The sequence below is a fragment of the Balaenoptera musculus genome, chromosome 4 (assembly GCF_009873245.2).
Source record: "Balaenoptera musculus isolate JJ_BM4_2016_0621 chromosome 4, mBalMus1.pri.v3, whole genome shotgun sequence".
Lineage (NCBI taxonomy): Eukaryota > Metazoa > Chordata > Mammalia > Artiodactyla > Balaenopteridae > Balaenoptera > Balaenoptera musculus.
Window position 1 is genome coordinate 143,631,593 of NC_045788.1, and position 141,402 is coordinate 143,772,994.

The 141,402-nt window shown below is 51.2% G+C and overlaps 2 protein-coding genes across 8 annotated transcripts in view; one reads left to right on the forward strand and one right to left on the reverse strand.

Annotated features, from left to right (window-relative positions):
• Positions 1-3,812: 3,812 nt before the first annotated feature.
• On the forward strand, positions 3,813-120,425 carry ADARB1 (adenosine deaminase RNA specific B1). Of its 7 annotated transcripts, none has more exons than XM_036850790.1 (11): positions 3,813-3,939; positions 53,611-53,746; positions 79,050-79,124; positions 82,667-83,601; positions 87,035-87,149; positions 89,139-89,307; positions 89,919-90,067; positions 91,132-91,300; positions 98,656-98,837; positions 115,495-115,673; positions 116,479-116,800. In XM_036850790.1, the coding sequence occupies exons 3-11, from the start codon at positions 79,097-79,099 to the stop codon at positions 116,656-116,658; spliced, it is 2,106 nt and encodes a 701-aa protein (XP_036706685.1). In that variant the 5' UTR covers positions 3,813-3,939; positions 53,611-53,746; positions 79,050-79,096; the 3' UTR covers positions 116,659-116,800. The 7 variants fall into 7 exon arrangements, with proteins under 7 accessions (XP_036706685.1, XP_036706686.1, XP_036706687.1 ...); XM_036850791.1 differs by having other exon boundaries at positions 89,922-90,067; XM_036850792.1 differs by having other exon boundaries at positions 115,495-115,629; positions 116,479-116,660.
• A 20,576-nt stretch (positions 120,426-141,001) lies between these two features.
• Positions 141,002-141,402, reverse strand: part of POFUT2 (protein O-fucosyltransferase 2) — a 12,099-nt gene continuing 11,698 nt past the window's right edge. Inside the window, exon 9 of the mRNA XM_036851580.1 lies at positions 141,002-141,402. This exon is cut by the window's right edge and continues 780 nt beyond it. The gene's annotated coding sequence lies outside the window, so the exon portion shown is untranslated.

The following is a 141,402-nucleotide window of genomic DNA, read 5'->3' on the forward strand; positions in this document are numbered from 1 at the left end:
CTATGAACAACTCCAAAGCAAGTTCATCGTCTTAAGCGTGTGCTCGCCCATGCACAGGCCACACCGCCTGAGGCATTAAAAAGCCATCAGAAGGTTCTCAGTGTCCTGGCTCTGCCTGACGCGCCACAGCTCTCACTTCAGGCTGGCTTCCCGGTAAGTACACAAGGCTGGCGATGAAGACCATCCTGACCGCCTCTGGGTTTACACATTTCAGGTCCAAGGCGCACAGAGGGGCTTCAGGCCCAGTCAGTGCCAGCCCCGGGTTCCCAGCGAAATCCCCCTGAGTCAGAACTCCCCCTCAGTCCTGGAGCTGGGAGTGGAGGTGGGTGCGTGTCCCCGGGCACAAATGGGGCTGCTCCGGGCCCATCTCCTGACTGGGGGCTTCACTGTGGGGTCTGGGAGACCCGGAGGAGGAGACTTGTCCCGAGCTGAGCAGAGTCCAAGCCAGGAGTCCGCTCCCAGGAGCAAATGACTGAAGGTTTAGTCGCATCTGGTTTCTATCACTCCGGTTTCATGTTTTTTAAAAACATAGGGCAAAAAATATGTCTCAGATAAATGTATCACAGTATACTGGTTACCACTCACCAGCAGGTGTAGCTTCCTGACTGTTTTTGAAACCAAGAAGTCAATAACCGACTTTTAGATGATAATCTAAAAGTTCCAGTCCCCTCTCAAACAGACTGGGCAGAATGAAGGAAAACAGAGCACTACACATTCTTTTTTCAGACACATTTTTGGTTGCACGCAGGGACTACAGTGAAAGGGGCTCCAGAAGAACAAGAAAAAGGTAGTCCCTCCTCAGGATTAAATGACTGAAATCCACACTCCGCGGGGTACCATCATAGGCCTGAGTTAACCATGACTGTGGCCTGGGAGCAGTCTCAGCAGGACTGGCCAGGACCGTGCGTGGCAGGCAGGGGAAGGGGTGGGACCACTTGGGCCGGGTCACCCCGTGTGAGCAGAAGCGGCAGCTCCCCAGGCCTGGAACGGAGGGCCAGAGAGCCAGGCCGGGACGCCTGCCCCTGCTCAGGGCTGCACGGCTGCCACACTCCGCTGGGCTGTTGGACAAAAGAGTGGATCTACACCTGCAAGCCTTGGGCACGTCCGTCCATGTAAGGCCTTCCTGAGAGCCAGGGTGTGAACGCGCACAGAGCGGCTCCTCGGCCGTCGGGCTGGGCACCTCACCCCTCTGTCCAGCCATTCCCGAACGGCCGGAGCTACAGGCTGAAAGCAGTTCACACCCCCGCTCCTGAGTGCGCGAGGTCTTTGTCCTCAGACCATTACACGTCCTCCGGCACCATTCTGTCCTGGACGCAGTGCCTGTCGTAAGTCCTCCTTCTGCCCGTGGGCTACAGCTACGTGGTCATGCCATCTGGTTCAGCCGCAGGAAAAAGGGGAGAGGTGGATCAGTGCTGTGTGGCCAGGGCTCCCAGCAGGTGAAGTTCCACACACTCATGTAGATTCTATCTCCCCATCCCTGGGGCAGAGAGGGGACCAGCTAGATCCCTACAGGTGAGCTTTAGGGCATCATCTTTTCCTGGACACCGAAGCGCTCTTTCATTTTCACAGTTTGCACGAGTGAGGTAAACAACAGAACGGGGTCTGGGGGTCGGGGCGGGGGCTCAGGCCTGGTTGCTGCTCCTTGCACTGAAGACCGTGTGCTCCCAGCTGCCAGCACCTCTGTGGAGCCCCGGGGCCCCTTCTGGCGTCCACGGGTCTGACACTGATGGTGAACAGGGGGAAGGATGGGCTTTCCTCAGTAGGCTGCAGGGTCCCGCATCAAGGACCTTGAGCTCTCAGGTACCTCCATGACCCTCCCTGTCTGGTACATCCCACGTCTCGGCCCCGGGTGCCTGGAAATCGCTCGCGCATCAGTATGAAGAGGCACGCTCTGTGAGCCATTCCTGTGGCGCACAGAGGAGTGGTCAGGGAGAACTCCACGATAAACCTGTCCCTGGAGATGATGGCATCTGAGGAGGTGGAGTACAAGAGCCAGGGGCAATCCCAGGCTCCTGGACATCTCCAAAGCTGCCAAGAGGCCAGCCAGCCAGCCACCTGGAGCAGTGTGAAGGCCATGGTCATGGCGGCACTGCTCTCTCCACTGCTGCTGAGATTCACACAGCCCACTCCAACTGGAGGGCAGGCATGTGTTTCCCTGCAGGTCACCGGGCTGGGCCAAGGCCTTTCCACCGACTCAGGGCTGGGCCCTCTGCCTTGCTTTAGCCCACAGGACATTAGTAAACAAACACGGTTCAGAGGCTGGAAAATCCCCGTGCGCCGAGCTTTGCCTTCCCTCTTGCTGCTGACTGAGCCACGCCAGCACAAGCAGCAGCCCTGGCCACAGCCCGTGGGAGTGGCCCCTGCCAGTCCCAGCTAATATGGGCCACACCCCGTTAGCAGAGTTGAGCCGTCCCAGCTGCTGGCCTTCTGGATCATGAGCAAATAAACGATTACTTCAAGCCACTTAGTTTTGGGGTGGTTTGCTACACAGAAATAAAGTTCTCATGCACTTTTTGTTTATTAACAAAAATAGGATGAATCCCTAGAAGGCATCCCAGGAGTCTTTGATTTTTCCGTGTTGTCAACAAGCCCCCCCTTTGGACCCTGTACTGGCATTTAGCCCTCAGGGAGGGCACTGGGCTTGCCTGGTAGCTGGCAGGCCCCAAAGGCAGGTTTTTCCTTTCCATCAGATAGCAACCTGAAGCAGGTAACTGGCCGGCTGCAGCACTTTCCCCTGTGGTTTATTTATGCTCCAGGCCACTGAACTCTCAGGGATGCTCAATTCTGTCCGATGACTCTGGGAATAACAGCAGTAGCTAACAATTAAGGAGTGCTGGGCTGGGGTCTTCCCCTGTATTTGACTTCTCTTCCCCATTTTAAACTGGAGCAAACAGGCAACGGTCCAGAGAGACGGCCTCAGGCCCCACAGCTGAGAAGGGCGGCAGCCACACTTGACCTTGGAGAGCAGTCTCCGGGCACCGGCCCTGAGCAAGTGGAGCCCCCGGGCCTGCCCGTCACCCCTATCTGCGCCCTTGAGTCCGCCTGGTGGACCACCAGCGCCCCAACTGCATTCAAGAACTAGTTTTCCCTATCCAACCATTTTCTGTCCTGAGTAGAACTGCAGCCTCGAGTTGCTTTTTCTGGTCTTCGATGTTGCATTTCCACAGACGCTTATCATCCTGTGTGTAGATGTTCTCGGTGCAACCGCTGAAGAGCCAGTGAATACAGACAGAGGAGTCCGCTTACTGCACGGCTGCAAGAGGCTTTGAATGCTTGCACCACCAAACCCACCGACCCGCCACCACCGTAACCGGTCATCTGGACTCGCTTCTGCTCTCACCCAGGGCGCCCCTCGGGGCCTGGGGGGCGTGACCCCACCCTCTCCTCCCAACACGCCCCGAGCTGGCCCCGTACAGGCCGGACGCACCTTCGCGTCCCGCTCCCGGCGCGCCCTCCAGCGCGGGGACTGTGCGGGCCCCACGCAGCAGGCGGCGGGCGGGGGTCTCGTGGGCGGTCCCCGCCGGGTACCCCCCCTGCCCTATCGCTCTCTGCGCCCCGACTCCCCGTCCCCACACCCCGTCCCCGTCCCCGCTCCCCGTCCCCGCTCCCCGTCCCCCGCGGGCCGTAGAAGGAGCCCGGCGCAGCGTGCGCGCGCGCGCCCGTGCTGCGTCGCGGCGTCGCTCCCCGGCGTGCGCGCGGCCGGCGGCGGGGGGTGCGGGGAGGGCGGAGCCGACACCGAGGGCGGAGGGTGGAGGCTGAGGCGTTGGCTGAGGCGGCGGCCGGTCGGGCCGCGCTCGGGGCCGCGCTCGGGGGCGCGCTCGGGGCCGCGCCAGGCCACGGCCAGCGCGCCGCAGCCCCGGGCGGCCGAGCGAAGCTCCGCAGACTCGCGGTCCGAGTCTCGGTGCGGCGCGGCGCGGCGCGGAGCGGCCCGCGGCTGAGGTGAGGCGGCGCGGCGGGGGCGGCGGGGGTGGCGAGGCTCTGACACCGCGGCCCGACCACGCCGCCCAGCAGCGCGGGGCAGCGCTGCGCAGCGCCGTGGCCGCGTTTATGTAAGCGCCGCCGGGCAGGTGGTGAGGCCGCGCCGGGCGCGCGGCTCGAGCGGGACCAGTGCTGCCCGGAGCGCTGTCCGGAGGGGCTGTCCGGAGGGGCTGCGGGCCGCCTGGAGAGGGGCGGTTGCGCCCGGGACGGCCCCGCGTCTGCTCCCCGGGCGCCGCATCTGCGCGGGATGCTCTGCGCCGCGGGAGAGCGAGGCTGCGCCCCGGGATGAAGCTGCGCCCCGGGGCGCATACGGGGAGTCCGGGGATGAAGGGGAGGCTGCGCCCCGGGAGGGGACACTGCCCCTCGGGATGAGGCTGCGCCCCCGGCAGGGGAGCCTGCGCTGGGGACAGCCCTGTCCCCTCCCCGGGAGTGCCGCTTCTGCTCCGGATGCGCTGCGCCCTAGGGAGGGAAGGCTGCGCCCCGGCACGAGGCTGCCCCCGGGACGGCCCCCCCGCCCCCGTCCCCTTCGGGAGGGCACCGTGTCCGCGCGGGGTGCCCTCCTCTGCGGAGAGTGCACCCCCGGGGGGAGGCTGCGCCCACGGTGAGGCTGCGCCAGGCACGGCCCCGCGTCCCTTCCCGAGGGCGCAGTGTCCGCGTGGGATGCTCTTCGCCGCGGGCGTCCCGGGGCGGGGAAGTTCCCGCGGGTGCCGGCCGTCTGGAGCGATCCGGAACAGTCTGGGGCGACTGGGGGCTCGAGGTGAATTCTGACGTGTTCAGATCTGCGGTAGGAAAATTACCGGGTAGTGAATGGGTGTGGAGGAAGGTGTCAGAGTGGGCTGTGGACGCTAAAACGGGTTGGAGTCCCAGTTGACAAGCTAGGGAACCTAAAATATGTTCGAATTCCTATTTATATGTCGGAGACCCGCAGCGCCGTGTTTGGTTCGCGCTTCGTATTTTTGGCCAGCTGGTTTGGGTTGTTACTTCTGATAAGGTTACTTTCTGATAGTGGTTAGCTTTCAGCCCTCGAAGTATAAGGAAAAGTGGCTTGGTGTCAGACTTGCTTCTCTACTCTTAGTGCCCTAATCAATTGATGATCAGTAAGTTTTGAGATTAGAAATATTTAATTAATCCTCTTTGTTCTCTCTTAAATTTGCCGTATGTTTTATTCCTCTGAAAGGTGCCATCTAGAGCTGCATTTTCCGAAAACACTGGGCTGTGGTAAGAGCAGTCCTGGGCAGTGTCTTTTGATTGCCAGCTTTTCTTTGAGGCTGAGATTCTTTTACCTTTTTTGCTGAGGGTTTCCCTGAGGGGAAAGGGAGAAGGAAAATGCAGAGGTTGGCTGGTACCCTTCCTCCTGGGTGTGAGAGTTAGCTGCCCTCCTTGCAGGGTCCCTCCAGGGACAGGGTCCCCTCTGCAGGGTCACCCCCAGCAGGGCTCCTAAGTATCGCTGAGACTCACTGAGCTGTCTGGCGATCCTGCCCTGCCCAGGTGAAGGCAGGGACTCACTCGGGCTCTGCAAGGAAAGCATTGTCTGTGAGCAGTGCCCCGTTTGATGTCTGAAGGTTCCTGGGACTGAATATATCCAGCTACACCTTCAACAAAATTTGAAGCTGTAGTTGGAAAAAAAAAAAAAAGGCCTTTCTGCAGGGGGCAGTGGTGAAAAGAAAATTGGTCCAGCTCTGAGAAATTGATGACACATGTATCTCGAGATGCTGCGTGCTCATGAGGTCAGTCCTGGGAGGTGAAGAAAGGATAATTAGCGAATAACAGCTTCCACAAAAAACTTCTTGGCTTGTAGGCTACTTTAGTCCTCTGTGAATTTACATGTCTTAAAAGCATTTCAACTGCTTTTAGATTGGAATAAGAAAATTTTTAAAATTTATATTTGTCTGGTGAATGAACAAAGCAAACTAATTCATTTGGCAAGTACTGAATCCATGTCGTGCTGTGCTGGGCCCTCCCTGTTTTTGGCTCCTGGGATACAGTGCTGAACAAATTAGGCAGAGTTCAAAAAAGTTCAAAAGCTGGCAGTTTGTTTTATTAAACACTGTTATAGCATTACATTTTAAAAATAAAATTTATACTTTCAGTTATAAAATTTAAAAATGTATACCACTGAAATTTTTATTTATAGATTTGAAAGTATAAGCGTGCACACTGTACACTCAAAAGGTACAAACACATAAGAAAACCTCGTTTCACTCCATCCCTAGCTGATCAGTTCCCTGTAACTGCTGTGACCAGTTGACTATGTATTGTCCCAGCAGTAGTCAAAATATATACACTGTTATATATATGTTTTAATATAGTTTTTAATATTTGCTGTAAGAAACAGTGCGGCAGTGAATATTTTTTTATACATGGGTGCAAGCAAAACCCACTAATCATTTTTTATTAATCATCAAAATTCATTAGCTGTAAGCTTTATTTCAGTGCTGGGTTTTATTCTCTTGAATGCTCTGCTGAGCTATGTAAGTACTTAGTACCAAGGAATTTATTTAAATAGGTTGGAGATAGTTAGAAAGTGCATTTTGGAGATTAATAGGTGAAGTTATACATTTACCAGCCTATAAAAAACTTGTTTAAGAAAAATTGTCAGGGGAATTCCCTGGTGGTCCAGTGGTTGGGACTTGGTGCTTTCACTACCGGGGCCCTGGGTTCAATCCCTGGTTCGGGAACTAAGATCCTATAAGCTGCGTGGTGCGCCAAAAAAAAAAAAAAAAAAAGAGTCAATCTTAGTATGAAACTGAAGAGCTTAAAGAGGTCCCGTTTTATTGGAAAACTTGATTTTTTTGTGTCAAATTTCTAAACCACAGATTTCCAAACCTACAATTTGGTGTGATAGAAATGCTGCTGTTTAAAAACAAAACAAAACAAAACAAAAAAACTTTTAGAAAGTATGTTCATAATACGTGAGGTAGGAAAGGCAAACAGTGAGACTTTCGTTTAAAAATTGTACGTTAAAGTCATTACGATGTCCTTGTTCCTCGAGTGCCTTTCTTTGGAGTTATGCTTTGTTTGGAGTGTGGACCGAGGTATTCCCCTGGCCTTGCTGCCTTGCTTGACAACAGTTGGTCCCAGGCCATTAGTACCAAATTATCACATTTTTTTGGTGGTCTCATTAGTACTGCCGGCTGCTCTCCTCCTGTATGTGTGTACAGTGTTCTAGGAGTGTGCCAAAAAACGACTTTGGTTTTCAGTTTGTCTTTGTGGTGGATTTAAAATGTGAAGACGGGGCAGAGAGTTGGGGGGGAGGTAGCTCGGAGGGGCCTGGTATTTTTATGGGAAGTGCAGTGACACTGCTTGCATCTAGGGCAGACTTGTTTCGCTCATGTGGTCGCCCCACAGGTATTGGTATTTACCATGTGCCAGGTACTGTTCTAGGTGCTGGAGACGGGAGTGAACACAGCAAGGGTAGTTCCTACCCTCTGGGGGTTCACATTATGGGGGAGATGAGGATCATAAACCCCAGCTAAAGTCCTAAGTGCTGGCCAGAAAAAACCATAATTTGAAAAGATAGATGTACCCCAATGTCCATCGACAGATGAATGGATAAAGTAGATGTGGTACATATACACAATGGAATACTACTCAGCCATAAAAAGAATGAAATAATGCCATTTGCAGCAACATGGATGGACCTAGAGATTATCACACTAAGTGAAGTAAGTCAAAGAAAGACAAATATCATATGATATTGCTTGTATGTGGAATCTAAAAAAAAAAAAAAAAAAAATACAAATGAGCTTATTTCCAAAACAGAAATAGACCCATAGACATAGAAAACAAACTTCTGGATACCAAAAGGGAAAGGCGGTGGGGAGGGATAAATTAGGATTTTGGGATTAATGTATACACACTACTATGTATAAAATATATAACCAACAAGGACCTACTGTATAGCACAGGGAACTCTACTCAATATTCTGCAAAAACCTGTATGGGAAAAGAATCTAAAAAAGAATAGATATATGTATATGTATGAATGAATCACTTTGCTGTACTCATCTATACTCCAATATAAAATAAAAATTAAAAAAAGTCCTAAGTCCCAAGAGGGGCAAATCGATCTAGCAGGTCGTGAGGTCTGAGGGAGCTGGGCGCCACCTGGCTGGGTGCTGGCACAGGGAACTCTGGAGTCACAGCCTCAGGCCCAGGGTCCAAGCTTCCTGTCCTGGGCTGATAAAAGGCCGGAGCCCAGTGTGGCCTAGGGGTGGGAGGGAGGGTGGCAGGGAGTGAGCCCAGAGGCTGGAGGGCTGCAGCTTGTGGGAGCACCCTGCTGGGGTATGGAATTTAGATGGTGATCTCAGCCTTACTAGGGCTGCCTACCTGCCTGCCTGCCTTCCTAGGTGACTTTAGAGTTTTGGACAACAGAATGACATGATCTGATTCCTCTTTGAGAAGAATCACTCCAGCTGTTACGCAGCTACTGTTTATCGGGAGCTTGTGGTGTGCCAGGCCATTTAAGCGCTTCACATATATTAATTAAAATCTCATGACTGTCTATAAGGCAGGCATGACTCTTAGTCTCCTGCCTTACATGTGGGTAAAGCAAGGTGCAGAGGGGCCACAGATAAGTGGCGGAGGGAGTACTGCCCTGAGTGTCCGCACCGCAGGGACTCTCCCCCTCCCCTGCCCTACGCAGGAGGGGAGCATCGGGGGCCCACGGTGATCCGCTGGGGCCTGGCACCAGGGCAGGGGTGGGGAGATCAAATCCGGCTTCGTTTGTAAGTTGCGGCATTATGTTTTGTACTGTTAACAGGAAAACGTTGCCAGTTTGCCTGTGACACAATGCTTTCCTCTCACTTAGGTGTCATTTATTGAAAGAGCTCTTAGACTTTAAGCATAGACTTTTAAAATCATGCCAGTCTTGTGCTTTCATGAAAAAGGAAGATGTGAGTGAAATAAAGTAATTATAAAATGTCTTCCCCTTTAGAATTTGGTTCCTCCAAATCAGCCCCATGGCATGGTCCGCTGTACTGTCACCGTCTCTTGCCGAGGTGGCATTTCTCACGACTGCACCACTGCTGTCTCTGGGACGCGTCCAAGCTGCGGATATACGATCCGCGAGTTTGGACGCTTTCTTGATCCTACCGGCAGGTGTTAAGGAGAGGTTTCCGGTCCTTAAAGGATTTGTGGACTGACCTGTTGATGGGTCACATTGCCCTGTCAGTCATGCGTCCTAGAGGGACGGCTGAGTTTGAGTGATTACTCAGAGTTCCTGCCCGATTTCAGAGTCGTGAAGATGTGGGAAAACGCGGGTCTTAGAACTGAGGCACTGTGGTGTGTTTTGCAGGCGGCCCATCGGGATTGCCAGTAGTCTCTGCAAGATGGAACAGCCCAGAGCGACCCCCAGGTCGTTGGCTGAGGAGCAGGCTGGCGAGGCTGTGAGGTGGGGAGGTGGGCCCACGGGTGGGTCTCTGTCCCACGCGCACCAGGTGTGTGAGCTTGCGCGCTTTGATCCTCCTGCGCTTCAGTTTTCTCTCCCGTAAATTAGGAGGAAGAGCAGCACGTGGTCTTCTGGGGTTGGTGGGTCGATAGCTGAGCTAATGTAAAGGGCCTAAAATAGTACTTCACTAACGGTGCTTAAGAGGGCTTACTTTGGTTCAAGAAGAGGTTGGGGCCAGATATGTAAATTTGGGGGTCATCTGTGTACTGCTGATGTTTGAAACCGTAGGCCGGGCTGTGGGTGTCCACACAGAAGAGCAGGAGGGTGCAGACTGAGCCTGGGGGCTTTGGGCAAGGGGTCCACAAGAGGGGGAGGGTCCTGGATTTGATAAGAGGCGGATGGCCTTGCAGTGGGGAGGGCTGTGTGGAGGGAGGGGTGGAGAGCATCGAGTGTGGAGGATCCTCTGGAGGAGGACAGGGTAACGGGACAGAAGCCGGAGGGTTGTGGACTCAAGGGAGTTTTTATTTTTGATTTTTAAGTGAGAGTGATTGTCATGTGTTTTGGGCTGACAGGGATGATCCAGTGGAGAAGGACAGAGTTCTAGTGTGTTGGGCAGGGACAGTTGCAGGGGCACAGTCCTTGGGCCGGTGAGAGGGGGTGGCCGGAGGGAGGAGCAGGGGCAGTTCAGCCCCCGGAGCGAGGCAGGACTTCTGTGCATGGGAGCCTTGACGCACTTCGAAAATATTTCTAAGAGACATGCTGCCCCTTTGAAAGGAGGGCATAAAATAAAATATAATTTTGTGCTCAGTCCAGGAAACTTGGGAATTGTGCTGTAGGACTTAGGATCTAGTTTCTTATTAGCTTCTGGTGCTAAACACACCGTGGGGCATCCTTGCAGAAGGATGCATGTGGAAATAGCGTTTTTCTTTATTAAAAAAAACTCACTCGTCTCTAGAAGTATCATCAGCTTCACTAGAAGTTGGCACCTTTATTCACCAAATTTAGTACTACTCAGAGGACTCAGCAGACTTGGCTCCTGATTCGTGCTGCATTTGTCTTAAAGCTCTGGAGGGAAATGCCAGTTTTGCATCCAGGACGGCTGCCCCCACCTCCTGGGAGGTGGGTGGTGTTGCTTTGGGCCCCCGTAGGCTTAAGCCCCACTGGGGCAGCAGCACTGGCTTCTAGTTGCCTGGTAAAATGGTAAAACATCTTCCCTGCATGTCAGTTTGTACTGCTTGTGGTTATTTGTTTTTTTTTTTTCGGGTTTGGAGTTTCAAACCATCAACCTTCTCTGTAGTTGAATCAGCAGGGTGAAACGCACAAGGCCCCGGACCCCTTGCGCTCCAGCCGTGGGGTGACCTGGGGGGAGCTGGTTCCCACGGCTCTGCCTGATCACGTCCCACTGCCCTGCGTGGATGTGGACAGGTTTGGCTGAGGGCCTTCCCCGGCCGGATGCGGGAGACGGGAGAGGTCTCTGCCCCTGGGAGCCAGCCTTCCCTCAGGGCGACCCGGCCAGGTGGGGTGCCCACGTACTGAGCCAGCGTGGAGACTGCTTATTGGAGTGGCCTCTGTCAGGGCATCCGTGGGGATGCCAGCTGTGCGGGCTCTCCTGAGCCCAGGAAGGGCTGGCAGCGAGGGGAAGAGGAGCCCCGGAGTGAGATGGGAGGCCCTGGCGGAGGACAGAGGCCTGGTCGGAGCTGTGCAGGGCGGCTGGGAGGAGCGAGCAGAGGTGTCGGCTGACGGGTGGGGTCCAGGAGGGGGGGCCTGGAGGGTTAAGAAGGGCTCTTCGAGCTGTGGATGCTGAGACCAGAGGGATCTGAGGTGGGGATTCTTATCCCCTGGCGTGTGGTGTGCAGAGTATTTATTTTGATACATACTTATGTGTGATCTGTCAGATATATCATGTATTGTTTGTGAAACACAGGCACACGTGGGTAGGACTTCGCTTCTATCCGTCATTCCTCACAGTCCTCACCATAGACGTTTCATTGCGCCTATTTTTCAGATCAGGAACTGACGGAAGAGGTTCAGTAACTTCCTGGGAAAGTGGGATGATATTTAGCTGACATTTATTAAGCTCTTACTATGTGTCAGCCATGGTGGAATCAGTTTAATCTAGTTTACTCCTGATGATAATCTTAGGATTATCCATCTTGTGGAACCATCCTCATCCCCTCTTACCTGGCTTACCTGACTAGCTGCCTCACAGCCCCTCCCTGCTCCTGTCTGTTCAGATCCAAGCCTTAACTGGAGGATAGATCAGAGCCCTGTACCTGCCCTCATCTCAGAGGTGTCCTCTCCCGCTGCCCCTCTGGCCACCCCCTCCAGCCAGGCCCTTGGGGCCTTGCCTCCGGCTTTCTGGTGGGCTTCGCTCCTCCATACCCTCACCTCCTCCCCACTGAGTGCCCTGTTGTCCGTTCTGTCCATCTGCCCTCTGTACCCACCACTCCCTCCCTTTCGTCAGCCTGCCTGGCAGAGTGGAAGCCTCAGGAAGGCAGGGGTCTTGTTCTGTCTTTATCCTCAGGGCCCAGAACAATGACGGGCAGATAGGAGGCGCTTACCACTGTTTGTTGAATGAATGAATAACTTTTTCTTACTTTTAATGTAGGCAGTAGAATCTGAACTGAGGCTGCTTGCCTCTGAAAGTGTGTTTTTTCTGCCTGAGCATACTGTACCCCTCTCCCCGCTCCTATTGTACTTGGTGAATCAGTCATATATTTATGCCCCATATGTCTGTGTTATCTCCAGATTTCTGTGCTTTTCTTTGTAGAACAGAAACATTTATAAAACATTCAAAATTGTTCTAAAACTATAAAGTGCAATATAGCAAATTAATCTGTTAAAAACAGAGAGTCCTCAAGTTGAAAAAAGAAATAGCTCTTGTTCTGTTAACTGCTTTTAGGTGACATGTAATTGAAATGCATTGTCTTAAGAAATAACAGTACCTGTTGTAGAGAAGTAATATTCATAACTACATCTTGGTGAAAGTGAGAATACTTTGAATAATTCCAGAAGGTTTCAGAAAAGCAGCCAAATAAAATAAAAAATACTTAATTCACCATGGAGGCTCAGAGGATTTAAAAATTGGAAGAAATGTAGCTTCACAGCTGTTTGGTAGGGGAGCCAACAGAAGAGTTGACTGGAAATTGGGACACTGGGCCCTTTGTCCCAGCTCAGCTCTGACCTGGTGGGCTGTCCGCCGCAGGTTCCTTGAGTGTGAAGGGGGTGGTCTAGTTGGTGATGTCCAAGGTCACTCCATTTCTAGAGGATGGTTGTACGTAGGAGTCGAAAAACAAACTCTAAGTTCTTCGAGGGTCATTCAGTCGGATGTCAACAAATATTTAACCTCTGAGCAGCCCTGTGTGAAAAGCACGCAGTGCCGGTCACTGTGGCGGCTTTGGGTGCACAAGAGGCTGGCCTCGGCACAAGGTGTCCTGTCACCTCCTTCTGGACCAGCAGCTTTCCCGGAAGAGGGGAGCAAGGTGGGCCAGCAGGCGGGGCCAGGGGGTAGAGTAATGGGCTCTGGCTTAGTGAGAAAACACCAGACCCCGGGGAGCCCGACTGATCCCTTTCTCTGGTTTCTCACTCTTAGGGGACGAGACTGTGTTAAATGTTGAATTAAATTGGGCGAGGATTGGTTTTTCAGGTTTGCAGGTCTCGAGCTTGTCAGAAATGAGTAAAGGTAACGCAGTAGTAGGTAGTATTTCATCAGTCCTCTTGTATCCGGGAAGCATTAGAAACTGAGGGCATTAACACATGCACTGGGCAGGTTGGAGAGTACGGTTCAAAGTTGCTTTGTGTTTGCGCCTCTTCTCACGGGCCGTGCTCACAAGTCCAGTTTCTTTTCTCGTTTTGGTTGCCAACAGCCCAAGTTCCCTGCTGCTCCAAGTGTTCCCTCGCTTAGGGTGAGTGATCTCCTTGAAGAAGGAGTTTGCTCAAGGACGTAAGGCAGCTTCTCATCGCCCGCGTGAGGCCGAGAGATGGCACGGTTCGCGGTTCCCGGTGGGCCGCCATCGCCTCCTGATGCCCAGCTCCCCTTCTCTCAGCGCCGTCCTGGCACCTGCTCAGGCTGCTTCGCTTGGGGGTGAGGTTTTGTAGGTGTCAGGTGGGCACAGCCTGCCTTGTCCGCGTGCTGTGGCAGCGCGAGGACAGGGGACTGGATTTCTGGCTTCTGCCTTAGGAAGGGGAACTCACCCAGGGAGATATGCCCAAGAAGGGGCGGGTGGCTGCTGGGCCCCCACAAACGCACCCCCTGAGCGCTACGTGAAGGAGGCTGGAAAGCATAGTTCACGCAGACACTCACCTGCTGTAGCCTGAGCACGAACAGCTTGAAGTCCGTCTATGGAGGTGTAGTTCCAGAGGCTTAGGTGCTCGGGCCACAGTTTAAATAGCAATGGTGTGGCCTGTCATGTCTGCTCTCTTCTAGGTATGAATGAAATTAATTACATCAAATGCACATTTATTCACCTTGATCATTTTGAATTTGATTCCTTTTCAGAATAGGAATCTACCCAAAATAGTAGTCAAAAGGAATTACTGTTCTGAGTTGGTCATCTGTGTTAGGTTTTACCATATGCCTGTTATGATATAGTGTTCTTTTGGCGGGATACTTTGGAGGATTATCCTTTCTTTCTTAATATATTAAAACTTCATTTTCATTAAAAAGCTATCTAAACGTTTTAAGTTCCTCATGTAGTGATTTTTTAAATTAACGGTTCCAGGGAAGTAGCAGCACAAGCAGTAAGTAGTGAAGACTCACTTGCTGCAGGTAGAAACTGGTACGGGGGTTGAGGCTGAAACCCTAATCCAGGAAGATGTGGAGTTTGTAGGAATGAATTGTAGGATGTCAGAGCTGCGAGAATTTAGGGCCACAGAGTTCAGCTTAGATTTGACCATCAGTGAAATGCTATGGAGAAAAACCTTTTCCATCAAGTGTCAGCTGGTTTTTAGAAGTGATGAGATGACCACCTCTGTGTCAGGACTGCTGGCTTGTGGTCCTTCTGAACAAGTGGTCCAGTGTCAGCCACATGCAGACCAGGCTTAAATCTACATCTTCTGACGCCTACTCTGGGTTTTTTTCTTCTTTGTATTTTTTTGGTGTCACGTAGGAGATGGTTTTCACCCACGTGCACATGAATGAGAGACGTATTTGATCATTGCACAGTGACGCTTTCTATTCTTTAATTTTATCCTCTAATGAAACCGAGGGTATTGATGATATTTCCAAAGGAAGAGCAGGAATTGTGTAAACCAGCCCAGCGCCCCTTACATTCTCCCTGAGCGATCTGCCCTGGGCGTGCGCGGCACGGCTAGGAAGGAGCCGAACTTGATGAATTTCAGCGTTTCTCACCGGAAGCCTTGCTGTAGGAACCGGAGGCCTTTCCCTTTAGTTAGCCAAGACTTTGAGCCACGCCGTAGCCCGGGAAAGGGGTGCTGGATTTGGATTCGTGGGGCAGAGCTCTGCTGTGAGGGAGCCGTGCTACGTGCCTGCGGCCCTGTCCACGGCAGGCGTGTGCTTTTCACAGGGAGACCCAGCTGCCTGCCCAGCCTCACTGGTGGTGGAGAGAGACTATACAGATGGTGCGGACGGTCAGCCTGCGGTCCGAGCATCCATCGTTGAGTGATCGGGAAGATGTGGGTAGGAAGTACAGCTGGGGCAGGCACTGGGGGAAGCTTTGTTTTCTCTTGCTTGAGAAGCTACCATGAGATTCACCCTCAGTAAGTAGAGAAGTCAGCGATTTTCATGAATTTCTAAGCTGTGCAACTGTTACCACAGTCCAGGTTTAAATGTTTCCATCACCCCAAAATGCTCCTTGTGTGTGTTTGTGGTAAATTCCCATTCCCACCTCCAGCCACTGGCAACCACCGATCTGCTTTCTGTTTCTCTGAAGTTGCCTTTTCTAGGCATTTCATGTAAATGGAATCATGCAATATGCAGTCTTGGGCTTCCCTGGTGGCGCAGTGGTTGAGAATCTGCCTGCCAATGCAGGGGACACGGGTTCGAGCCCTGGTCTGGGAAGATCCCACAGGCCGCGGAGCGGCTGGGCACGTGAGCCACAACTACTGAGCCTGCGCGTCTGGAGCCCGTGCTCCGCAACAAGAGAGGCCACGATAGTGAGAGGCCTGCGCACCGCGATGAAGAGTGGCCCCCGCTTGCCACAACTAGAGAAAGCCCTCGCACAGAAACGAAGACCCAACACAGCCATAAATAAATAAATAAAAATTAAAAAAATAAAAATGATATCTTATTAAAAAAAATATGCAGGCTTTTGAGTCAGGCTTCTTTCAGCTCACATAATGTTTTTGGGGTTCGCCCATGCTGTACAATGGATCAGTAGTTATGGAACCGCTAGGTGGTGTTTTGGGGGGAGGCTCCGAGGAGCTTCAGTTCTTCATGTCTCAGCGCAGAAAGAATTCAGCGAGAGGCAAAGTGATAGATAAGAAGTGGTTTATTAGAAAAGGACACTTGTGAGTCTTACAGGCGGTTGGGCGAGAGGGTGCCGTGACCCGAGAACTTAGTGGGCTACAGTTTTATAATCAAAGGAAAAGTGGGAGGGGGAAGAGACCACCATCTTCCTCATTCTTGAGTAGATGTCATGCTTCCATCATCAGCTCCTCCTCCAGGTTGCACTGGGGAGTTTTCTTGTCTCTACATGGTCAAGCCAGGACTGTCACGGTGCAATGGAAAAATTATTTCAGGTCTCAGTACAGTGAGGGTCTGAAATGTCACCTTTCCATAAATTACTGTTTTTTACGTGTGCAGAGAGCATGTCTTAGGGGTCATTAACTTACTGAGCTCATTGGGCAGCATGTGGGTCTCATGCCAACATTGTTTTATTGTTTTGAGGCACGGCTCATGCTTCTGTTACATGGTTTTGTGGTTAAGCAAACCTGCTTTCTTGAGTGATCATTAACTTACTGTTGTCTCCCAAAGCCCCCTAAAGTTCCCTGTCTGTCTGCAATCCCCTAATGGCATTTCTGAGCGATTTGATTATCCTCTTCTATCCCTATCAGTTTGTTCCTTTCAGCGGCTGACTAGGGCTCTGTTGTGTGGGGGTCACACACCTTTTTTAGCTCTTCACCAGGGATGGGCGTTTGGATCGTTTCTGCTTTCTGCCTCTGTGCATAGTGCTGCTCTGCGCGTGAGCGAGCACATCTCTGTGTGCACAGGAGCTTGGAGTGGGGCTTAGAATGACGGCACGTGTGACGCTGACAGCACAGCTGCCCGTGGGACCCCTGGACGCGCTCTCAGGTCTGTCTCCACGACGTGCCCTGCATGTCTTGAATAGTGTGGACCTGTTACTTCCGGGATGAAATACCGTGGACCTGAGGTCCAGCACAGGCGACCAGGGTTTCTTGTGGTGACGCCCTCTGTGCTCAGTGTGGGACAGAGGAACTCTTCCCCAGTATTTGGTTTTTCCTTTCACTCATCAGAGGAAGTCAAAGAAGAACTATTAGGCGTGTTAAAAACCACACTCAGCCTGCAAACTCCATGTGCTCAATGCTTTGCCCCTGCAGTCCCCTTCTAGGGATTCAGCCTGAGGACACGCCTCCAACAAGATGAAAACACAGATGGAAGTGACCTAAATGTCCAGTCAGGGGCGGGTGGATCGACTCTGGGTGACCACGTCACAACGAGCCGTGTGGAGGGGTGGGTCTCTGGCGATTTCCAGAACATGCAGGAAGGGAGCAGGGCTGAGTGCCAGAGGGTATCGAGTGAGCTCCCTTCTCATGAGAAAACATGCGTATCTGCGCCTCCGCGCAAAAGGAAAACAGGAAGGAAAATCAAGGACGAAAGGGATTGGGCCCTGCAGGGGCCGGGGGTGGGGGCTGGAAAGGAGAGGGGGGCATAGGTGGCTGGAGGGGTGGGCGTGGGGCTTCTCTGAGTGGACGTCTCAGTACAGCCCGACTCTGGGAACCGTGGACCCCAGAACAAAATACGTGAACCTCAACCAGGACTGGGGGGACCCAGAATGGGATACAGACAGAACCAAAGCTCAGTGTAGGACAAAACAATAACAGAGCTACAGCAGGGGTGGGGTGGGGAAGAAAAGAATCAGCTGGATTTTGGAAAACAGTACTTTTCTAGATTCTGTAAAGCCACAGACAGAAAGGGCTGTACACAGTAACTGCCCAGAAACTGTCTGTTTCTCCGGGGGGTAAGGTTGTGGTGCGGACGTGTTCATAAGGATGGAGGAGTGAGTGTGTGGTGGGAAGAAGTTGCGGACGAGGGGAGGGGACAGAGGACAGAGGACAGAGGGCACTGGGCTGGAGCCAGGTGTCAGTGTGCACCGCAGTTTTGAGTATTTGTCCATATGCCAGATGGTGCAGAGACACAGATGTTGGTGCTCAGGCCGCACAGCTCCTTACCCAGTCCCCCGAGGACACCCAGGTGCTTTCTCCGAGCAAAGAAGAAGGGATCCTCCAAGAAGATGCGACTGGACCCCCTCATGGTACAGGGAAGAGCTCAGAAAGGACGAGGCCATGTGGGCGGGGAGAGGGTCAGAGCTGGTGGCTCTGAGCAAGGGCATGGGTGACGATGGCGTTGGCTTATAACCCGTAGAATAAAGGAAGCGTCCATCACTCTGCTGATACACATGAATAACAGTCAGTAAGCAGGGAGAAGGGGAGCCGAAGGATTCCAGTTAATCAGCGGGGAAGGAAGGAGGAAATGGACGATCACCCTGAGGCGGACCCCAGGGCAATGGTTACTTTAGACTGGACCCAGGACTGGCGCTAAATTAGTGAATGAAAGTTTGAGGAGAAACAGGATATTTTTCTGGTCTCAAAGTTCTCTCTTCCCCACGTTACTTATTTATTGAAACGGGAAAAGTGGTAACTTTAGAATGGAGAAAGCCAGCAGACACCACCTCACCCAGGAGATCGATGTGAAAAGACAGGCCGCAGTCATAGCCTCTCCCCCACGGGCACGGGCACAGCCTAGGCACGAGGAAGCGGCAGGCAGGCCCCGGGAGAGGGTGTCCCGAAAACACCTGGCCAGGGCTCTGCACCGTCCACGTCCCGAGAGACGGGCTTGCAGGGGCCTAAGGAGACGCCAGCGAAATGCAGTATGGGCTTTCGAGGGGGTCCTGGGGCAGAGAGGATGTTAGTGGGAAAACTGGTGAGACTGCGGTAGTGGAGCTCACGGTGCTGTGCTGACTTTGATCATTGTTCAGTGATGCCATAGGATGTGACCCTTAGGAGAAGCTGGGTGGGGGCGACGTGGGAACTCTGCGCCGCTGTCCACTGTCCCCACCCCCGCCGCCGCCGTCTGAGCTCTCCTCGACTCTGCCTCGGGAGGGAGGGTTCAGCGCCGTCCCAGGGAGAAACACTCTCTTGCCTTCTTACCGGGAATTCTGGCCACCTCGAGCCCTGATGCGGAGCATTCTGGAGACATGCGTCCCGTACCCGTGGTGCGGAGGGGCACGCTTCTTCCAAAGGGGGCACCGGAATCTCCTGGACCCGGTGGGAAGAGGCACTGTGACCAGAGGTGCAGGTTGGGGACCTCGCACATGGCTACAGGGGCTTTCCTTGGTGTCCTTGGTCTTTTGATGTTATTATTTTTTTCCAAAGAGAAATTTAAAATTTTTATATATTCAGATTTATCAGTCTTTTCCTTTACAACTTGGGTTTTGAGTCCTAAGAACACTTTCCTATGTCGGGAGTCATTCCTCCTTAATTTCTTTCAGCAGTTTTATATTCTGTTTTCCACATTTAGCCTATTAATCTGTGTGAAGTCTGTTTCTATTCAGTTTGAGGCCAGGATCTAATATTTTTTCCTGTTGGCTAGACAGTTGCCTCGGTCATTGCATGGTCTGCCCTTTGCTCAGCGACCAGAAATGCCACTTGTATCCTAGCCTAAATTCCTGCTTCAGAAGGTGTCGTTTCCTCTTGCTTGTCATTGTCGGGTACCAGCTGTGGAGTTTTGCATGTGGATTGTGTCCCCAACTCATCCTGGGGAGAGGATCACGTTGTGCAAGCAATGCCTCTTCCTTTCTAATTTTTGCACCTTCCCCTTATTCACTGGCTGGAACTCGTGGTGCCAGGCCGAGTGGGGTACTGGGACAGTGGTGGCGACCAGCAGTCGCTTCTCTGGTTCCAGCTTCACTGTGGGCGCCTCCCATGCTTCCTCACTGAGGGTGACGTTTACTGTAGTCGTTTTGTACATGCCCTTCACGTAGTTAAGCAAGTCGCCGTCCCACTTTGCTGAGAGTTTTATTAAAAATAAACTTTATCATTTACAGCAATAGAATTTTATTGGTTGCTTTTTCTGCATCTGTTGAGATGGTTGTATGGTTTCCCCTCTTATCTGTTAATATAGTAAATTTCATTCATAGATTTCCTGATGTTAAATATTCTTTCATTTGCAGGAAAAACCTTACTTTACTCTTAACACTGACAATTAAATTTGCTATTTATTTTAATGTTTTTTCTTTTTTAGAATGAGTCCCTCCTCTCCCCCTCATCCCACGTGCTTTTTTTGAGACATAGTTTATGTACTATAAGTTACTGCAGTGGTGTGCTGATAAATGCTTAACAAATGGCTTTTTTTTGGGGGGGGGGACTGTAAAAAGCCCTGATTTGTAGCATTTGCCAGTTTCCGTGGCATAAGTGTTCTCACCATTACCTGTGTCAAGCTGCTGATGAGCTAGCTGTTGGCTGGTGGCCCACAGAATCCCTGAGATGGAACCGTCCTCTCTTGGGTGCTAGGAGCTGGCCCAGCTGCTGAGAGCCCGGTGGGCAGCCCGGGGATGGCGGTGCCTGTGTGGCTCACGTGACCATCCTGGATGTCCTCCGTGGCCCCCCCTGCCCACCCGCATCAACACCGCACCTCCCTGGGGTCTGCCCTTGGTCAGCCTGGGTCCTCACCTCGGTCACGCTGCGCCCTCGCCCTGTCTTTAGACCTAGAGTTCTGTTCTGTGCGTTCCTAGCACCTCATCCCCCCCGAGAACCGCCTCCGCCACCTTGTTTAAAGATAGTAACGTATCGAGCTCACAGTGAGTTTTATTGGAAAACAGAGCATCTTACTCGTGATTACTATTGTGGCGCTAACTTTATTAGAAAACAGTGTGGGTTCTGTGATAGTAACTTTCCTTAAATCTGAGGGGCTGCTAGCATCATTATAATCATGTAACTTTTCATCTTCCTTAGTATAAATTAAGGCTTTTTTCATTCGTTTATTTGTGCAGTCATTCAGCAGGCATTTTTTGAGCGTCTACTATGTGTCAGGCATTTGGATTCCAAAGGTGTAGCAGTGGGTAAAGAACCCAGTCTCTTTCCTCATGGAGCACAGGTTCTGATACACCTTGACGTTGTGCATCTTTCTAATCTTACCATCCTTGCCCGTTTTCTCCTTGCTCAGACATCTACTTGTCTTTGCCCCTGGTGTTACCTTAAATCAACCCTGAATTCATCTGATTTCTTCCACTGCTTCAGTTTTGAAACTCCCTGCTTCGATGCTAGTTGACGTTTAGCTTAACTACTTATATAATTATTTCTGCTTTTACCAAATTTTCACAATGAAAAGGCAAAGGTGATTTTGACATTAGGAGAGGTCAGTGTTTTAAAAGGGTTGCGACAGTAGACTAACTGGAGAAGTTTAGTGAAGTGACACGCTTTATGGTGTGTGGCCTGTCGTCCGAGGAGGAGCCAGGGACGAGCTGACATCTTCTGCTGCAGTTCTGGGGGGTCCGAGGGCTGCTCCCCACCAGCATGGTCTCTTCTAGCTCCCGATGGCGTTAGGGTGTGTGGGGCTGTGCTTCTGGCAGCTGGGCGCTCCGAGGGGTGGGAGCCTGGTCACCGAGTGCTCTTCCGTGTTTGCCGCATGCCTTGGAACCATGTGGGGTGGAGGCGGGGGGGACCCTGTGCCCCTGTGGGCTGCAGTCCAGGGAGAGTGGCAGGCTTCCCTGGGGAGGAAGAGCTTGAGGGCCTCGACCCGGGGTGACTGGCGTGGAGGGCAGGCTGGGGAATCGGGGTGCAGGCCAGTGGGCCTGAGAAGTTCACCTGCCCGTAGTTCTGCCAAACTGATGGGGAGTTCTGCCTTTTTAATCCTTTGCAAAATTAGTTTGTTTTTAATTTAAAAGTCAGTATTTTATTTTGATAAGAAAAAATAGTCTAGTTTATTTATTCAAGCAACTTCGAACACCTCAGAGATCAACTTCCCTCCTTCCTCTGGAGAGGCTGAGGAGCAGTCGAGCGTGTGAAAGCGCAGCACGGGTGGCTGTTGTGCCTGGCCCTCGCGCAGCCACCTGCGGAGAAGAACCTTCCGAGGAAGGACGGGTCACTGCGCTGCTGGGGCCGCTGGTGCAGAAGGTGTGGCCTGGCCCTCGGTCGAGATCCAAAGCCAGCACCCGTTCTCGTTCCTCGCCCCTTCCCGCTTGACACCTTCGCCCTCTGGGGTCTCCGTTGAGGATGGACAGAAACTCTGGGGTGACTTGTGACCTCTCGGGGATGCTGACCGGGCTGGCCCTCCTTTCTCTTTTGACCGTTTTGCAACTGGCTTATGAGGGGGATTTAAAAATGGATGTCAAAGAAAACATTTTTCATGGGAATAAATACCTATTTGGGGGGGTATAGTTATACCTTGGAATTTAGTCTTTGAAAATAACAATTATGGGGATCAAGTCTTAATGTGAAGGTTGAATCCTCATAGGTTACCTTTAAATCTTAGAATCAGAATTCAGGAACCCTCGTCAAAAGTAATTTTCCATTGTTGTGCTCCTACTGGATTTTTAAAAATGGATACATCTTATTTATTTGTACTTAAATGTATGTCAGACTGATACTAATCGTATCACAGAATAGGAAAAACAAAACATCTTTCTATAAATATTAAAGTAATGAGCAAATTAGGGATTGTACAAAAACACAGTAGATGATGCGGAGGAAATCAGTGAGGCTCTTAATGGCTTAAATCTAACTCTTGAGTAATTATTTAAAAACTTTTAGTAAGTAAAGCCTCTCAATCCTATAAAATAGGAGTAATTCATCATCACACGTTTGTATTTTTAGTTCTTTGTCTTGAAGATAGATCCTGGGTCCTAAAGATACCAAAACTAGTATCACATCTGGTTTTCTAAAGCCAAGGAAATCTTTAACCTGTTTTCTGGAGCCAGCAAGGTAATCTGTTACTAGGCCATTGAACCCCTTTTGGGGAGTCTCAGGTCATCCCCTCCCCCCCACATTTACTCAGTCAGCACAGTGAAAACCAGGAAACCCAGGCTCTGAGATAAGCAGAGTCTTGGGAGGACGGAAGCAGCTTGGCTACTGACACACTGTGGGGTCACACCCGCCTGCACGTGACCCCGGCCAGGAGGCACTGGGCCCCGAGGTGCAGAGTAGCCGCTGGATGCTGGCTTCCTTCGCACTTCCCGGCCGGCTCCGGAACTGGATCCAGGCCGCGGGGTCCCTCTCATGCCCTGGGCACCGCTGTCCCAGCTCAGCTTACACTCCCGTTGGCCGCTTTCCAGAAGCGCCCGCCGGCATCCGTGGCGATCATCGATGATCATCGGAAGAGAGAAGCGGGGATTCTGTGGGCGCCGCCCTCGGAGCCTCCCTGCCGCTGTCCTCTGACTCCGCGGCCCTGGAACCACCTCGTCCTCCTCGGTGAGGCTGTGGTGTGCACGACTGAGGCTGCGGTCTGTCACTGTGGGTGCACGGCTGTGTCTGAGAGGAGCCTCTCCTGGGAGGAGGCCTGGGGGCACAGGGCCTGGGGAGGCACAGGCCGCGCTGGGGGGCTGGAGGGCTGGGGGTGCGGGCGCTGCCGGCGGGCCTCCTGGATTTCTCAGAGTCCAGAACCCCCTTCCTCCGCGTCCCCCTCCCGTCCCCCCCGCCCCCCGCTAAGCACCTTAGGGCTGGGCTTCGTGTCCCCGCAAATGGGAAGCTCAGAAGAGGTTCAGTAAAATCTAATCGAATAACTTGCTTCAGGCGTTTCATATTCAGGGTGATTTGTTTAGTTGCCTTCTCAACTTGTGAGTCATCTGATTATTTGTATGGCCCTAGGTGATTGTAACCTTTTTATTCAAAGCGTTTTAAGAGGTGGTTTCTTGTTTTTCATGTTATGTATAATGTCCTCTTTGATAAGATGGGTTTCTAGTGATTTTGTGTATGAAAAGTGAGGCTCTTTTCAGATATAGAATAAATCAAATTATTTGTTCAGAAACGTCCAGAAGTAGATTTCACAGCTCTGTGAACAGCTGGGTTTAAAGCACAGTCTTTAATGTGTATTTCGAGTCTCATTAAAGACCCAGAAGATCAGCTAACGTCAGGCTGCTTGCCTGTCTTTTTATTGAGGGCAGGGCTTCCCAAGTGCTGTGAGCCCACTTTGGACCTAATGCTATTGATAGTTTGTTGTCCGAAATTACCTTTGCATTGGGAAATCTTTAAGTAAAATCTGCAAAGTTTTGGATTCATTCCCTAGGGTGCTTTTTTTTAAAGCTATATATATATAAATTTATTTATTTATTTATTTATTTTTGGCTGTGTTGGGTCTTTGTTTCTGTGCAAGGGCTTTCTCTAGTTGCGGCAAGCGGGGGCCACTCTTCATCGCGGTGCGCGGGCCTCTCACTGTCGCGGCCTCTCTTGTTGCGGAGCACAAGCTCCAGATGCGCAGGCTCAGTAGTTGTGGCTCACGGGCCTTGTTGCTCCGCGGCATGTGGGATCTTCCCAGACCAGGGCTTGAACCCATGTCCCCTGCATTGGCAGGCGGATTCTCAACCACTGCGCCACCAGGGAAGCCCCCCTAGGGTGCTTTTGAGGTGGATCTGGTGGAAGATGTCCTTTGGATGTGTTGGCACCACCACCACCAGGTGCCCTCACTGCTGTCTAGGCTGGTGTGGTCGCCAGTCGGGACACCCCCTCTGCCCGGAGAAGCAGCCCCCGGGCACCCGTGTCTGCCTCGGTGGGCCCTGTTCCCGCCTGGGGCACAGGCGAGCTCACGGTCCTCGGGCGCCAGCCTGGCGGGTTCTCTGTGCGCTCGGCGCCTCCCGCCTCCTGGCCCCACTGTCACCATCTCCTCGTCTGTTGTGGTCATGTGGGCTCGCCATCCCTCCACGTGGCTCTTCCAGCCCCCAGTGACCTGTCTTTGTCAAGGGCAGCGGCCAGTATCCTGTTCCTGTCTTGCTCAGGCCGTGCCAGCCTGGCTTCCCTCCTGCCCCTCCCGCCCTCAGCCCGAGGCTACACTCCCTCCTGCTCTGGGTGCCGGTGCCTCCCCCGCCCCACCCCTGTTCCCCGCAGGCCTGCTGCCCTCAGCCAGGCCTGCCAGCCTCTCCTCCCAACGCTGTTTCCATCTTCCTGCTAGAGACCTGCTTGGAGCCACGGGTGCTCCTCCTCGACTTCGCCGGGTCAGGGTTTGCTCTCACGCAGCCCACCCTTCATCTGGTCCCTGTAGGCATCTTTCTGGGGGCACATCCCGTCAGGAACCCCCGCTGGGCCCCTTCCTGTGACTTCCCATCACACCGGGGGAAGGGCGCTCCCTTAGGAAGGAGTTCACAGTCTGCTCCCCGGCCTGTTCCCCTCCATTTTCCCTGTTCGCTGCTCCAGGTGAACCCAGCCCCACCCCAGGGCCCGGGTGTCTGCTGTTCCTCCTGCGGGCGACAGTTCCTCCCCAGGTGCTCCCCGTTCAGCCGTCCCCTAGTCGCTCCCTGGCCTCCCCCTGTGCCGTTCTTGTCTGTGCCCCGTGGGTGAGCACTCGACAGGCCCTGTTTGTTTGCACGTGTGCTGTCTGTCTCCTGCCCTGGAATGTGAGCTTCTGGAAGCCAGAGGCAGTCCTGGCCACTGGTGTAGCAGGCCACTGGTCCCGGGCCCGGGTTTGGCTCATGGTTGGTTTGGCTGCAGGTAGCAGACCACCTGGCTGCTGTGGCTTCCGACTTCTGGGCCTCCCGTCAGGGCTGGGACCCTCCGGCTCGCCACTCTGCTGTTCCATCGTCACGTGTGGCTCCTTGGCCTTGAGGCGGCTGTTCTGAGGGGAAGCAGGGGGACGGGGTCTCTTTCAGGGGAGCATTTCAGGAGCCCTGCCGCCACCTCGCCGGCAGGGAGGGTATCACGCGGGGCACAGACCGTACTCCCCAGAATCAGGCTCTGCGAGGAGGGGTGAGATGGTGCGGGGGAGGCCAGGGCCTGCCTGGCAGGGGCTTTAGAGTGTGAGCTCCTGTCGTCCGCACCCATCACTTCCCGGCGCAGGTTCCGGCCAGGAGAGAGCCCCACACCCCATAGATGGGCCGACTTTATGGGAAATAGAGGATGGGGCACTCATCTTTCATCTCAGATTAGACAGACAGACCCACCTGGTGGCGAGCATGGTGGGGGCAAGTGCAGGTGCCCTCGGCAGGGGCGAGCCCCTTCTGCGCAGCGACCCGAGGACACAGTCCCTGGGGTGGGCCGCCCTCCCTCCAGACCCTTGTTGCCCACGCCTCCCTCCTCGGGGACGAGCTGGCGTCTCCCCACAGGGTGACGGGAGCAGGAATGCGGCCCCCTTGTCCCCCGTGGGCTTTGCCGTCTCCCGTGGGGGAAGCCTGGATGTGGGGCGACCTTGGGGACGGCGGCCCCGGCCCTGTCCTTGCGCAGCCCCCGAGGCAGCCCCCCTTGTACCTCTGCGAGCCCCCCTGGGGGACCTGCTGACCCTCGCCCCCTTCTTGCTGCCTCTCTCTCGGCTTCTGAGGAGAAACCCACCCAGGGTCGATTCCAGGACAGTCATGAGAGCCGAGGGGAGCCTCTGGGGACACTCGTCTGGGATTTGGGAGGAGTCCCCCCCACTGTGTTTCCTGCAGGGAAGGGGCTGGAGGACTGGGTTTCCTCCGCAGCCCCGAGGTGGGCGAGAGCCGGGGGACAGGCCCCTTCAGTTCTTCGGAGAGAGTGTTGTTCACCGCCAGGTGGTCCCAGTACCTTCTCTTTGTTAGTTGATAGCGAAAGAGCATAGCTTTGCTGGAAAAGTGGAGGTGGGCGTGGGAGCTTTGCTGGAAGTCTGGGGTGCAGAAGAGGAGGCCGGCGGAGGGTGTGTGGGCCACCACGGGTAGTGGTGTCTGTTCTGAGAAGTGGGTGAGCCACTGTGGCGGGGGTCTGCACCCAGAGTTGCGGTGTGGAAGTTTCGATGGTGCAGGCTGGAGAACCAGTGTGGGTGGGGCGAGGAGGTGGCCTGCCCGGAGGGAGGTGATGGATTAGGGCAGGTGGAGAGCTTGGGCACGTTTGGGGCTGCGCAGGGTGAAAGGGGGGTGCCTTTGCCTGGACAGAGCTTGCAGGAAGCCAGCTTTGGCGGCGGGAGGGCCGGAGCAGCAGGTCTGTTCTGGACACGCAGCTTGGATGCTCAGGCGGTTTTGCTTTTCCACCTCCAGCTCCCCACCGGTGCTCTGGGCCCCTGGCCTGCCAGGCAGCATTTTGCACCTCCCTCTCCAGGCTGACGTTTCACAGGCGGCCCAAACTGAACATTTGGAACCAATCATTTTATTTTCCTAAATTTTCTACCCTTTTTCCTCCCAGTGAATATCACAACACCCTCAGTTGCTAGAAACACTTAATTTACCTTTTTCCCCAAACCTTATGTTCAGGGTTTTAAAATATATGTTAAAAAACTCACCTTTAAATTGTAAAAATTATTCAACATACAGAAATAAAGCAGCAGCATTTGAAGGTTCTATGAGACCATGTATGTCTGATCTCTGGGTCATTCGTGGGGTGTGTAGGAAAGCAGAGTGCACAAGTGGGCTTACTCACTGGGCCTGGATTTGGGGATGATCTGCCGTCACTGTGTTGGCCCCTGTCACTTACTGTCCCCAAGTCAAATGTAGCCACCAGCTCTTAAGAGAACTTGCAAGTTACAAGAGATCTGTTGGTGGGAGACCTGGCCACTACCCATCACCCACAGTACAGAGAAAGGCTTTGCACACCACCCAGTTGTTTTTTGACTTTATAATTTAATGAACCAAAGTAAAGGTAAAATATCTTTTGATTCCCAGGTGCCCAGATTTCCTGAGCCACATCCTCAGTTTGCTGGGATTGTCCCATCTCCTTTCAGTCTGTTCATGGAGTGGTGGGAGGTGTGACCTTGGCGTCCATGTGCTGCACACTGGTGTCCGTGGGGTTCTGCTTTCTGGGTCCGTTTCTGTCCATGAGGTCGAGGCGTGGAAGCCGGCGAGGCGCAGGCGCTGTGTCCACGCTGGGCAGGCCCTGACGTGGCGCCCCTACCCGAGGGCCAGCCGCAGAGCGAGTGGGCCCAGCGGGGCCAGCAGGGCGAGCGGGCGAGGCACAGGGCTCGGGCCGCGGGCTTTGAGCTTGATGCCGGGCAGGGCCCGGCTCTCCGAGGTGTTGCCCTCCGGGGTCGGGGTCGGGGTGGTTGCACTGTCCGTGGGCTCCGTGCAGGTCTGCGCGGGTAGGAGCAGGGCCACCAGCAGTAGCAGCACCGGCGTGGGCGGCGCTGCCATGGCCGTGCTCTTTGGCGCGTCCCCGGTCTGGTCCGGTGGGGCGGTCGCGGCCGGCGCTGGGTGAGTCTGCTCGGCTGAGACCTTTTGGGGGTCCTGTCGGGCGAGGTCTGGGCCGCTTCACCTGGCGAACTCGCGCTGGCTGCTGTTAACGGCCTGCCCCGCGCCGGCTGCGCGCCCTCGCCCTTGCGTTCCGGAGCCGCCGTGCGCGCACCGCACTGTGCCCCGCGCACCTGGCCCTGGGTCAGGGGCTTATCAAGCCGCCCGCGCCAGGCCCCTCCCACCCGCGCCGCCCCCGCCCGTTTCCTCAGAAACCCCGCTTCAGATATTTTAGGGGATACCGGAAAACCTTACCTCCTAAAGTATACACACAGAGTTTTGGTTTTAAAAACCTTGAAATTATACTTTTTCTTAAGTATGCCTGTGATATAACTAAAACATTTTTTGGCTAATGCTTTGGTTTTGCTAATGTATAACATTTACTTCCTGCCCTGGAGTTTAAGGGGTAACTCATTTCTCAAGTAAATCAGGGATCCTTTCGCTTTGGGGAGTTACGGTGAGCCCCACCATCTTTCCAGCTGTAAAACTTCTCTCCCCAAGCAAAGCGTGTTGTGAAACTTTCCAAATACTGTGTACTCCACAAAAACATTTGAATATTTTGGGTGCTCGTCATGTTAGTAGACCAGAGTCTCTGCTGATTGTTAAATGGGAAAAAGAGCAACTTAAAATTGTGTAAGAGAAAAAGAGTAGACGCAGTGGAATGTCCTTTGCCAGACTCGGTCCACTCTAAAGCGAGCATGCTTTGTGTTTATTTTTAGTTTAAATCAGAATTGTTAGTATTCTTTTTCTTACTTAGATTTGGTCTCTACTTGTTGACAACACAAGGGTTTAAATTTTTTTACATTTTAAAAAATTATGGAAATAATACACACCCTTGGAAATAATTATGCAGGCAGTTTAAAATGAAAAGCTTAGGCTTCCTCCCGCATCTCGCTCCCTGCAGGCAACCCTTTCCACAGGACCACCCAGTCAGTGTCCAGTGGGGGGAAGCCAGTCCCCCAGAACAGAGTTGGGGTGCTGTTACCACAAGGAGGAAGATGGATTCAAGGTAGGCTCAGCTAGCTGTCTGCCAAGTGTATTTTTTAATGTGTAACTGCATGCTCCATAAACGAGCATATGAAAAATAGTGAGGGTTCCTTTCTAAGACTGTGCAGGAAACACCCAACATGATCCTGGAGCCCCTGCTAGTGCCAGGAAGTATGGAAGTGCAAAAGAATACCAGCCCCCATGGTGGGTGTAGCAGGGGGACAGTGGAGCCAACCGAGGGAGCTGCCAAGGGCCAGAGCTGGAGCCGGTTCAGCAACGGAACACAGTCGTATTGGATCGTGGCCCGAAGTATAAAGCAAACACCCACGGGTCCAAACGGACATAACTAAGTGATTGATAAGGAAACGGGGGAAGAGGGAATCTGCTCTGCGGGAGAATCCACGTGGTTCTGCAGACACTCCGTCCTCGGGGAGGGGAGGGGAGCGTCCCCCCTCCTTGGGTGCAGGGTGTGCACGGCGACCTCCTTCCAGAGGACAGTGGGGAAGGGGGGAGCAGCTGCACAGCGGAGAGACCTGACAGACTCACCTGCGCCAGGTGACCAAGGTCAGCGTCCACGGTGCAGGTCACGTGACAGCACGCACCCCGGACGGGACGTGATGAGAAAGGCCCTTCCCCTCTGTGGGCTTCAATGAGGGATGCCCTGAAAAATGTCTGACTTGCCCTCAAAACTGTCAAGGTCATTAAAGGCAAGAGGTCTGAGAGACTGTCAGAGCCCAGAGGAGCTCTGAGGGGACACATGACTACATGTCACGTGGGGACCTGGATGGGGTCCTGGGACAGCAGAAGGACACTAAGGAAAACTGAGGAAGTCTGAATAAACTACGACTTATTAGTTTCCTCGATAATAGTTTATTAATATTGGTTCATTAATTGTAACAAACACAGCATACTAATGTAAAATGTTAACAATAGGGGAAAACGCGGTGGGTATGTGGGAAATCGCTGTGCTGTCATCTTAGCTTTTCTTTAAAATTGTTCTCAAAAATAGTCTTTAAAAAGTGTTTTTTAAAAAAGCTAATAATTCTGTAGAAACTCCTTTTGTGTCCTCACCCTCTGCCCTAAGTATCAGCCCAACTTTTTTTTTTTTTCTTTTTGGCTGCGTTGGGTCTTTGTTGCGGCATGGGGGCTTCTCTCTAGTTGAGGCGTGCGAGCTTAGTTGCCCCGCGGCATGTGGGATCTTAGTTCCCCGACCAGGGCTCAAACCCGCATCCCCTGCGTTGGAAGGCGGATTCTTTACCACTGGACCACCAGGGAAGTCCCTCAGCCCGACTTCCGTGGCAACTGTCCGCTTGGTTTGCTCGTAGATTCATCACCTTTGTTTGTTGCCCTGGACAGTGTATCTTGTGGTTTTGCCATTGCAAACTGCGCTCAGCAGGGAAGGGTCAGATCGCCAGCGAGGACTCCTGGGCGAGGCCAGGGTCTTAGTGACTGTGGGTTTCCAGGGACTTCACTTGCAGGCGTCCCTCCGGCAGTGTCTTCACTAAGTCACACAGGTTTATACATTTTTCAAAAGTGAGACTTTTAGTCAGTTAGGACTGCGGCCAGCCCCTTCCACTGGCTCCCCCCTCCCCCCCAACCCCTCCTGTGCTGGGAGGCCTTGGATGGCCTTGCACATCTGTTGCAAATCCGCCCAGAGGAAGCCGCACTGGGGGTGTGTGTAGTTGGATTTAATGGGACACAGGTGTGTGGGGCTGGTGGCTTCTGTGAGGAGTTAAGGGCATCCAGGTGCCGTCAGCTTGGATGTTGGAGTCGCTCTGTGCAGCTCGGGGTGTGAAGGACCAGGGCCAGTGGAAGGGGCAGGTGCCTGCTGCACCCAGTGACCTCAGGACCCCAGAAAGGAGAGGGCAGATGGGGGCAGTGGAGGCCCAGGTGGGGTCTGGACAGGGACCGCTTGACTGCGGCTTGGAGAGGGCGGGAGCGTGGAGGCTGGGGCAGGAGGGGGAGGTGCTGGAGGACAGGGTCCCCGGAGCTGGGAGCCGAAACCCTGTCCTGCTTGCCGGCGGTGGCCCCCAGCAAAGGCGCGGTGTCCGTTTTGCCACGTGGGACGCTGTGAGGGGCTGGAAGCACAGGAGTGTCGGAGGGACAAGGGGGCTCTGCCTCGCCGGGCGGGCAGCCCGCGGGGCGCAGATGCCACACGCGGCCCTGGCGAGCGTCCTGACAGCGGCCCAGGAGCTCTGCTCGGAGCTTCGCCTCCACACACGCTCCCCCGAGAGGCTTTCTGGGGTGACTGCCGGCCGCGAGGGGTCTCGGGTTTGATGACCTTAACACACAGGCTGCATTTCCCCCAGGGGGACATCCTCCCAAATGAAGGGCACGAATTCCGAGTGTAGGGTCGGCGGGCAGGGTGGAGTGGAAGAAACTCGCCTCCCAGCTCAGGGTGAAGGTGCCGGGGCGGGCGATGTCTGTGAGCTTGCTGGGTCACCTCCTGTGTGGTTCTTCTGCTGCCTCAGGTGCATCATTGAGCCTGCGATTTTCAACTTCTGACTGTGTCGTTTGTGTCATTTGTGTTTTTCGAGGAACGTTCGGTTTCATTTTGGCCCTTTGGGTGTGATAACCTAAGGTGGAAGGCCAGGTCTCTCATGCTGGTCACCTCGAGGCTCTCAGAGGACAATTAACTGAACACATTCTAAACGAGAGAACCCCTGAGAGTTAGCCCTAAGGAAACAGGGAAGTATTTTGAACGTTGTGCAGAATAAAGCACCCGAACGTTGTGTTGGTTCTGTGCTCTCTGGTACACCAGCTTTACAGGAACCTGTGTAAGTGGGTGTATTTCAGTAACTGACCACCTTTATGAAGACCCCCTGGGGCCTGTGGGAGGATGCGGGACCGACCGGCCTCGGAAGTGCTGAGACCCTTGCCCTGGCCAGGCTTTCTAGACCTGTCGGGTGCGTTCTCTTTTCACAGTAGGCCCTGTCTAGAAATTTTGGCTGAAATCAGCTTCTTTGCTTTTTCAGTCTGTTTTGCTAGTGATACTGTTGCTTTTGTTCTGTAAAACAGCTGCGGGGGAACATCAACAGTCTGGTGTCCATTCTTTCCTGAGGAGAAAGCTACGTGCCATTTCACGTTTCAAGATTCTTTACTTCTCAGCTTGCTGACAGAGTTGTTCTTAGATTTTCAGCCGTTGTCAATAGTGTTTCAAGCTTTCAAAGCTGGTTGCTTTTTTTTTTTTTGCTTTTTCACAGCAGTATTAATTCCTTTCTTTGTCTTAATTGCAATTGTATCCTGTAAAAACGGGCTTATTAAATTCCTTGGGAGGTTTTTTTTTATAGGTCCCTTTCTCCACTTGCCTATGATGCCTGCTGAGTTTAAAGCCCTTTTCTGGGGTTTAACAAAGCTCTCTGTGTTCAGGGCGGGTTTTGGGCCTGTTTCATGTTGCAGCCTAGACTAGTATATTAAGCACACATGTAGTCTGTCAGTTAACTCATCATTCTCAGTGTTTTCACGATCATTTCTCTACAGCCATCCTGATGCGTGAACTCGCACAGACCTGACCGATGCGGGGCCTAGATTAAGTTTCCTGGGTGTGGTCTCCATGGTAACCCCTGGAGAGCACCCGGGAGGCCGTGGACCTTTGGCGTGTTTGCTGACCCCTTTTCTCTTATTCTTCTAATAATGAGTGACTTGGGAATTAGAACAACAAATTAATAAAAAATGAATTTTCCCAGCAACATAAAAAAGTTCAGCACACTTCCCTTTTACAGACCGGGTTACTGCGTCTGCGGTAGACTTGGGTCCTCCCAGTGGAAGGTGCCCCGAGCCAGGGAGCAGCAGGATGAAGGAATCCCACGTCCCCCGAGAGTGAGCGTGGTGCCGTGGCTCAGTGTAGGGTTGGTGAGGTGTAGAATTGCTGGAATACTACAGTCGTGGAATGGGAGTCAGAAATGTGTTTTCTATTTATTTCAAATTCTAATAGAAGTAATATTTAGAAATCTAAAACAATCTCTTTTTCAGGGTCCACAAATATCAGTCATTCAGTTTGTCCCACATGGCAGTTTTGTTTTTCTCTATGAAAAAGTCTTAGCAAAGGTTTAAATAAGAGCCAGAAAAGTAAAGAAGGTTTTATTGAAAATGAATTCTAGGTGCTCATTGGCCCTCCCCCCTCCACTTGTGCTCCCCACAGCGGAGTGGGGCTGGCGGTGGACCACAGGGAGGGCGGGAGGCGGAAGCTGCAGGAAGCACGGGTGTGCAGTGTGACTACTAATCACAGTGTTCCTACCGGCCAGGCTGCGAAAAGAACAGGAGGACACAGAGGCGTGGAGTTTGGACGAGAGGACGTTAGCCGTCCCTGTTTGCAGCTCCCCCAGCAAACCCGGGCGGTACTGTCCAGCAGAACCTTCTGCAGCGCTGGGGTGGGCTCTGTCCTCACCCCTGCACTGTTTGTGCGGAGGCCACCATGCGGAGAGAATGGCCCAGAGGATCAGTGAGGAGAGCAAGTCACATAACAAAGGAACCTGCCAGGGTAGCAGGAACACAGAGCTACTGCGCAGACGTGAGTGGTGCCGTTCACATACACAGAGCTAACCGCTTAGAAGTTACTGGGGAGGGGACAGCCCCTGTACCACAGCAGAATACTTAGGAGTAAACGGAATAAGCACTGCTCGAAACCTGAGTGGAGAACATTCCACAGATCCTCCAAGTCACAAAAGTAGCCTTGAGCAGACGGAAGGACATACCTTATTCTTGGTTTGGACGTCGCAGTATCACTGAGGTGGCGGTGCTAAGTAAGTTTACAAATTTAATGTGATTCCAATAAAAATACAAACTCCAGAGTCGTTTTTTTCCCTTGGGCTGGACACGATTCTAAAATTGACAGAAAAAGAAGCATGCATGAATACCTAGAAAACTCAGAACAGAAAGGGCTAAGAAAAGGGCATTAACGTGTCCTGTAAAGCCTCTCTAAGAGAGGTAATGTGGTGATGGTGCAGGACAGACACAAATAGACAGAACAGACAGACCAGTGGACCAGAAGCCCAAGTACAGATGGAGATCTAGTGTGTGATTAAGAGTGCTGGGTCGGGATGAACTTTTGAAAAAGTGATTTGGGGACAATTGGACACCATTTTGTAAAAGACAACATTAGATTTATGCCTTAGACCATGTACCAATGGATCCGAGAGCTGAATGTGAAGAGGAAACTATTCGAGTGTAAGAAACATTCATTAGTATAACCTAAGTGTGGGAAAGGCTGTTAAAAGTATAACTCAGAGTTTAGGGTCCACAAAAGAAACGATGGTGAAACTGATGACATTAAAATACTAGAGCGATGAAAAGCCTCTGCCTGACCAAAACAGCAACACTGTCAGTAAGGTCCGATGACAAAAGGTCATTTGTGAGAAAAATCTACACAACATGTCATTAATATTTTAAAATTGTGGGAAGTGAAAGGCCAAAATCCTGTAGGAAAATAGGCAAAAGGCATGAACAGACAAGACACACACACACACACACACACACACACACACACACACACACACACACACACATGTAAAAATGGCCCTTCAGCTTCACTGAGGTACCGTTTCTCACACATCAGATTAGCAGAAATTCCAAAGCCCTTTTGAAAGCTGTCACAATGTACGTGCTTAGTGGTGGTGAAGGGGCCTCTTCGGCTCCACAGAGAGCGTTGAAGTTCACGGTGGTTGATTCTGAGCTAACCCGCGGTTGGCTTTGAAATGGACCTTATGATGAAAGTGACAACCCTGCCCCTAGATGTCATCGTTGTTAGGTGCTGATCACAGAGTGGGCGTTTGGGAAGCTGTGTGCACGAGCTGCTGGGCCCCCGGGCCCCCTCACGGGCGCCGTCGGTCGCTCCAGGCCGTTTGTCCTTCCGTCATCCCCACACTCGGGAGTCCTGCAGCTTAGCAGCTGCTGCTCTGCTGCCCTTTGCCTTCGCGTGGCTCTGTGTTCGTTGTGGATTTCACACTCTGCTTGGCAGGAGGCATCCGCCGTGGGTGCGCAGATTCGGCGGCAGGGCGGCGCCCTGTCTGTGCAGTGCGGCCCCCCGGCCGTCCACGAGCCGGGTCACCCTAGGGGGCCCCCCCCGCTCAGGTGGCCAGTGCGGAGAGCGTTGGTCTGTCTCAGGAACTTGACCTGAAGAAGTCAGACGGAGAGGAGGAGAGGCCCGTCTGCAGGTCAGAACCTCGTCTCGGGCTGGGCTGGAACCTTGCGTCCTGAGCCACAGGCCCGGCCCTCCAGCCGCCGTCTCACCGCAGACCCCCGCTGCTGGCAGTGGACTGCCTTCTCTGCTCCTGGGTTTTGGTTAAAGGCCGACTTGTTTTGATGTAAAAGCTGATTTTGTGTTCCAGGTGTGGACCTAAGAACACACGGCCTTTTCACGCAGTCTGGCGGGGCCCCATGACGCTGAGCTGCACCGGTGCTGCGTCCAGCCCTCCTGTGCCCAGTGGGCGGTGGCGGCGGGGAGAGCAGGTCCCGGGCCAAGGCCCCTTCAGGCCGGGAGCCGCGCCCCTCTCCGTACGGGGGACGTGGGGGGCAGTGTCCGTCCTGCCAGCCGCCCGTGGGGCTGAGGCCTGCTTCTCACTGGGGGTCCAGCGTGGCCCTGGGCCGCTTCCAGCAGTGGGACAGCAGCCTCCCCGCCCCATGCGGTGAGACCATACCAGGGGTCAGCAGTGGGAGAGGGTGACAGGGCCCACCCTGCGGTGGCGCCGCGTGGACAGCTGCTGGACGTTTGCTCCCTTGCTCCCCCCTGGCACCGGGCAGTCTCAGCCCTCCCCTGTTGGCCACAGCCCAGCCCGGACCCCGGACGATGCATTTGCAGGGGATAAAGCGGTGATTTGGGTGGATGAGGGGCCTGGCAGGTGTGCATGTGCCCCCTCTGTCCCCCTCGTCCTCCCCGCCGCAGTGCAGGGCAGCCTGACGTCCTTTACAGGCTGCGTGGCACCGCCCGTCAGAAGCTCCCATCCCTGGCGTCTTCCAGCTCTACGTGCCAGGCCTTGAAGCTTCGTTTCATTTTGGGGACCGTCTGGAGGGGAAGAGAGATGCCTCATCATGAAGAGGTGCCTCATCCCTGGAGCCACCTCCCCAAGTGGCTCTAAGAATTAAAGGGACGTTTAAAGCAGCACCATTAGCCACACGTGGCTGTTTACATTTAAGTTAAATAGAAACAAAAGTTGGTCGCCTCAGGTGCACTGGCCAGGGAGGGGTGGAGTGGGGACAGCTGGGGGCAGCAGGGGGCAGCAGGGGGCAGCAGGGGACAGCAGGGGGCAGCAGGGGCAGCAGGCGGCAGCTGGCGGGGGTGAAGGCGCAGAGCCTGGCGCGTAGGTCCCGGGCGCAGTGGCGGGCCTGGCTGCTCAGCCTCCCTCTCCTGTGGGGCGTTGCCCCCGTCACCCACAGGCTTTTTCTCCTGTGAGAATCCTGTGCTTCGCTGTAGAAAATCCAGACCATAGAGACGAGCAGAAGAAAACAAAAGAAGTCATCTTGCCACCCCGAGGAGACCGCAGTGACCTTCAGGGGCGGTGCCTCCTCGCGGGCTCACGTGGGCTCACGGACGGGCCTGCCTTGTACCCGAGACCCGGCTGGCGTGTGCACGGCCGTGGGGCACACGTGGCGCGGCTGCTCTGCTCTCATCACAGATCAGGGAGCTGAGGGGGACTAAGCGGCTGCCGGGGGCACGGCTCCGGGGCAGAGTCTGGGCCCCGGGCTCACGTGTGTGTCACTGCACAGCCACGCCTGACCGCGTGTGTGTACATCCGAGCACGCTCACACGTGAGGATGGTGGTACCGCTGGCCTGTCGAGTGCTGTTTCCGTGTCGTGAGCCACTCTCTTGGCCGGGTGGATGGTGTTCCTCCTCACCCCTCCCTCTGGGTGCTGGTTTGTGCTCCTTCCTCGCACCCTCCTAGCACCTGGCCTCCTGGGACGGGGCCCTCCGGTTGTTGAAGAGTGAGGAGGTGGCCACAGTATTTTAACCCAATTGTGCACCTTTTGCTTGTTTCCGGGTTTGCTGTTCAGACCAGTGTTTTGCTGTAGCTCTTAGTGTGCTTTCGGCTCTAAGTATAGAAAAGCCGACTCAATCTGAGTTTCAGCAAAAATAGTCAGTTTACTCCTGAGGTTTCCCTGAGAGTCCTATAGCAGATCATTCCAGAGCCGCTCGCCAGCCGCACAGTGAGGAGTTTCTCCTTCGAGCTGCGCAGTGGAAACGCGAGGCTCACGACCCAGCCCGGAGTCAGATGTGAGCGTGTATTTATATCCTCAGCCTTTCTCCAAAAAGCTCAGACGCTTTTCTTTCCAACTCTAGCTTTCTGCTCTATTAGCTAGTGCAGGGAGAAAAGAAGCTCAAATTAGTCAGTTTGCTTTGTATTTATTTTTACTTGGCCTTTTCACTTCCAGATTTTGAGAAGAAAATGTGAGATTCTTTTCTCTGCATAATTTTCTTCCTTGATGAGAAGCCACTTTGAGCAGTAGACTCTCTGAAAGTGGTGGAATTAACCTCAGGGTGACGTGTGCATTTTCCGTTCAGGAAACAAACTTTAAAATGTCGATCTGTTTACTTTATGAAGTAATTATTAATTCTTTTTTCAATAAATTGGAAAACAGCACACTTGCATTCCGAGTAGCGCTGGTGTTTTCCACACAGTCCGGCAGGTTTCCAAGACAGAGGGACGTGGGGTGGTTGCTCGTGAGGACCATTTTGTCAAAGAGCCAAATGAGGCGAGAGTGTGTGGGATTTGTTTACCATTTGGTTTTTATTTATTTGTTCTTCAGGAATTGAACTAAATACTTGTCACTGGCAAGAATCTATTTTAATTCAAGTCCTCACCTATAGCACTTTGAGGGGTCATCCTAATCTATTTAAGCACTCAGCCATCCCTTTGGAAATTCTAACAGTCAAGGAGTTGCTAGCATTTATTGCACCTTTGATATTTCTATTTACAGTTGCTGTCAGGATTCATTTTATTTTGAATAGGTGACAAAATTTTGACCATTGTTAAAAAAAGGTAATAAACAAACACGTTGAATCTCATGGTATGTGTTATGAAAACAGAGATTCCTGTCCTGCTTCACAGAAGCAAGGCACGCGTCTCTGTCCCTCTCTGTCCCGGAGGACACCCGCCGTGCCCTGCTGACACCTCCGCTCTCCGCCTGCTGTCCGCACTCTCGTGTGAGATGAGGGCGCTCCCGTCTCCTCAGGAGCCTTTGTGCTCTCACTCTCCTTCCTCTTCCACCTCATCAGCAGTGACTTTTAAAATGCTTTGTGTTTGAACTGTTGTTGAGAAGCATCGCACACGGGAACGTGCACAGGCCATGGATACGCAGCTCAGGGTGTTATCACAGAGCAGACTTCCACCCAGGCCAAGACCCTGAGCGCTGGAAACGGAGCCCTGCCCCCCGCAGCCTCCCCCGGCCCCCCGCCTCAGGCAGCCCCGCCCCAGGTGGAGCCCCCCGGGCCCCCGTGGGTGCGTCTGCCGCGGCTCTGGGCTGTAGGTCTGCTTCCTTGCTTGCTTGTTTTATACAAATGCAATCAAAGCACGCGTTTTTGTGTCTGTTTCCTTCTGTTCAGCGTTATATGCGAGGCTCCCTGTGCTGTTGGAGTTTATTGCCATGTGTAACATTCCACCGTTTGACCATCATTCTACTGACGATGGATCGTCAGGCATTTGGGGGCAGTTACGAGTAAAACTGCTGTGGCTGTTCTGAGGGCGGTGGACATCTGACCCGCGGCCCCGGGCGGCTCTCCTGTCCCCGCGCTCCCTGGGCCTGGCTCCTCTCCTGTTCCCGCCTTGTTACACTTTCCCGCTCCGCTAGGCGTGTGTGCCCGGGGAGGTGGTGGAGAGGGGCAGTGCTCCGACACCGCTCGTGGCACACTTTCCCCTTTGCTCTAAAAAACAAAAGACACTTTTTTTCCTGTGGAAGTTGTAGAAATTGGCTCATCATTTTCCAGTTCTGTCTTGGGTGTCTTTTCCGGAGTTGCCTGTTTTATTTAGTTTCTCAAAGGCGTAAGCAGGTCATCACTTTACCGTAAGTGAGGCAGGTGCCCAGGAGCCACGTGGAGGCTTTGGGCGGCCCGGGACCTGCCGGGACGCCTGCGGGGAGGGGAGCCGCTCTCCCTGGTCATCGTGAGGAGCTGCGCAGCGAGACACGGCCCCCTCGTGGCCCATCTCTCTGGGCGAGGTGGGAGCGAGGAGCAGCCGGCAGGCGTCTGCAGACCTCCCTCTCACCTCCCGGCTGGTGACGGGGGCTTGCGCTAAGAGCGGTGACCGGGCAGTGACCGCCAGAACGGGGACACCTGCGGTTCGTAACTCCTGGAAGATGGCATGGGGAGTGGGCGTCCTGGGCAGATGGGGTCAGATCCCAGAGCAAGGCCGAGGGGGTTGCCGGAGGATGAAGGGTGCACTGGAGTCGTGGGGGCCGGAGGGGCCGTGGGAAGGTCGCCGGGGCTGGAGGCCGGGGTGTCTGAGTGCCGCATGCCCTTGGACTCTGCGTAGTTTACATCCGTGAAGAGGGAAATCTACTCGCCTCGCTTGAATGCTTCCCAGGGCTATTTGGGGGGACAAGATGTGCAAATAAAATTTAAAAATATTTTATGAGACGTTAATTGTTCACCTTGCCCTCAACTCCTCTTGTTTACTTTTGATGGGCACTGAAAGGAAGTGCTTGGAGAACTTCCTCTCTTAAAACTACCAGGAAATGGCCTGGGACAGTGGAATTTATCTAACGGAGCGTCTGAAACGTGGTCCGTGGGTGACACCTCAGAGGGTCCTGCCTGGAGGTGCCTCTGAACTACTGGGAGTTCTTTAATATTAGCCACTGTTGAAATAACTCCTTACGACTGACACAGTTATATCCCAGTCAGCCCTTCCTTGACAAGTGCAAAGGTCAGTTTAGCTTAGCCACTTTATAACTTTCTCAGAGATTTCAAGTTGGAAGTCACAATTGGCTTTTACTTTTGTGAGCTTAATCTTTACTGTTAAGATTGGTCATATATACATACCACATGTATGAAGATTAATATTTAGTTAAAAATACCTTTAAACACCTGTTAAAGCACCAGAATTCTTTTATAAATTGAGGAAAACCATGTGATCTAACACGGTTAGTGGCATAAAGTTTTCTTTTAATGAATCCCAGGATTAGTAGACATCGCCTGTGTATCAATCAGAGGTTACCACACTCAGTAAAAAATACTGAGCACATTCTTACTAGGCAGGGGCTTGGGCCTGAGAATACCTGGAGGTTTTCTTGGTTCCTGCCCTCAAAGGCTCCGGCCTGTTAGATGGCACACAGATAAAACACGGATCGGAACAGGAGGCAGGCAGGGTTCACCAGGTACGGCAGGTCTTGGAGATCCATGTGGCATGCTTTCCCATGAGACCACAGATCACCCCCAGGATGCGTCTCAGGGGCTTGGAGCGGGGAGGCCTTCCACCCTCGTGGGGCAGAGGGGCCTCTGGGCGGCAGGAGGGCTTCGCAGTTGCCAGGTCTTCACGGAGGAGGTAGTACTTGAGCGGAACATTCTTTTGGGGTTTGATTGTACTGAATCAAATATTAAAACTGTTCAACATCACTTAATTTTTGTAGATTACGAGCATATCGGGGTTTATTAACAGGTGGTTTCCGTCCTCACCTGGTCATCCTCGTCCCCCACTCCGTCCGCAGTGCGTGAACCCTGTGGAGTCCTCTGCTTGGATTGTTGTATTCACTCCCTGTGCAGCCCCGGGAGGTGGGCATCCAGGAGGGAAAGCCTGGAGCCTCTAGGCCTGGGGAGCTAGATTTTCCAGCAGGCACGACGCCAGCTCTGTTCCTAACCCGGCACGCGGGGCACACCGATCTGCACAGAGGCCCTGTGCTGGCTCGCTGGGGAGAGGGTCCAGCCACAGCAAAGCAGGATTTTGGGGAGGTTTGCTTCTTCCAGCTCCCAGGTCGCTTACCCAGCTGTGCAGGCTCGGGAGAAAAGTAAAGTGACCGGCCATCTGGTGACAAACAACATTTTGAACTGAGTTCCATTTCTTCATCCCAGAAATGCAAAAAATACATGTTTTTGGATATTCGATTTCATGTGTCGGTGCTCAGGGGGAGGTGGTCCGCTCTCGTCCTCTGGCTGGTCACAGAGTGAGTGACAGGTGGGCCCGTTATCGAGTGTGAAAACGGAGTAGCAGCGGTGCCCTCGCTGGAGCTCACGGTTGGGCGGTGGGCGTTCCCACGTGTGCGTTTTCTGAGTTCCGTTGTTATGAGGGTGCTGACTTGCTGTGCCTGCGCGCGCCTTTGACTTCAGCACGACCCCCCTTCTCCTGAAGCCTTGGGTTTTGAACTTCACATGTTTAAGAGTTGAGACATCTTTCTTTATTTGTGTCAGTTAAACCCAAGGATTCTTGCAGGAGTCATCAGCTTTGTCTGGTAGGTGAGGACAGTTCATTTGCTCTGAAACTCCAGTGTTGGTCTGCAGTGCTGTTGTGTAACACGTATGTCTTGGGGCTGAGCCCAGAGCCGTGGGCTTGTCCGGGGTGTCTAGTGCCTCACCTGAACTCCAGGGCAAGGGCATCCCCTGACCTAAGTATTAGGGGCGCAGACTTATCCATTAAGGGAATTTATTTTGTCATTTTCTGCAAAGCCAAAAGCTGAGGAGATATGTATCTGTTAACTAAATGACTTCTCCATTGTCACCTCTTTAGGCGAGGACCCGTGCTCTGCATTTTTACTGTGGAGACTCAGCCCTTTTGCGTGAGGGTGGATACTGGGGGGAGAGATGCTGGTGAGGGTGTCCCCAGGACGAGGTTTCTCCCAGTTCAGCACAGGAACAGCTGCTTGTTTGAGCCAGTTTTGTCGTATAAACAGGGTCAGACTGAGACTTGGCCTTGTCCGATGGCGGGGGCTGGCGGGACCGGTGTCTGTGCTCTCACGCAGCCACTGTCCCTTTGCCTCAGCTGCTGTCTTTGAAGAACACTTCTTGCATTTCCGAGTTTCTTTTACGTAAGATTTTATATTTTATTCAAAAACAAAATATGCTCATTGTGGACTCTGTACTTTGCAGAGATGCAAAACTAGGAAGAAGGAGGCACGTTAATCCCATTGCCCAACAGCAGCTGTTGCTACTAACATTTGTCTGTGTCCTTTGAGCTTCTTTCGTATGTGTTTTATTTTTTCCCTAAACACAGTTGATAGGCTGTTGCTTCTCTATGTATTTCTGCAGGCCTCTTAGATCACTGGAGCAAGATGTGGTACAAATTAACAGCAACAACTGGAGAAGTGGTTTATATTTTCGTTTTCAGGGTATAACAACATTTGGTAAGGACTTTACCGAAGATGTTTTCTGTCCCTGCTCTTTTGATCCCACGTGGAATGGACAGCATTATGCTTCTGGGATTTCTTCCTCTAAGGACGGGGGCACAGCAGAGAGGACGCGGCCTCGATGCAGAGCTGCTCCTGGCCACGTTCTTCTCCCAGGACGCTTTGCCCGCTGCCCTTTTGAGTTTCCAGGGAGGTCGTCTCCAAGCGCCGTGGCGTCTTCCCGCCACAGCTGCTCACCCTCCGGGCCGGCGTGTCGGGCGTGTGAAAGTGTGTGTGGCGGGGACACGCAGGAGAAATGCAGAAGGAGGCAACTGAACAGCGCTTGTCAGCACCGACTTCTGTGCTGCGTGTGGCTCTTCCATCGTAGACGTGGGGGATTTGTGTTATGTATGTGGCATTTCCATGATGTGCATGGGACGTCTGTTGCATACGTGGGATTTCTGAGATATATGTACATACTTACCATATACGTGTGATTCGTATGTGGAGGTTCTCTGTGAAATCCTGGTTTAGTCTCTGCACCATTGTGTCATATACCTTCGTCATTACACCATGGACGTGTTAGTACAGAGGTACCTCCCTCTTCTTAGGACTGACACATTTTATCTTTTTGCTCTCACGGTAAAAAAATAGTTTTAAAAGCATTCAATTCTATGTAACTAATATAGTGCTCATAACTACTTCACTTGTTACAAGGAGAGCTTATTATTCTGTCCTACAGATGCACTGCAGTTGTTTAACACACCCTGATGGATAAGGGTGTCCTTTCAGTTTAACTGCTTAAGAAAAAACCTGAAGTGATATCTGCACGTGGTATAAGAGTGTACTCAATTTATAAAAGAACTCTGGTGCTTTAACAGGTGTTTAAAGGTATTTTTAACTAAATATTGATCTTCTTACATGCGGCCCAGCCTTTGAGCGAGAATGAAGTTACACGTTCCCTCTTCCTCTGTGCTCTCCCCAGAGGTGAACAGTTGATGGTGTGCGTCTTCTCCCTCTGCTTTCACGTCCTTCTCATCCTTACCCCTGTCACTTTGTCTCGCTTCTGTTCACGTGGGGAGCCAGCAAGCAGTGCCTCTCTAGTTCTTGGCTTTTATGGGTTATATTTTTAGATTTATATTGACAAAACTTAACACATTTGTAGTCTGTTTCTCCTCTGTCGTTAAGCTTTCTGTGCTTTTTCTACAGCTTTAGTCCAGAAATGTTAACGTAAGGAAAGCAAAGTGTATAGTATTATGATAATATAAATATATTTTACTGCAGAGCCAAATAGCTTGACTGGAGAAGGCAGAAAACGTAATGCCGCGTCACAAAGCTGTTGCCCAGGAAAGCGGATGTGCAGACGGAGCCTCGTGATTTCTTTTCGGGCTGCGGTGCTGCCTCTGGCCGCTTCAGCTGCTGTGCTTTCTCACATCCCATGGTGTTCGTTTCTTAAGTTCCGTTTTTGTTTTGCTGGAGCACCTCCTTAATCCACTTCTTTTTTTTTTTTAAATAGATCTTTATCGGGGTATAATTGCTTCACAATACCGTGTTAGTTTCTGTTGCACAACAGAGTGAATCAGTCATATGCATATACATGTCCCCATATCCCCTCCCTCTTGAGCCTCCCTCCCATCCTCCCTGTCCCACCCCTCTAGGTCATCGCAAAGCACTGAGCGGATCTCCCTGTGCTATGCTGCTGCTTCCCACCAGCCAACTATTTTACGTTTGGTAGTGTATGTATGTCAGAGCTACTCTCTCACTTCACCCCAGCTTAATCCACTTCTTTATGGAACGCATGGCTGAGAGACTTCTTGGGTTGCTGCATGCAGTGTTCAAACATGTGGTATATTTGTTCCCATACTTGATTGGTAATTTGGCTGGGTCTAGAATTCTCGGTTCATACAGTTTTCCCTTGGAACTCAGAAAGTATGCTCTAGTGTTTTCCAGAGTCTGGTGTTGCTGGTGAGAAGTCAGATGGCAGCTCGATGCTCGCTCTTTTGCAGGTAGATCTCTCCTGCTCTCTCCTTCTCTCCCTGCCCGTGGCCTCCAGTGCTGATTATTTGACTCAGAATTGCTCTTCGCCCTGATCCACTTCTCTTCCAGGTCCAAGTGACCATACTTGGACCCCCCCCCCCGACCCCCGCCGCCTTGGAAACCTCAGACTGTCTTTGGAGAGTATTGTCAAGCTGTGGCCCGGGGGTCATACTCCTGCCCTTGGCTCCTTGCTCTTGGGAAGCCCTGCGCTGCTGTCTTGCAACGGCTCCTTCCACTCCAGCGAGTCAGCCTGGGTCCACCTGCTTTCTGCCGTGAGCGACCGTCCCAGCTTCCTGGGCTGCGAGCCCCCTTTGTCATTTTTCAGCACTATTACGGCTCCTTCACGGCCAGAAAGTACGTCTTCTGACCTTTCAACAGGGCCTTGGGAAGAAAGGAAGGAAGATGTGGACTTTGTCACTATTTACAATGAAAAGTCTTTAGATCACTGTTAGTGGCAAGGTTCTGTACCTTTGAACATCTTGAACGGGGGGGTTTTTTCTTTCCCCTGGAAAAATTGCTCAACATTATCAAAGAATTGGGAAGAAATTAAATGAGCCAGTTCCAGTAAATTTGTCAGCAGCATATATAAATCTTTTAAGAAACGTGTTGTACTTTCACTTGTCATTTTGTATTATGTAAGAGTGCCCCATAAACTTAAAAATAGCTGGGTAAAAAAAAAAAAAATAGCTGGGTAATTTTGTTACACTTACCTTGATAGTGTGTTGCAAATTAGTTAAATTTCGTATACTGGGAGTCAGCACATTGCCAGTAAATGAGACATCTCTACCTCATTGTACCCCTACAATTCGGAGGGGTTCTATGCATGTGTTTTGCAGTAAAGTTGGAGTTGATTTATGATACTGGTAAGTTTAGTTTTTGAAAAATTATCGTTCCAAAAAGCTGACAAAATTTTCATCCCTGTGTATACAAACAACCCATATTAAACTAATGTGAAATGATAAAAGAAAGCTAAAGTTATAACGATAAAAATAACAATAGTAGCCATTGAAATCCATAGTAAATTAAAGCTATCGTCGAAAATGAAGTGTTCTTTCTGAACGTGGGGCGCGTGGCCCTCTGTGGGCACCTGTGCTGGGTGTGGGGACCGCACTTCTGTCTGCAAACTCGGGGACACCCCAGGTGTGGGTTAGGAATTACAAATTTGAGAGCTCCTTAGTAATTCACTTTATAGGTTACCATCAACTAGTACTGAAAAAAGAGAGGCTCTGATGTTTTGTTGGTTCAGTGCCAAAGAGAGGACCGGGTTTGGGTTCAGGCACAGCCAGTGGTTAGATCCTCGCCCGAAACGGGATGCAGGCCGGGGCTCTTTGGGCGTCTGACTGAAGCCCTGTCTGTTTTCACTGGGAAGATGCACCTGGACACGCAGACACACCGTTTTGTGTCTGATTTTACTCTTGCCACGGACTTGGGGAACCCTCTGCACCCCTGCTCTAGGAACAGGCGCCCAGCGGAGGCCGTGCCACGTGTGGAAAACAGAGGACAGGGGCTGCATGGCCGGCTGGCTGTCCCCCCGCCTCACCCTGTGGCTCTTCTCACAACTTCCTGATGGACGCACTGGGATCTTCGGAGGACGCCGAGCCCTGTCGCCCTTCCTCCTCCCCAGGGGAGAAAGTGGGGGGCGGGGGCTTTTATGTGCTTGGTCTTTATTTTCATGATTGGCAGAAATACTGTTTTTCATCCTCTCAGCTTCTTTATTTCTTCTCTCCTTGTTTTCAGTTCTCTTCCACAGTGGAGTTCATCACACTAATGGACGTTGAGGGAAATGCCAGTTTGGGTTACTGAGGAGTCCGTGTGAAAGCGCTCTTGAGTAGAAATGTCACTGGCGATGTGGAATATTGATTTATTTTCAAAATTCAGCCAACCGCCCTTTCTTGGTATGGACACGTCCAACTTGGTTGTGATGTGCTCTTTTCCATACGTGCGTGGGTTTGAATTTGCTTGTATTTTGGTTACGGTTTTTGTGTCTCTGTTTGTAAGAGAAGTTGGCAGTAGTTTTTAATTCCTGCAGTGTCCTTGATGGGTTTCCAGGCAAGGTCACAGCAGCTGTGAGGAGAGTCAGGAAGCGTGGCCTCCTTTCCCTCCTCTGAGGGTCTGTGAGGTTCACGGCCGCCTGTTCCCACCTTTCTTCTTTCCCGCTACTCTCCGCGACCCCCTCCTCCTCCTTCTGAGATGGACCCTCGTGTGGCGCTGCTGGCAGAGGCCCGAGGTGCCGTTCGAGACGTCTTGGCTTTTCTCACCGTGGAAGGGGATCTGCCCCCTCCCCTCCCACTGGCGGGGGTCTTACCATCCCTCCCGGGCCCCGGGCCTCCTGCTCTCTGGGGGCTAAGTTTATAATAGTTACTTTCATTTTATTTGCCCGGGGAGGCTGGTCTCCCCACCAAGGGAGCTTCTTTCCTTCTAGGGACCTGCCCTTTTCTCCTCTCTGTTCCCTAACCAAAGGGCATTTTCTGGTTAAAAACTTATATTTAGTTCATCTTATGTAAGAGCAAGGAGACAGATTTGAGAACTTTCTATCAGAAATGATTAAAGGCTTTTTCCTATTTAGGCAGCTCATCTCCTTGCAATGGATAATAGAATATATTAATTTTCAGTATTTGATAAATAACCTGACCGAATACTTTTAAAATTATAACATTACTTAAGAAATACAGAGATCACATTTGTTTGGATTTTAGTTAAGAGCTTCTGAGAACGTGTTAGTTTGACATGAACCTGATCGAAGTGTGGCTGGTGGATGTCCCAAGTTTATGTAACGCAGGGATGTGACGGTAGAAGCTGGCGCTGTTGTCACCCAGGGACACGAGTCCCTAGGGAAGTTTCCGCGTTATTGGTATTTTTAGACCTTGAAGTGTATGGTCGGTCTCAGCGCTCCCCCGCCCCGGGCCGCTGCCCCTAACATCTCTCCTCACCTGCTCTGGCCTGTGCGGGTCTCGGGTCCTTGTTCTTTCGGTTACGGGAAGCCTCCTGAGTGTTCCTTTGCATTTAATTCTTCCTTTCACTCTCCTCTGTGTACTTGGCTCATGCATTTCAATCTGGAGGGCTTTCCGTTTTCTCCAGCTGTTCTCTTCATGATCCAGTCCAGGTTTCTGGGGGGAGGTGGGCGGGGCCGTCTTGGTGGGTTTCCTGGCATCTGTGGGCAGTGGCTGCAGCCCTGGGGCGGGCGGGCATCCTCTGGGCCAGGCCCCCCTCGTCCGCTGCTCTGGGTCCTCCTCACGTTTCTCTTGGTCGTGTGCTTTGTCGGCTGGGATGGGGGCGTCTAGGCCGGCATGCCTTTGGGCTCCCCTTGGCAAAGACCCCTCTTCTGCTCACCCACTGGCCTTGCTGGTTTGTCCTGAAGGGAACAGGAGCCGAGGACAGGGAGGGCTCAGAGCGCCTGTCTCTCCCCACCTGCCGCACCTGCCGTCCTGGAGACTCAGGCAGTCCCCGCTGTGCCCGGGACTGAGTCGCTCCTTTTCTGTGCTGGGTGATGCCGGTGCTGCCTTCATTGTGTGTCTGCATCGTCCTGGGCCTGAGCGCGGGAGAGGCAGGGGGAAGCTGTGCTCTGGGCCCTGCGGTGACGGCGCCCTGCTCGCCCGCTCTGTTCCCGCCTCTGTCTCTGTTCCTCTCTCCCCTTCTCTCTGTGACTCTCTGTCCCTCTCTCTGTGTGTCTCTCTCTGTTTCTCCCTCTCTCTTTGTCTGTCTCTGTCTCTCTCCTCCCCACTCCATCCCTGCTTTCTTCCTGTGGAGACGCAGGGCTCATTCCTACTGGTGGGAACATTGGGTTTCTCTAAAAACCATCATAAAACAATAAAATATATAGAGATAGGGAGAAGTCTCCCACCTATTTAATGAATTGTTTTAATGTTTGCAACACGCTTTAATTTCCCATGAAGTATTTGATTGTTGAAAGTTTGAAAAAATAACATTTCCTTCAGGTCATAAAAATATTTCCAGTAATGTTACCAATTCACTTCAAAAAATAGGAAGAGGGGTTTTAAAATTCAGAACAAAGTAGTCTTTTTTATTTTATTTATTTATTTATTTAACATCTTTATTGGATTATAATTGCTTTACAATGGTGTGTTAGTTTCTGCTGTATAACAAAGTGAATCAGCTATACATATACATATATCCCATATCTCCTCCCTCTTGCGTCTCCCTCCCCCCCCCCCCCTTCCCCCCCCCCTAGGTGGACACAAAGCACCCAGCTGATCTCCCAAAGTAGTCTCTTTTAGAAACAGCTTTTTTTGAGGTGCAGTTGACACGTGCCCAGACCCTGTACCCTGTACCCTGTAACGTGTACAAATGGATGAGTCTCGAGACCCTGTGGGAGCGCCGCCCTGTGAAGGTCATGAACACGACCCCACCTGCCCACTTCCTGCCACAGTGGATCATTTGCACCTTCTGGAGTTGACGTGGATGGGTCAGGCAGCTCGTCCCTTTTTGGTCTGGCTTGTTTCACTCGGCGTGATGACTCAGAGACCCAGCCACATTGTTGCAGTGCTTCATTCCAAAGGAATCTTGCTTACGAGGGAAAGTACGTTATTCTTATTTGCTCAGAACCTGGAATGTATTTAATTCACTAAGTAGAACAAATGACAAAGTCCATTTTGGTTGGTCTGTTAAGCCCAAAATGCAGGGGAAATAAAGGTTGGTAAACTGAGGCCTATTGGGAGGGTACCAAGGTCATGTGAAACATGCGTTTGGTTGAGCCTTCAGGACGAGGTGGATCCAGTGTCTCGACCTGGACCCAGTCCCATTGACTCAGACCAAAGTGGGCCCTGCGTGGGGAGCAGTGACAAGTGTGGTTCTCGGATGTCATGGAACAAAATGTGCGTGTGAGGCATTTCCTAAATGGACTTATTTATTTAGGCTGCGCTGCGCGGCTTGCAGGATCTTAGTTCCCCAACCAGGATGTGAACCCGGGCCCTGGCAGTGAACGCACTGGCCCGCCAGGGAATTCCAAATGGAGTTTAAATCACACAAAAAAGATTAAATCAGGGGCTTCCCTGGTGGCGCCATGGTTAAGAATCCGCCTGCCAATGCAGGCGACGTGGGTTCGAGCCCTGGTCCAGAAAGATCCCACATGCTATGGAGCACCTAAGCCCATGCGTCACAACTACTGAGCCTGCGAGCCACAACTACTGAAGCCCGCACACCTAGAGCCTGTGCTCCGCAGCAAGAGAAGCCACCGCAGTGAGACGCCCGCGCACCACAATGAAGACCCAACGCAGCCAAAAATAAATAAATACATTTTAAAAAAAGATTAAATCAAACCAAGACCTCTGGACTAGACTACCATTTCCTTGGGCATTTCTTTCTTCATAGAAGTATCAGAGGAACTGAGTGCTCCCCCCCCCCCCCTTTATCAAGCCCTGACTGCGTGATATTTGTCCAATGGCGGTTCCCCTTCCTTGGGATTTGTACCGATTATTTGAATGTTCTTGTATTTAAGTGTTCATTGCAGTTTTACCACGTGAAGCTTTCACTTCTCTCCATAGTAGTTCACATACTAGAATTGACTTTATTCTTATGAAATCTCAGCCAGGAAAGGTTTTGTCTCTGTTGAAGCTGAAATATCAATGACCACAGTTAATGTACTTCAGAGGTTTTAATAGTTCAGAACAATTGAAAAACACCTATCTTCTAAAATTTCCTGTTTTCCTTTGACTTTCTCACATTGGTTACTGAAAAGCCTCTCTGCCCCTTTGAAGGAACCGGGATCCTTGGAGTCACTCGGCTTCGTTTCATTCCTCCACCCGTAGGCCTCACTCCAAGGCCTGTCCATGGCACCTGTGAGATGAGATACCTTGATGTTTTTCCAATCTCGTAATCCCTCTGTCCCTAACTGTCCCAGCCTCACCTCCGGCCTTTGCCCACAGAGCTGTCAGGTGATCTTTCTGAAAACACAGCCCGGACTCTCTTTCTCCTGCAGCTTCTCCTGAGAGGCCTCCCCTCTCCCCTCTCACCAAAGCATCTTGATGGACTCCTCCTGCTTTCTGTCTCAGCTGAGGGCGTCGGTTTGCCCTCCCTGCCCTGGCTCCGTGACTCGGGGCCCCACCTCTGCAGCCTCTCTTCCCGGTGCCCGTCGCCGCTCGCCATCCTTCTCTGGTGGGTACCTGTTCATAGGGCTAGTTATGCACTTAAAACCGTGGCCGCTGTCAGTGACGAGGAAGAGCGCTCCTTGTCTCAGCATCCCTCAGGTGATCGTTTACCTGTTCACTTGCCTTGAGCATAGCAAGCCTTGTATCTTGAATAATCGGTGTCTCTAAACATCGGAGAATCTGCTTTGTTTAACTGCACGCTCATGTAACAGGTTTACACACCTACAAGGTAGAAAATGAGAGCACTTATTTTGTGGCAGAGTTAAGCCCTAATTTCCAGTCTCATTAAATTATAATGATAAATATCACTTTAAAAGGAAATGCAATTGCTTCATTTAATCAATGTGATTCTCAGGGGCACAGCAATCCCATCAAGTGCTGAGTGAGGCATTTATCTCAATACAACTAGTTCTGGACTTGCAGTTGGTACTAGGTGAGCTAAATCTTAAGTGACCCCTGTTTTATCATCATTGCTGTGGCATCTGAACTCCTCTTGTCAGCAGAGAGGCGGCTGGAACCTGCCGTAGAAACCCCTCCAGCCTAACTAATTTGGGGTCACGCCGCTGTCAGAGGAGGGTGTCCCGAGCCAGGCGCAGTCACCAGGAGAAGGCTCCAGAAGGCGGGGGTGCCTGAACGTGTCAGGGCCGGAGGCCACGGAGCCACCAGCTGGCGGGGCTCCTCTGTGTGCCCCACCCCACCTCCACCCGTTTGGGGGTTTTAGGGTGTCCCGTGCCCTGCCCGTTTCCTATGGTGCATCCAGGCGAACGAGACGGGGCAGGATTCTGACTCAGCCCCGCTTCACCAACTGGCCTCTTCTCCCCAGAGCCCGGCTCCCCAAGCTCCCTCTCCTTTCCCCACGGGGTCTTTCTTCTTCTCTTCTGCAGGAAATAGGAAACCTCTAGCTGCCTCTCCTGATTTCTCTCACGGTCTTGCCACCATAGCCCTCTTTGCTAGTGCAGGTGGTTGGCCGGTTGCCGCTGCCACTGGCTTCACCTGGCTCGTATGGCAGCTGCAGTTGGCCCCGGAACAGCGTGGGTGTGAACCGCTCGGACTTCCATCAGCAGTCCGCTCTACGGCGCTGCGCGACCTGCGGACGCAGAGGCCCCGCGGGTACTGAGGGGCCGCGCGCGGATGTGGCAGCCCAGCCTGACTGCGGGCGGTCGGTGCCGCTCGCCCGCGTGGTTCCTGGGTCGGCCGTGCTGGGCTCCGTCATTATCGACGATGCCCCTGGACACCGTGGGCACTGCAGGCGTGTTTTGTTCTCAGTGCCTGGTTGTCTCAAGCATCCGTGTTGTGAGCCGTGTGGTTCCTGCGGAAGAGTGCGGGTGCAAGAGAGCAGTTCTCATGACACGTCCGTGCAGCCGCCCCCCGGGGTAAAAGCAGACGCTGTGTCTCCGTCTCCTTGACCACCGCCCCTCCCTCCCTGTCCACATGGCCGCTGTCCTGTGTTTCAGAGTAACGCTGTCCTTGCCGTTCTTTTTAGTTTACCACGGAGCGTGCACCCCTCAGAGTCCAGCTTAGCCGTGCCTGTGATTGGGCGTCACGTACGGAGTCGGTGTATTCTCTTACGTCCCTCTTGATTTATTAACGTGGTGGATTACATCACTTGATTTTCACGCATGCAGTCATTTTCGTGCCAACTTGATCATGCTGTATCAGCCTTTAAAAATATTGTTGGATTGCGTTTGCTGACGTTTTGTTGAGGATTTTTACATCTGTCTTCAGGAGTGAGTTTGGCCCATACTTTTTCTTCATGTTCTTCACAGATGTGTTCCTGTTGAACGCTGAGTGGGACTTTCTGGAGAAGCCATATAGGCGTGGAGTGTTCTTTGTACACTGATTTTTCTTTCTTGATTCTAATTCTTTAACGTTGGTAGTTTAGTCAGATTTTCTGTTTCTTCCTGAGTCAGCTCTGATGAGTTGCATTTTTCTTGGAATTTGCTCATTTTGCCTCAGTTTACCAGATTTTTGGAATAAAGTTCCTAGTACCCTCTTACTCTACGTTAGTGCTGTCAGGGTTTGCAGAGAGAGTTCCATTTCGGTGGTCTCTTGCTGCCTGACTTACCCACCCCAAAACTTGGGGGCTGAGAACAGCCACAGTTTTGTTACGCTTGTGATGTCGTGGGTCAGGGATTTGGCGGGGTGTGAGGGAATGGCCTGTCTGTGCTCCACGGTGACCGGAACCTCAGCTGGGGTCACCCAAATGGCTGGAGGGGGCCGTGGGTCTGCAGCGTGTTGTCCGGGGACCTGGAGAGGCCGAGTCACCGCTCGCAGAGCCAGGGTGTCCGCCCAGGGCCCTGCTCCAAAGCCCGTCCTTACGGCCCTGCAGTCCCCCTGGGAGCATGGCAGTCTCCATCACCCCGTTCCAGTACTTTGTATTTAAAGGTCTCAGTTTACAAACTCCTCTGTGTGTCCGAGTGCAGCTCTGCACCTCTTGTCGTGCTGCTCCTGCCGTGTTTTCCTTGCTCTGTTTAGTCTGTGGACTTTCGCTTTGTGAAGCTCCTGGAACGGCACTTCACCCCTTCGTGGTTCGCACTTGGTCCTTCCTCTTTCTCCTTGGAGTGCGGGGGGTCGTGTCCCAGCCGCTGCGACCCACTCCCACCTGCCGCGGAAGTGGGCACCGAGGCAGCGCCCCTTTACTGTCTTCGCCCGGGCGTGGAGGTGGGCCGCCGGGTGGTGATGGGGTGGGTGGCGCTGTGGGTGGGTGACGGGAGGAGCCCAGCACAGACGTCATTTGGATATCAGTTTGTTTTTCGAAAGGAAAATAGAGATGTCCCATGTTCAGGTTCTGTAGGTGTTTTAGCGCGTTGCGGTCGTGCTGCTGGTCGGCGTGGAGATAACACGGAGGTGCGGACGCAGGGCTGGCCTCAGCTCCTGCGCCTGGGCGGGAGGGGGCGGGGAGGATGCCGGATGTGCAGCTCTGGGTCTGTCTGCACTCACGCGCGTGCGCGGGCCCGTGCATGTGACGTTCCCTTTTTCGGAAGATAGGTCCATACAGGACTTTGCCTGGGGCCCCACTCCTTAGCGCGTGGGTCGGTGCTCGTTTGCGTTGGCACGTCCGCCAGCAGAGATCCGGTGGTGCGTGTCACGTGCGCGTCTGCCTATCGTCGCGGGGGTGAAGGCGTGATTGATCATTGGGTATCTGCTTTAAATATCGTAAGAGTACAGTAAAAGTAAGTGAAACATGTTTAGGAGAGGGTTTTTTTTTTTTTTTTTTTTTTTGCCTGTGCTGTGTGGCCTGCAGGATCATCTCCCAAGGAGAGGACTTTTAATTAACAATATTTATTATTAGAGTTAGCTCCTGCACTGGTGAAAAAGCTCTACTGAGTTAAATTAATGCAAAGTAATGGAATGCTTCTGTTACAGAGGGAAGGCTTTCAGGCTGGGCACAGAGAGCTGGAGAGGGGCCTGAAGGAAGCTCGCCAACCGGACGCCACACTTAGATCTTCTCAGCCCCGCCTGCACCGAAGGGCCGAGGAAACAGAAACACGTTGAGTGCGAGGTAAGAGCAAAACACCTGTACATCTCTGCTAACATTTGACTAATAAGAGTGCCTCTGGCTTGCCGTAAACTGATTAGTTAAGCCTTTGGCTTGCCGTTTAAAATGCGTGTGATGGGCTGGCTTCCAGCAGAGACCGTTTTTTCACTGTCCCCGCGGTCTCTCGGCCGGTGCTCTGCTGCCCCCCAGCGGCCGGCGCGGTCCCTGCAGAGGGGACGCCACGCTGGACTTGCTGTAAAGCCTTTGCTGCAGATTATTTTCCTTGAGGTGATTAAAAGAAAATTTCGTTAGTACTTATTTTTGTGGCTATTACATGATTCAGCGTCTGCTTTTGAGAGGAGTTGAGACAAGTGTTAAAATCCCGGTAGTGTGATGTAAGGTTAATTTGCGGCCTGCAGAAGGTCTAGCGTTGAACTTTCAAGGAGGTTTTTTCACGGGGAAGAAGTATACGGAAGTGGCCGCCAGAGGCTGCTGAGTGCAGCAAGAGCGTGTTCTGTGTACGTTCACTCCCCCGGTGGGGGCTGAGGAGTGTCTGCCACATCACAGCACCCTCTGGGCCTGGGGGACGTTGGACGGGGCAGACGTGGAGCCCACGGGGTCGGATGGGGGAGGAGAGGTGCGCCTGGAAAGGCCCCACGTGCCATTTCTGTGTCTGTAAACGTCAAGGATGTCAGGCACCTGGTTCCAGGAGACCTTTAAAAGAGGTTTTGCTTACTCTTCGACTGATGCTTCTTTTCTTTCTTTTTTTTGCACATGGGGAGGGCAAACCAAGGTTACTTCACAGCTGCTTGTGCCAGAGGGGTGGAGTTTTATGTTCAGCCCCAGCTCATCTTTCAGCTCGGTTAGCGACCTAAATCAGTGTCTCTGTAGCTGGAGTTTATTGAGAGACGGCGAGAATCCCGGAGTGAGACGTGCTTAGTGCTGCAAGTGAAGTGTGATTTACGGCCACCTACATCCCAAGGTGCCATAGACCTAACTGCCTCATTAATATACTGTTTAAGTGAATAGAAAGTGTTTTTTTTATGTAATGTAAGCATGCACCGGAGAAGCGAGTTATTATGCTCCTTTGCACAAGTAAATTGTCCTTGAAGGCACAGAAAAAATAACCAAGGACAAAAGGTGGCATCTGAAGCAGAACGGAGGGCTGGGAATGATCAAATACCACAACGTCGTGAATCATGTCTCCTACTGATAGATGTTAGTTGCAGAATAGACATTTTGTATTTGTTTCATAAAATGAGAGCTAATTCTGGCAACAATAATCTGATGTATTAGTCTTTTTTTCAGAGTGGTTTGAAAAAGAAAAAAAAAAAACCATGGAAGTGGCCAGAAAAAGTCTCTACGGGTGGAAGCGCTCCTGTCAGTAGCCTCGTTTGCCATCTGACGGTGACGCTGGACGGAGCCTGTATTTTTAGTTTCAGGCACAGTTGCCGCTTTTGCCTCTCTTGCTCCTTAAAAAGATTGAAGTTGCTTCTTGTGTCTTACAGGTGAGAACATCTTCCGAGGTTGGGGCATCTCGGGGCTCGCGCTGTGGAACCTCTGCAGCATTTACTCAGCTGCACACATTTGAGGGAGGCCCAGGGAAGCCCTGAGTGTGCTCAGATGCCGAGGCTTTTCCTTGGTGTGTCTCACTGCCACCAACCCCAGCATTCTGCTTAGAGCAAATGTTGATTAACTCCCCTTTTTATTCTGAAATGAAATCATAGAAGGTACCACTTTATATAATTATAACCGTATTTAAATGTAATAAAAGAGAAATTAAGAATGTACCACAAAATAGTTCTCGTGTTGACATGTGAACGCCGGGCACCGCCGCTCTCAGGAGGACCCTGTGCACGCACGCCTGTAAATGCAGAGACGCAGGCGCTGCGAGGGTGACACAGACCGAGGGTGTAGACCTGAGTGGAATGGTGTTCAGCTCATGGATTCACTCTTGGAGAAGCGCGACGCAGTTCTCCCTGCTTTTCGCTTGGCTGTTACACTTTTAGATGGTTGGGTGTGTTGAAAGTTGTGATTATATATGAAACAGGGGTCTTGGGAAACCATGAACCTCTTTGTCGCCTGCATGTTAGTCCTTCAGGCAGGACAGTTCTTTGTTTCTGGGCAGTCCTGCTGTCCCACACACTCCCTCTCCCTGCACGGTGCCAGAGTGCCCCAGACCTGCGACGACCAGGCCACGTCCACACGTGGCCACCACCGCCACCCCCCGCGGCCACTGACAGAAGGCTTGGCCGAGAGGAGGATGTGGCAGGGAGGGGCTGTCGGGGACAGAGTGGCGTCGAGGTCCTCACAGGCCTGCAGGGTGTCCTGAAGGCTGGAGCAGCCGTGGGCCGGGGAGGAGCCCCTGCAGCGTCAGGCGTGGGCACCCACGAGTGCAAGCGGCTCCAGGGCTCCTAGTGCCCGAGGTGGGGAGAGGCGTCGCTGCAGGGACACCCAGTGCTTATGCAGGGGCTGAATCCTTACACGGGGGCAAAAACCTGACATTTTTCCCCTTTAATGTGATTTACTGGCTAACAACCTATTTAACACAGATGACACTTCAGTTTATAAACGTTCCTGAAGGTCAGCGAAATAAAACAAAATTTGGCTGAGAACGAAGAGTGATTCTCAGTGAGTTTCTGGCATGAGTCACTGCCACTGAGAAAGTGTCCCTGTGTCATCCGGACTGACTCATCGGCGTCAGCTCCACAAAGCGCGTCCAGGAAGAAGCGCCCCTGGTTGTGAGGTCACGGGTCTGCAGCAGTGATCAAGAAAGATGTGTGTTGCGTCCCCCACTCTTTCGTTCACCCAGCAAATCGGTGCCTTGCATCTGTGGGCGGGCACTGACCGAGGCCCTGGGGACCAGGGTGGGACGGGACGGACAGCACCCGCTGATGCTGGTGGGAGCGGAGAAGAGTCATTGTCGCTCCGGGCAGCGTCGGCCGTGAGGGGGACCCTCAGGACAGGAGTAGGGACCTCTCCCAGGGGGTGGTGTCGCAGAGAGGACCCGGGAGGGACCCTCACACGGCTTCTCTCCACACCCCTGCCCGAGGGTGGCTGCAAGCAAAATAGTGCACAGTTAACGTCAAAAGTATGACTCTAGTGAATAAAAATTCAATTGCCTTTGCAGTGTTGGATGCAGAGTAGTATCTGTTGTCCTTAGTAGTGGGTTGCTGATTTTCTTGTAGCTGTTCTGTGCTCTGGTCATGACTAAATACAAAATAATGGATCCAGATACTTAAGACTAATGTGTAAAAGAAAAATGGGAGATTCATTTACAGATACAGGAAAAATCTGGTATTCTTTCCTTGTTTCCTCATGGGGGGACTTGTAGACATACAGCAGTGCCCTCTTGTGGACAGATTCGTTGTGTAGTCACCCCTCTGTAAAATTCGAAATGCTGAATTTATCAGAGAACCCCTGCCCCTCCTGTGCAGATGGAGAATTCTGGAAGGCTTATGTCTCCTGACCGCCTTATTACCAGGATGCTGTGGGCCGTTGCTGGTCTTACGGTCTACGGATGACATTTTGGACGTGGGCTAGGGCATTCGATGTGGTCTCTCCATCACTCCCTCAAGTTTGTGGGGCAGCAGCTGGCAGCGGCGATGAGAGCTCCGTGGGGCCCGTTCTGGAAGAGCAAAGCCCAGAGCTGCTTAGAGGAAGGGGGGGGTCTCTTGAATCATGGTGGAACTCAGGCCTCTGCAGCGCTGCGCAGGCGGGCACTGGGGCGGGGACATGGCCGGGGGGAAGGGAAGTGAGCAGTGACGACAGTGGTGTCTACTGCTGCTGTGACAGAAGTAGGGGCCAGAGGCAGGTGGCCTGTTCTCCCCCTGCGGTAGGGGTCGCAGGCTTCGTGGGGGCGGGGGGGGGAAGTCTTGAAGGGTGTGTATTTCCCAGGCAGATGGCATGGGGAGGTGGGCAGGGGGCAGGGGGGCAGGGGCAGGAGAGGACCCCAGCAGCCTGGTGGGCCCAAGAGGGGCTGCGCCTGTGGTGGGTGGGGGCATGCAGGGGCAGGGCCGAGGCCGGCTGGGCGCAGGCACGTGGGGGTGCGGGAGAGGAGACCAGGCCTGCTTGGGTTTTGTTTTTCAGTTTTTACCAGCGATGTCTTCAAAGTCAGACAAGTCACGTAATTTAGAAGGGCTTCTGGTGGAAAGCAGCGGTCCACAGTCCTCGCCCTCCCCAGAGGCAGCCCTGATTGTTCTAAAGAGTTGTAGATACTTGTGTTTCTGGATTGGCCAGTGTGAGGGGACACGCTGCGGGGACAGAGGCATAGCGTGAGGAGCTTCACCGGGAGGAAGGTGAAGCAGCAGCGCCTGTCCAGGCAGACGGGCCCGTCCAGGCCCAGACCGTCTGTCCTGGTGTTCGGTCTACTGTGTGTGAACCCACCCATAGTTGGGGCAGGTGCTGGCGGGGGTGTGATAAAGGGCACCTGTGTGCTGTCTCTTGGGGAGATTCCCAGAAGCTGCCACGTGACGCTTCTGTTTCCATCCCAGTGGGTAGAACTGTCGTCACGTGACCATGACCAATGAATGGCAAGAGGGCTGGAAAGGTCGTTCTCCGTGGCTGGCTGGGCGGGTGCTCTGCTGTTGGCGCAGATGGCAGTCACTGCCATGCTTCCTGTTTCTTAATAATACACTTGCAATTATTTGATTTGTTAATTTTGGACAATATCTATTGACTTCAGTTTAGATACAGGAGGGATTTAGCTCACTTACACCCTCTGCCTTCCCTTCTTTTCCTGTGTCATTTAGGAGTGCTTTTGGCTGAAAGTAACAGAAAACATGACCTATGGTATCTTAAACAATTGGGGATTTATTCATTTACTTATTTCGTAAGTAAAGCAAAGGTAGGTTTTTGCTAGAGTTGGCTCAGAGCACAACCACATCAGGAGTCTGGTTCAGTGTCTCTGCAGTTCTCCTAACCATTCATGTTTGCAGTGTGGCTGCTGCAGCTCCAGCCATCACATCTATGTTCAAGGCAATAACAACTGGGAAGGAAGGAGCAAGCAGTGCAACCCATTTCTGTCGTTTTCATCAGGGGCATTCCAGAAGCCTCTGCATATTTTCATTTATATCTCGTTGGCCAGAACCGTGTTGTGTGGCCAGCTGTAGTCACAAAGGAGACTGAGAAAACGAGTATTTAACTCTTGTAACATCTCTGCAAAAGGGGGCAGGAGAAAGGGGGCTTGGGGAGGAGCATTGGGTCAGCCAGCCAGGTTGGCAGCCATGTTCCCTGCTGGTTGTCTTAGGAACTGCAGATTCTTAGCCAGCTTCTTGGACCTTGGACCGTCTCCTGGCTCCCCACCGTGTCAGGTGTACCTGGTCACTTACCCTACCTTGCCCGTCACCTCCTCCTCACTCTCCACTGTTCAGCTTCTGTCAGGTTTGGTTTTCTGGGTTTTTTAATGTTATCAAAGCAGAAATTTTATTTTCTGTTTGTAACCATGGTTCACTCAGTTTCAAATCTGTACATGGCATTTACGTTATTATGATTAGCAAACGGTGTTCACTACAGAGCCAGGTAAGATGCAGGTGATAGTTCCTCCTCCGTCACACTTGTGCGTGCAAAGGAAAATTTTTAAGTGATTTCTCTTTTAGGACACTACACTAATTGCCAAAAGTCATGCCACATTTTAACTTGCTTTATAGTTGGGTCGTATCTTTTTTGCTCAGTGCTGCCTTTTTCCTGCATTCTTGCATTGCCTGGGGGGTGGTAGAGCGGGGTGGTGAGACGTGGTTGCAGCCTGAGTTTGGGGCAGTTTGCTCACTCCCCCCCCCTCTGGTCTCCTCATGAGTCAGCCGGTGGCAGCAAGAGCTGCTGTAAGCCTTCCTCTCCAGTCCTGTTGAGAGACCCGTGTGCTTTCTCGTCTTTTCCAACTGATTCATTCTGTGTTTGGAATCCATGCATTCCTTCTTCTTGAAATCTACATATTTTCCATTTTATTTCAAATTGAGACTATGACTTTCTTCTACTATTTGTGGGGTTTTTTTTCTGGGATTTTTTTAAAGCTGCCTTTATTGAAGTACAGTTTACATGCAATAAAAATCACCGTTTGTATGTGTTCAGTTAGATGTGCTCTGACAGTGTGTGCAGTTAGCACAGCACCACCCGCATGTCCTTCGTCCCAAAGGTTCCCTCTTGCCCACTCTGCTGTCCTGATCCATCCTGACCCCAGAGTGGCCTTGTCCGGCGTTGGCGTTCTGTGTCATTGCCTACTTTGTACAGGACACCAGGACGCAGCGGTGAGGGGTGAGGGCAGGCCACGGGGCGCCCACGCCATCAGGCGCCCACACGGCCAGCGTGCCGCGAGCCCCGGGCGGACGCCTTCAGGCGGTAGGTAGCGCTGTGAGGTCACGCTGAGACGGCAAGAAAAAGCCCGTCTCACACCCTGAGGACAGTTGTCCTGCGCTCCTACCCCGAGCCCAGATAGCAACTTCCCGCAGAAAAGCTTCTGTTCACTGGCTCTGCTTTAGCCATTTTAAAGGACCCGTGAGGCAGTGGTGTGGAATACTTACAGCTGGTTTAGTTCAGTGAGTGACCTGATTTGTAAATTAAATTTTATCAAATAATTTATAAACTTAATTCTAATAAGTTGAGTTCCTGTTATGGAATTGGAAAGCACAGTTTCATACATCTGTTCCAGTCTTTAAAAAATTATTGCTTTGCTTATTTATGTGTAATATAATTATACAGTTTCATTATTTTAGCTTAATATTTCAAATAGGTTTTATAATTAATATAAAATACAGAAGCAAAAAAACCCCAAATAGTCTATACTATCAAGTTCTGAATGTGTGGTGACAGATTGCTAATTTTAATAAGACTAAATTAACCCAAATTTGTATATGTGTGTTTGATCGTTAGTGAAGAGTTGCCAACATAAAGTGAAGAAATAATGTGAATATTTGAGGTTTAAAATTTCTCTTCCATGAACCCTTGTCTTGCAGCTGCTCAGCCCTATGGCCATGTTGACCCACATGCCCACTCTAGTGTCCCGGCCCTGCCGCCACTTGCTCTCCCCAGGCTGACTGTGCAGCAGTGTGTGCCGGGACAGGGTCCCGGGGCGGGGGTGGGTCTGGCCAGGCGGCGGCCGGGATCAGTGATGGAATCCAGGGGCTGAAAGCCCTGGCTCAGACTCTGCCCCCAAGGCACCAGAGAGCTAGACTTTTAGAGTGAAGGTAGACCTTGGCCAGCAGGGTTCTCTGCGGCCCGGGTAGAGTGAGAGACCTGTCCCCACACGTCCCTCTGAGCATCCGCCCAGGACAGCACCCACCTCTCCTGGGAGCCTCCCAGCAGTTTGGGGATACAGATCTGGGGTGGGGGTGTACCCTCCAGCCCCTGTGCCCTCGGGTCTGTGGAGATGAGGCCTGGGGGCTTCCCTGCACCGGGACTCGAGATTTTATAGGCCCCCCACCTTCGTAGTTGACCAGCTTGATGGGACCCGAGCTGGGATCGTACCCCCCTCTCAGACTGGGGGATATCCCGTCGCCGCCCTCCGGCCCGGCTTCATCGCGTCAGTAACCAGATTGCTCTGGGCTAGACTTCCTTCGAATTTTCTAGTCATGAATTTCAGTGATATTGCTGAGAAAAATGTGAGTTTTCGTTGCTTTTTATTACCTTCTTGGTGCACACGGTGTCCGCTTGGTGGCAGATTCAGACCTTCATTTCTGGGGAGTTCTCTCACAGCTCTGGTGTGTTCCCTGGTCATGTGTCTGGTCCTTAGACCCACGAGTCCTGTGCCTTTGGCTCTCCACCCTGCAGGTCCAGGCTGTGATGCCTCTGATCTCTTTTTAAGTTTTTTCTTTTCCATTCAGTCTTGTTTGAGTTGTTAGTCAGATCTGACCATTTTTGTCCTTTTGTACATTGCTTGTACATATGCATGTTTATGTTGGTTCTTTCATCTACACATACCCGGTTTAAAAAAAAAAAAACCAACCCTGGAATCAAGTATACATAGGTTAACTGGGTCAGAGGTTTTTCTACTCTAGACTGAGCAAAATCACTCTGTCTTCTTTGAAGGCCCAACCAGATTTACTTTATACTTCATAAAGTGTATGTTCTAATTTGTTTTTAATAATCAGTAGTAGAAAACATTGTTTTTAAAGGATGGTTCAAAAATAATCTTTAAAGAAATACCTGTCTAAACCATGGCTATCAATTGTATACCCAGTTCAGTTTCAAATTTACGTTCAGACTTGATGACACTATTTGTTTCAAACTTTCCTTCAGTCTGTAACTAGGAATCAGAGCTCTCTGTGCGCAGCCCAGGCCTCTCAGATTTGAGATGGCCTCTGCTGCCGGCATTACTCCATGGGCCACCTAAGCCATCTGGGGCTATTTTGTCATCCGTGGGTCACCCCAGCCGTTCGTGGGCCACCTTAGTCATACGTGGGCCACCCGAGCCATCTGTGGGTCACCTTAGGCCTCCATGGGCCACCTCTAGTCATCGTGGGCCACCCGAGCCAGCTGCGTGCCATCGTCTGTGGCTGCTTCCTTGTTTTGGGTGGCTTTAGGCTATTGGAACTAATTTTAGGGCCTTCAAGTGTCTCCCCCCCTTTTTTTCAAATCCAACACCTGCTCTACTTATCTGATCAATGTAAATTTTTATTTTAATCCAAAGTTCCTTGGTAAAGTCACTTCAAAAGAAAATGGAAAAAGCTTACTTTAGTTCGTGATCTTAATTGAGTGGAGGAGACTTGCAGGTGCAATGCAAACTACACTCCCCCTAATCTGCTCGGAACTGTCTTGCCTTAGAAAGTAGAAATGTGCTTAGTTGAAGAAATACGTGCGTGTTACTTTGACCTAATATTGTGAGGAATCTTAACATATTGAAAAAGTAAACTTGAGTGGCCGTGCTTTTGCTGCGATGGCGGCATTGCGGAGGGGGAAGAGCTTGGGTCCCGAGCTGGGAGTGTCCTGGGTTCTCAACAGTGTCCTGCCGCCTGCCCAGTTGTGACCTTGGACAGGTCACCTAGCCTCTCCAGCTGGCTGCTCCGCTTCAGAAGGTGGTGGTCCTGATGATACGGCAGCAGCTGAAGCCAAGGTGGCCCCTACTGTGTCCTGCACACTGTCCTCACTTGGTCTCCCCAGCAAGCCTGGGGGAACCATCGTTGTCACCTCAGAGCCAAGAGGGTGAGAACTTGCCGTGGCCCCAGGCTAGAAGGAGGTAGAGCAGGGCTTCAGCGGGGAGACCTGCTCTGGGCTTTGTGCTGATGACCCCTGTGCTGTAACCATGGCCATGCTGTACGGTTGTGCAGGTTTTACACTGCACAGCTCCACTCACAAACGCTTGAATGGCATCCCTGCCGGTTGTAAAACAAGTGGTGGTTGTGTCCAGCCCGCCCCTCGTGTGGTCATTGCAGAGTCTCCTTTACTAAGATTTGGTGACATTTAACTGGAGTGACCGGCAGGTGATGGTCACTCAGTACACTCGTCCTGTGCACACCGCCTCAGTGGCTGTTCCCTCCCCCAACCGCCCAGCCGCAGTGCCTTTCCTGGCTCTGTCTACACTCAATTCTCAGGACTCACCCGCTCTCACCTCTGTGCAGGTGAGTCCCACACCTGAGTCTCCAGCCCAGACCTTTCTCCTGCTCTCCAGGCTCAGACCCCAGGTCCCCCAGCATCTTCTGGGGAATCACCTCATCTCCAACTTGGGACATCAGATTGACCTCCCGGTGTCCCCCCCCCATCCACAGGCCTCCAATCTCAGCAGCTCTGTCCTTCCAGGCTCTCAGGCCAAAAGCCGGGGCCGTCCTTTCCCTTCTGCCCCAGATCCAAGCTATCAGGAGAGCCTGCCTACTGTGCCACTAGGTTGCATCGAGTCTGGTTATTTCTCACCTTGTCCACGGCCGTCAGGCTCTGACCATCGGATCTGTTTGCACTGGTCTCCTAACCTGTCCCCCCGCGTCAGCCCTGCCCCACACCCGTCCTTCCGCAGAGGCCAGAGGCCAGGCAGAGTGAGGCGACCCTCCAGTACTTCCAGCCTCCTGGCTGTTCCTGGGCCACGCGGGCTCTGCCTCGGGGTCTTCGCCCTCTGTCTTCTTGGAACGCTCTTCCCCGGGGCCTCACGTCAGCCTCCTCAGCGCCTTAGTCTTGGCTTCATTACCGTCTTCCTGGAGCCGTGCACCGTCCTCTGACACGCGAGTCCTTTAACTGCTGGTGACACTCACTGCTGACTGGGTTTCTTTTCCTGTTGGACGTGAGCCCCATGCGAGCCTGTGAACGTCCTCTGTTCACCGACAGAGCCCTGGCCCCGAGGATGGTCCCGGCACATAGTAGGTGCTTGCTCCCAGTTGGATGAGTGAGTGAATGTTTGCTGTGTTTCTTATTAAGAGATATTTCTGAGGCACCATGGTATTAAATCAAGTACCATTACAGTTTCCTGTGTGTTGATTGTATGTGAATAACTAATGAGGAACTGACTCATTTAGAGACTGTAGAATTCTAATGGAATAAACTCCTTGTTTCCTTCTTGAAAGAGTAGAAAAACAGTTTTCAAGAGTCTTATCCTAAATCAATAGTCCAGGAACATTAAATGTTGGAGTCTTTACTCTAGGACATAGATAAATAAAATTAATTAGGTACCAGGAATGTCAGATGCTAAATGGTGTACAACTATTTCTGACATTCTCCTAGAATTCAGTAGTTATTAACTTGCAAAGATGTGACAGCTGAAGTCCGAAATTGGTGTACTTTTGAAATTGGAAAAAGCTTTAAAGTGTTTTTTTAGATTATTAACTGTCAATTTAATGGTTCTAGAAACCATATCTGATGCAGCAAATCATTGCCATTCTGCTGTGAATTTCTTGATTCCCATGAATACAGGTATTCTATTTTTATGCTCCTCTTAAATAATCCTAAAGGTAGCAGAAAGAAATGGGAAGAAAAAAGAAGAGCATGATAGATGCAGAGAGAGGAAGTTACTTCACCTTTGGGAACTTCTCGTGGAATGGCTGTAAGATACGACGCGCTGAGAAAGGTGGTGCTCCGTTAGGGCCCCTCCCGTCCGCGGCCACAGACGCTGCATCAGGGCACCACTTGCCTTGTCATTCCGGTGGGTTCTGACTCACTCTGATTTTCAAGAAAGCGGAGAACATGGCATTTATTACGTGAGGAAGATTAACTGTGCGTTCGGTCGTGTCATTTGATAAGAAAAAGCAAATTATCACTTTATGAAGTGAAGGCTATATGCACGTAACTGCCACTTTTACCTGACTTTTTATATGACTGTAGAGCGAATGTGAAATTGGGTTGTACGATGTGATGGTAGGAAGCCAGCTTGTCCTTGTGTTTCATAGACTGTTCGGTGCCCTTTAGTTAGAAGGAACCTAAATAGACTCGATGTTGTCAAACCAGGCGTCTCGAGAACCGTCCTGCACCCGCGGGGTAGTCGTGAGCGGAGGTGCCTCAGGTGCCGTGGAGACGCCGCGCCACATGCCCCACCCCGCAGGACATGGAGCACCCGTTTGGGTCAGGAGGGAGAAGGGAGTGAGGAGGCCTTTTGGGGGGTTTCCATGAGAACAGCAAGGCAGGGCAGGGTAAACCACTTAGGATTGGCCAGTTTGAGTCACCCTGGCAGGCTCTGGGCTGTAGCGGTGGTTTCTGGTTGCCTGGTCCCTGCCTGAGTGATCTGAGGCAGGGGCGGGGCAGCAGGCGCCTGGCGGGAGGTTAGATCGCAGTGTGGGCTGTGGTTTGCATTGCTCCTGGCCGAGCCCTCTGCTGTCTCTGCAAATCAGCCCATCCGGGAGGGGCAGTCTCTCCTTCCCAGGGTCTGCAAGGCCCCCAAATGCCAGAGCATCAACAAAAAGAAAATATAGTTAAAATAATTTGCAGTGTGATGTGTGGATGCCACACAGACAACTACTGTACAGAAGCCAGGAAAGCAGAGTCAGAACGACTGCCGGTAAGAGCTGAGCTGCACCTGCAGCTGGGGACGGGGTCAGAGGGCACGCTCTCAGGGTTGCACTCTGGTCCCTCCCCAGGGTGAGCGGTGGGTTCTGTCCCACCAGTGCCCACTGCCTGGAGCCCTGGGGAGGGGGGTTCTGCAGGGCCAGGTCTTCTGTGGAGCATGTCCAGACGGGCACACACACAAATCTAAGAGTAATAGGAGCTGCTTGATGTGACAGAACATGGCTCAGGCTCCACGTGCAATCGTGGTGAAGCCGGCGTTAATTCGTGTGCACCTTTGGAATAATAAGTTGGAAAAACGATGCTGGCATTATCAGGAAAGGAACACTTTTTATGCAAGACACGGTCAGTTGTGTGGAGAGAAAGATTTTGACGTGTCGATTAACTTTTCTTTTGCTGAAGAGGTCTGCTACTCACATCCTCCCTGCACACTGACTCCCCCGCGAGACACCCCCGTCCTCAGGGCTCTCGGATGCAGTTGCCTTTTGTTCCAAGGACAGGGCCCCCAAGATGTGGGAGAGCATCTCCACAGCGTGTCTGAACGAGGGGGGCTGAGGGCTGTGGGCTGTGCTGGGCCAGTCCGAGTGCGGGTCCCGTGCCCTGAGATGTGTGTGTGTGCGCGTGTCTGTGTGCGTGCGCATGAGTGTGTGCGCGCGTGTGCGTGTGCATGTGTGTGTGTGCATGCGTGTGTGTGTGCGTGTGTGTGTGTGTGTGTGCCCTGCTCTGCACCCCCCAGCGAGCCAGGCTGGGTGGGAAGGGGAGGGTCGTGCCTGCCTGGCCCCAGGTGCCCACATGCAGGTGGGGCCAGCGATGTCCCCAGGCCATGGGGCCCTGGGCCCCTGAGCAGTGCTGCGTGGGAGCATTACTTTGGGCAGTGTTATTTTGTGAACTGGAGTCTTGGTGGTTCTACTTCATTATTTGAGGAATTGTGTATATTCTGGAGACGCTGGGGTTTTTTAGGCAGGACTCTGTTTGCTGGGGAGATGGTGTCGTCCCCCCCGCCGCCCCTGGAGACATGTCCCTGCCCACTTTGAAGGGCTGAGGGCCCCTCCATCTGCGCTTTGAAGAGTGAGCCTGGGGCGGGGGAGGAGCCGCCCTCCCACGTGTCCACAAGGGCCGTCGCAGGCACGCGGCGCGGATGGTTGGCTGAGCGCCCACCCCAGTGGCTGGGGGCTGGGATGGGACCGGGCTGGCCAGGGCTGGCCCTGCTCATCGCGGGGACCCTGGCCATGGGTACTGTCCTCAGCATCCGCCGGTGTAAAAGGAAGCGCAGGAGACGCTCTGAGAGGAAAGGTAACTCCTTTGTCTTTCATCCTGAAGTGCAAATACCGGGCTTCCAACGCGGTGCGCTGCGGGAACGTGTTCTGACCTGCCTGTGAGTTTATCTTGTTGATGCCGGTTACTTCTGCTTTCCCTCTAGAGTGCCTCTCTTTTCTTCTGTTGGCATTTCGTAGAGTTTTAGCTAGGGACTCACTTACAAAGGTAGATTTTAAAAACATGTCTCTAAACATGTCTAGGAATCACGTCAGCTTCAAGGTTTAAAGTATTTTTTAAGAAGACATTTATGAAATCTTTGAAGTGTGTAGCTTTGAGTCCCAGGAGATTTTCCCTCTAGAGACAGATGCTTTGTAATTTCTCCTTTGCTGCCACTCTTCCTTACTGACTGACTTTTCTAACGTCAAAATTACTCTTCATGCTGTGGTAAGACTGGCTGCCGCTGTTACAGTGTTTTCCTTTTAAAAACACGGAGAGCAAATTCCTTCCATTCAACACTCCAGATAATTTCAGTCTTTAATTCAACTTGATGTGTTAAGATCAATATTCTTTTCTTAACACCAGATTTAAAAGTTGCCTGTGACCATAAAAATCACAAACTACTGGCTTTGGGGTGAATTGTTGCTTTAAGAGGTGTTGAGCGTTTGCTGTCTCCACGTACTATGCGTTAACTAACAGAAAATGTCTGAGGTGCAGAGGTGCTTCTGCTGAGGCAATAGCCAGTTGTCTTCCGGGTGCCACCTCGTTACCCAGCAGCTGATAGGGCTGGAGCGAGGTCTTTCTCCAGCACCGCATCTTTGGGGTCTTCTGTGGCAGGAGATAGTCATCTCTCCAGGAAATAAAATGAGCCACAGTTCTTCAGTGTGGCTTCCCAAGAAGAGGAAGAAGAAATTCATTTTGGAGTCAGCAATCTGTGATAAGAGCATCTTGCTCACTGTAACACAGACGCTTGTACTAACGGAGCTCTGTGTCTAGGAGCAGCGGGGCCTTGTGATGTGTGACCTCTGCAGGCACCATGCCCACCGTGTGTGTCCAGGACAGAGGCACCGTCCCCAGGGCACGCGGGCGTAGCCTTCTCGGCGTGTCCCTGCTGCTCCCGACCTGCACCTGGTTACAGCGTCAGTGTGTTTGCTCTCCTCAGTCAGGCATGAAAGAGCAAGATGGCATTAAGACAAGCAGTAGGAAATTAAGACAAAGGCAAAAGCCAAAACTGCAAGAAATTTTCATCCACATACCCTAAATTTAGACTTGCCACTATTTTTTCTCCATGGCCCCTCATCACTAAACATATAAATTCGGGAAAATTTTGAGAAGCATAAGAACAATTCTGTCATCATTCTTTTGGAACTTATTGTAATTCACATGGTTTGTATTAGTGCCACTGTATACAAATTCTAAATGTCTTCACACATTCTAGAATCTTATTCTTCAGTAGGAAAACCATTCCCAAGTACGTTGCGGTTTCAGACCAACATCTTGTGAAATTGGGTGTTACAAGATGTAGCAATGCAGTGTATTAAGTGAGTCGTGCTCGCTGGACATTGCTGTGTGTGTAGATTCATTGTGAACACTGCTAAACAGCATTAGGTATGTGTTAATACCTGTTCCTATTTATAACATGCCCTATATTTGAAACTAATAATAATGCCTTTAAAACTTACGAGTATTATTAGGACTGGCCATCCCATTTATACCAAATTGGGAAAGTTTTACAAGATGTGAAATGTAGTCTTTTAGTATTGTATAATTTTAAAGTGCTCCAAATCCTGTGTAAAGACTGGTATAACGTGTGCCTCTTCGAATTTAGTTATTTGTCAGTACAGTGTAGCAGCAGGTTCCTTGGTTTCAGTAGCAATGCGATTTCAGTGATTTTTCACTGCTCCTGTGGAAGGGTCACTCCCTTCCACAAGGCAGGGTATTGGCTGTTTACTCTGGATGAGAGGCACATGGCTTAGCTTAGTTGTCAAAAAATTATGGTTAGAAGAGGACAATGTGCAATTTAAATACTGACCAGGACCCCCATACAGCAGACACTGCTGTCTTGGTAGGTGCTGCCCCCTGAGGCCCGAGGTGGGTCTGGAGCCCAGGTCACACTCCCGGGGACTGTTAGACCAGCCCTCCCCGGGCCCGACCAGTGCAGACGCTGTCGCCTTCTCTCCACTCACGGCAGTGGGAGGGGCGGGGTGGAGAACCCAGAGGGCTCCCTCACCCCCCGCCCCCCACCTTATGAACGCCCGCCTGTATTCTGCGACGCAGGGCGTTCTCAGCGAGTACTTCGTCCTGAGGGTGGCAGCACCCTTGTGTGTGCCCCGTCGTTCTGCACACCCTGTGACGGCCACTGTCACCGTGCTCGTGCTGCAGTCCAGCTGGGCTCCCGCGTTTCCAGGATGGAGGAGTGAATGGGGGGTGGGGGCCTTTTATAGAAATGGAGGCCCAGGCCTGTAGAGGTGAGCCACCTCTGATAGTGCTGGAGGACGGGGCAGGGGCACTGCCATCGGGGAGATGCAGGCAGGACCTGGGGGAGCAGGCAGCTGTCATGCCAGGCCTCTCCCCTGCTTCCACCTTGCTGAGAGACTGCCTCTTTGTGAGGGGCAGAGTGCTGGGGCAGCTGGAGGCTTAGGGCGGGAGGGCATTTGTCCACCCACCCACCCACCCACCCATCCACCCATCCACCCACCTAGCTGTTCATCCACCCACCCATCCATCTGTTCATCCACCCACCCACCCATCTACCCACGCACCCATCCATCCCCCTAGCCATTCACCCACCCACCCATTCATCTGTTCATCCACCCACCCACCCATCCATCCATCCATCCCCCTAGCCATTCACCCACCCACCCATTCATCTGTTCATCCACCCACCCACCCATCCATCCATCCCCCTAGCCATTCACCCACCCACCCATTCATCTGTTCATCCACCCACCCACCCATCCATCCATCCATCCACCTAGCCATTCACCCACCCACCCATTCATCTGTTCATCCACCCACCCACCCATCCACCCACCCATCCATCCATCCATCCCCCTAGCCATTCGCCCACCCACCCATTCATCTGTTCATCCACCCACCCATCCATCCATCCACCCATCCACCCACCTAGCCATTCACCCACCCACCCATCCATCTGTTCATCCACCTACACACCCATCTATCCATCCATCCATCCCCCTAGCCATTCACCCACCCACCCATCCATCTGTTCATCCACCTACCCACCCATCTATCCATCCATCCATCCCCCTAGCCATTCACCCACCCACCCATTCATCTGTTCATCCACCCACCTACCCATCTACCCACCCACCATCCATCCCCCTAGCCATTCACCCACCCACCCATCCACCCATCCATTCATCCACTCATCCACCCACCCACCCATTGATCCAGTCCACCCACCCATCCATCCATCCATTCATGCAACAAGTAGCCATTAGAGCCTTCTATGTGCCAGCACCAGGGATTTGGGCACCCATGGGACATGTGTGGGTGACAGGATGGCAGTGGCAGAGGGATAGCTTCAGCTTTCAGGCCTGGAGTTCGCTCTGGAATGGGCCACCTGAAGTACCATTCGGTGGGTGAGGAGGGGGATTTCTGTGATGCATTGCTGCTGTGCTGTGTATCTCAGGAAGGAAGGGATCTTAGCCAGTCTCTGGCAAGAGTGGGAGACACTGTGTCTGCCAGGAGAGGGGTGCAAGTAAGGGAAGTTGCAGACCCCTGGTGGACAGCAGTTACGGATGGAAGGCCCAGGGCTCCCAGAATCTCTTGTGACAGATGTGTGGGTACATTTCATTGCACTTGTACAGATGGGCTTCCCAGCACAAGTGGGGGCCGTGCTCCCTGGGAAGGAGCTCCTTCAGCTGGGGGTGTGTTCCAGGGATGGGCAGAGTCACCCTGGTTTGACAGTTGAGATTCTAAAGCAAATGTGTGGAGTTAGATTTGTGGAATGTACTTGAAATACTATGGGAACTGGATCAAATCTTAACAGTGCCTATTCTTAATGTAATTATTAGTGTTCATATTGAAAATACAGGTCACAGTATTCTCTTTTCTCCCTTTCATTCCAGAAAATAAAGTGTAATTTTCAGATAAACGGGATTTTAATTAGGCCATGATGAACAGAGCAAGCATGGACCATGTTTCAAATGTGTTGTTACTCTTCATTCATCTCGAAGGACAGAGTGTGGTTATAAAAATAATGGAGTTTCTGTTTATTAATATTCGCAATAGTGTCCTACAGAGTAGTTTCACTGCTCTAAACAATGTCTGCGCCCCACCTGTGTATCCCTCCCCTCTTCCCACCCCATGGCAGCCACTGATCTTTTTACTGTCTCCATAGTTGTGCCTTTTCCAGAATGTCATATGGTTGGAATCATACAGTCCGTAGCCTTTTCAGATTGGCTTCTTTCACTTAGGAATATGCATTCAAGTTTCCTGCATATCTTTTCTTGACTTGATAGCTCATTTCTCTTTAGCTCTGAATACTGTTCCATTGTCTGGATGGGCCACAGTTTATTTGTTCACCTACTGAAGGATAACTTGGTTGCTTCCAGGTTTTGTCAACTGTGGATAAAGCTGCTATAAATATCCACATGCAGGCTTTTGTGTGGACATAAGTTTTCAGCTCCTTCAGGTAAATACCAAGGAAAGCGATTGCTGGATCCTGTGGTAAGAGTCTGTTTAGTTTTGTAAGAAACCACCAGACTGTCTTCCAAAGCAGCCACACCATTCTCCATTCACACCAGCAGTGAATGAGAGTTCCCGTTTCTCTGCAATCTTGCCAGCGTTTGCTGTTGTCTGTGTTCTAGATTTTCACCATTTTAATAGGTGTGTAGGGACATCTGATTGTTGTTTTAATTTTCATTTCCCTTATGACAGCTTTACTTATTTGCCATGTGTATGTCTTCTTTGGTGTGGTGTCTGTTCAAGTCTTTGGCCTATTTTTTAATCAGGTTGTTGTCTTCTCATTGTTGAGTTTTAAGAGTTCTTTGTATATTTTGGATAACAGTCCTTTATCAGCTATTTCTTTTGCAAAAATTTTCTCCCTGTCTGTGGCTTGTCTTCTTGTTCTCTTGACATTGTTTTTCATAGAAGAGAAGTTTTTAATTTTAATGAAGTCCAGCTTAGCGATTCTTTTTTTCGTGGCTCATGCCTATGATGTTGTATCTAAAAAGTCATTGCCAAACCCAAGGTCGTCTAGGTCTTCTCCTATGTTATCTTCCAGGAGTTTTACATTTTACATTTAGGTCTGTGATCCATTTTGAGTTAATTTTTATGTAGCTTGTAAGATCTGTGTCTAGATTCATTTTTTTGCATGTGGATGACCAGTTGTTCCAGCACCATTTGTTGAAGAGACTATCTTTGCCCTATTGTATTGCCTTAGCTCCTTTGTCAAGGAACAGTTGACAGTATTTATGTGGGTGTGCTTCTGGGCTCTCTATTCTGTTCCATCGATCTATTTGGCTCTTCTTTCACCAATACCACACTGTCCTGATTACCATAGCTTTATAGTAAGTCTTGAAGTCAGATACTGCCAGTCCTCCAAATTTGTTCTTCTCCTTCAATACTGTGTTGGCTACTCTGGGTCTTTGCCTCTTCATATAAACATTGGAATCAGTTAGTCGATTTCCACAAAATACCTTGCTTGGATTTTGATTGGGATTGCATTGAATCTGTAGATCGAGTTGGGAAGAGACAAAATCAGCATTATTGAGTCTTTCTATCCATGTATATGGATTTTCTCTCCATTTATTTAGTTCTCTGATTTCATTCATCAGAGTTTTGCACTTTTCCTCATATAGATCTTGTACATATTTTGTTAAATTTATACCTAAGTATTTCATGTGGGGGGGGTACTAATGTAAATGGTATTGTGTTTTTTATGTCAGATTCCAGTTCATTGCTTGCATGTAGGAAAGCAATTGACTTTTGTATATTAACCTTGTATTCTGCAACCTTTCTATAATTGCTTATTAGTTCCAACAGTTTTTTTGTCGATTGCTATGGTTATTTTAATTATTCCATGTTGCATTTCACTAGAAAAAAACGTGTTTTAAAAGTAATGCTTGAACCTTATTTGCTATGCACAGTCTGCTGTATCTAGTTCAATGTGTACAAAATCTCTAAAGGATAACTGAACATCTATTATTTGGATGGTTTCCTAGGAATGAAACTATTTCTTTGTAAAATATTATAAATTGAATGGTTTGAATATTTTAATGATATTAGTTTGTTTAGAAAGCAAAATATTGGAAGCAAAATACAGATCATGAATGCATTCTCTAAACATGCATGATTAAGTTGTTGAATTTCAGATTATTTTTCTTCAAATTATGTAAGAATTCTATACTTCAGTTATCTTTGTTAAATAAATAATAAAATCATCATTCAGTTTTTTGCTATAGCTGCGAAATTAGTCTAGCCTTTAGCAAGTTGCTTGATTTATAGTAGAGAATTAACATGAAGAATCTTCATTTTAACACTTCGCTCTTTAAAAATTTGTAGTGTATGGCTATTAAAACTGAAACCCTTAACAGTCATTAAGAATATGTAAAACTTTTCTCAAAACCATCCTGTTCGGAGAGTAACATGGATAAAACCCAGTAATAATGGCTAGTAATTTTTGTCAAGTTACTGCTTGTCTTAAACATTTTTTAATCTATAAATTTTTAGTGAATTCCTAAAGATAGCATTTTTCACCAGCACAATAGAGAATTCATGTTCTGATGCATCCTGAATATTAATAAGTTATGTTCTGTGTATTTGATTCCGGAAAACCTTTTTGTCACCAAGGGAAGGGGAGGAATTTGTGCGGGTTGACGTTTCCACAGTGAGGATGAGGGTGCTGTCAGAAGCGGATAGGAATGTTGTATTTTACATATATATCTACACCTTGGCTTCCATCATGAACATCTACAGTGTATGAGGAATCACACAACAGATGACCATTTACCCACCACCCACTTAGAAAATAAAGGATTGCCTGTCGGATCATGTTATTGGAAGTCAGACGCGAACCCATGGGGAACCAAAACCAACACTGACCGAGTGGCCCTGGTGGGTCCAGCTTCCTCTTCCTCTGGGGCTTACCCCGTTTCCAGGCCCACGTGTTAGAAAGCGCATTGGTCAGTGGTGTGGGAAGCCGCTCTGTCCTGAGTCCGTCTCCCTGCTCCACAGTCCATGAGCCGCGGGCATGCTTTGGATGCTGGCGCCCCATCCTTTCCAGTCTGAGAGGACCAGCCCCACCTAACTGCTCCTTAGTTCAGAGTTTTCCTGACTATTCAAACCTGATTATTTTTCCACATAAGATCAGCTTTTCTAGTTCTATTTAAAAAAAGAAAAGTTGAAATTATAACTGGAATCAAGTTAAACTTAAGTCCCAGGTCTTTCGATGCCAAGTTTAATGGTCTTTTCACGCCTCCCTGTCCCTCCAGTTCTGCTTACTTCTTAATGCTTAGGGGACCCTGAAAAATGAAGAAGGCATTCGAATACTGCTGTCAAGTAAAGCTTTCCTTTACCTGGCCATTCCTGGAATTTTGTTCCATATGGGATTTTGGATGGGGTTTTAATTCTTACGTGTCTGTAGTCCAGGCCATATGAGGTGCTTTTCAGAATGAAAGAAAAATGTTATGCAAAATGCTCTAAAGTGCTTGCATTTGCTATTTTGCTTTGTTTTATAACCTTCAGTACGAGAGTTAGCATTTGTAGAAGCTGAAAATATTGGCTTCTGCTCTGCGAGAGATTTCTGGCTTCCACTTTTAATTTACACGTACCCACCCACACTGTGCACAGCCTGATTATTTTCTACTGTGAGACATTTTCCCTGTCCTTTTTTAGAACTTTAATATGAAAGAGCAGGAAAACGAGGCACGTCCTACAAACGAGGTGAGCTCTGGCGGCGCAGGGTTCTCCTGTGCTCCGACTGCCCGTCACCGTCGCGGCAGGCGTGGCCTCCTCGTCCGGGACCTCCAGGGAAGCCAGCCTCCCAGCACACCGGCCACTATACTGTGTGCCTTCTGCCTGCTTTAAATTGACCTTCTTATTTTGAGAGAACGTACATTCACGTGTAGCTGTAAGAAACAATACGGGGAGGACGGTGTTCCCTTTACACGGCGCACTGTCACAGCCGGGGTGCCGACCTCAGGACAGTCAAGATCCGGAGCATCCGTCGCCCCCGCCCCCCCGTTGTGCTCTTATAGCCACACCCACGCCCTCCCCACCCGCAGCCACTACTCTGCTCTCCATTTCTACAGTCTTCTCGTTTCAAGAATGTTATACAGTTGACCCTTGAACAGCACAGGGGTTGGGGTGCCGACCCGGGGTGCAGTCGGAAACCCGTGTAACTGATAGTCGGCCCTCTGTATCCTCGTCCTTGGACCCAGCCAACCTCAGGCCGTGCAGTGGGGTAGGTCGTGCTTAGTGAAAACAAATCTGTGTCTCAGTGACCCATGCAGTTCAAACCCGTGTTGCTCAAGGATCGCCTTTGTATAAACGGGCTGTAATGTATGTAACCTTTGGGATTGGCTTTTTCACTCAGCCTCATTCTCTGGAGGTTCATCCAGGTAATTGCGTGTGTCAATAGTTTATTCCTTTTCATTGTCGCATGGTGCTGCATGGTGTGGATGGTCCACAGTGTGTTCAACCAGTCACCTGCTGAAGGGCACTGGGTTGTCTCCGGTTTGGGGCTATTATGAATAAAGTTGCTATAAACGTTCCTGTATATGCTTTTTATGTGAACGTAAGTCTTCATTTCTCTGGAATAAATGCCCACGTGTAGTTTTAAGAAACCACCAGACTGGTTCCCAGAGTGGCTGTACCATGTTACATCCCCACCAGCAGCGTGTGAGTGATCCAGTTTCTCCCCTTCCTCGCCGGCCCTTGGGTTGTCATTATTTTAGCCCTTCTCGTAGGTGTGTGGTGGAATCTCACGCGGTTTTAAGTCCCATTTCCCTCGTGCTAATGATGATGAACATCATTTCCCGTGTGAACATCCGTCGTGTGCGTTCTTCGGTGAAGTGTCTCTGTAATGGGAGCGTGTGTTTCATTGTTGAGAGCCTCTTGTGTATTTTGTGTGTTGGTGTGTGGTTTTCAGATACTTGCCCACAGTCTATAGCTTGTCTTTCCATCTTCTCAACAGAGTCTTTAGCAGAGCAGACGTTTTTTAATTTCGATGGGCTCCAGTTCATCAGTTTTTCCTTTCATGGGTCATGCTTACAGTGGCTGATCTGCACACTCTCTGCCGAGTCCTAGATCCCACGGATGTTCTCCTGTGATTTCTGTAAACGTCTTGTAGTTGCATGCTTTACGTTTAATAAGCCCATGGTCCATTCCAGGTGAATGTGTGTGGGGGGTGTGAGCTCTAGGTGCCCGGCTCTCCAGCACTGTCTGTTGACAAGGCTGTCCTTCCTTCTTTGCGTTGCTTGTGCACTTTTGTCAACAATGAGCGGGTGTTTTGTGGGGGCCTGTCTCTGGGTCCTCTGTTTTGTTCCGCGTGGTCTGCCTCTCTGTCTTGATGACTCGGACTGTATAGGCAGTGTTGAGATCAGTTACTGATTCCTCCCACTTCTTTTTTATGATGGCTGCTTTAAAATTTTCTCAGATAACGCTGATGTCTCTGGGTCGGCATCGATTGTCTTTTTCCATTCGGTTTGAGATCTTGCTGGCTCTCAGTGTGATGAGTGATCTTTGATTGAAACCTGGACACACTGTGTTACAAGAACCTGAGTCTTACTTGGACCTCTGCTTCAGCTGGCTGTCTCTCCCAGCCCTCCGCTGGGGAGGGGAGACGCCGCCTCATCGCTGCCGGACGGGGGTGCACGTCCAGGTTCCCTGGCCTCCACTGGCACTGCTGGGTGGCGGCCTCCTGTGACACCCGCAGTGGGGAGGGGGCCGGTGCCTGGGTACCGCCGGGGGGGTGGAAGTCCAGGCTCCCCGCCTGTTCTCCCTGACTCTGCATCGCCGGGAGTGAGGGGGGAGGGGGTCATCACAGCCCAGAGGGAATGAGACGCGAGGCTCCCCCACCCCACGTCGTTGCTGGGTGGGAGGCTGGGGTCTGGCTGAATAGGGCGGTTCGGTCTGTCAGGTTCCTGTCCTGCTGGGAGGTCCTCTCCTGGTCCCTTGGCCAGAGAGACAGTTTTCGTTGGGTGTTTTGGTCTGCCCATTGGTGTTTCCAGGTTGCCGGCTTCTTGAGCTCCAAGCCTGGGATAATGATGCAAAAAGAAGACGTAAGGGACTCGCCGCCACACCGTCCCCGGGTCCCCTGCTGCTCTGCCGTCTCCCCTCCGCCCTCCCGAGCCTCCTCGTGCTTGCTGCGTCTGTGCCGTCCAGGGTTTTCAGTTGGGCTAAACGGGGGACGTGCCCTCCGTCGTCCCACCACACGAGCCCCTGTGCCTGCTTTGAGTCCAGCTCTCAGCCAGTAAGAACAGAGTGGTCTGGACAGCTTGTGTGGTTGCTTCCAGAACTGATAACTGAGTTTCTCAGAAGCGCTTTCGAAGGGCCTTTCTCACACAGCCTCTGTGCTTCCCGCACGCTACCTGTCATAGCCTTCACTGTGTGTCCCACCGCCCTCTCCTCCAGGATCAGCTTAACCACCACACGCCCTGACCGTGGCCGAGAGGACCCTTGGAGCACCTGCATCTCACTGAGGGCGTGGGCGGTCTGGCACTCGTGCCCATTCCAGACCTCAAGGAAATTACTTCCACTGAAACTATTCCTTGGTGGAAATATTAACACACACACCGATACAGAATTGTGTGGCGAGCCCGAGTGCCCGTCAGGCAGCACCGGCATCACCAGCCGTGGCCCCTCAGGTTCATCCGTATCTACCTTTTCCCACCACGTGGGATCATTTTATAATAATAAATCCCAGGTATCATTTCGTCTGTAAATATTTCAGTATATATCACTAAAAGACAAGCACTATTTCCACACCTAAAATGACTGAAAGTTATTCCTTAATACAATCAGCTATCCAGACAATATTTTTATTTAAATTTCTCAATTGCAGAGTCTGTCTGATTCATTTTAGGTTCTTGTAATATCCAGTACTGTGCTATTCATATAATAAACTTGCAGAAATTTATGCTGAAGTAATTCATGAGTATAAAATGTTAATGCTTTAAAATCTATCTGGAACACTTTCTTGAATAAAGGAGTCTAAATAAAAACTCATTTAACTTTTAACTCATTTAACTGTATGTTTACCAGATATACAGTGAGAGTTAATGTCATTAACAAATGGTTGTCATGGAAACTATTTTACATATATGTTACATGAGAGAGATGTATAAGGTATAAGCATGATTTAGCACATTTTAGTCCCTATTTCCTTAAAAGCAATAAATTTGCCTCTTAACTGATTTATAATATAAATTTAATTTGTATAAAAAATGTGACTACAAAATTTGCAGATCTTTTTCCTCAGTGGCAATTTGATGGGATTCTTTATTACAGATTATATGTTAGTACAGTCCTGCAAAGTATAGCCAAGGTATTTAGGAAGAGGAAACTCTTGAATTTGTTAATAATTATATAATTGGAATAATTGTTCTTTGAGGATTTCTTGTGGTTTCTCCTGACAACAGAATAATAAGTTATACATGGCTAAGAAATTAGATCAGATTCGAACAGTTATGTGCTTTTTAGTTCCGTCCGTGCGATGCTTCTCAGTCAAGGTGAAGGGGAGGAGTAGGGTGAACGCTGCGGCATGTTCTTGCTCCACAGCTTTATTTTATAACCCAAACCAAAGTCCCCCCAGAACAGAGGTCAAGTGGCAGATGGGCTGGAGTTCTGTTTGGGGTTTGTCTTGACGAGGCGTCTTTCTGAGATTTAAACGTGTCACCCTTCCCTTGGTTCGTAGCTCTCCATGGTCCTGACCCCTGGAATCCAGGCGGTCCTCCGCAGCGTGGCCCGAAATCTTCCCTGCCATGGTACCCGCCCCCTGCCCAACAGCAGAGTCCTGGCCAGGATCCTGGGGGGGGGGTGACGCTGGAGGTCCTGGACCATGCTGAAGAGGCGGGAGCATCAGAATGTTCTGTCCAGAGGGCAGACCTAACCGTCCTTGTTCTGCGACTTTTTCCACAGAGGAGACTTTACCTCATATGACTGGTACACTCAATGTCATTTTCTTGCTGTCTTTCAGACAGAAACAGTCTCCGCCAGTCAAGAAACCCTCAAAAGTATTTTGCCATGGATGTAGAAGATGAAGAAAACATGAGTAAGATCTAGGCCTATCACGTAGTATCAAGTGTCTAATTTTCTATGAAAATCTTAGTGTTGTAAATGTATTGAATGGGACCAACTTGGGGAAGGTGATTGTTTTCCTTTGATACAGACTGCTAACGGTGGCATGTGTTTAATTTTTATATAATCTCTACAGTAGGTATCGGTGTCTACTGTGGGCATTTCCTTACAGCTGTTTGTCTGGATTTTCATTCCTTGCTGTCATCCTGGGGTCCTGATGCACATGCCTGGAAGGGGGAGGCCTGCCTCCAGGTGCACGTGTCATAAAGCCGCATGGCTTCGTGCTCTGTCACTGCGTGGTTCTCATGATCATGGTCCAATTTCCATCTGTGTAAATCTGAGATAACCTTTGAGATTGGTCATTTGAGGTGACAGTGTATAAAATCTTCCCTTCAAATACGGTGGGTTGTCCGTGCGTTTTGAAGGAAGGGGACTCGCGTGAGTCTGTTGATCTTGTTTCCAAAGACTTTGATGGGCCTTCAGGCTGCCGTGGCCTGAAACCCCTTTCCACACTGCCCTCTGGGACGGAGGGGACGGAGGGGCAGAGAGCCTCAGCTTTCCCGCTCTCGACATTGTTCATAGATGTTCATAGATGAAGAGTTCAGTGAATATACTTCTCTATTCTGTTTTGTCTTTAATCCCGGAGAGCAGAGCCTTTGCATAAGGTTAAGTGCTCCCACAGAAGTTGGGAGCTTTCAGTAGGGAAATCACAACAGAGACATCAGTGTTCTGGTATGTGTGTAATGTGCATTGTTACTTGTCCATGTTGAGAGGTCCCAGGAAGAACCCGCAGGCGTGAGTGACGAACGGTCACCGCGGATGAGGATACAGTCCACCGCTTCCCCTCGGCCTCACCCAGAACCCACCGCCGAGGCCTCGGAGTTGGCTTGTCTGCACGCAGAAGCCAGGGGTTCTGCTCCACGAGTGCAGTGGGCGCCGTGGAGTTGCTGGGTCTTTGCTGGGTGACCCCGCAGTCGTGTGCCCTCAGGCTGGAGGCCATTCCCGGGACGCAAGCGTGAGAAGACGTGACCAGGCGCGGTTTCAGTCTATGTGGCGGCACCTCCTCCCGCGGCCTCTGGCTGCCCGTGGTGCTGCCCCCAGCACAGCTGCTCTCAGGGTCTTTGGAACCCAGCCTGTGTTCTCAGGGGTCAGCCCACTCCCCACTCCCACTGTCACCCATGGCGCTGGTCATCAGGTATGGGAGGAAACGTCCCAGTGTGTGTAGGGATATAACTATCCCAGACTGATCCGGTAGTCTCTTACTGAGATAAAGAATCCTTCTGAATTCATTTTCTGGAAAGATAAACTGTTGGTTCTAGCGCTGAAACTTTGAAATGCCAGTCCTGTATTTTCTATCATTTTGAAAGTGATGAAGAATTTTTATCATGGTTAATATTCACATTTATGAAATAAAGTAGCATGATATGGAAAGAGAAAGCATCTATTTAAGAAGAGTTATGGTAGTGGGAGGTCTTTCTCCAGTTTTAGTGTTTTATTTTCCTTTACATAGTAGCATTTTCAGTAAAGTAGAACATGAGCAGTATTTCCATGCTTCTGAAGCAAATAAGAGCTCAGAATCTATGTGAACTATCTTATAGAAAGTGTATTTTTCTATAATCAATACTGATTATTTTTATTTTTTAAAAGAAAGCGTTTGTTTGTTCCAGAGATTATAAACGTTGGATTAAATGCATGTCAGGATACATTTCTCATGATCTGACTTCTGTAGTGATAATTCTGTTCAGCGGTAACGTCAGAACGTAAGCCGTGTCATGTCGCGTGTGATATTCTTGCTCGTTTGTTAATCTCAATTCTGTCCTGCCCCACCCTTTCTAACCTTTTGTTTCCCTGGAGCACCGAAAGGAGTAACCTATTGAGCTTTTGCTGGAGGATGTTATAAATGAAAATTTAGTGTCCATTCCGTCAGCTTTGTCAACTGGGAGAAGTGGTGTGTGTCAGGAGTACGTAGGAGGCATGAAGTCTGTAGGGAAAGCTTGGCCATCTCCCAATCTCTGCCACGGTGTGGTGGCAGTCTTCCCGTGGCCTGTGTTTAAACCAGGGCTGTTCTCACATCTCAGCTGAGTGGTGACAGCCCTGGGAATCTGAGAGCTTGAACTGTGGGGACTGCCAGCCGGTGACCCAGACTTGCTGCCACGTTAAGCCCCCTCCCGTGGGTAGGGCCGATGAGCGTTTTCACTGTGTTTCTCAGTTTCCTTAGCATAGTCAGAATCTACTTTCACGTTATGTAGTAGAAACGGACCGAGGGCCACCGTATTCGGGTACTTGTAAACTGGCTTACAATTGTGAAAAATATTTCCATTGCTTAAAAGACTTACGTGGATTCTCAAAAACTAGTGGTAGGTCTTCAAGTACATTCATGTCAACAGTATTGTAAAGCCCTGTGATAGTTACCCCTGAGCTTCCTGCGGCCAACAACGTGTGCAAACTAACCAGGAAAACAAGGAGTTACTTCTTTTTCTTTTTAAAAAAGCTTTATCTGATAAACTTAAAGGGGAGAGTGAATGCTTTTTTATTCCCCTTTTTGAAATTAAAATCATATTTATTTTGCCATGAACTTTTAGAGTTCTAAAATTATCTTTATTAATTGTAAAAATAAACTACCTTTAAAAGGTAGGATAACTAAATTATTCTGTAAATCCATCAAATATTTGTTTTTCTAAAAAAGACAAAGATGCCACCTTCAGTTGGGAAGTTAGGGAGCTGTGGCCGTCTGCAGTGTCAGTCTTCCTATCTTGCCTAATATATTTTTTTCTATCATGGGATGTATTAAGGATTCAGAGGCAAATCAGTCCCCATACATAATGAAACAATGTTAAATGAATACTAGAAGTGAAGCTATATCCTTCAAAATAATTTCTAAAAGGCCAGAATACTTTGCATAAGCAGTTTTCTAATATCCATGAACCAAACCAAATAACTGCACATATTAATTGCATATTTTAAACCAGTAAAACTAAGTAACTTGTGAATGCATGTTTTAAATAATGTCTTCTTTTCTGGGAAAGGCTGCAATTGAAAGCCCAACATGAGTATAGTATGAGAGTAGATGGCATTGAAAAGGAGGAAAATGCTAAAATAAAGTGTACATTTGTCAATACTGATATTAGATTTATTAATGTAAGGTCTTTCTGGGTTAGTTTATCATCCCACATTTTGATAAACTTCAATAAAATTCCTCTAGATGCTTCGGAATATTCTCATAGAAAAAGATGATTTAAAAATTCACCTTTCAATGCAAAAGCAGTCTGTGATACTAAATAGAAACAGGATTAGTGATTGTTTCTCAGAACGTCAAATTACTCCAATTATTCCAACTTAGGTGGATAGATAGCTCTGTGGTTAAATGCACAGCTCCACACGTCTGCAGCCAGGAACAAAATGTATAAGCACACATCACTTAACCAGTTACAAAGGGCGATAAAGGAATCTATAAATTTTGCATTTACAAGATCCTGCAACGAAGGCGTTGTAAGTTACTCTTTCTGGGCACCGCAGGTTCGAGCAGCACAGATGTTAAGGAAAACTGCGGTATGGACGGCGCGCCCCCCAAGGACGGCAGCGCCCCGGGGCCTGGCGAGGGCGCCCCGCTCTCCAACGGGGGCGGCGGGGGCGCCGGCAGGAAGCGGGCCCTGGACGAGAGCAGCAATGGCCACTCCAAGTTCCGCCTGAAGAAGCGGAGGAGGGCGCCAGGGCCCGCGCTGCCCAAAAACGCGCTGATGCAGCTCAACGAGATCAAGCCCGGCCTGCAGTACACGCTGCTGTCGCAGACGGGACCCGTGCACGCGCCCCTCTTCGTCATGTCCGTCGAGGTCAACGGGCAGGTCTTCGAGGGCTCCGGCCCCACGAAGAAGAAGGCCAAGCTGCACGCGGCCGAGAAGGCCTTGCGCTCCTTCGTCCAGTTTCCCAACGCCTCCGAGGCCCACCTGGCCATGGGCCGGAGCCTGTCCGCCAACGCAGACTTCACGTCCGACCAGGCTGACTTCCCCGACGCGCTCTTCAATGGCTTCGAGACCCCGGACAGGCCGGACATGCCCTTCTACCTGGGCGCCAATGGCGACGACTCCTTCAGCTCGAGTGGGGACCTCAGCCTGGCTGCGTCTCCCATGCCCGCCAGCCTGGCCCAGCTGCCCCTCCCCGTGCCCCCGCCGTTCCCACCCCCGAGCGGGAAGAACCCCGTGATGATCCTGAACGAGCTGCGCCCGGGACTGAAGTACGACTTCCTCTCGGAGAGCGGGGAGAGCCACGCCAAAAACTTCGTCCTGTCCGTGGTCGTGGACGGGCAGTTCTTTGAAGGCTCGGGGAGGAGCAAAAAGCTCGCCAAGGCCCGGGCCGCGCAGTCCGCCCTGGCCACTGTCTTTAACTTGCGCCTGGACCAGACCCCGTCTCGCCAGCCCGTCCCCAGCGAGGGCCTCCAGCTGCACTCGCCACAGGTGAGGACAGCCGCCCGAGCGCGGCCGCGTCTTGCTCATGCTTTTAGATGGGGTGCGGTTGCCATGGTCACTGGTGTCTTCTCGCCGCTCTGTCCTCAGCACGGGGAGGTCCTGGTAAGTCCGGCTGCTGGCCTTCCCGTGACTGTGCCGGTTGTGGGGCCGCCGCGAAGCCCGGCCAGGGCCGTCAGGTGCAGCGTGGTCAGTGCCGCCCACGGCGGGTGGGCCGAGGTGCCCTCCCTGTGCTGCCTGCCCCTGTGGCGACCACAGCCCACGGCGGCCTGTCGCAGAGGAGACGGGAGGGGAGGGGAGGGCCGGAGCCCTGGCACCTTGCCCCAGCGCAGTGGGGTCCCCCCTCCGTGTCTCACCTGGGACCCAGGTACAGGACAGGTGGGGCTGGCTGGTCAGCAGCTGAAACCCAAGTCTGGGTCAAGTGCCAGCGCCCCGCGGATCCTGTCCAGGCCGAGGCCGAGCCGCAGCGCTGGCGAGCACGCGTCAGAAGGGCCGGGCCGTCGGGGCCTCTGCGAGCACTCCAGAGCCCCCCGGGTGCCTGGGGGTCTCGGCACCTGCAGTTCCCCGAGGGGTCCCTGTGGCTCCCCTGCTCAGCCGGAGGTGGGCACCCCTCTTAGTTTGGTCTTGGACAGGGCGAGAAGGAGGAATATCAGGGTGAATTTTCAGGGTGAAGAGAGGGGACATTTCAGGGTGGGCTCTGAGGAGAGGGAAGGAGGAAGTGATGTTTAGTTGTCATCTCAACACCCTAGAACTCTTCGGTTATTTATTGCTTCTTTTCCTGGAAATCCAAAATTATTCTGGTCTATTGTAAAAACGTTTCTTTCAGGGAGGAAGTCTGACCCTCTTCTCTATTCCTTTCTGTCAAAATATTATTCACTTTGAAGATAAAATACACACTGATCTGAGGAGAAAAAATGAAGGACTCCAAATTGACGGGGCAGCCCACATTCCCTCAGGAAACTCGGCTTCCGTCTTGCCTTTCTGTGACCTCTGTGCAGTTGTCACCCGAGAGGACCAGTAGTTCTCAGTTTTAAAAAAGGAAATTTATTTTCTTTCGCTTAAAGCCACCAAATACAGCATCAGTATAAAGTAACATATTCAAAGTATTTCGCTGATTTTTTATGAGCCAAGTAACCGCTTCCCGTGTATTAACTTCTTGTTGATATTATTCATAAGAACCATTAGTCCATTTATCATTTTACACGTCGGTGGCACTAGTTAGAGTGTTTCAGCCTGAGCTGCGGTGGCCCTGTCTTCCCTTAGCGCTGGCAGTCATGTGAAGAGGCTGGACTCATCAAACGCCGTGACCCCCGGTGCTTGGTTCTGCGTGGGTGACACCTCGGTGGGGGGGCGGGGAGGCGGGCGGAGGTCTGCGTGGGTGTGGGTGTGGGTGTGTGCGTGTGCGCTGGCAGCCTGCCTCTGCCCTGGCTGTGATGTTAGTGGGGAGCAGTGACCAGAGCCCCTGGCTGGTGGAGCCTTGCTCGGGAGGGGCCGTCTCTGCCCTGCCCAGGTGGCCTCTGTGGCCCAGGCCAGCCAGGCTGGGAAAGGGGAGCTGTCTCTCCCCCCGCCCGAGCCCGCCCCGCTCACAGGGCCCCCAGGGTGGCTCCCAGCCCCCGAGCGGTACCTCAGGAAGTAGTCGTGTCCTCCTCGCGGGACCTGTGCCAGCTTCCAGAGGGTCAGTCCTTACACTCTTTCCCCTGGGAATTTCCAGACGTACGGTCTAGAGGGGGTGAAGTGTCCTACTGTCTTGCGGGTGGAACCCTTGAAGGACGTGGGTTGGCCATCCCTGGTCTCAGGACTTTTTGCCTCCATGACGTTCATGGCGGCATCAGAGGGTTTAAAATCAGACAGCGTTGCTCACGTGGTGTGTGCAGGGCGGTCTGTCAGTGAACTTGGTGGATGTGGCCGGACCGAGCCGTCCCGCGGGGCCCAGCCTCGAGCTGACTTTGAGAGCATGTTCCCTTTGTTATCATATCTGCCCCGAATCTAGAGGGAGATTGCTTCACGCCCAGTCTCTTCGGGGGACGGGAGGGCTGGCCTGGGCAGAGGCTGTCCGTGCAGGTGCCCGACTCCACGCTTTTCTGCTTTTCTCTGAGAGTTCGGAGCCCCGCCTCCCCTTGCATGGAGCCGGCCTTTGTTTCCTCTGGCTTCCCCTTCCTCTCCTGCTGTTCTTCTCTTCCCACTGGAGGGCATCGTCGCCATCGTGTGATTGCACATCCTGGCTTTCCGTCCGTGGCCTCGCTACCTTTCCTGCCCACACACCTCCGCCCTCAGTGCCTCTGTCTAGGGTGCAGAGTAGGGCCCCGTCTCCTGCTCTTCTGGCCACACTCCGTGCCTTTGGCCTTGAGCACCGCCTTCTGGGGCTCGTTGCTGGTGCAGTGGCCGGTGGAAACATCCTGATGATGCTTCTTCCCAGAGAAGCCACCATCTAGGACAGGTGGCTTTTCTGTTCATTTGGGAGTATTTTATTGAGGGCCCAGCTGGGGACTCCAGACCAGTGTGAGCTGGTGGGATGTGGGTCTCGCGTGGCTCCTGGCACACGCCTCCCATCAGGCATCGTTTCCCAAAACACCGAGAGTGCGTTCTATCCAAGATGAATCATAAGCTGTGAAAGTAGGACCATGTCCAAAATCTCACCGGTGCGTTTGCTTCTGGGAAGCACTCCCTGCAGTCCAGCGGCTCCCTGACCTGGAAACGCACCACTGGAAGTCTTCTGAAATCACATTACACTCGCCCTGCACAGGTGTAGCCTCCGGTGCATTCTGGTGTCATTCGGTCTAAGTGACAAATGCCCTTACAGGCTCTAAGCGGTGCTGGTTTCTGAGTGACTGGGCCACGGTAATTACTCTTAGATGTTGAAATCACTGAGACACACACGGACCGGGCGCCTTTGGGAGGGAGGTGCTGTGAGCTTAGTGATCCTGCAATGTGACCGCCCTTCAGACCTCCCCTTTCTCTTCCCACGTGTCCCCCATGGAGCCTCGCCAGCCCTGAGCTGACTGGGCTGCACCTCCTGTGGTCTCACTTCTTCCAGAAGCCCTGCCGCTCGGGGACTGTGGCTGCAGGACTCGGAGCCCTGGCTCGGAGCTGCAGAGGGGGGAGGGGGGTGACCAGGCAGCCGCTCTCACCTCTGGGCCTGGGTCCCTCCCCCGGGGCAGGGCTGGTGTGAGGAGGCCTCACCTGCTCAGGTGCTGGCTCCCCTGCGGTCGGGCTCCAGACTGTCCTCCTGCAGAGACCCTCGCATGCCCCTTGGGCGTCTGTTTCCGAGGAACGTCTGGGAGGAAAAAATGTGCATGCCCGCGCACACATACACACACACAGACACACACACACACTCGTTTGCCAGACTTACCTGTGTGGTTCCAGAGGAGAGGCCCCAGAACGTGGCCCCGAGGGGAGCGCTAACCCCCTGCTTGGTCCGCAGGTCTTAGCCGATGCCGTGGCTCGCCTGGTTCTGGAGAAGTTTGGGGACCTGACGGACAACTTCGCCGCCCCCCACGCGCGCAGGAAAGTTCTTGCTGGAATCGTCATGACAACAGGTAACCGTGTTGGCGGTGTGTCCCCCTGCCTGTTTTCATGCTTAATGAAGGTGAAATGCTTTCAGCCTAGAAAAATCTCTGTGACACCAGCAGGAGGTCACTTTTTCATTCTCCTTCAAAATGTTTACCATGTGCAAATAGAGGAACTGCGCTTATATTTTTCCCCAACAGGTTCATCTTTTTAAGCTAAGTTTTCATTGGGAGAAAGAGTCCTGTATTAATATTTGATTCCTATAATCTTATGTGAATGGTCTTGATCGACTCTGGAAACCTGCAGGAGAGCTGTTAGTTCTTACTTCACTTGAAAGTAGGACATAATCTGATTTATCAGTTAATGTTAATGCTGCCAGATAAGTTTCTGTGTGACTTTTACGGGGGAGAGAGGAAGCCCTAGCAAGAGTAGAAAATCCGTGGGGGTAAAGCACGCTTTGGGATAGCAGAAGAAACCCTATTAAATTTGTGTCTAAGTTCCCAGCAGCGAAGGGAACCCCCGCCGAGTTCTCTTCCCACATCCCAGGAGTGAGCCCGCCAGGCAGCGTCTCCGTGGATCCCTCCTGGGAACAGGAAAGCACGGCCTCGGCCAGTGCCTGCATCCCTGGGGTGGCCGGGAGGACACTCTGCTCCTTGGGGCCGAGTCTGGGGCTGTCATGGGGGGGGGGCCCTTTCCTCTCGGAGCATCTGCTCTGCCCAGCTGGCCAAGCCTGGCCTGCCGCGTGCAGGAAGCCACCAAGAGGCCAGAGAGGGGGGCGGTGGGGGGTGGTTGGTCTGTCTACACCGGGCGGGCAGGGGCAACCCCAGTTCCCATAGGGCGACTGCCCGTCCCTTTCTCCTGAGGCGTGGTTCACCTCTGATCACGGACAGGACCTGATTCTGTGGCCCTCAGCGCTGATCGCCCCCCATGCCCTAGAGGACAGGATCTCATTTTCTTGCTGTGTCTTTACCTTGGCACAGCTGAGAGCTGTCTGACGGGTAGGAGGAATGCTCTGAACAGTAACTTGGGTTTCAGTGTTTATTCTGATGTGTGCTGCCTGTGTTTTCTCCCTCTTCTCCCTCCATCTCCTTGCTGTCATCTTGTACACACGTAAAGGTGAACGCATATGCTGCTGGATGATGTAGTTTCCTAAGCAAGGCGCTGCCCTTCCTGGTGACGGGAGTGAGCGAGCCTGTGGTTCTTCATCCAGGTGTTTTAACCGCCTCAGAAGGGGCGCGTTACCTCGTGGGGGCATTTTGCCCCATAGTGTGTGTTGCACTTGGGACCCTCCGCTCGAAGCCACGGTTTACGCCTGAAGGCAGCACCACACTGCACGTGGCATGTGGTCCTGACGTCAGGAGACCTGGTTCAAATCCCCAGGCCGACTTTGATGGCCCTGTGCCTCAGTCCCCTCATCTGCAAATGGAGACAGTGGTAGGATGGGCCTCGGAGGACATGGGAGGGAAGTGAGGTACCTTCCCCGACAGGCCGCGCGCAGGGCCTGCCCCTGTCGTATGTGGTCTGTCTGTCGACACCTGCATATCAGAGTGATGGCTCCCGAGGTTTCCCAGTGCTGTTGGCTGCACTCACTCCCCGTGCGGTTAAACGGTGCCAGACCGCTAGACAGCCCCCTGCATGACTCCTGGGCCCCCGGCGTGAGTGTCAGGCAGTCCTCCCAGCCTCTGCAGTGCTTTGATGTTACTTCCAGGATTCATTACCAGGCCAGTCTGTCTACCTCTACATAGTGCTCCCCCGTGTCCGCTGGGGAGTGTTCAAGAAAGGCTAGTGTGTTCCAGGGGAAGTAACTTTCCAAGTAGAATCTTGACACGCAAGAGTGGGGAGGGCTACCCTCCCAGAATGTGCAAAGCAAGGCTCGGGGGGCCCGTTAGCAGCGCCCAGGTGAGGGTCAGGCAGGATGTGAAAATGAGCTGACGTCTCCCAGGTCAGTCCCTGGGAATGCGGGTCCAGCCCGGGCGTGGCAAGGAATAGCGAGGAATGATTTCTCTTCTGTTTTTCAGGCACAGATGTGAAGGATGCCAAGGTGATCAGTGTTTCCACAGGAACAAAGTGTATTAACGGCGAGTACATGAGTGATCGCGGCCTTGCGCTGAACGACTGCCACGCAGAAATCATATCTCGAAGATCCTTGCTTAGATTTCTTTACACACAACTTGAGCTTTACTTAAAGTAAGTTTAGCAAGTAAATAAGTAAGGGAAGCTGGTTTTTTTTTTTTTAATTGTCCTCTCATCAGAATGTATTGCAAAACTCTCCACTGCTTCTGTAAGCACTGAAAAATTCTCAACCTAGTAACTTTCTGGGTAACAGTGAGGGTGGATCCCATTTCCCCGTGAAGCTGAATTATAACACACACACTCGCATGTACATACACGCCACACGTGTAGTCACAGGGGCCATGTCTGTGTTTCAGACCCCGAGCTTTCGTTTTATGCAGAAGTAAGTGCCGGGGAGGTGGGCAGTGCTGCCCCAGCCACTGTGCCCGGAACGGCTGACCGTGGACCTGACTGCCTCTCGCCACAGGCCACGTCTGACATGCTTCCTTTCTGTTCTGAGGTCATGAATGAGGAGGAGAGGTTACTTGCGTATTGATGGCCTGTCCCATTGGTGAGCAGACAGGAACTGTGCTAATTATCATTAACAGATAAAATAAATACCCCAGTCCAAGCTTATCTTACCCCGTTGAAAACACTGGCCTTTGAAAATCATCGTAAGCTATGACAGACTAAATTTTGACTGTATTCAGCTTTAAAGTTTATCTTTGCAACTCGTTTCCTTTCAGTAGCAAAGATGATCAAAAAAGATCCATCTTTGAGAAATCCGAGCGGGGAGGATTTAAGCTGAAGGAGAACGTCCGGTTCCATCTGTACATCAGCACCTCCCCCTGTGGAGATGCCAGGATCTTCTCGCCACACGAGCCCGTCCTGGAAGGTATGGCACTGGGCTCGTCCACGGCCACAATGTCTCAAGAAAATTCATGACTGTGCTATAACAGAGAAAAGGATAAACCTACATTAATATCCTTTCTTCTTTAAAAATTTCAACCTTGGATGTGGACCTGGTAGGAATATATAAAAACATGAGGTTTTTCTTCTCAGTAAGTTGACATTTTAATGAATGAAAATGTGGATTCTCATGAGAAATTAGAATAGAGTGAGGATATTAGATCAAAATTGTTTTCAGTTTTTCAATTTGGGTGATACCTGTGTCTGAATGGGAAGTGTACGTCATCGTCCGTGTTTCTGGGGAGCCGTAGTTTAATGAGTGTGTAATCGAATTAGAAAAGCAGGTGCAGGCTGGTGGCCACCACGCGCCCTCCGTCCTCCCTTGTGCTCACTTTTGTTTCATAGGAGTTTGTACCCACATCCCTTCTCACAAGCTTAAGCGTTATTTATTCCAAATAGAACATTTGATTACATTATTTTTCTTGATTATAAAAGCAACATCTACCCACTGTAGAAAGTTGCTAAATATTTTTAAAACATAAAAAAGAAAATTTAAATCACTCCATATTCATATAACCCAGAGATAATCACTCTGGATGTTTGTGAATGCTTCCTATGAATTTATTTCTGCATCGTTATAGATTTATTTTTGAAAATTTAAATATACAGCAAAGAAATATAGCAAATACCCAAATATCCATCACCTAGAATTAGCAAATGTTAGCATTTTGTCCTGTCTGCTTCAGCTCGTTTCTAATGATAGAAATAAATCATTTTGATTAAAATGGAAGCCCTCTTTTCTCCCAACCACTAAGGAGACCACCTTCATGAATTTGGTTTGTAGTATATCCTCCTGTCTAATTTTATGTACTTACATTGTACACACATATCTTATGTGTATATAAATAAACATATGCACACATAAGTGTAAAGTGTATTTTGAATTGATAAGGTGTTGTTAGACGTGCTTTTCAGTGAGTTAAGTATATGGTCAACTTAACCACCTTGAGAGATGGACCCTCTCAAGAGGATCTTATGTTTCTGTCTTAGAACCAGCAGACAGACATCCGAATCGTAAAGCCCGAGGACAGCTGCGGACGAAAATAGAGTCTGGTGAGGGGACGATCCCAGTCCGCTCGAATGCCAGCATCCAGACGTGGGACGGGGTGCTGCAAGGGGAGCGGCTGCTCACCATGTCCTGCAGTGACAAGATGGCGCGGTAAGCACCCCCCTACCCTGCCGAGTACCTGGGGTGCTTGCTGCCATTTCCAGAAACACCTGCACCCATTTCCTACCTCATGTGTTCCACAGATTCTCTGAAGGACTAAGGTTCTAAACAGGTGCTTCGGGTGCCACCTTGAGGGGATAAAGGTGGGGTCTCCGTGGGCAGAGGCTCTTGAGCCCTGTCCTTTTGGGTTTTTATGGAGGTTTCACTACAAAGGCACTGTTGATTAAAATCATGGGCAATTGGTATTTGAACTCAACCTCCAGCCCCCTCCCCTCCCAGGAGATCAGGGGGGCAGGACTGAAAGTTCCCACCTTCTATAATCATGTAGTTGGCTCCACAGACAACCAGCCCCCATCCTTAGGTGGGTGACAGAATTCACCTCATTAACATAAGACACCTTCATGGCTCTAATCACTTAGGAAATTCCAAGGGTTTGGGAACTATGAGCCAGGAACCCCAGAAGAAGACCAAATACATATAAGAAAAATATATTTTTGGTCATCTGAATGACCAAGTATACTTTTCTGATGAATCACAATATCACAATTACTGTAGCTTCATAGTAAGTCTTGAGGTCAGATAGTCTCAGTTCTCCAACTTTGTTCTCCAGTGTTGTATTGGCTGTTCTGGGTCTTTTGCTCCTTCATATAAACTTTAGAATCAGTTTGTCAACATCCACAAAATACTGTGCTGGGATTTTGATTGGGTTTGTGTTGAATCCATAGATCAGGTTGGGAAGAACTGACATCTTGACACTATTGAGTCTTCCTATCCATGAACATGGACTATCTCTCCATTTACTTAGTTCTTTGATTTTTTTGTCAGTTTTATAGTTTTTCTCATATAGGTCTTGAATATATTTTGTTAGATTTGTACCTAAATATTTAATTTTGGGAGGTGTTAATGTAAATGGTATTGTGTTTTTAATTTCAAGTTCTACATGTTTATTGTCGGTCACAAATGATTTTTGACCAACGTTCAAAGCCAATTCAGTAGTGAAAGAACAGTCTTTTTAACAAATGGTGCTGGGACAATTGGACATCCCTATGTAAAAACAAAAAAAATGAACCTGATATTTTGCACCATATACAAAAATTAACTGAAAATGTGTCATAGACCTAAATGTGTAAAAGTTCTAGAAGAAAACAAGAGAAAATCCTGGCAACTGGGATAGGCAATTTCCTAGACACAATACCAGAAGCACTCTCCATGAAAGGAAAAAGTGATAAGTTGGACCTCATCAAATTAAAAATTACTTCTTTGAAAGACACTGTTAAAAGAATGAGAAATAAAGTCACCAACTGGAAGAAAATATTTACAAATCATATATCTGATACAGGACCTGTATCCACAATATGTAAAGACCCTCTAAACCCAACAAGGGGAAAAAACAATTTTTAAAATGGGCAAAATATTTTAATGGGCACTTCACCAAAAAAGATGTCAAATTAGCACATGAGAAGACGCTCCACGTCGTTAATCACGGGGAGTGCAGGAGGGCTGTGAAGGCACATGCTTGACTCTAAGGCTAGACCCCTGCCCGGCGCGGCGGGGACCCCAGGAGCTGGAGCACCATCCCCCCAGGCTGGGGGCCGATGCTGCAGCCACTTCTGAGGACAGCTTGGCAGCCGTGTGCCCCAGCCACTCTACTCCTGCTTCCCGAGAGAAAGGGAAGCAGTGTCCACAGAGACTCACACAGGAGTGCTCCCAGCAGCTTCCCTGTACAAGTCAAAAGCTGGAAGCAGCCCGAACTGCTGTCAGTCTATAAACAGGGGTAAGCAGGGGGTGTGTCTGTGCCACGCGGCACTGCTCAGGCGACGGACAGAATAAACCGTGAGGTACAGTCAGTGCAACGTGGGCACATCACAAAATAGCTCTGCAGGGTACGGGAAACAAAAGGAGTGCTTACTGTGTGATTCCCTGTCTGTAAATTCCTAGAAAGTGCAAACTACCTCACAGTGACCGAAAGCAGATCAGTGGTTGCCCAGGGATAGGGGGCCAGAGCCGGAGGGGGCAGGAGGAAGGCCTAGAGCAAGGTGTGAGGAGACTCTGGGGTGGTCTCAGGCGTGTATAAACATCAGGACTCCCCAGATCCTGTGCTTTAACCACGTGCAGGGCACTGTGTGTCAGCTACCCCTCAGCAGCTCACAGAAGAGGAGGTCGCAGTGGAAGTTAGGAAATGGTTGTAAGTAAGTGACAGAAAACCCCACAGCTACTGAGTCAGAAAGAGAACAATGAGCAAATCAAAATAAGTAGAAAAAAGAAAACGATAAAGACCAGAAATTATTATTAGATGCAACAGAGATGAGCAGCGAGGAGCAACGAAACCCAGTGCTGCTTCTTTGAAACAGATAATGAAATCGGCAGAACCTGGGCAGGTGTGACCAAGATACAAGGCCCAGCCAAGCCAGATTAGGGGAAGAAAAGTGGGTGGTCAGGGATTCAGCAGGAACGGAAATGTGCTCAGGTAGTTACAGTGAGAATTACGGACACTGCGTTACCAATATCTTTTAAAACTGAGATGAAATAAAAACTTTTTAGAAAAGTGTACATTCGTAAAATTGACTCAGGCATAGGTAGAAAATTTGAATGGAATTCTAGCCATTAATTAAACCAGTCACCCCCCACTCCCAAGAAGTAGATAAATTGCAGCAAGTCAAAGAGGTGGCTGTGGAGAAAGAGGACGCAGGTCTCCCAGGAGGCTTTTCTGTGAGAGGCTCTGCATTTGGGGGGCGGCGGGGGCAGCAATCCCTGTTTATATAATCATTTCTACAGATTAGGAAAGCAGGGAAAGAACCCCAGCTCATTTTGTGGGCTGCCTACCACCTGTATCCCCAAACCAGACCAGGAAGGAAAACAAAATGACAAGCCATCCTCAGTTATAAACACACTCACATTTACACCGAATCCAATCGTACTTCTAATAGTTTGATCGGTTTTTTCCAAATCTATAACTTCAATCAAAATCTCGTCGTTTTTCATAGCACTTGACACTCAAGTGGAAAAGTAACCGCGTCAAGCTGAGTGGTAAAGGCAGCAGGGAGGTGTCATAGAGCACAGACCTGGAGAGGGACATCTGGGTACGTGGTGCCCCAGTGGTGAGCAGGTTCGCCTACACTGAGGAGGAAACGTAACTGGATAGAAGTTTATTGATCTCTCATGGAAATCAAGTTTGGGAATAGGTCACCCGGAGCTGCTGCAGTCGGCTGGTCACCCTGAGGCCAGGTTCCGTGCTCCTGCACCGCCACTGTGTCGCCTGTCCTCAGGGTCTCCCTGGTGCCCAGAGCTGGCCAAATCCCCAGCAGCAGGAGGGCCAGACGGGCAGGCCTCCAGCGGCTCGGGCTGGCAGGGCAGCTGCGTTTCACCACCGAGGACCTGGCGTGCGGCCGCGTCTCCTTGCAGAGGAGCCTGGGTTAGCTGCCGTCTGGAGGGGGATGGAGGCCCTGTTGCTCAGAAGGGAAGGGACGCGGGGCTGCAGCTGCGGTCTGTGCCACGTGGGGGACTCGTGGACGAGGTGACCTGGCTGGCGTCCATCCTGAGCCAGGGCCATGTGCGCAGAGGCACCTGCTGACAGATAAAGACCCGGGGCTGCACCGCGATGCCCGGCATTGCTGGCGGGCCTCCGCCTCAGCGGGCTTCTTCAACAGGGCACAGAAAGCCCAGATGAGAAAGAAAAACATGAATCAATTTGACCATATTGAAATTTTAAAACTTATTTACCAAAAACCCCCATAGATATATTGGAAAGAAAAGCCACACGCTGGGAAAAGAGATCTGACTCACGTAACCAGCAAAAGGTTTATAAAGATAATTCCCACAGCTCAGCAAGTCAGAGGCATAGACTGGAAGGGCCTTTGCTGGGGGGCTGTGAACGTTCCATCTTACTGAAATGGGGGTTCCACCCATGCACATAAAAGTCAAAACTGGGGGACCCGAACCCTTAAGATCTGTGCCTTTCACTGTGTACGATGGTCATCATCTCGAAGAATAAGCAGACGCAAGGCAGGAGGAAAGGGACAGCGTGGGGACAAGTGCCCTGGCCTGCCCCCTTCCCGACCCCGTGGCTCCACCACCCAGGGTTAGCGCTCGGCAGGCCCGTGAAGCTGCCCCCGCTCAGACACGGGGCTGGGATTGGGTGGCAGGTTCCCACACACACCTGAGTTGGCTGCAAATCGAGGGTCCCGGATCGACCGTCCATGGGTTCAGTAGGTTGCTAGGAAGGCTCACCGGTCAGCCAGATGGAAGGGGTGCGTGGGAGGAGGGGCCCACCCCTCAGCCTGGGGAGCTTCCAGCCCTGTCCTCCGGGGTCTCTATGCAGACGGATTGAATCCTTGGTCCTTGGTGATTAACTCAACCCCAGCCCCTCTCCCCTCCCGGAACCACCCTCTAATCTTGTGGTTGGTTCCCCTGGCCACCAGCCCCTTCCTCCAGAGTCACCTGGTCAGCATGAATCCAACGTGGTTGAAAGTGGCTAGTTGCTCAGTATCACACCAACAAATGGCTGGATGGCGCCACGAGGCGGCCAGCTCCTCACAAGCCCCTCCCGTCCCTGCCATGGGGGAGTGAAGAGTCCCCTGGGCCGTCCTGTCCCTACGGAAGTCCCACAGCAGGTGCTGGGAGGGCTGACCTGGGTCTTGCAGAGGGGCAGGGCCACCTCCCACAGATGGTTCCAGATGGGGACAGGGCAGTGGGCGGGCTTTGGAGTGAGGCCACGGTGGGCTGGGGTGGGGGAGGTGAGCCCTGCTGCCGGGGTCCATCTGGAGGGCAGTCCCGGGAGCAGCGTGGGGGCGCGGGGTGGGAGGGGCCCGCGGGGGGCTCCCCGCCTCTGGGTGAGTTCTGTCGGCTGGGCCGGGCGTGGGAGGGAGGGAGAGAGGGAGTTCTCGGCACTGCTGAGCCCGGAGGTGGGGGGAGCAGAGACCACCTGCCCGAGGGCAGCAGCTCGACTGTTCAGAGCACTGGGGGTCCGCCACCTTCACTGTGTGGGCGCAGACTCAGAAGTGGGCCAGGAGGGCGAAGGGGGGTTTTGGCTGTGTCCCCCCGGATCGGGGGACGTGACAGCACGACCATGCTCTGAAGCCCGTCCTCCGAGAAGTGACAGAGCAGGAGGGATTGCCTGTGTGCAGACGCCTGTGTGCAGGGGCGCCAGCACTGCAGCCCCTGTGAGGCGGGGTCGTGGTGTGGGGCCCGTTTCCAGGCTTCACAGGGGGCTGCCCTGGGGCGGCGGGCTGCAGGGCGCACACCCTACGCGTGCACGTCCTCGCTGTTCCCTGGGAGGCTCACTGGCGAGAGCTGCAGCGGAGTGGCCGGTGTGCCAGGCCATTGCCCACCAGCCAGACCATTGCCCACCAGGGCCTCCGCAGAGCAATCGCGCGCCCAGAGTTCTCCGCGAAGCATGTGTTCAGAGCTAATGGCTTGTAACGAGTATAGGTTTCTGCAGGATCGCTGTTTTCAAGTTTGCCCCAGGGGTCTGAATTCAGCTTAGTACGGCCTAAACCCACAAAGAAGCTTCTGATTTACATAAGAAAGGGTGCCCTGTGGTTTTTGTAAGCACCGAATCTTTCATGCTTTTCCTCGCTAGATAGGAAAACCTGTGTTTTCATTTCCTCTTTAGAGGGTGGGAGGGCTGGGATGTAGGAATCTGAGGATTTGTCCATTCAGCACGTATTGATCTGTGTATGCCAGGCGCGTAGGTTAAGTGCTGGGGTATTTCCAGTGAACTAAACAGACCAGTCCCCCGCCACGTGGAGTGCGTGCACGGGAGGGCGGGTGGCGGCGCGTGGTAAGTGCTGCAGGAAGCTGGGGCGGGGGGCCAGGTGCGCTCCGGTGGCCGCTGAGGGAGGGCCGCCACGAGAGGGACTCTGCAGAGACCGAGGTGGGGGCACTGTGGCCGCACAGCCTAGCGTGGTGAGTGGTGGGGGGAGGTACCAGGCCGGACAGGCTGGCGGGCACCGGAAAGGTGGCACTTCCTGGGGAGAAGATGGGGTGGGTGGGAGGGTTTGCGCTGAGGAGTGGCCTGGCCTGGGTTTCCACAGGGTCACGCGCGACTGTCCGGGAGGGGCCCCGGGGGTGGGGGCCGTGTTTGCTGGGCTCCCTGTGGGAGGGGGCGGTGAGGTGGGCAGGGAGGTGACCTGACCCGGGTCCAGCTGCGGCCGTGACGGCGGCCCCTGATCTGTTCCGAGAGGAGGTCCCGCAGGTTTGCTGGCCGCAGGCCGGTGACAGGTTTGGCCTGAGCCGCGGAGCACGGGCTGGGCAGCTCAGGAGTTTGGGCCGTCCGCCCCGCTTACTGGCGCGGATCCACCGGGCACCGCGGTGCAGCTGGTGAGAGTGGACCCGGGCAGGGCCGGCCGGGGCTCTGAGGGCGGAGCCTGGGCCTTGCCTTCACGCCCCCAGTCCTGTCAGGGTCTGCCGGCCCCCAGGCCTCAGCCCCGTCCCCACGTACTGCCGACACGTGCCGTGCGGGGGCAGCTCCCCTGCGGTCTGGGGTGCGGACCCGGTGGGCCCTGTGCTGGGCTCCCCGCCTGAGATGCAAGAGCCCCCGCTGCCCCTCCCCCAGGACCACCCGGCCTCCCCGTGGCTTGCTCCCTGCCTGGCCGCGTCCCCTCCGGGACCCTCCCTGAAGTCGGCACCCACCCTCTTCCTCGGGGACTCTGCCTTCCCTCACGTTGATTTCCCTCAGTTTTTAATTCTTGGTTCGCCTGTTTGCCTTCTTGCTGCTTGTCCCCGTAGGACGGCCCGCTGGCTCCAGGGGCGCGTGGGCTGCGCCCCTCAGCTGCCCGGACTCAGCGCCCGGCAGCGCGGGTGCTTGGACGTGGACTGCCGCGGCCGGGAGAGCGGCCCTCCTGCTGTGTGGAGGGACTCGGGCAGCGGCGTGTCTGTGAGGTGGCGTCAGGGCGAAGCCCTGGAGGGTTGGTGGTGTGACGGGGGCCTCACACACGCCAGCCAAACGCAGGGTCAGGGCGGTCAGGCCCGCCGCCAGGGAGCAGGAGAGAATCAGTTCCCGGCCTCCGGGGGCTCCTCTACAGCTACCTCTGCATTTATTAGAAGTAATAAAGATTTATTTTTCCTTTTGAGTTTTCTCACCAGAAACGTGGCTCGTTGGTACCTTTTCAGAGCTAATCTTCAGTAAATGTGTCATCATGGGAAACATAAAGGCAAAGATCGTGCCTGCAGAAGATGATTTTTAAGCAGATTTTTAAAAATTTCCAACTGGGAAGTGGGTTGTTTTTAACCGCTGCCCCCTTGCGGTTGGCTGACACTGGCACAGAGTGAGCGGGCCGCGTAGGCGCGCCGCTGTGGAGGGCGCGGGCCGGGGCGCCGCACTCAGGGGCCTGTCCCTCTGCCTTCAGGTGGAACGTGGTGGGCATCCAGGGCTCCCTGCTCAGCGTCTTCGTGGAGCCGGTCTACTTCTCCAGCATCGTCCTGGGCAGCCTCTACCACGGGGACCACCTCTCCAGGGCCATGTACCAGCGCATCTCCAACATAGAGGACCTGCCCGCCCTGTACACCCTCAACAAGCCTCTGCTCAGCGGCAAGTATCTCCGGGGCGGCCGCCTTCCTCCGTCCCACGCACCGATTTTGCAGCCTCTGGGTCTTAGGAGGGAAGCACCAGAGAGAGGCTGCCCTGAGGCTATGGGGGAGGCCGGGCCGGAGCGGAAGGCGATGGGTCATTTGAGCGAGTCCCTCGAGATTACTCTCTCTGGCTGATTGAAAACCTTGCCATTTATGGGGAAACTAGAGCCCAGGCTCGGCACCTGCGTGCTTTCCTTTCACCCGTACTGGCGTGTTCAAGTCCTGTGTCGGTAGCAGAGGCTCACAGATGCTGTGAAGGTCCCGCAGGCAGCGGCCGCCCGAGGTGAAGCTGGGCCGGGCCCGCGGGGTACGTCAGCACAGCGATGAGCCCTGCAGGCGGCCAGCGCTGCACTCCCGGGCCTGCTCGCAGCAGTTGGCGGTGGGGTGTGTGTGCCCGTGACGAGCGGTGGTGTCTCTCAGTGGGGGCTTGCCCCTGCCCAGCGTGCCCTGTGCTACCAGTTGTTTGTTGTTTCTCTTTTAGAGTGTCAGTGGCTAACAGTAAAGTGAACAAGAGCTTTTGAATTCAAGGGTCCTAACTTCTCAGGTCACCTTTATTTAAAAGGACACAGTTAAGGTATTTTTATCCTTTTGGAAATATCGCTTTACCTACTTTTTTAAGCTAGAACTAAAACCGTAACCCTGAACTAGAATGCCTCTTGGTGTGCGTGTGTTTTGCCGTGGTCTGTGGTCTTGCTACTAGCCCAACTCTAACTAAGCAGAGCAACATGGAACTTTATTTGAAAGCATATCTCTTAGAGCACATTAATTACACAGGAACGGAGAAAAACAAAAGTTGTTTTGGATCAAACTTTACAGCTCTCTAACTTTAACCGTTATCTTTTAAGAAAAAAAAAACCAGACTGATAAAATTTGATGGTTGAAATTGTAGCACCCACACCCATTGAACTTCCACTGGTAGATACGACGTAAGTGTACTTTGGTGTGTGTTGGCGTGTAAATTTCTCACGAGTCAGAAAATAATTTTCCCTGCTTAGTCTGTGTTCTACATTTGAGGAGAGAGTGCTTTGTTTCATTACAGCCGTCACTTGTCTCTTACGTTCATAGCCACTGAAAACATCGTGTGTGAAACACGCGGCGTGCAGGAGGTGCTCAGAAATCGTTGCTGACCAGTGCCCTGTTGCGTGGTACTTACTAAGCACTGTCGCTCCACCACTGCAGCCTAAACAGACAGGACCATTTCGCTAAAGGAATAGTCCAAGGTGTTGAAAGGATAGCTCACCTGTGAAAGTCAAATGTGTTTTATCACATCATAGGTATATGAAGTGCATCTGTATCTGTGAAAACATGTGGAAAAATAGTGTTTCAGTTGGCGCTGCTCCACATATATTTGTTAAAAACGTGAAATTATAAATAAGGAAGGAATCTGCTCTTCCTTCTTCCTCCCCGGTATCATCTCTGACCCCAAAGCCTGGGGCCCACAGGTACCACGGCGGGTGTCGTCACAGACAAAAGGATTCGAACAGCAGAAGTCTGGAGGGGGGGTGGTGTCAGTGTCTCAAGGTCTTGGGAGGCCACACTCCTTTGAAATGGGCCCCACAGCAAAGCCCTCAAAACTTTCTCACAGCGGGTCCCGCAGTTAGTAAGTGCCCGGGACAGGGGAGCACCCAGCACGTGTGGGTGGTCCCATTCTGGTCCTCCGGCTGTGCACACGTGGTGCGCATCTGTGTGTTTAACAGTTCACGTCGTGTTTGTCGTTCCTTTTTCGCTTCACGGTTTATCGCAGATCATTCCTACGTTGAAAAGAGAACGATATGTGACAGCAGCGAGAGAACCATAGTGTCGGAAGGGAGCAAGGAAAATGGACCTGAACGCCGTGCAGAGAGGCTGACGTAACTAAACAAGGTTTCCTGGAAACCAGAGCAAATCTAGGTAGACTTATTTAAAGATTTAGCAGTGGGCTGTTTTTGAAGATGCTGTCGAGGTTAAAATGAGAATTTTATTTTAATTTCAGCATAAACAGCGTGCGTTTACTTTCAGAAAGAATTTCTTGGTGGTGAGCCTTTGCCTTGGACGCTCACGTGATGCTCTTCCCTGGCCTCCTGAGCTCTCTCGTTTCTCCTTTTCAGATTAGTTTCAAATCCAGCACCTGCACGTTTCAGGACAGTTCTGGCTTCCCCACTGGACCCCTGAGTCTGAGCTTCTCGACTGGCCCAGTTTGCTGTCCAGGTGCACTGGGAGAACTCAAGAAGAAAGACCAAGGTGCTGGACTGGCCCGGTGCACCAGCTCCAGGGGCCGTGGTCACAGCCAGGCTGCCTGGGGTCACGGGGTCACGGGGTGAGACCCCCCACAGTGCTGGTCTTACTGCCAGCGATGTCACAAAACAGGAGCACACAGAGGAAGAGGCCAAGATGGGGAAGCAAGGGTGTGAGCTCACCTCCCCGTGAGCTCCACAAAGAAACCTCCACACCTGGAGCAGTCCTCACTGAATACTAGCTGGAAACTGGCAGGAGGATGGCTGTACAACCAAGGCTGCAAGAAGGAGACACACGCAATTGGGTGGGACGGGAAGAAGAGCAGCGGGTCAGGACCTGTGCCCCCGGGAGGGGACTCAGAGGAAAAGGGAGATCGCGGGGCTGACACCAGCCCTGGGGAGTGAGTCGTGAGAGCCACAGACAGGGCGTCCTAGTCCTGGGGTCCTGCGTGTAGGAGACAAGCCTCTTGTTCCTTGGAGAGCCGCTGGGACAGATGGAAAGGCTGGAGAAGCCTGGACTCCCCGCTGGTGAGGAGCACGGGTGCTGGCTGACCCTAGGCAGGGAGGGGAGAGGTCTGCCTTAGCGTCTGCTTCTGTTCTGCGCTCCCCAGCCTGAGCTGAGCGACCACTCTGGCCCTGCCCACTCCACACCACACCTCGGCACTGGACCTAGGGCAGCCAGGACCTGGGAAAAGACTTGATCTGAGGATGCACAGGTGACCCAGAGGCCTGGGGTGTGGTCTGGGTGGGGTGATGTCAGCCACTGTTGGTGCTTACTCAGGTGGCCACCTGAATTCCCATGACCGCCTCGGCACAGGCCGCAGCCCAAGCTGAGTGAACACCCCGGCCCTGCCCACTTCACTCCACAGCACAGCACTAGACAGGGGAAAAGATGTGACCATGGGCTGCGTCTGAGCAGAGCTGCAGACGCCTACACAGGCAGTGCATCAGACCTCTGTAAGCACACGAGCCCCTTTGGCTTCAGCACTCCCCTCCCTTGGGGCAAAGTACTCAGGGCAGGAGACAGAAAAACACACACTTCAAGGGCACAGAGCCAACTCGAGCCCAACCCTCAGGGCTTCCGCTCCAGCAGCTTGGTTGCTGACCTCACCCCTGACAGTGTGGCGATGGCCACTGAGCAGAGAGGAGGTCCCACCTCATACCCCGCCCCGCACAGGCTCTAGCCCCTCCATCTCCAGCCACATCCCCTACCAAGGTGACAGTGGCCAGCATACCCTGAGGAAAGATGTGACTGGTGTCCACATCAAATCCAGCTCTCACAGCAAAGACACTGGGCAAACAGTCTGCATAGTGATGCCCCCACATGGGATCATCGCTTGAGGACCACCATAGGTAACTGCTTCAGGTAAATGCATAGAGACAGGGAAAGTTAAATAAAATGAACAGGCAGAGGAACTACTCTCCATTGGAAAAAAGAAAAAACCCCAGGAAAAATAAATAATGTAACAGAAATAAGCAATTTACCAAAGAATTCAAAACATTGGTAACAAAAATCCTAACTGAGTTAGGGAAGAGGGTTGCTCTAAACACAGATCTTCTTAATAAGGAGCTAGAAAATATAACAAAGACCCAATCAAAAATAGATAATTCAATATCTGAGATTAAAAAGCACTCTAGAAGCCACGAGTAATAGACTAAATGCCACAGAAGAACACGTAAGTGATCTGGAAGATAGAATAATGGAAATCACCCAATCAGAACAGTAGACAGAAAGACAAATCAAAACAAAACCAAAAAATGAGGAACATACAAGATCTCTGGGATAACATCAAACATGCCAACACTCGCATTTTAGGGGTTCTAGAAGGAGGAGAGAGAAGGGTATCGAAATTATGGCTGAAACTTCCCAAACCTAAGGAAGGAAACAGATATCCAGGTACAGGAAGTACAGAGGGTCCCAAACAAGATGAACCCAATCAGACCCACACCAAGATATATAATTAAAGTGGCAAAAGTTCAAGATAATGAATTCTAAAGGCAGCAAGAGAAAAACAAGGAGTCAGTTACATGGGAACCCTGATAGGTCTGTCAGCTGATTTCTCTGCGGAACCTTTGCAGGCCAGAAGGGAGTGGCATGATATATTCAAAGTGCTGAAACCTGGGATACTCTAACCAGCAAGGTTATCATTTAGAATAGAAGAAGAGATAAAGGATTTCTTAGACAAGCCAAAACTAAAAGAATTCGACAATACTAAACTTACCCTAAAAGAAATGTTGATGGGTCTTCTCTAAATGGAAAAGAAGTAAGAATATATAGGAAAGAGAAGATCCCAATAGGAAAGGGAAATATATAGTAAGGATTGAAGATCACTTAAATAATCCAGTATGTAATTAAAAGACAAATGTAAAAGCAGCTGTGACTACAATAAACAGTAAAGGGATAAACATGAAGATGTGAAATGTATCAAAAATACAAAATGTGGGGGAGGAGAGTAAAAAATGTAGCTCTTTTAGAATGCATTTGAACTTAAATGACTCAGTTTAAATCAAGTAGATACGATTATGGGTCAACATATAGGAACCCCAAGGTAACCATAAATCTAAAACCTACAGTAGGTACACAAAAACCAAAAAGAAAGGAACCCAAGCATACTACTAAAGAAAATCAAACCACACAAGGGAAATGAAAAGAAGAAATGAACAGAGAAGAACTACAAAAACAACTGGAAAACAAGTAATAAAATGGCAATAAGTACATACCTATCAATATTTATAGTTTAAATGTCAATGGACTGAATGTTCTGATCAAAGGACACAGGGTGGCTGATTGGATACTAAACAAGACCCTTCAATATGCTGCCAATAAGAGACTCACTTCAGGGTAAAAGACACAGACTGAAAGTGAGGAGATGGAAAAAGATATTCCATGCAAACAGAAACGACAAGAAAGAGGAGATAGCAATACTCATATCAGACAGAATAGACTAGAACAAAAGCTATAACAAAGACAAAGAAGGGCCTTATATAGTGATAAAGGGAATCAATACAAGAAAAGGATATACTGTTCCTTAACATATACACACCCAATACAGGAGCACCTAAATGTATAGAGGAAATACTAACAGACATAAAGGGACAAATTGACAATAATACAATAACAGTAGGGGGCTTTAACACTCCCCTCACATCAGTGGACAGATCAGACAGAAATCAATAAGGCAACAGTGGTCTTAAATGACACAATAGACCAGACTTGGTCTTGGACTTGATTGATATCTAGAGGACACTACATCCAAAACTAGCAGAATACACATTCTTCTCAAGTGCACATGGAATGTTCTCCAGGATAGATTACATACTAGGTCACAAGAAAAGCCTTAACTAATTTAAGAGGATAGAAATTATACCAAGTGTTGTTTCTGACCACAGTGTTGTTTCTGAAATAACTGTTGAAAGAAAAACAGGAAAAGAAGAAACACGTGGAGACTAAACAACATGCTACTAAAAAACCAGGGGGTCAATGAGGAAATCAGAAAATACTTCAAGACAGATGAAGATGGAAACACAACTTCCCAAAACCTATGGAATGCAGCAAAAGTGATTCGAGAGGGAAGTTCATGGCAATACAGGCTTTCCTCAGGTAACAAGAAAAATTTCAAGTAAACAACCTAGGCTACCATCTAAAAAAATTACAAAAAGAAGAACAAACAAAGCCCAAAGTCAGCAGAAGGAAGGAAATAATAAAGATCAGAGAAGAAATAAAAAGATTAAAAAAAAACAATTGAAAAGATAAATGAAACCAAGAGCTGTTTTTTTGTGCAGATAAACAAAATTGATAAACCTTTAGCTAGGCTTATCAAGAAAAAAAAAAGAGGATCCAAATAAATTAAGAAATGAAAGAGAAATACCAACCGATACCACAGAAATACAAAAAAAATCATAAGAGAGTACTATGAATAATTATATGCCAAAAAATTGGACAATCTAGTGAGAAATGGTATGCCAACAAATTGGACAATAGTGAGAAATGGACAAATTTCTAGAAACATACAGCCTGGCAAGACGGAGTCAAGAAGAAACAGATAATTTGAGCAGAGCAATCACTAGAAGTGAAATTGAATTTGTAATTAAAAAAAAAAAAAAAACTCCCAGAAAACAAAAGTCTAAGACTGGACAGCTTCACAGGGGAATTCTACCAAACTTACAAAGAACATACACCTATCCTTCTTAAACTATTCCTAAAAATTGAAGAGGATGGAACATTCCCAAATTCATTCTATGAGGCCACCATTACCTGATACCAAAACAGACAAGATACCACAAGAAAAGAAAATTATGGGCCAATATCTTTGATGAATATAGATGCAAATATACTCAACAAAATATTAGCAAACCAAATCCAACAATACATAAAAAGGATCATGTACCATGATCAAGTTGGATTTATTCCAGGGTCACAAGGATGGTTTAAAGGTCACAAGTCAATCAGTGTGATACACCACACACCACATCAAAAAATGAAGGATAAAAATCACATGATCATCTCAATAGATGCAGGAAAAGCATTTGACAAAATTCACCATCCATCATGACAAAAACTCTCATTAAAGTAGGTATAGAGGGAATATACTTCAACATAATAAAGGCCATTTATGACAAGGCCACAGCCAACATCATACTCAGTGGTGAAAAGCTAAAAACCGTCCTGCTAAATGCAGAAACAAGACAATTATGCCCACTCTTGCCATTTCTATTTAATATAGTATTGGAAGTCCTAGCCACAGCAATCAGACAAGAAAAAGGAATAAAAGGTATCCAGATTGGAAGGGAAGAGGTAAAACTGTCACTGTTTGCAGGTGATGTGATAATTTTTATAGAGAACCCTAAAGTCTCCACCCAAATAGTATTAGAACTAATAAGTGAATTCAGCAAGGTTGCAGGATACAAGATTACTATACCAAAATCATTTGTGTTTCTGTACACTAATAATGAAATATCAGAAAGAGAAAATTTTAAAAAATAATCCCATTTAAAATCGCATCAAAAAAGAATAAAATACCTAGGAGTATACTTAACCAATGAGGTGAAAGACCTGAAAACTATAAAATATTGATGAAGGAAATTGAAGGTGATACAAAGAAACGGAAAGCTATCCCATGCCTTTGGATTGGAAGAATTAATATTGTTAAAATGGCCATTCTTCCCAAAGAAATCTACAGATATAATGCAATCTCTATCAAAATACCAATGACATTTTTTCACAGAACTAGATCAAATAGTCCTAAAATTCTTATGGAACCACAAAAGACCCTGAATTGCCAAAGCAATCCTGAGAAAAAAGAACAAAGCTGGAGGAATCACGTGCCCTGACTTCAGACTATATTACAAAGCTACAGCAATCAAAACAGTGTGGTATTGGCGCAAAAACAGACACATAGATCAGTGGAACAGAATAGAGAGCCCAGAAATTAACCCACACACCTACAGTTAATTAATCTTCAACAAAGGAGGCAAGAATATACAATGGAGAAAAGACAGTCTCTACAGCAAGTGGTGTTGGAAAAGCTGGACAGCCACATGTAAATCAATGAAGTTAGAACACACCCTCACACCATACACAAGAATAAACTCAAAATGGTTTAAGCACCTAAATGTAAGGCCTGAAACCATAAAACTCCTGGAAGAGAACATAGGTGGAACACTTTTTTTTTTTTAATAAATGTATTTATTTTATTTATTTGTGGCTGTGTTGGGTCTTCATTGCTGTGCGCGGGCTTTCTCTGGTTGTGGTGAGTGGGGACTACTCTTCATTGCAGTGCGCAGGCTTCTCGTGGTGGCTTCTTCTGCTGTGGAGCACGGGCTCTAGGCACACGGGCTTCAGTAGTTGCAGCACACGGGCTCAGTAGTTGTGGCTCGCGGGTTGTAGAGCGCAGGCTCAGTAGTTGTGGTGCACGGGCTTAGTTGCTCCGTGGCATGTGGGATCTTCCCGGACCAGGGCTTGAACCCGTGTCCCCTGCATTGGCAGGCAGATTCTTAACCACTGCGCCACCAGGGAAGCCCAGTGGAACACTCTTTGACATAAATTATATGGTATTTTCTTGGATCAGTCTTCTAAGGCAAAAGAAATAAATGCAAAAATACATAATGGTACCTAATTAAACTTAAAAGCTTTTGCATAGCAAAGGAAACCATCAACAAAGTGAAAAGACAACCTACGGACTGGGAGAAAGTATTTGGAAATGATATGACTGACAAGGGGCTAATAGCCAAAATATATAAACAGCTCATACAACTCAATATCAAAAAAACAAACAACCCAATCAAAAAATGGGCAGAAGACCTGAATGGACATTTTTCCAAAGAAGACATACAGATGGCTAACAGGAAAAGATGCTCAGCATCACTAGTTTTTAGAGAAATGCAAATCAAAACCATAATGAGGTATTACCTCGCACCTGTCAGAATGGCTGTTATCAAAGTCTACACATACCGAATGATGGCAAGGATGTGGAGAAAAGGGAACCCTCCTACACTGCTGGTGGGAATGTAAATTGGTGCAGCCACTGTGGAGAACAGTACGGAGGTTTCTCAAAAACTAAAAGAAATAGAAGTACCATACGATCCAGCAATTCCACTTCTGGGTATATATTAAAAAACCCAAACACTAATTCAAAAGATATATGCACCCCAGTGTTCATAGTGGCACTATTTACAGTAGCCAAGACATGGAAGCAACCTAAATGTCCATCGACAGATGACTGGATAAACAAGATGTGCTATATATACATATATATGTCTATACACACACACACACGATGTAATATTACTCAGCCATAAAAAAGAATGAAATAATGCCACTTGCAGCAACATGGATGGACCTAGAGATTATCACACTAAGTGAAGTCAGACAAAGACAAATATTATATGATATCACTTATATGTGAACTCTAAAAATAATACAAATGAATCTGTACACAAACAGAAACAGACTCACAGACATAGCTAACTTATGGTTACCAAAGGGGAAAGGGATGCAGAGATAAATTAGGAGTATGGGATTAACAGATGCATACTACTATGTATTAAATAGATGAACAACAAGGATTTACTGTATAGCACAGGGAACTATACCCAATATCTTGTAGTAACCTATAATGGAGTATAATCTGCAAAATACCAAATCACTATGCTGTACACCTGAAACTAACATAATATTGTAAATCAACTATGCTTCAATTAAATAAATAAAAGTAATCTATAAAAAATTTTTTAGAGTTAAAAATAAGAGCTAACATCTTTCTTAAATAAACCAAATACATGTTTTTAAAAAAAACAGTAACAAACAAGGCAGCGTCGGGGAGCGAATCCTGACGGATCTGGTCTGAGTTCCGAGGGTCTCTGGGGAGACGGTATGGGAGTCGGGTTGCAGGGCGTGGTGCTGTCAGACCAGGACAGAAAGCTGCACCGCCTGCCAGGGGAAAGCACGTGACTATTTATGATAATTGGTGAAAAGAGCTGATTTTGTGTCAAGACAGTGAAGCCTTAAATGAGAGAGAGAATATAAATACGAATAAGAATGAGTGTGTATGTGTTTTCCAGGCAGGAATAGGTGTGGATGTTTTTCTCCTTGCCCCGGTGTCTAGAATAGGGGTCCCCATGCTACATACGCATCTTTCTACAACAGAATGACCCCCCGAGGAAACAGGAGGGACCAGGTTTGGACCCGGGGTGTGAATTCTTCATTCTTCCTTTTGTCTCATATACTTTCTGGCCATTATACCTTCTCATTATTATTTTCTTCCCCTTACTTTTGCTGAGTTGATTAAATTGTCTTTTTCTCTTTTTTTGTGCTTGTGGTTTGGAAGTTTTAAAGCTTATTTTGTTTTTCCCAGTGATTACCCTTAAATTTTTATTTATTTTTTTAAATTTATTTATTTTATTTATTTTTGGCTGCATTGGGTCTTTGTTGCTGCGCGCGGGCTTTCTCTAGTTGCGGCGAGCGGGGGGCTACTCTTCGTTGTGGTGCTTCTCATTGCAGTGGCTTCCCTTGTTGCTGAGCACGGGCTCTAGGCACGCGGGCTCAGTAGTTGTGGCTCACGGGCTCTAGGTGCGTGGGCTCAGTAGTTGTGGTGCACAGACTTAGTTGCTCCGTGGCATGTGGGATCTTACCGGACCAGGGCTAGAACCCGTGTCCCCTGCATTGGCAGGCGGATTCTTAACCACTGCGCCACCAGGGAAGCCCACTCTTAAATTTTTAAAAGTGGTTTAAATATATTTGATTAAAATTTAGCATGAAGAATTAATCAGTATTTGTAAAGGTCACACAGCTGGAGAAGAACTACAACCTCAGGGTTGTTTTCACTCCACGTCCTTCTCACCCTCATCCTTCTAGATTCTGATGTCATCTTGAATTTTACAAACTTTCAAAAAGCCCTTCTTAATAAGCCCCCCGGACCTATTATCAACAGTTGTTTGGACAGAAAGAGAAGAGATACACGTCCTCCTCTAATCACTGTTTCCTGTACCTGTGGGCTCCCCTCTCTTTAATTCCACACTCAGGTTTATTTTTCATTTTGCTGAAATATGTCCTTAATTTAGTGGACAGAGTAGAGTTGTTTGTTGATTGCTTCCTGTTTGATTTTTGGGAAAATGCCTGTGCAGGCGGTGCTCTGCGTCGGGTCGCACCTTCATCCGCTTGTCTGAGGACCGCAGACATCTCGAGCCTGGCCCTGCCCTGAGAACCCCAGCCATCCTCCTGTCTCCTGTGTCACTGAGCCACCTCGATTTTCTTTCCTTCCTGGGACCCCCTTTTGTTTTACCCTTGGAGCATTAAATTTATCGCTTTCCCCTAAAGTTCACGGGTTTCAACAGATAAAGCCTAGGTGTGTGGCCGGTTTTCCTTTTTCCTGCTGACGACTGTGAACGCTTTGATCTGGGTAATGGAGTCTTCAGGTCAGAGAGATTTTCTTCCATTTTATCCTTTGCCGTTGTCTCCATCCTCTCCTGGGGCAGAGCTCACAGGTCTCGTCCCGAGCCTCCTGCTTCACTGGGTCCTTTGGTCTGCCCTGCTAGAGACCCCCCGATTTGCTCGCTCACGGCCGTGCCAGGGGCCTCGTGCTCTGAGGGACCAGCCTTCGATGGGGGGTGCTGTCGAGACCGCGTGGAGGCCGGTGCCCCGGGACCCACCGGGCGTTGTCACAGCTGTTCACTCACAGTCGCCTTCTCCTGGCTCTGATCCCCGTTCTGGGAGAAGGCGCCACGTCTCCAATTAGGTTTTCAGTTTGTGGCCGAAGAGAGAAACCTTCCGGTGACTGCACTGTCTAGGGACGCTTCCTGAGAGGGACGCGGTGTCCCAGGTGGAGTCGACAGCCACTGCCTGTTGTGGATGCATGTGACCTCAAAGTGTGTTCTGAACACTTGAGAGCCTATGGGATGTGATTGGCCTGTTGCTTTTTAAAATCCTCTCTGTGTGGGTGTCTTTACCTATTTTATTGATGACACTTTTGAGGATTTTTCAGAAATAATTGTTAAGCTTCACTGAGCATCGTCTTCAAATCGTATCTCGGGGCAGACACATCCTCCTTCCTGTCACGGAACCCGACCCCTCACACCTGCCCTTGGATCCTCCCCACCCCGTGCGGTGTGGTCCCTGTCACCCCTGCCCACCCGCTTCCAGGTGCTGCTGCAGCAGGGCCCCCGGAAGGTCATGCGCTGCTCAGAACATGAACCTGGCCCATAGTACCGCCCGCAGGACGCAAGCGCCGCGTGTCCCTCCGGGCGTCTGCCGCCCCCACCCCGCCCAGGTGTCCCCCTTTCCCTGCGTGTGCACCAGCAGTTGGAGTCCCCCTCTGGCTCCCCCAGGCACGTTGGTGGGGAAGGGGCTTTCCCTTTCGCGCACCAGCCCTGTGCGGTTCTCGGGGCGAGGCCGGCTTGACCCCCTGTCGGTGTGATGGGCCCGCCTTCCAGCCAGCTCGCCAGCAGCACACACGTCACCTTCTGGACCAGAGCGCCGGGGTTCCTTCCCGGAGTGGGTGTTTTCGCCACCCCACCCTGGGCTCGTGTAAGAAGGGGGTCTGATTCGGCTCGAGGTCCCCTGCGCAGAGCCGTGGCCCATGTGGGATTGGGGAGCAGGAGGCCAGCAGGACAGGTGTGTGTGGCCACCTCGCCCTCACACACTCGCACTGCCCGCTGCTTCCACCCCCGCTCCGTCAGCTCAGGGGGCCTTTTTTAACGAAAATCAGAGTGGAAGTCTCGAAGGTGCTCTGCTCCAGGGGCTGCAGGCTCGGGGCTCACGGCCCCGGCTACACGGCCCGTGTCACCATCACTGTCGGGTGCTGTGTACTCGGTTTCCTTCCACTTCAGCTCGACTCAGGTCTTTGTGTATGTGCAGAACAAAGACCACTTTCAGTCCGGATTGTAACTACACATTTTCCTGACCATCCAGCAAGTGACTGGCAGTTTCTGTAACGGGAACCCATAGTCACCCTGGATATCTGTTACTCTTCGTTATATATGTAATGCATTTGATTACATGTTACTATGTGAGGAATGTAGGAAGTATCTTTACAAGGGAAGTAAGAAAAATATCAGTGCCAGCTGAGTTTTCTAAGTTTTTACTTGTATCAGTTATTAGGCCAATTCACAGTTTCTCTGTACTTTTGCTCGAAAAGTTCTGATTCAGCACACTTAATTTACAGCAACAGAGGGACTCTCATTACCAGACAAAGTTGTTCTTCTTTTATTGTTTTGTGCACCGTGGTCTGTGATTAACTCATTACCCTGGTTCTTGCTTTGCAGCCCCGGGAAGATAAGCTCCTTCTCGGTGTCCGTCCTACAGCAATGTTGGCCCCAGAGACTCAGAGAAATAAGCTCTTGGGCCCATCTGGGGCTCTCTGCTCCAGGAAAAGTGTGTGGTTAGTGTTGGAACCTTGGGCTAGCTGTTTTCTTTTTGCCTTATTTTCTCCATTCTTGCTAAAGATGGTAGTTTACTCAGCTTAAAATTTTAAAAAAAATTTGAACAATTAGTTAATTGACCATTTCTAGTTTCAATGCAAAATGTTGTAATTCTAAGGTTTAAGTATCATTCAGCAGTAACCCTTGATTTTGACTTTGTTGTAGAAAAGTAATGGAGTTGCAAAGGAAAATAATATAAGCATTATCCATTTATTCATGAAAGATTCAATTCCCTTATGGTCAGAGATTCCCCCACCAATTGTACCTAAACAGATTCCCCCCCTTTCCCCCCAAACCCCTCCCTGACTCCATACTTGAAAGGCTGTGGCCTTGAATAAGCTCAGCGGCAGCTCGGTGACCTGCAGGAACTGACTGCACGCCAGGCAGGTGTGCTAGTGACAGCCGCCCAAGACCCAGACACCTGACAGAACTGGCGGTGGAAAACCCCAGAGCTCAGGGCAGGAGTATCCTGGCAGCAGAGTGAAACGAGGAGATGCTGAAATCAGGACTGCATCTAACTCCTAACAGGCTGGCTGTCCCATGCCCTGGGGACATCTAGGAGGAGGCCAGAGCTTCCTCCACTGGGGTCCTGCCCACGGTGAGGCTTCCAGGCAAGGGCCAGGCTGCACTCTGGGCTCTTGGTCAGAAGAGCCTTGGGTCCTGGCCTTTCCTCCAGGCTCTCGCTGCAATTGGAGGCCCATCCCAGAAAGAGGCACAAGAGGCCATGCCGACTGCCTCTGTTAATCAGCCAAGATGTTTACTCACAAACACGAATGAACAGCCGCTGTCAAACTTTTGAGGAAAGTAAACACAAAAGAGGTGATCTATGTAAGAAAACAGAACAACTAAGAGGAAGTGACTCCGAGAACAGAAGAGGATAGAAAGAATAAACCTTACTAATTTGTGGAGAGTATTTAGTAAGTATAGAACTCAAATATTAATTTGAAGGTCTGGGAAATACTCATTTAATGAATATCGAGGCAGGCAGCACCGGTCAGTGCTGTGGGGGGTGGGGGGGTCGGCACGGTGGCTGCCACGGGGGAGGGGCGGTGACAAGGAGAGGGCGCGGGGGGCCCCTCTGGGGCCAGAGGCTCAGTTTACTGAGCAGATGCTGATTACGGGTTGCTCACTCTGTGAAAAGTTGCACACTTTGTTATACTTCAGGTAAAACATTCACGGAAGGTGAAATAACTCAGCGCTCACGTCTTGGAATGAAAAAATGATTCAGCAGTTTAATGGAAAAGGCAGAAACCTTGAAGGAACCCTGAAGCTTTTCTCAGGACTGGGTCTGTCTCCCTAGGGGGCAGTTTCTAAATTGTCAGCCAGGTAGCAAGTCCCTGCGCTGAGCCCCGAGGCTGGCTGCTGGGGAAGGGGCAGCCCCGGGGCACGGATAGAGGGGCCCCGCCCGGTGCTGGCTTTGCTCTGAGGAGGATTCCCGTGGGCGGGCGTCGTGTACATCTGAGAAGGCAGGCGAATAGCCGGGCCTGGGGTCAGGAGGAGAGGCCGGCCAGAGGTCGGGACTGGCGGGGGGACCTGCGCCCCCTGCTCTGTCCACGGGGTGTGCGCTCCACCCGGCCTCACTGGGGGGACTCCGACCCCTTCCACGTTCAGACTCTTCTCTGTCTTTCGGGGGATGGTGTGAAGCCAGTCGGTAGCTGGCTTTGCCAGCTGGACCGCCTCCATGGCGCTCGGAGGAAGACCTCAGAGGTGGCCGCTGTGGCCAGGAGGACTTAGGTGTCCGAACAAAAGATTAGTAGGGACTAGGCAGTTCTGTGGTTGAATGAATAGAGGGCAGTGCACCTCTTTTTTTTTTATAAATTTATTTTATTTTTGTTTATTATTTTTGCCTGTGTTGGGTCTTCGTTGCTGTGCACAGGCTTTCTCTAGTTGCGGCACGTGGGGTCTCCTCTTCGTTGTGGTGCACGGGCTTCTTGTTGCAGTGGCTTCTCTTGTTGCAAGCGTGGGCTGTAGAGCGTGAGGGCTTCAGTAGATGCAACGCGTGGGCTCAGTAGTTGTGGTGCACAGGCTTAGTTGCTCCGTGGCATGTGGGATCTTCCCGGACCAGGGCTCGAACCCGTGTCCCCTGCATTGGCAGGCGGATTCTTAACCACCGCGACACCAGGGAAGAATGCACCTCTTAATCTGCACTCCTTTTGTGGACAAATCATCATTTTTTAAGTGTCCATTTAGTGACCCGAAGTCACCCTGCGATTCACGTCAGAAGCAGGTGAAGCAGGTGTGTTGTAGAGCAGGGGATCCAGGGTGTGGTCCTCCCGGCCCGAGCGAGCTCCGCTCTGTGCCCGAGGCTTGTCCCCCGCGTGGGAGCCCCCCACCTCCGCCTGCCCCTGGGAGAAGCCCTGGGCGACCATCCGCGGGTCCCCCCGTGGGGCAGCAGCTCCCCGCCGTGTCCGTGGGGGTGGGGTCTGTGTTGAATGCCAGGGCCCTTTAAGAAGCCCCGGCCAGCGCTGCTAACGAGAAGCTTCTCCATCACGTCCGGATGTTAGTTCAGAACCAACCACCCCCTCCTCCTGCGACCAGCCAGTGAAGGGGTAAAGGGGCGGCCGGACAGAGCGGGTGCCCACTCCCTCCCGCGCACGCCCTGGGGGGAGGGGAGCATGGACATCCCATTAAGCGTGTATCGTCCCTTTAAGTGAATTTCCCCGAGGTTGGTGGCCTGTAAACATGAATTTTCTTTATTGTCTTTTCATGCTGCTTTCAGATGAGCTGCTGTTTTGCCCTGAAGAAGTGAGGCTTCTGAGCAAGGCCTGGGCGCCAAGTGTGGGCTGCCTGGACCTGCTGTCCCGGCTTTAACGTTCTGTGCGAGGGAGGAGTAGATGGTCACCAAGAGCGAGGGCCGGGCTGAAGCCCCCGGGAGGGTCCAGGTGCGGGCCAGCTGCTGTCGTAGGCGCCGTGGCCTTGTGTCTGCCGTCTGCGGGGTTGAATGACCGGGCTCTACACGCAAGGGGGTCGGGGAGGTGTGCATTCAGTCCCCGGCGGCGACCTGAGTGTGTCCAACTTTCAGCCCCAGGACATGAGCCTCGGTTGGTCAAGACAGGAGGGTTGAACCCTGCTGAGAAAGCACCAGCACGCTCGTACACGCTCCTTGAGAGTCGGGTCCCCTGGATCGTTCGCGTCTTGCGTGTGAGGCGGGGGCCTGAACGCGCCTGGCCCCGGCGGGCGGCGTCTGAGCGCCAGGCACGCTAACAAGGAGCACGGTCGTGTGGGACCCTGAATCACTCCCGGAAGTGGGGCCCCTCTACGCCCAGGCGTCTAGAGATTTGGCCCCGAGTGAGCTCGGGCGCGCGTGAAGTCTCGGGGTTAGGGGTTTCTGCGGGCCCACCCGCCTCCCTGCACAGACGGGTGTGCTCCTGGGCGGCAGGGACTGGGTGAGCTGCTGGGAGGGCAGACGCGCCCGGCCGGCCACCGTCGGGCCGTGTCCCCGCAGCACCCACGCCGGGCCCCGCGTCACCCGCCCCCGTCTCGTTGCAGGCATCAGCAACGCGGAGGCGCGGCAGCCGGGGAAGGCCCCCAACTTCAGTGTCAACTGGACGGTGGGCGACTCGGCCGTCGAGGTCATCAACGCCACCACGGGGAAGGACGAGCTGGGCCGCGCCTCTCGCCTGTGTAAGCACGCGTTGTACTGTCGCTGGATGCGTGTGCACGGCAAGGTACTGAGGCGCCCTTCCCCACCAGCCTGCCCGGGCGGCCGCCCCACACCTTGTCTCTTCTGGGTGCTCTTGGCTGACAGTCTGGCCCTGGCTCCTCAGATTCAAAGCAGGCTCAGCCCCCCTCCCCCCAGGCTCCCACCCACCCCCGCCGGAACCCGGGACTCGGCGCTCCCGCGGAGTCCTCCTCGGGGCCCGCAGCTCCGGGGCGCCCTGGGCTCACACCTGTGTGTTTAGGCGGCTCTGGTTGGGGGCGGGGGGTTTTGCAGCGGCACGGCCCTTCTTCCCCACATAAACTCTCCTCTAGTGAGTCAGAATGTTACCGGTTTCCATCTACTTGTAAGTCGGGTCAGTAGCTTTTGTTTGTGATGGGCAGAGGTTGCTGCGTCCCCGTGGCGGGACCCTCACCCGCGCGGGGGGCCTTGGGTAGCTGCCCTGCTGATTCTAAGATCTGCACAAAAATGGGTGGGAGGAGGTGGGGGGGCCTCGAGCTCTGCCCGCCACCAAAGGGCAGAGGTGTTGTTTGTTACAGACCTGCAGGTGTGAAACCCGACCTTGGAGTCCGCTGCTGGCCAGCAGCTCCTGTCTGTTTAACCTGGAAGCTGCCACTTGGGGCTGAGGATGCAGGCCCTCAGGGGGTGTCCAGCGTGGCTCTGTGTGACACGGTCCCCGGGGATGGCACTGTCCCTTGGTTCCCCCCAGAAGCAGCGCCGTTTGAAACGCCGTTTTTTGAACATCATACTGAGTTTCATTTTCTACCGTTATTGCTTAAACAGTTGCACTTGTTTTTTTTTTAATCTTTTTACAGGTTCCCTCCAACTTACTGCGCTCCAAGATCACTAAACCCAACGTGTACCACGAGTCCAAGCTGGTGGCCAAGGAGTACCAGGCCGCCAAGGCCTGTCTGTTCAGAGCCTTCATCAAGGCCGGGCTGGGCGCCTGGGTGGAGAAGCCCACGGAACAGGACCAGTTCTCACTCACACCCTGACGGGCGTGCAGCGCGGCCCCAAACCTCGCAGCTGAAGCGGGGCAGGTGTGGGATGTGTGGGAGCTGGGCACGCGGCACCGTCCCCAGGGGCAGGCGCACGGGGCGCGGGGCGCGGGGTCTGGCGTCAGGGTCCCGTGTCACCACCTGGCATCTCTCTACAGCAGCGTTCCCCCTTTTGAGTCATCCAGTGACTGCTTTCAACCTCAGTTTACATTTAGAAGTTGAGTTCTACTGAGTAGGGCTTCCTGAAGTTTAGGAAAAATAGAAATTACTTTGTGTGAAATTCTTGAATAATTAATTTATTCAGAACTAGGAATATGGTTTATAAAATAAGAAATAACTATGTCAGGTCACTCTTATGCCACATTCTTTTAATTGCAAAGAAGCATTTATATACAGAGGGAGTGAGGAAATAGATAGGAAGCAGCAACCTAAAGAGACTGTACCCCTGTCCACACGTAGGTCCCTGTTCCCCGTAGGCGCCTCCCCGGGAGAGAACTACCCTCACGGAGCCCAAGTCCACGGCGCAGCGACCCGTGGTGTGGCGCATGGGGTCGCGGCCGGGTCCCTGCAGCCTCCAGCGTCCTCTAGAAGTTTCTGTGCTCCTCGTAGGACCATATCATGGAAAATCGTCTCTCGGTTGACTTCTAAATAATCAGAGGTCAAACATGGTCAGTAAGCCTGGCCATTCATTTGGGTTTTTTAAGCAGTATTTAGTTTTTAGGGACTAGACGGGGTCCACGGGGGCTACTGCACAATAGATAACCTCGAATTCCCTCTGGGCCTTCCTCTGAACCTCCTGGATGTGAATGACTGTCCCAAGATCTTCACAGGATGGAAATAGAGCTAAGTAAGTAGGTATTCATTCTTGGAAAATGCCACTTAAGGCGTATTTTCTAATTATTCTTTCCAGCTTTATCAAGGACATGTTTGAAGTTTAAGTGTTCAGGCTGAGAGCTGGCGAGACAGTGTGTTGCTGGTGGGGTCTCGACCAGGTTGGGATGTTGATGTCACGGCAGGGAAGGGGGTGGTCTGGAGTCGGGGGTGCCCGGGACCCTGCTCAGCACCCCACAGCACACAGGCCAGTCCCAGGCGGGCTGAGCGAGCCGGGGGTCAGGGCAGGCGGGCAGGTGGGGACCCTGGGAGGCCGCCCCACCCTGACGCAAAGGTCCACACCACGCTCCTCCCACTTCCATTCAGGATCGGAGAGGAGCTTCGTGCCCTTTGCTGAGTCAGCACCAGTTCCTGGTTCTGGGGGGTCTTGGGGGTGCCATAGGCAGAGAGGGCCCTCCAGCCAAGTCCAGGCATCAAGCTGTGTGCCTGGGTGTCCCGTGTCCTTTATGGGCTCAGAAAACTCAGAGCAGGAGCAGGACGGCCACTGGCACTTTGGCCCAGACCCCGGGCGCTCAGAGTGGGAGACGTGGTCTCAGAAGGTCATGTCTCCAGGTGTCTCCTCGCGTCCGCACGGAGACTTGAGGTGCTGCGCCCCATGGGCGCGTGCAGGGCAGGGGGGAGGGGGCCACACTGCCGGGGCCTGGCCGGGTCAGAGGACGAGGGTTGCCCACACCACCATCTCTGCAGGGCGTTTTCTTGTCCCGACCCCGTCGGCACAGGGCTCGGGCCCGCGTGGCCCGGCGGGGCCTGCTGTGGTTTCACCCGAGAAAAGAAAGGTGTCTGCTGGCGCGCCCTGACCACAGCAGTCTCCTGCACACTCAGAAAAGACATCTGTGAGTCCCTGCATTTTTATTCTTATCTCTATAAATGGTATTTTTTCTAATGGGGATTGGGAGATGGACTTAGTTTTTAAAAAATATGTGGATTTTGGTTACAAAGTCCAGAGGAATGATACTGCACATGCACACAAGCAATCCAGGACGCCCGGCCCCCCCCTCTGTCAGCCGACTGTGGACCTGAGCACGATCCCCCCGCCATGCCCCCAGCCCAGGTAAACGAATGCCTTCCTGTGTGGGTCCGTGCCGCGTGGCTGTGCCCTGCTGCCTTTCCCGGCTCACACTTGTGCGACCGTCCAGGACGGACCTGACGCGGGGCTCCTGCCCCGAGAGCACCCAGGCCTGAGGAGGGTGCTGGGGAGGAAGGCAGCCAAGGGTCGCGGGCGAGGGGGGCTTGGGGACCCCTGGGCGGCAGGACCAGGCGGGGCTGCGGGGAGTCGGGCTGGGGCAGGAGGCCGGCACAGCCCCTGCTCCCAGGACAGGGCAACTGGCACATGCCTCTGTAAGCAGGAAAAAGGAGGAAACGCACACCCCGCCAAAGACAAATCAGGGAGCACAGCCCGCCGTGCATCACCACGTGGGCATTTCCTTGGGGTGTCGTTTTGCATCCAGGGTCCTTAATCTGGGTTTTAGAAACTTTGGAAATCTTACACAACCAAGCCCTTGATCTTTTGAGAAAATTCTTAAACTTTGAGGACATTTTGACCGGTGGGGTTTGGGAGGGTTTCTGTTCTGTCTCGTCGGCTGAGCCTGTAGTATGTATGCTGCAAAGACACTGGCCCTGCTGCGGTGCCTGGGCCCACTGGGCAGGTGTCCTGCTGGCAGGAAGGTCCGCCACAGAGAAGTCTCATTTTGTGACCTGAGCCAGGGCTTGTGGAGAGGGTGGCCAAGGTGGGGGCTGTGACCGCTGGTCCCTCAGCCCTCACCCCTGCTTGGGGCCGGGAGGCCTCACCTCCTCCCTGCAGTTTGACTCTGAGTCTTAATGGGGCTTTTCATCATCTTTTTCTATTTGGAGATTTTTATTATAATCAAAAACAGTTATTTTATTTTAAAATGTACAAGCCCACATTTCACAAGGTGTTAACTTCTCTGGAATTTTTTTTTGTTGAATAATTTTGTTGCTTTCCAGGCTATAGAATCCCTGCTTTCCTTGTAACTTCACGTGGCCGAGCCTCCCAGTCTCCTGGGGTAGGCAGGTCCCAGAATGGAATTGGTGGGTGCTGGGAGGGGGGAGCACGCCCTGCCCCTTTTCTCCAGAAACAGACAAAAAAGACAGATGGGTTTTTTTCCATTTCCAAAATATTTTACACCAAAATGTAAGGTCTGCCCCAACCAGAAATTTGATCCAGCGCGAGAAGTAAAATCAGCTGGCATCCCCATCTCTAAATTCTGTGAAATTAGTGAATCTCTCAGAAGGTTTTCTTCTTATCAAAACTGTACGAATGGAAAGAGCGGAGTGTTTGTGATCGTGTGAGTCCGGCTTTGCGTGTCCTCGTCCCCGGCGTGTCCTGCGACCGTCTCTCCCTGGCCAGAGGCCGGCCCGGGGCACTGGGGTTCTGTGTCCACATGGCTGGGAGGGAGCGGCTCTGACTTGATCTGACTCTGAGCTCCTGTTTCTGGCAGCGCGTCTGCGCGTCCTCATTCAGGGTTTGGGGGTACACGCCCCCAGCCCCGAGAACTCTCATTTTGGCCACGGCTTGGGCTGGCGTTGCATCACGGACCCAGTCGTGAACAGTTAAAGGCGGTCTGTGGGATGTTCGTGGAATGAGCCCCAAAAGCTGTTTGCTTCTCCAACTTTGGGTTATATGCTTTTAATTTTATCCTAGAATTCGGACACTTCATATGAATGTAATTCAGCCGAGAACGCTGTCACTAAGGCACACTCCTCGGTGTCCCCTGTGTGTCCAGTGATGTACAGGCCACACGTGACCCCCTGCATGAGCTTCCTCCTGCACCAAGACCAGCCAGAACCGAGCATGAGACCCTGTCACTCAGACAGAGGACTTGAGATGTTCTCAATAAAACCATGTTTCACTACCGCAGCCTCGCTGAGATTCTCTCTCCTCCCTGGTTGTCTCCCTCCTTGGTCCGGAGCAGGGTTTGGGAAGGTGTGGATGGGCGCCAGCCGAGGGCACTGGGCCTCGTGCAGTGACGCTGCACTCCTGTCATCTGTGCGTGGCTCTGAGCACCTCCCCTGGGGCTTGGGCCCTCTGATTCCCACCCCCCCACACGTGGGTTCCTGGCACACGCCGGCCACTCCCACATGTTAGGCGGAGGAGGGGAACTTGCACAGCTGGCCCTGCTCCTGCCCGGCTATAGGGAGGGAGGATGGCGTGAGCCCACGTGGCGTGAGGCGTGTGGAGGGCCGTGGACGGGACAGCAGAGGGGGGGCCCACACCAGCTCGTCGCTGGCCAGACTGTCTGCCAGGGTGTCGGCCACGGTGAGGCAGCTACCTGGTGACAGGGTAGAGCGGCAGTGTTCAGGGCTGGCGTTCTGGAGGGCCGTTCACAGTACAGTGGAAACCTGGCTGCAAAGCAGTATTGAAGTTCGCGGTTGTAGAGAAATTCGGATGCTTTATGTAAGAAGGGTACAAGCACACACGGAACAATCTGGAAGAGGCCGAGTCTGGTCACCGTGTGTGAGTGATGGGATTGGGAGTCATTTTAATTTTATTTTCCTTTTTAAAAATGTTATCTCTTTGTCCAACATTTCTATATCCACATGAAAAACAAACAGGAAAACCTTTTGAAAAGTCAAAAGTCCCGTACAAATAAAAAGCAGCACTGTTGTAGACAAGTGATTTACTGTCTTTTGCATCCATTTTGATTCCGTTTTCATTTCTTTCCCCACAATAAGAGCAACATTCAAATGAAAATATGTGTCATCAAAAAGGGCAGATTAAGCTTCAGAGAAAAGGTTGGGAGCAGCCTCTTCTTTACGAGTTGGGTCTGTAGACGGGCTTTTCCTCGCGGGGTCTTCCTGTGGTTCCATCGAGGGGGCGGGCAAGACCCCGTGTTCTGTGGCGGGGCTGACCGTGACACGGAGCTCTTGTTCTCCTGCAGGAAAGACAACAGATGCATTCCTGGGATGGGACGGGGGTCGGGGGGGTGTCGTGGTGGAGAGAGGAGGAGGGGAGGGGGCAGGCGGGCGCAGCCGGGGGATGGGGGGGGAGCAGCTACTTCATAAATTGCAGTCATTTAATTGTTAATATTAATTGACATTTAGTTAGTCATGGTATTAATAATTTCTTTAGTAAAGGTAGGGGGACCAGCCGAGTGAACCTGACGAGTTGGGGCGCTGGCCCAGCAGCGAAGGTACAGGAATTTGGGGAGAGGTTGAACCCAGCCGTTATTTAAAATCACACCGTGTGAGCTCCCAGTCATCGAGATCAAGGTGCTGGACCCCCGGAGCCCCTCACTCGCCGTGTCGCATTGTTGTGCTGGGCCCTGGCGTCGGCCTGCGGGGGAGTTGTGTATGCTGGACGCCCCCGCTCGGGCCCCCTCCGCTGCCCTGCTGTCCCCAGGCCCGAGAAAGGGGCGCAGACTGTGCAGATGGCACCTGGAACGCGCCTGCCAGGTGGTGAGGGCGCCGGAAGTTGAGAACGTGTTGGTGCCGCCTCTGAGGACTGTCACGCCCGTGACGAGAGGCGCCGCCATTGCTTCCCGCGCCAGACACACGGGTGACAGCGACCCCGCTCTGGGCTGGCCCTGGGTGCGAGGGCGCAGCGGGAACCCACCGGGCGTCCGCGGGGGCAGCGGGCCCTGGGACTTGCCAGCGTATCGTGTGTTTTATTATTATCTATTATATGCAGCGTGGGCTGCAGTCCTCACAGCCATAAAGTTGACCGTCAGCTCATGGACACACGTGCACACAGGACAGGGAGGGGGTGCATGGCTAAGCATCGACCAGCACCGCTGCCCTGGGTCCGTAGGGCAGCTCCGGGCGGTGCAAAGGCCCTGTTCTCGGAGCGTCTGCCCACAGCCCAGAGTGGCAGGGCTGCAGGGACCGGGGCTCCCCACCTCTCCCCGCCCCTCAGCTCCCTGGGGCCGAGGCCTCTGAGCCCAGCTGGCCAAGTAGCCAACACCCCGCCGAAAATGACCTCCTGAGGAGAAAGAAGACATCTGAAGAGTACAACGATTTGACAATTAGAATATTGAATTAGAGATTCCGTCAGCATATGTGCTAATATTTTAGAACAGAGAGCCCAAGAATTTAAAATTAGCTTTAATGAACATTCTAAAAGAGATAAAAAAGAAACCAAGAGAGCCAAGCAGAATTTGAAATAGTGAACACAATAGACAAGCTAAATGATAGAAGGAATTTACAATCAGAAAACCAGATGGAAAGAGGAAGAGACAAAAAGAAAAACTAAAATATCTGGACACTAGCGGTAAAGTGTCACATCTGGCAAATGGGGCATCCGTGCCATTTGTTACCCTCACAAGGGCGCCGTTAGGATGCACAGTGAAGCCCTTGCAGATGAAATGGTAAGTCTGGGGCTTCCTTAAAAGAACAAACGAAAACAAAAAAAAAGGACTGTAAATGGAGAAAAGGTCTAGTTGAAACAATATTGGCCGAGTGTAGGAAATTGTTGGAGCCAGCACATAGGAATGCAGTATACTCTTCTCTCTACTTTTATGTCTTTAAAATTTTTCATAAGGAATTTTAAAAGTTCAAACATAGACTTTTAAAACTAGCATTTTATGGTACTCTAAGTGCTCTGGGAGTTTTTACACAAAAGCAGGTAATGCACACACAAAAAATTTTACCACTGTAAAATGTGAATTTTCCAAGTTTTAAAAATGGAGGCTGGGCATAAAACGGTTTTTAAATGGCAATCATTTACTTCCTTGGAGAGCCGTTTTAAGGGTATCTTCATGGAAATAAGGACTTTATGCATCCGCTGAATCTTCTGTCGCCGCTCACCCTGCCTGATTTTTCTTCCTGACACTTACTGCTCTGACATAACCTGGGTTTGTTTATTTGTCCCCAACGAAACTTAAACACTGTAGGTCAGAGGCATCAGTTCACAGCTGTTCCCCGTCACTTCGGACAGCCCTGCCGTGCTGCAGACAATAAATACCCACTGAATTAACAAAAGCAAATGATTAATTGTTAAAAATGGTGCCTCAGAACTTTGACACAGAAAAATAGGCACTGAAAGCAGTTTTGATGAAATGCTTAAATGAAGAAACAACATTTAAGAAATCTTGCAAGAAGCCTACAATGTAAAAATTAAGTCTATGGTGGTTGTAAAAGCTAAGCTGAAAGTTAGAGAACGCATAACCCTGAAAACCCAGAGTTTAAGGTCTGGGTTGTGTCAACGTGGCAAAGCCTGCGGTGATGGGAAGGCTAGGGGGTGTGAGAATACATTTAGGTCTTTGTCTTACTGGGGTGGAACTCGAGCATCCATTATCTTTATATGGACACATGTCAAAGGTTTTAGTTAACTCTAGTTAATGACAAGACTAATAAGATGTTAAACCCGATTCCACTGGGAGTTTGAGTTACGCTGCTAGATAAAATGCGTTTGGCCTTTTATCTCCTTGCCTCGGGCAGGAAACGCTGGGGCTGAACTGGAAGTCACCTATGGGTGGGTAATGTCTGGCCTCGTGAAGATGAGTGTCTTGTGAATACCGGTACCTCCCCACGTCCGGCTGACCTGTAAACGGTTTCACGAGTCAAATAGACCACTTGCTTCTCTACTCATTTCTTGTTTTATATAGAGGAATTGAATATTCTTAAATACTGCAAACACACATTGCAAAGTGCCAGCTATGAGACTGATTTCGTTTTTTGCCTTTTCATTAAGCCTTCATACCTTTCCTACCTTTCTTTTTCATTAAACACAAAGGAGGCTTTGATCATGACGCTTACCAGAATTAGTGAGGAAGGGCTTTTTCAAATGATTTTTATACTTAATTCTTATTTAGTCTTTAGCTCCTGGGAATAATGATCATTACATGCATATACACATATTTTTTATCATCATTCTCCTCACTCAGTATATAACCTGAACATTTGCCTACATACTTCATTAAATTGTTACAAATTAAGTTAGAAAAGCAGTGTATAGACTCATTTTCTTTTAAAGGCATATTATAAAGTGGGTCAGTTAGTTATATCTGTATGTTTCAGATCTTGACTTCACTGTCTTCAGCCATTTATCTTATAAAGGTGTGTCCTATAATTTTATTTCTCACGATTTTCTTTCTGAAAATCCATGGAAAATCATGTTAACACTTCTATTTCAATGGAAAAGTGGGTCAGACCTTGTCTGACAGAAAATAAGTCTAATTTGGTTCACTGGTTTGACAAGGAGGGTCAGACTACATGGAGGACACTGGCCGTAAGTGGAATGAACTAAATCTGCAACTCCAAGCTTTGATGAAAATATAGTTAAAAAAACAGTATGACAAAAGCATTTTATTGAAAAATATTGAAGGGGCTAAAAAGCAATGAAATAAACATTTCAACGTTCCCAACCCTCTCAGAATATATCAGGTTAAACAAGGTACCGCTAGCTGACGGAGAAACGGGGATAAACCATAGTCCCTTGATAAGTCGATGTGAGGCCTCTCCAGTAATGTCCCAACAGGATAACACATCCTCCTCCAAGTACATAGTTTCTAACCCTTTGCTTTCAGAAAAATTTGAATGAAAGTGTAATATTGTTGACAGTTGAGAAAACATTTTAAAATTTTTATAATTTTTGTTACAGATCACCTTCTGATTAAAGGGTGTTATGTAGGAGTTCAATAAACAATTGGGGGACATTGCTGTAATATACCTCCTTACCTATGTATTCTGCAAACAACGTGTCCTGGATGTACCTCTATTTTAAAAAGACTAGAAACAGAACTAAGATGAAGTTGGTCTCGTTGCAGCAGACTGTCCCTGATCCTTGCATATGGGAACCATCTAGTTGGAAGAACAGGCTTCCTCATCTCATTAGGAGAAGCATTTTCACTAAAATGTTGCTTTCGTGTGTAATAGTTACCTGTCAATGTTGTTATATATTTATGTTGTTCGAATAATTGTGAACTGAGAGTATTTGAAAAAAATAACAATCCAGGAGATATTATTAACAAGTAAAGTCTGTTGGTCACAGAGGGAATGAAAAGGAAGGATAAGTGAAGGAGGATAAAAGATGCTGGAAGGTGGAAAGTAGAAGGTGGCGGGTGGAGGGTGGGTGGTGGATAGTCAAGGAGGATGGAGGATGGAGGAGGGTGGAAGGTGGAAATGGATAATGGATGGCGATGGCGGCTGGTGAATGGTGGGAAGTAGACGGTGGATGGAATGTAATAGGTACATGATGGATGGTGTGTGGTAGGAAGTGGATGGTGGGCGGTTGGGCTGGATGATGTAAGATAAATGGTGTTTGGTGGAAGGTGGCAGGAGGCAGGTGGATGGTAGAACGTGGCGGGTGGATGGCGGGTTGTGGATAGTCGAGGAGGATGGTGGAAGGTGGATAATGAGGGGCCACAGGTGGTTGGTGGAAGGTGGATTCTGATGCTTGGAAGTGGAAGGTGGTGTGTGGATGGTGAATGGTGACTGCTGTGTGATGGATGGTGAAAGATGGGTTTGGGAAGGTGGAACATGAGCCATGGAAGGTGAAAGCTGTAGGTGAAAAGTGGAAGGTGGAAGGTGGATGGTACCAGGTGGATAGAAGATGGTGGATGGTGTACACTGAGTGTCGGATGGTGAGTGGGGGATGGTGCACAGTGGGCAGTGAGTGGTAAAATGGGGGTGGTGGGAGATGCAAGGTGGTTGGAGGATGGAGAACAGTGGACGGTGAAAAGTGAATGGTGGACGGTAGTAATGGAAGGTGGGAGGGGGAAAGTGAAGACTAAGGGTAGAAGGCAGGGGATGGTAGGATTGGAGGAAAACATTGTTATGAGGTCAGCTCTCTTCCAATTTACGTAGAGAAGAAATGCAATCCCAATCTAAACCCCCTAACAAGCTTATCAAAAAATGTATATGGAAATTCAAAGGAGCCTGGGTCGGAGCCCCCTGCTGGTGTTGGAGAGTCTCCCGGTGAGGCCGGAGCTCATCCGGGGTGGGGTGGGGGGGTGGGGCGGGCGTGGTGGCAGAAGGGCCGTTCCCAAGGCCTCGTCCTCCTGGAGTTGCTGATTCCGGGCGCTTCCCACACACAGCACCTGCGTGTCTCACACTCTGTCTGGAGACTCCATGTCTTCTTCATCACAAACGCCCTTGACCTGAGCGAACAGATGAATCTATTGTCCATGGTTCCCAGGAACGTTGCATCCCAGGAACTTGGCATCAGAGGGGCTCTGGTGGAAAGATTTTCAGGTTTAATGTTTTCCAGGTCTGCAGTCACAGGAGGGGGCTTGTCTTTAACCCAAGGACACTGGAGTTATGTTTATCCCATGGATTACTCGGATTTTATGGGATCTTCTCAAGTCTAAGGTGGCTTCTATTTGACCTTCAAGAATGTGGATCATCTCAACCAAAAAAGTACTGTCCTCACGTTGGTTAAATTGGCAAAAGTGAGGTGTGTCTTCCACGGTCCGAGGCTGCACTTACGGTTCAATACCTTGTGTTTTCTTTCTTATTAGGAGAGTATATATATATTTTTAATGCTGCGTTTTCTCTGGGAATTGTGAACACAGGTGGCCCATTAATTTTGTGACCATATAATATATTGCCCTAACTTGAACAATTTTTTGAGTGAAAAGGGACCATCAGTAACAGGCAGGCTCACACCAGGCACCACCGGAGTGTCCTGGGCCCACAGGGGCGATGTTAACTCTTGCTGTTGCTGACCGAGAGCCAGGACACCATGGCCGAGGACAGGGGTCAGCTGACCTTCACCCCAAGCATGCCCAGGCCCAGGTTTCCTTCTCGGGTCGTGGGACGCAGTGTCCTCTCTGGCTGCCAGGAGGGAGATGGATGGGAGGAAGCCTGGTGAAGTGGGGTCAGTAGGAGGGTCGGTCACCAGAGGGACAGGGACCCAGGGGACAGAGGGGGTGGTCTGCCCTGGAGGCTGGTGGCTGAGATGAGAGAAAACGGGGAGTTTGAAGGATAATCTATGCACTGGGTGATGGGTCGGATGGAGGGGGAGGGACCAGGACAGGTCAGGAGGGGTCCTGGGGGACTGGGCTGAGTGAGCCAGTGGACCTGGTCCGTCTGCTGACCATGGGGATCTGGAGGGAAGTGGGCATCCATGGCTGGCTTCCCCAAGGATGACCAGGGGTCTGAGGTTCACTGAGCTGCTCTGAGACAGGCCGTGTCCTCAGGACCATGTTGGTCCGGGGTAGAGGGGAGCTTCTGGGAGGACCTGACCTGCACACGTTGCACACCTGCTCTGCCAGGCTCCCCCTGCCTCGAGTCTGTGCCTGGGCTGCCCTCGGACAGAGATGTCCCAGCCCCTCCACTTCTCCCTCCCGGCCCATCATCCCCTAAGACCCTTGTCATTCCTGCCTGGTCCCAGCCTGGGCGTCAGCAGGGAGCAGTACAGGGTCAGACCCAGCCCAGAACCTGTGAATCAGGAGCTGCTTGGTAGCAAGTTCTCCAGGCGATCCCTGTGCCCCTAAGGGGTGAAAAGCCCTGCAGAGAACTCCTGCTTCTCCTTCAGTGCTCAGCTCAGGGCCACCTCCTCCAGGGAGCCCTCCCTGACCTCCTGCTCGGCCCAGCCTGCTGCAGGGACAGGGGGAGAGACGGGCAGGCCCAGCAAAGAGGGTACAGGCCCCGCTCGTGGGCATCTGTGCTCCCTGAGTCTGTCTCTCCCATGGCTGTGCACGTGCTGGAGGACACCTGGCCCGTCTTGTGTCCCGCGAGGAGCGTCACCCGCTACACTCGGGGGGCAAGGGCATCACCGCGGGAGTCCTCACCCTGCACTCCAGCCCCTCCTTCCTGCCCTGGGAGGCCCCTGTGGTGGGAGCTCCTGGGAGGGGAGACCCTGATGCCAGGGATGCAGGGCGGGAGGAGCCACGTGGAGTCCAGATGGACGCCTCCTGCTCCACATCTGCCCCAGGGGAGCAGCTCTCGCGGGGTCACGCTCCTGCTCCCTGGGCTTCCCCGGCTCTCCTGCAGAGATGTCACCACAGGTTACCTAGGGCCCGATGACAACAGGGTCATTGAAAGCTCTGAGGCATTTCCCCTCTTCTCTGACCCCACAGCCGCCCCACACAGCACACCCTTCCTCTTCCTCCATCCAGACGGCCACCCCAGGGCCGCCCCAGAGCTCCCCGAAGACCCCTGAGCGGCCCCTCCTCCAGTCCTGCCCCTCCCCCCCACATTCCACTCTGCCCACAGCCAGGGGGACCTGCAAAGAACTCCCATCACCCCACCTCCCCCCAACCCCCTCCCTCTGGGTCTGCACCCTCCATGGTGTCGGTCACCGCAATAGAGGGACATCAGTGCAGAGGCCCTGCCCTGCCCCCCTCCCTCCGGGTCATCTTTGCCCCATTTCCCTGCCCCGACACTGGATCCCAGGAATTCCTACTGCCTGTGCTCTCTTGGCTGGCATACTGTGCCCCGACTTTCCAGGCAAACTCCTCCGACCTCAGACAGCAGCACACATGTCCCTCCTGGTGTGAGCCTGTCACCCCAGCCGTCACCCTGCTGCAATTGTGTGCAGAGCAGATATGACCGTCTTTACCCCTTGTAAAGGTCCTATTACCTGACCTTGTCCTTCACTGGAGCGTGACCTCTGGGTCCCCAGGACTACTCAGCTTGGGTGATGTTTCCATCTCTGGATCCAAACATCCAGAACAGTGCTGAGGACATCGTAGGAACCCATAGATGTTAACTAAACAAATGGATGGAAACAAAGGCAACAAACCACACAGGCGCGCACACACACACACACACACACACACACACACACACACACAAACACACTTTGGATCCAAGAGAGTCAAGTGTGCTGGTCATTCCCCGCATGATGTAGGGGTCCTTTTTGGGCCAGCTCTGTCCCCAAGGCTCCCTCTGCCGGCACTACCCAGGCCCCGGGGGCTGCCCGCTGGTCCTGCGTCAATGCGGGGACAGCACCCAGGGTGGGGGCACTTCCCCTGCTCCTGAGAATCCCCTCCGTGGCTCAGAGGACACCTCGTCCCCTCCTCCCTCCAGGCCCAGGGAAGGGGACAGCCCCGCTGTTGCTGGCACCTGGGGCCCCGTCCTTGGTCCTTCCCTTCTTCCTGACACTGCTCAGGACAGGGTCTTCAGTTCAGTGTCTCCATCTGCACCATTTGGGGGGAAGTGTTTCCATTTGGTATCAGGTCACTGTCACAGGGAACCCTCCCCCTCTACATATCAGAGAGGAGACTTATCTCTATAAAATTACATGCACATAATTGTTTCTTCCCATACACATATTTATTTTAAAATTTCTTTGGAACTTGCAACTCGTATTTTTCATTTTTCAGGTACACGAAACAACTTAAAAAGTCTAATATCTGCCGGGTGGGGTGTATGTGTGTGTGTGTGTTTGGCATCAAAAGAAGACTTTAATTTTGACTGCATATCTTCAGAAAAACTAAACAAAAACAGTATCTTAAACAAAACAACAAAGGTTAACAAAAAATTACAAACCATGAAATGGTGGTTGCAAAACCCTAACTTTCTCTAGTCTATAAATCTAGGACTAAACTATGAATTAAGACTACACTAATGCAAATATTAAGTAGTTTGCATGGGGTTTGTTTCCCTTAAGTTTGTTTTTTTTTTTTTTTGTTTTTTGCTTTGGTTTTAAAACCCACCAAAATTTATTCAGGTCAATTTTAGTACCAGCCATAGTGCACAGAGGAGTTCACATCGTCTGAAACATCTCTCTCTATTCAGGCCACACTTAGAGAACTCTTAACTCAGAGCGGGCATCTCATTTAAACCAAAAAACAAGACTCTAGAATACATCTCTAAAGGTTTCAGTGGGGAAATTATGTCATCACGAGAACTCTATGAACGAATCCATACCTCAATCCCACTACCCTCGAGTTATCACGCTACACTAGCCGGAGTCACTGTGGCTTCGACTCGGTCCCAGGAGCTCCACAGAGAGAGCGATGCACGTTTCCTTCACAGACCCACATGCGGGTGTTGTGCGTGGTGGTGGGGGGGGGTTGGGCCCGGCTGCTGGGAGCCGAGTCACCCCTGCAGGTCACCCGGGACCCCCGAGCCTCCTCCTTCCCCTGGGGGCCCGAGGAGCCGGGGGGAGCCGTGGGCGGAGTGGCGGGGGCTCCAGGGCGGGGTGGGGGGGCGCAGGCCCGGGAGGGGGCCGGGTCACCGGCCAGCACCTGCCTGCGGCCGGCGTTTTCTCTCCTGAGCTCCTGGCGCTCCCCCTCCGTCAGCACGGCCGCCATCCAGCTCTCCCGGACCCTCGTCTCCTGGAAGAGGGTCTCCTTCCGACGGAAGGAGGCGTTGGCCTCCATCTCCCGGCCCAGGTGCTCGGCCATCTCCCGGGAGAGGCTGCGGGTCTGCTGCGCGGAGGCCGGGTCTCCACGTGCGGCGGGCAGCCTCCTCTCCAGCTCTAAGCGGTGCCTCTCCTCCTGCAGCACGTCTCCTGCAGCCACGCCAAGTGACGCCCGTGCAGCCTCGGCAGCACCTGCAGCATCTGCTTCAGCAGCCGAGTCTCCTTCTCCAGCCGGGAGGTCACACCCTGCACAGCTGCCTCTTCCACAGCACAGACTGGCCACACCCGGACTAGGTGCCTGGGCAGGGAGGGTGCTGGACCCAGGGGAACGCCTGAGGCCCCCACCCCAGGTGCCCAGGGCGGAGGGAGCAGCTTGTGTCCTGAGGACTCCTGCCCGAGCGTGTGCGTGTGCATGCATGCATGTGCGTGTGTGTATGTGTGTGTGTGCATGTGCATATGTGTGGCATTGGGGGGCATGAAAAGGGCTTCCCAGATTATCGCCCGGGACCATTTGCAGGACTAAGTGCCGAGTCCCGAGGTGCAGAGCCCACCTGCTCAGGTAGAGGGGGCTGGCCTCCCCTCCCCACTCCTAGCTGGCCTGGGAGGGGCTCCACCCACCTGTGGGGGCTGGGCTGACCCCCCCCCAACAGGCCATGTTTGGGGTCAGGTGTGACGGATGCTTGCAGGGTATCCAGAAGGTAACACTCTCACCCACTGGATGTGGAAATGGGACATGAGACATTGTCCATCTTGTCGCTGTGATGGGGGCCCTGCGGAGACTGGGGTCACCAGCAGACAGCAGAATGGGGAGCAGGAATGGACCAGAGCCCAGCAAGGCTGCTCAGGCCCCTGGATCCAGCTGTGCCTGATGGCAGTCACCCCTGGCCTTTTGAGTGGTGGGACTTGTATGTACTCGAACTGTTTAAGAAGTCTGGCTGGGTTTCTGTTCTCTTGATTGATGCCCGGCCTAGAGAAGAGAATCCCATCTGGAGAGGGCCCAGGCACAGCTGTCTGCTACCCCTCCCCTGGGACGTCTTCAGGGCCAAGAGACACGCTCCTTCAGCAGCAGAGATCTGTTCCCTCCGGGACAAGCTCAGCCTCTGGTTCTTTCTCCCAAATATGTCACCCAGGGTGGGATGCCTGGAGGGGAGTCCCCTGTCTCCAGCTCTCGGTCCACAGAGGGGCTCCTACTCTCCCCAAATCCACACCAGAGCATTATCAGTGTCGACCTCCAGGGCATCCATGGCCAGAAGGAGGTACACGAGCTGAGACAGAAGAATTTCTGGAAGTCAGTCTTTTGTTCTTTTTTCTTTAATTTATTATTTTTATTTATTTATTGTTTTATACAGCAGTTATTAGTTATCTATCTTATTAGTTATCTATTTTATACATATTAGTGTATACATGTCAATCCCAATCTCCCAATTCATCACACCACCACCCCCCACCCCTGCCATTTCCCCCCCTTGGTGTCCATACGTTTGTTCTCTACATCTGTGTCTCAATTTCTGCCCTGCAAACTGGTTCATCTGTACCATTTTTCTAGGTTCCTCACATATGCGTTAATATACGATATTTGTTTTTCTCTTTCTGACTTACTTCACTCTGTATGACAGTCTCTAGATCCAACCACGTCTCTACAAATGACCCAATTTCATTCCTTTTTATGGCCGAGTAATATTCCATTGTATATATGTACCACAACTTCTTTATCCATTCCTCTGTCGATGGGCATTTAGGTTGCTTCCATGTCCTGGTTATTGTAAATAGTGCTGCAATGAACATTGGGGTGCATGTGTCTTTTTGAATTATGGTATGCTCTGGGTATATGCCCAGTAGTAGGATTGCTGGGTCATATGGTAATTCTATTTTTACTTTTTTAAGGAACCTCCATACTGTTCTCCATAGTGGCTGTATCAATTTACATTCCCACCAACAGTGCAAGAGGGTTCCCTTTTCTCCACACCCTCTCCAGCATTTGTTGTTTGTAGATTTTCTGATGATGCCCATTCTAACTGGTGTGAGGTGATACCTCATTGTAGTTTTGATTTGCATTTCTCTAATAATTAGTGATGTTGAGCAGCTTTTCATGTGCTTCTTGGCCATCTGTATGTCTTCTTTGGAGAAATGTCTATTTAGGTCTTCTGCCCATTTGTGGATTGGGTTGTTTGTTTTTTTAATATTGAGCTGCATGAGCTGTTTATATATTTTGGAGATTAATCCTTTGTCTGTTGATTTGTTTGCAAATATTTTCTCCCAATCTGAGGGTTGTCTTTTCGTCTTGTTTGTAGTTTCCTTTGCTGTGCAAAAGCTTTTAAGTTTCATTAGGTCCCATTTATTTATTTTTGTTTTTATTTCCATTACTCTAGGAGGTGGATCAAAAAAGATCTTGCTGTGATTTATGTCAAAGAGTGCTCTTCCTATGTTTTCCTCTAAGAGTTTTATAGTGTCCAGTCTTACATTTAGGTCTCGAATCCATTTTGAGTTTATTTTTGTGGATGGTGTTAGGGAGTGCTCTAATTTCATTCTTTTACATGTAGCTGTCCAGTTTTCCCAGCACCACGTATTGAAGAGGCTGTCTTTTCTCCATTGTATATCCTTGCCTCCTGTGTCATAGATTAGTTGACCATAGGTGCGTGGGTTTATCTCTGGGCTTTCTATCCTGTTCCGTTCATCTATATTTCTGTTTTTGTGCCAGTACCATATTGTCTTGATTACTGTAGCTTTGTAGTATAGTCTGAAGTCAGGACGTCTGATTCCTCCAGCTCTGTTTTTTTCCCTCAAGACCGCTTTGGCTATTCAGGGTCTTTTGTGTCTCCATACAAATTTTAAGATTTTTTGTTCTAGTTCTGTAAAAAATGCCATTGTTAATTTGATAGGGATTGCATTGAATCTGTAGATTGCTTTGGGTAGTATAGTCATTTTCACAATATTGATTTTTCCAATCCAAGAACGTGGTATATCTCCCCATCTGTCTGTATCATCTTTAATTTCTTTCATCAGTGTCTTATAGTTTTCTGCGAACAGAAAACTTTTGTCTCCCTAGGTAGGTTTATTCCTAGGTATTTTATTCTTTTTGTTGCAGTGGTAAATGGGAGTGTTTCCTTAATTTCTCTTTCAGATTTTTCATCATTAGTGTATAGGAATGCAAGAGATTTCTGTGCATTAATTTTGTATCCTGCAACTTTACCAAATTCATTGATTAGCTCTAGTAGTTTTCTGGTGGCATCTTTAGGATTTTCTATGTATAGTATCATGTCATCTGCAAACAGTGATAGTTTTACTTCTTCTTTTCCAATTTGTATTCCTTTGATTTCTTTTTCTTCTCTCATTGCTGTGGCTAGGATTTCCAAAACTATGTTGAATAATAGTGGCGAGAGTGGACATCCTTGTCTTTTTCCTGATCTTAGAGGAAATGCATTCAGTTTTTCACCATTGAGAATGATGTTTGCTGTGGGTTTGTCGTATACGGCCTTTATTATGTTGAGGTAGGTTCCCTCTATGCCCACTTTCTGGAGAGTTTTTTTATCATAAATGGGTGTTGAATTTTGTCAAAAGCTTTTTCTGCATCTATTGAGATGATCATATGGTTTTTCTGCTTCAATTTGTTAATATGGTGTATCACATTGATTGATTTGCATATATTGAAGAATCCTTGCATCTCTGGGATAAATCCCACTTGACCATGGTGTATGATCCTTTTAATGTGTTGTTGGATTCTGTTTGCTAGTATTTTGTTGAGGATTTTTGCATCAATATTCAAGAGTGATATTGGTCTGTAATTTTCTTTTATTGTAGTATCTTTGTCTGGTTTTGGTATCAGGGTGATGGTGGCCTCATAGAATGAGTTTGGGAGTGTTCCTTCCTCTGCAATTTTTTGGAAGAGTTTGAGAAGGATGGGTGTTAGCTCTTCTCTAAATGTCTGATAGAATTCACCTGTGAAGCCATCTGGTCCTGGACTTTTGTTTGTTGGAAGATTTTTAATCACAGTTTCAATTTCATTACTTGTGATTGGTCTGTTCATATTTTCTATTTCATCCTGGTTCAGACTTGGGAGGTTATTATACCTTTCTAAGAATTTGCCCATTTCTTCCAGGTTGTCCATTTTATTGGCATAGAGTTTCTTGTAGTAGTATCTTAGGATGCTTTGTATTTCTGCGGTGTCTGTTGTAACTTCTCCTTTTTCATTTCTAATTTTATTGATTTGAGTCCTCTCCTTCTTTTTCTTGATGAGTCTGGCTAATGGTTTATCAATTTTGTTTATCTTCTCAAAGAACAAGCTTTTAGTTTTATTGATCTTTGCTATTGTTTTCTTTGTTTCTATTTCATTTATTTCTGCTCTGATCTTTATGATTTCTTTCCTTCTACTAACTTCAGGTTTTGATTGTTTTTCTTTCTCTACTTCCTTTAGGTGTAAGGTTAGATTGTTTATTTGAGATATTTGTTGTTTCTTGAGGTAGGATTGTATTGCTATAAACTCCCCTCTTAGAACTGCTTTTGCTGCATCCCATAGGTTTTGGATAGTCGTGTTTTCATTGTCATTTGTGTCTAGGTATTTTTTGATTTCCTCTTTGAATTCTTCAGTGATCTCTTGGTTATTTAGTAGCATATTGTTTAGCCTCCATGTGTTTGTGTTTTTTATGTTTTTTTCCCTGTAATTGATTTCTAATCTCATAGCGTTGTGGTCAGAAAAGATACTTGATATGATTTCAATTTCCTTAAATTTACTGAGGCTTGATTTGTGACCCAAGATGTGATCTATCCTGGAGAATGTTCCGTGTGCACTTGAGAAGAAAGTGTAATCTGCTGTTTTTGGATGGAATGTCCTATAAATATCAATTAAATCTATCTGGTCTATTGTGTCATTTAATGCTTGCGTTTCCTTATTAATTTTCTGTTTGGATGATCTGTCCATTGGTGTTAGTGGGATGTTAAAGTCCCCCATTATTATTGTGTTACTGTCGATTTCCTCTTTTAGAGCTGTTAGCATTTGCCTTATGTATTGAGGTGCTCCTATGTTGGGTGCATATATATTTATAATTGTTATATCTTTTTCTTGGATTGATCCATTGATCATTATGTAGTATCCTTCCTTGTCTCTTGTAACATTCTTTATTTTAAAGTCTATTTTATTTGATATGAGAATTGCTACTGCAGCTTTCTTTTGATTTCCATTTGCATGGTATATCTTTTTCCATCCCCTCACTTTCAGTCTGTATGTGTCCCTAGGTCTGAAATGGGTCTCCTGTAGACAGCATATATATGGGTCTTGTTTTTGTATCCATTCAGTGAGCCTGTGTCTTTTGGTTGGAACATTTAATCCATTCACGTTTAAGGCAATTATTGATATGTATGTTCCTATTACCATTTCCTTAATTGTTTTGGGTTTGTTTTTGTAGGTCCTTTTCTTCTGTTGTGTTTCCCACTTAGAGAAGTTCCTTTAGCATTTGCTGTAGAGCTGGTTTGGTGGTGCTGAATTCTCTTAGCTTTTGCTTTTCTGTAAAGCTTTTGATTTCTCCATCGAATCTGAATGAGATCCTTGCTGGGTAGAGTAATCTTGGTTGTAGGTTCCTCCCTTTCATCACTTTAAATATGTCATGCCACTCCCTTCTGGCTTGTAGAGTTTCTGCCAAGAAATCAGCTGTTAACTTTATGGGAGTTCCCATGTATGTTATTTGTCATTTTTCCCTTGCTGCTTTCAATAATTTTTCTTTGTCTTTAATTTTGGCCAATTTGATTACTATGTGTCTCAGCGTGTTTCTCCTTGGGTTTATCCTGTATGGGACTCTCTGTGCTTCCTGGACTTGGGTGGCTGTTTCCTTTCCCATGTTAGGGAAGTTTTCAACTGTAATCTCTTAGAATATTTTCTCGGGTCCTTTCTCTCTCTCTTCTCCTTCTGGGACCCCTATAATGTGAATGTTGTTGCGTTTAACGTTGTCTCAGAGGTCTCTTAGGCTGTCTTCATTTCTTTTCATTCTTTTTTCTTTATTCTGTTCCGCAGTAGTGAATTCCTCCATTCTGTCTTCCAGGTCACTTATCTGTTCTTCTGCCTCAGTTATTCTGCTATTGATTCTTTCTAGTGTATTTTTCATTTCAATTATTGTATTGTTCATCTCTGTTTGTTTGTTCTTTAATTCTTCTAGGTCTTTGTTAAACATTTATTCCATCTTCTTGATCTTTGCCTCCATTCTTTTTCCGAGGTCCTGGATCATCTTCACTATCAGTATTCTGAATTCTTTTTCTGGAAGGTTGCCTATCTCCTCTTCATTTAGTTGTTCTTCTGGGGTTTAATCTTGTTCCTTCATCAGGTACATAGCCCTCTGCCTTTTCATATCATCTATCTTCCTGTGAACGTGGTTTTAGTTCCACAGGCTGCAGGATTGTAGTTCTTCTTGCTTCTGCTGTCTGCCCTCTGGTGGATGAGGCTATCTAAGAGGCTTGTGCAAGGTTCCTGATGGGAGGAACTGGTGGTGGGTAGAGCTGGCTGTTGCTCTGGTGGGCAGAGCTCAGTAAAACTTTAATCCGCTTGTCTGCTGATGGGTGGGAATGGGTTCCCTCCCTGTTGGTTGCTTGGCCTGAGGCGACCCAATACTGGAGCCTACCCGGGCTGTTTGGTGGGGCTAATGGTGGACTCTGGGATGGCTCACACCAAGGAGTACTTTCCAGAACTTCTGCTGCCAGTGTCCTTGTCCTCACGGTGAGCCACAGCCACCCCCCACTTCTGCAGGAGACCCTCCAACATTAGCAGGTAGGCCTGGTTCAGTCTCCTATGGGGTCACTGCTCCTTCCCCTGGGTCCTGATGCACACACTACTTTGTGTGTGCCCTCCAAGAGTGGAGTCTCTGTTTCCCCCAGTCCTGTCGAAGTCCTGCAATCAAATCCTGCTAGCCTTCAAAGTCTGATTCTCTAGGAATTCCTCCTCCTGTTGCCGGGCCCCCAGGTTGGGAAGCCTGACCTGGGTCTCAGAACCTTCACTCCAGTGGGTGGACTTCTGTGGTATAAGTGTTCTCCAGTCTGTGAGTCACCCACCCAGTAGTTATGCGATTTGATTTTATTGTGATTGCGCCCCTCCTACCATCTCATTGTGGCTTCTCTTTTGTCTTTGGATGTGGGGTATCTTCTTTGGTGAGTTCCAGTGTCTTCCTGTTGATGATTGTTCAGCAGTTAGTTAGTTGTGATTCTGATGCTCTCACAAGAGGGAGTGAGGTCACGTCCTTCTACTCCGCCATCTTGAGCCAATCTCCTTTGGAAGTCAGTCTTTAAATAACATCTTTGAATTTTCCAGTCCCTTACCTTCCTTGCTTGGTTGGAAAGGACCATGTGACTGTCCTGGGTTTCTCTGAGCGCTGGTGACGGTGTTGCAAGAGTTAATTGGCTGTGTCATCGCCTCACTGATCAAGGACCTGGCTTAATCACAGAGATGACAGGCAGGCGGGGAGGGACGTGAATATTTATCTCAGGCCGGGCCTCGCTGCTTGGTTGAGCTGCCGCCTGCCTTCGAGGTCAGGGGAACAATTTTAGAGCATCAGCCGCTGTCTCCTGCCCACGTGCCTGCCTCCCTGACCTTCTCCACAGATGAGACGAATCCCTGAAAGTTCAAACGTCCGGGTTCGACACTTCCCCTTTGTTTTTAAAAGGTTAACGATGAGTGATGAGTGGGTTTGTCAGACGTCAGCTGGAGCAGGCCTGAGGGGTCCAGAGGAGAGCTGGGAGGGGCTTTGCTGAGGCTCCGCCTCACCGTGTGACAGCTCCCAAGTCCCTCCAGGAGAGCGGGCTGTGGGCTGGAGCAGCTCAGGGTGGCCGTCAGCCCTGGTCATCTCCCATCTGCCCCTCCCCACCTTCTGACCAGGCACCCCTGGCATCTGGGTCTCCCTCGCCCTCCACCTGTAAAGGTCTGTCTCGGGGCACCCAGCCTGGCCCGGCCCATGTGGGGGGTCCTTCCTGTCCCCACCCACACACAGCCGCCCAAGCCCACTCCACAGCAGGAACCTTTGCTGATGGCCTCAGGGCTCCGAGACCTTGGGGCTCCCACCACGTTGGGCTGGGACCTGCCCCTGCTTCTCCAACAAGCTGGGCGGGTGCCCCTCCAAACTCCGGGCCTAGCACTGCCGCCCTCCTCCGAGGCTCTCCCGCCAGGCCCGGCACCGGCTGGCCCTGTGCGCTGGACGCGCTCCCCGACCATCACCTAAGGCCCTGGTCCTCCCTCGAGCAGAGGCCTCCCCAGCGCCCACTCTCCCGACTCCATCAGGACACCCAGGCCAGGGGCGGGGGGTTGGGGGGTGCTCAGTGCCCAGGGGGTGAATGAGGGGTCCGCCTGCGGCCCAGAGGGCACCTCGGGATCACGTGGGTGGTCTTACACCAGTGACCCCTCTGTGAAGTAGAAAAGCAGGATGACAGCACCACCACCACCCAGAGAATCAGTCCCCAGGTGAAGCTGGGAATGTTCTGCGACCGCTTTCCTAACCTAGACTGCGTCGTGATGGCGCCCCCAGCCTGGGTGGGTGAAGGGCCTTGTGCTGGAAGGCCCGGCCCCCAGGCTGCAGGCTGTCCACGTCCACTGCACCACCCTCCGTCCTGGGAGGGCCGGGCCGAGACGCAGGGCCCGCGTGGTCCTTCTGGCTCAAGGTCAGACAGCCAGGCTTGCCCTCCCCCATCCACGTCCCCGTCCCCGTCCAGGCGGTCCTGCGAGCGGAGGAGCGCCGCCCCAACCCCCCGACAGCTGGACTCACAACAGACCCCGCCGATGAGCGCCTGCTGCCCACAGGAAGTGAAAGACAATTAAGGGTCATCATTCCACAGAGGGGGGCTTCCGTTCTCCTTCAGCTCACAGGGAAGGTTCTCTGCTGAAATGGGGCCTCTGGAGGCCCCTGGGCTCTGAGAGCACAGACCGGTCGTCATAAGAAAACAATCTCCCACGACACACTCACTCCTCGCCCAGGGATGGGGACAAAGGTGCCACCTCGCAGAAATTCCCCTCGGAGCCCGGAGCCTGGCCCGTGGTGCAGGGGAACCGGCCCCGCACGGCTGGGGTCCCCAGGGAGCCACAGTGGCAAGGCTCCCCCGCTGTCCCCTGGACCTGATGCCCTGATCTAGCGGGACTGTCCAGGCCAGCGATGCAGGGATGCCCTCTGTGACCAGGCGGTTTATTTATAAGCCCCGGTGCAGCGCCGACCCTGTGACCTCAGAGTCGGGCACGAAATCAGGGCGCAGGGTGGGGCGGCCCCAGATGTAGGGAGGTGGCTCCGCGTCCGGGAACCCCCGGCCTGCAGAGGGCGGTTGCCGTCCCTGGGGGGCCTCCGGAGCCCTCGGGGGACACTCACCACGCGTGCCCCCGCTGAGGCGGACAGCGACCCCACCCCACCCCCTCCGGCTCGCCTTCCTTCACCCTCGATGTGTTTCTGAAATTCCGACGACGGCACGACACGCTCCAGACAGGCTCTGACGATGCCCTCCTGCGGCCTGCCCGGTGCCCCGTCAGACACGGCAGAGCCAAGAGCGCGGGCAGGCCTGGGGCCGGGGAGGCCCACGAGGCCACGGCTCCTCCCGTCTCCTCCGTCAGGACGGGGGTGCGATGCCCGGAGGCCCCCTCCTCCTCCAGCCCCGCCCAAGGTCAGGGTCCCCACCGGCTGCCCCTCCCCCTCGGCCCTTCCACGTGGCCAAGACCACAGGCCCCGTCCCCACGTCCTTCCAGCAGCTGAGACGCCACCTCCCGACCACCCACCCCGCGTCCGGTGGCCCTGACAGCGCCACCTGGAGCCCGGCTTCCAGGCTGTCCCCCGCTTCTCCACAGACCCCCAGCGGCCCCCACCCTCACTGCCCCTTGAGACTCACCCCTGCCCCCTCCGCCGCGTGGCCCGCACCCACTCCCGGAGCTCCCTGCCTTCCCACCACGTGCCCTGCCCTCTAGGGTGGGGTTTCGCTGCCTGGTCTTTCCCAGCAGGACGCAGACCCCAGGGAGGCTCTACTGCCGCCCCCTCGGCACCTAGACCACAGCAGTTCTCAAACCTGTAAAACCGTGCGCTCTTTCCAAACAAGCCTGGCGGCCAACGTGCAAAGAATGAACAGCCGGCGGGGCAGGCGGTGCCAGGCTGGTGCCTCCACGATGCTCACAGCCGTAAACACAGATGACAACACAGCTTTTCTTAAAAAGGAAGGTAAACGGCCAAGTCCAAATGCTTGGACCAGCGCTCAGCCGAAAGAGAACACAGGGTGGGAAAAAGCACCGTTTCTAGAAAACGTATTTTAATACTTGATGTACAAAGAATAAATATCTCACCGTTTCACCCGGCACGGCTGTGACACCGCAGGACCCCGCCGTGTGATCAGGGCCTCTCCAGAGCTCAGGAAGGAGACGTGGGACGGCCGGGGCCCAGACTCATGGGTTCTGCAGGGCTCCCGGCGCCCACGTCGCCAGTCACCCCAGGTGTCGTGGGAAGTTGGGCGCCTAGTCGGAGGGGATGGGGTGGGGCCCCAGCAGTGCCCTCACGGTAGCTCCCTCGTGGCGGCCGTGCTGAAGTCCCAGCACAGGGCTCTGCAGACCGGCCTCCGCCCCGTGTGCAGCAGCTGCTCCCCAAGGTGCCTTCCGAGGCTGGAGTGACCCTGCTCCTCTCGGCCGCACCCCTGCCCTCACGCAGGGATCG

Bases quoted from the DNA above. Each gene is read 5' to 3' on its own strand.
- ADARB1 (XM_036850787.1), top strand. From the start codon at position 79,097: ATGGATGTAGAAGATGAAGAAAACATGA. The intron at 87,150-89,138 runs GTAACCGTGTTG...TCTGTTTTTCAG, and splicing joins TGGAATCGTCATGACAACAG to GCACAGATGTGAAGGATGCC. The intron at 89,308-89,918 runs GTAAGTTTAGCA...GTTTCCTTTCAG, and splicing joins CAACTTGAGCTTTACTTAAA to TAGCAAAGATGATCAAAAAA.